At 38.9% G+C, this 144,179-nt stretch overlaps 6 protein-coding genes across 11 annotated transcripts; 2 read left to right on the top strand and 4 right to left on the bottom strand.

The window, feature by feature from the left end:
* Positions 1-48,556: 48,556 nt before the first annotated feature.
* On the bottom strand, positions 48,557-52,944 carry LOC128742819 (secernin-2). Of its 2 annotated transcripts, none has more exons than XM_053839295.1 (4): positions 52,819-52,944; positions 52,500-52,761; positions 52,261-52,430; positions 48,557-50,053 (listed from the first exon to the last, which is right to left on the bottom strand). In XM_053839295.1, exons 2-4 carry the CDS (start codon positions 52,665-52,667, stop codon positions 49,276-49,278), a joined length of 1,116 nt encoding a protein of 371 aa, XP_053695270.1. In that variant the 5' UTR covers positions 52,668-52,761; positions 52,819-52,944; the 3' UTR covers positions 48,557-49,275. The 2 variants fall into 2 exon arrangements, with proteins under 2 accessions (XP_053695270.1, XP_053695271.1); XM_053839296.1 differs by having other exon boundaries at positions 52,500-52,718.
* Positions 52,945-56,819: 3,875 nt separating this feature from the next.
* On the top strand, positions 56,820-82,073 carry LOC128742815 (protein AF-10). Of its 5 annotated transcripts, none has more exons than XM_053839289.1 (13): positions 56,820-56,941; positions 57,946-58,532; positions 58,593-58,789; positions 58,847-60,120; positions 60,185-60,290; positions 75,047-75,172; positions 77,504-77,788; positions 77,855-78,246; positions 78,600-79,890; positions 80,699-80,870; positions 80,929-81,168; positions 81,228-81,459; positions 81,569-82,073. In XM_053839289.1, the coding sequence occupies exons 2-13, from the start codon at positions 58,178-58,180 to the stop codon at positions 81,600-81,602; spliced, it is 4,704 nt and encodes a 1,567-aa protein (XP_053695264.1). In that variant the 5' UTR covers positions 56,820-56,941; positions 57,946-58,177; the 3' UTR covers positions 81,603-82,073. The 5 variants fall into 5 exon arrangements, with proteins under 5 accessions (XP_053695264.1, XP_053695263.1, XP_053695266.1 ...); XM_053839288.1 differs by having other exon boundaries at positions 56,820-57,078; XM_053839291.1 differs by having other exon boundaries at positions 56,820-57,247; positions 79,467-79,890.
* Positions 82,074-84,775: 2,702 nt separating this feature from the next.
* LOC128739934 (putative protein TPRXL) lies at positions 84,776-86,111 on the top strand. The gene is made up of 3 exons (XM_053835435.1): positions 84,776-84,813; positions 85,309-85,516; positions 85,818-86,111. The coding sequence occupies exons 1-3, from the start codon at positions 84,776-84,778 to the stop codon at positions 86,109-86,111; spliced, it is 540 nt and encodes a 179-aa protein (XP_053691410.1).
* Positions 86,112-99,189: 13,078 nt separating this feature from the next.
* On the bottom strand, positions 99,190-100,873 carry LOC128742821 (ELMO domain-containing protein 2). The gene is made up of 3 exons (XM_053839298.1): positions 100,761-100,873; positions 99,864-100,676; positions 99,190-99,798 (listed from the first exon to the last, which is right to left on the bottom strand). Exons 2-3 carry the CDS (start codon positions 100,401-100,403, stop codon positions 99,382-99,384), a joined length of 957 nt encoding a protein of 318 aa, XP_053695273.1. The 5' UTR covers positions 100,404-100,676; positions 100,761-100,873; the 3' UTR covers positions 99,190-99,381.
* Positions 100,874-109,232: 8,359 nt separating this feature from the next.
* On the bottom strand, positions 109,233-110,107 carry LOC128742824 (uncharacterized). Its single transcript, XM_053839300.1, has 3 exons — positions 110,016-110,107; positions 109,840-109,953; positions 109,233-109,765 (listed from the first exon to the last, which is right to left on the bottom strand). Exons 1-3 carry the CDS (start codon positions 110,022-110,024, stop codon positions 109,295-109,297), a joined length of 594 nt encoding a protein of 197 aa, XP_053695275.1. The 5' UTR covers positions 110,025-110,107; the 3' UTR covers positions 109,233-109,294.
* Positions 110,108-113,386: 3,279 nt separating this feature from the next.
* LOC128742822 (pancreas transcription factor 1 subunit alpha) lies at positions 113,387-143,091 on the bottom strand. Its single transcript, XM_053839299.1, has 3 exons — positions 142,865-143,091; positions 133,187-133,503; positions 113,387-113,544 (listed from the first exon to the last, which is right to left on the bottom strand). Exons 1-3 carry the CDS (start codon positions 143,089-143,091, stop codon positions 113,387-113,389), a joined length of 702 nt encoding a protein of 233 aa, XP_053695274.1.
* Positions 143,092-144,179: the final 1,088 nt, after the last annotated feature.

The following is a 144,179-nucleotide window of genomic DNA, read 5'->3' as shown; positions in this document are numbered from 1 at the left end:
CTCCGCTAGACATGAGGCCATATGAATAAAAGAGTTAGGGCAAATGCTCCCATACGATTTAAACAGAAAAAGCAAAGTCAACTGTTTTATTCATACGGCCTATTAAATATCTTTTCACGGCAATACCTGTTTTCCATTTTTCTATTTCCTATGACTTGACAACACATTGACTTATGCTAGTTTTTGATTTCATAAGCTTCCGGTGTGGGCGAAAAAAGTTATAGAACTTGCAAAAACCAGGAAAATAGCAAAATTTATTATTTTGTGTTTCTATTGACGATACAACTTCAATCAAATTCTGAACGTATCGTATTAACGGAAAAAATATCTGAAAAAATTATTAATAGACAGAGAATTTGTTAATCTTTCAAGTGTGCATAAGGTTTGCCTTTATTTATTAGTGAAATACCAAAATCTTCGTGGGCAGGTGGGTAAGAAAAAATACCACAAAATGCTTTACGCAACCAGACGCCGCGGCGCGCCGCTTATGCAAAGTCATGGTTTTCGAGCTTTATGTACATTTTTCTCATGAACTATTGAACGTATTGAATCAAACTTTTTTTAGTTTTCTTGGTAAATATTAGGAAATGTATTTTATAGATTTTGAGATTTGTGAACAAACCACAATCTGAGATACAAAGAAGAAGGAGAAAACACGTTTTTCTTTTTTCAAACAAAACACGGTTTACAAAGTTTAAAAATCGTAAAAATGTTATTTAAACATTTACCAAGAAAACGAAAAAAAGCTTGTTTCGATACGTTTACTAGTTCCTGAGAAAAATGTTTTGGCTCACCTGCCCAAGACCGCCTTTTGGCGGTCTTCCTTTATTAAAGCGCCGGCCGCTGCGGGGGGAGTCAACCCACCGCAGAAATCACCTCTATTTAGGTGCATGCATTTTTCTAGGTTTACTGACTTTACCCTTAGACTTTACCCTTATAGTTTGCTTTTATTATCCCTTAGTTGAATCCGAACGAGCGGTAGCGAGTAAGGACAGTATATGCCCAATATTTGAGCAGGTCTAAGGCCGCGTATATTTTCTATGACATTCGGCCACTTGCGTTTCGGCCATTTATGTTTGGCCATTTTGACTCGACCATTATATTTACTACACCTTTTGTTATTTCGTCCAGATGAGTTTCGCCAATTCGTAATACGGCCAATAGTGTATCGGCCATTCGTATGCAATCTGGCTCACCTTACTTGCAATGCATCATTAGAGTAAGGAGGGGTAAAAGTACGATGCGGGTAAAAGTGCGATTAAATGATTTATCAGTGCGGATTCCGAGTAAATTGACTACATTGGCATGGATGGTTGAGTACTTTGACAGCTTAAATCCATCATAAACATTTGTTGTTTACGAATCATAGTTGCTGAGTTATGGGTAAAAGTTATTTTAGAACGGTTTTGATGTAATATTTCGTTGTACGGCAAATACGATATCAACAGGAGGATATTACTTATTCACAAATTGTAGCAGCGTTTTACATCACTCAGATATCTCTCTTAAAATTGCGGTGAGAAGAATTTACAAAATATATGTTGCTTTTCCATAATTTAATCAAACCCCGTCAAGCGCCTAGCGGGGCAAAAGTTCGATTTATTGACGGGGTAAAAGTTCGATTCATGGATCGAGAATCTAACTCATTTTACTGACGGGACGACGACACTATGCAAGTCCTTGCGACTTGTAAGGTACTGCGGGCGACGCTGTTCGTCCGTCAGCGTTATAGCCGCGATTCTCAACGGGGTTGTTCGGGGAAAGGTTTCGTTTCTATCACGGAGCGAAAAAATTTGTTTCAAACGAAATTTTTATAACAACCTAAAAATATTTTTGTTTCGAAACGAAATTCTATTTGAATCAAGAAAATAACAGTTTTGAATTAAAAGTAAAGTATTGTCAAATTGAGTTTTCGATGTAAATATTTTCATTTCAATCATACATATCAGTTTGAAACGAAATGAAATTTCTGTTTGCGCGTAAAACAACCATAAATGTGGTTGAAACTACATTTTTACCTTTGTTATAGAGTAAGGATGCGATTTAATGATTTATCGGTGCAGATTCGAGTAAATTGACTAAATTGGCATTAATGGGTGACTACTTTGACTGCTTGAATCTAACGTAAACTTTGGTTGCTTACGAAGCATAGTTGCTGAGTTATGTGCAAATGTTATTTTAGGGCGGTTTTGATGTAATTTTTTGTTATACGGGTAATACGATATCAACAGGAGGATATTACTTGTTGAAAATTTGTAGCAGTGTTTTACATCACTCGCATATCTGTTTTGAAAATACGGTGAAAAGAGTTTACAAAATATATTTCGCTTTTCCATAATTTAATCAAGCCCCGTCAAGCGCCTAGCGGAGTAAAGGTGCGATTCACGGACGGGGCAAAAATGTATAGCTTATATACAGCTTTTGGCACTATATTACAGATACTATAAATGGAAGATTTGCAGAAAACTGTGCTCTACAGATGTTGGTCGAAGGAAAACAATGTTTTTCCGCTGATGAAACATAAAACAAACGTTTGGGAAAGTTTCGATCTGTCGGAGGCTGCAATACACCAGCGGAAAATAGGAAAGGTGTAAATTGAGAATATTCCTTACCGAAACATTCCGCAGATTGACGATAATATGGTTTTGTTAGCTACTGCTGTGCTAATTTCATGGATTCGAGCTTCGAACTTTTGCCCCGCGGTAATCGAACTTTTACCCCGCTAGTGGGGTAAAAGTGCGAATCGGCACTTGATCAGAAGAATAAAGAATTTATTTTCATCTATTATTCCAGATGATTTATAGTTGAATGTAAAGATATTGAGTAGCTGCATCACTATAAAATATATTTTGTTGTTGTTCTTCTTTATATCTCGCGAAAATTGATGACAACTTCAAACATCGCACTTATGCCCCGCCCTACTCTAAACTATTAAACCGAGTCGATAATACCGCTTGCAAGCTAACGGCAGATTGCCTAGCGTCCCTTATGCCTACCATACATTATGCCTTCCGCACCTCCATTCCCTATCGTTCATTATGCCTAATGTCCATTGTGCTAAACATCCTTTATGCCTATCGTCCTAGTGTCGTACCTCGCGGCCTTCTAGGAGACCTAAGTATTGTCCCACGCATTACAAAATGCGACAAATAAATAATATCGGAATTAGTTCACCGGGACCATAAATGTTCCTTCGGCTTCCGTCATACAACGTTGTCTACTATAGAGCTTGCTAAGCCCAGTGCAAAAGGCTACAAAAACTTATCGTTTATCACTCAAACGTATGTTTTTTTACCGGGGTATAACTGGGGGAAAACAAAAACAAACGTGTAAAATCAATGTAAAATCTAACAACAGCAACAACAAATCGCGCGTCGATGTGTGCGTACGACAAACATCAGCAAGCTCAATATAAGTACTTTAATCGGTTTGTAACCAAAACCAAGCCCCCGAACAGGACATCATGTTTTCCTGGCTAGATCTGCAGCTCTCTCGTTTCACGCTTTACACAAAATAGAAACTAAAACATGTGCACCTAAACCACAGCTGGTGCGAGCACCTCACCAACACTCCAAACATTCCGATTATCTATTTCGAATGTTTGGATCACCGTTCAATTATATGTTTGGGTTTGGTTGATTTTTTTCGGTGAGGATAATTAGTATGAAACACTCGTAGGATTAAGACGTGTTTTCTTGCGTCCGAAGATGGCCGAATGAAATATAGTAGGCTGAAACGCGTAACGCAGAAAATATAAAACTGTTTCATTCCTCACCGAAAAAAATCAACCAAAACCAAACATATTCCGATTATTTTTCTAATACTGACTCTAATTTATTACATTAAAAAAGATTGGTTGGTTTGGTGGTACCAAACCGATTCGCTCTCAGTTAGACAGTTGCGAGGCGACTGACGCGGGCTACAGCTAGTACATAATAATGTAATTTTTATATGTAATCCTTTTGCGAAATATTTTTTTTTGTTGATTTATAGCTAATTTCTTGGAATGACTCCTTGTTTTCGTTACTACTCCCAAACGTTTCTTGAAGCGGTCGCATCGTAAACGCTAAGTGCAGAATCTATTCCAATTTACTCTTCTAATTAGCGGATAACCAACTGGTTTGGCCTTGGAAGTTTTGTATTACGGTTTGAATCTGCCGATTTGTTTAAGCGACCGTCTTGCTGGAGCATACAGTATTTATCTCCAAGTCACTGATTTAGGACTGTGATTTATGCTTCGTTTATTTGCTACCCTGTCAATAAAAAAGTATTTCACAATCAAAAAATATTTTTTGTGGCTCTGGAATATTTTACTTTGTTGCCACTCGCAATTTATTTTCACGTGATGATACTGAAAACCTCTTAACTCTTGAAATTAACTAATACCAGAGACAGACATACAATTGTACTAGCGTTGTACCTGTACAATTGTATGTCTGTCACCGTGTACAACGATAGAATCACGCAAGCAAAGTGATACAACGGTGGTTTCTGTACCTACCTCTTTCACCGTTCTACGAAGCTACAACTGCTCGGTTTTTACTGCGCGCAGCGTCAATGACTAGTAGTTGTGATAACAAAAACTAAGCAGAATTTTAAATTAATTATTATTTTGCAAAGTTTTGGCAAAAATTTAATCTAAAAATAAAAAATAAGAAAACTTATCCAATTTAATTCTACTATGTGTATTTTATTCACGACAGATACGTATTTCGCCTACGATTTGCAGGCTTCCTCAGTGTCTGTTTACGAACTCGAAACTGAGGAAGCCTGCAAGTCGTAGGCGAAATACGTATCTGTCGTGAATAAAATACACATAGTAGAATTAAATTGGATAAGTTTTCTTATTTCTTATTTTTAGGTTTCGTATTCTACTAAGACGCTCCAAAAACTTCAGTCAAAAATTTAACGCTAAACGCTCGGCATCTTGAAATTTGTGTTTACATTTCGTAAATAGGAACAAAAACCAACGCTTAGACCATACAATTAGAGAATATCAGTGATGAGCACAACCACGTACAACGTACAGCAGTATGTCTGCCACCCTTCCGTTGTACATGTACAACGCTGTACACGTACAACGCTGGTACAATTGTATGTCTGTCTAGGGTATAAAGCAACATGAATCGTTTATCTTGAAGCTAATCAACTTTTAATAAGCGTCATATCCAAGAAAAAGTGCTCAAATATTATAAACAAACCAAACAGTATCTTATGAAAATGATAACTTCTTGTATCCTTTCATGGTCTTATACATAAAGTCACAGTTAACCTAAAAAATCAGATTTAAAAAATGATAACGAAATAAGGAACTACAAATATTCATAAGAAAGCGTATTAAATATTCACACTAAAAGTGTTATTGACTGAATTTGATTGGATTAACTAAACTCTATTGTAGTGCCGTCTCTTTTTTAGAATTTTCAATTTTCAAATCCATTTGAAATATAAAACCGCTTTCTCAAACTTCTGCAGGTGCTTAAATGATAGCGCAAAAAAATTTTAATTTTTCTAACACTTCGCGCGCCAAAACAAAACAGTAGGTGATACAAGAAACCCCCAACCGGTTCGCGCCAATCAATGAATGAAAATTTCGCTCCCACGAGATAAAATGAGCGGATAGCCAGAGCATGTATTGTTGCATCTCTCAAGCCATCTAGCTTGCGACACGATGTTACTGAATGAAAAATGTCGCGTTCGTTCCGCCAAATAACACACCTGTTGCAACTGGCACACGTGCTTTAATATTTATGAGGCTCACTTTACAAACAGCAGCTCCCAATTTCGTTTGAAGTGTTTTGCCTCCCAGTCTCCCCTCTTACCATCCCGTCTAGCGATAGATACTGCTACATTTATTAACGACCATTACACAGCAGTTTACTTACTTTAATACCTAGCATGTTTTTGTTCAATTGGCCTTTATCGCCAAGAAAATTGACGCTTATTAATAATGCAATTACAGATTTGGGATTCTCCCATGTTTCTAGAAATAAAATATAATAAAAGTGAAATGAAAAAATGAAAATAAAATTGTTGAAATAAAATAAAATGGAAAAATTCAATAACTTGAAATATGTATTGAATTAACTATGAAATAACTATGAAATAAGTCATATACAACACAAAACAAAATTAATTTTTTGAATCAAATGAAATGAAAATGAAAATTAAATCGTATAAAGTTAAACGATATAAAAGAACATTTTCTCAGAAAACTTCATAGGAAATCTTCCGGATTTCTCGGACATCGCTAATTTTAAAAGTTTTTACCTCTAAAACCAAGCATCGCAGAACAATTTTTTTGATCCAAATGCAAGAAAATTTTCTCAGCAATCTAAGCGTCATTCAGAAAAGACGTCTGTCGGAAAGGGCAGTAGGAAGGTTTGAAAAAACGGACGCTATTGAACTATCTGGAAGGGGGGGTTTGCGTAATTACGGATGTCCAACCACAAAAATCATAAACTATTCGAAATCCTGCAAATTCTGCCATTATTCAGCAGCAGCTTGATATGAAGATGTTAATAGTGTGGTAAGGACAGATAAATAAATGTTCAATGTACTTGTTGCGGTAGAAACCGCAGGCCAGGCAACGGTATCGCTGTCGCAAAGTGATGCCTGCGAGCAGTTCGATTTGATTTGCAACACCACTAGCGGTGATTGCCGAAAGACAACGGAAGTGAAAAAAGTAGGGGAGTGTCGTCGTGGTTGGGCCACGAATTTCAGCCCATAACTTTCGTTTCAAAAGGAATTCTGGAAATCTAAATACATCGTTGCAAAGGTCTAAGAATAAGATATATTTCCGGAAAGTTTTGAACTCATTACTTGAAAAATAAAAAAGTTATAGGCATTTACGTGAAGACAAAACATGTTGTCATAGTCGGGCCATGTTGTACAGGTTGGGCCACCGCAGAAAATCTAAGACATACGTATTGACATTCCATATAGAGACATGAAAAGAATGAATTCCGTGAACAACGGCTCATATAGGTACAAATACCCTATTTTTAATTGCATTTTTGCGAAATTTTGGCGATCTTGTAAAATCAATATGGCTACAATCGCCTGTTCCGAAGTGTACAACTACAATGAAAAAAAACAACAAAAATATGGGTTTTTATCGTATTAATTTTGTTTTATTTCATCACATTTTACGTGACTTACATTCTCTAGCGATTATTGCGCTTCTACGCTTAAAATTATGGTGGCCCAACCATGACTAGTCAAGTGGCCCGACCTTTACAAAGAGCGCTTTTCTAATATTTCACCTTAGCCTTCCCAAACACCTTACTGGAGAGGATATTTCTATAATCTTCGTGTGCAACACAACACATTTCACACATTTTTAAAATTTATCTCGATAATTGCATTTCATGAATCTTTTCATGAAGAAAAGTTCATTGCACCTGGAAAACTTTTTTTGTAAGATTTAGTCACTGAATTCAGTACGAGTATTTTGAATACACGATTAAAACTCACAATATTGTGAAAAGTTAGCTATCACAGTAAGAAGTTTTACAATGGTTGTATCATAGATATCGTGAGTTACTAAAACTGTAATATCGTGATGGCCCGACCATAACAGTGGCCCGACGATAACGACAATACCCTAAACAAAACGAAATGAACTACTAAATCACTTAGCGCGTGGAAAGTGAGTTTCTCTTGAAAAATGCCCTGCTAAAAGTTTATTTCTTAGTGATTATCTTGTTTATATTACTACATCTTTGTGGTTTATTGATCTACTTTCCAAGTTCTGTGAGTTAAAATTAAAATATTCTCTGTTGCTAACAAAAATAAATAAATAACACAAAATTACATGCAGGTAACAGACAGTGAGTAAAGATTTGCTCTTAAAAGTAATTTGTAAACCCGATTAGTTAAAAACAGAAACAGCAAGTAAGTCATTTAAAATATATTCCTAAATCTACCTACATAATAAATACAGTTAAAATTATGTACAGGCAGGCTATGTAATTGCAGGAGGTAGCCCGGATTGCGAAACTAAATTTGTAGGTTAAAAACCAACGTGTAATATTATGATAAAAACTATATATAAAATACACCCAATTCTTCTTTTACACGGATTTCTTTTACATTGGCTGATTCTTCAAAGACTTAGTGACAAAAATCCTAACAGTACTATAAAACGCCCAATTATTTTTAATATTTGGCACTGGATGTCCGCCCTAGTGGGGGTGGGGGGAACCCCACGCAACCGCACGCTGCTAATCCAGTCCACGACAGATATCGGCTGTTCTACATAAAGTCGATTGACGGCGATTCACGTTTCTGTCCGGTTATTGTTGAACCGCTGGAACCCTATTCGTCGGCCCACGGTGCCATTTTGTTGGTACGAGCAACGGCCATCGCGACTTTTCGGCCATCACATAAATTTTCCGCAACGTCGCCATTTTGGAACAAAATCCACACTATTGGAGCATTAGGACAACTGACGGTTAAGAATAGCTCGCAGCGATCTACTTTACCTGCGTGAGTAAAAATAGCTCATTGAGCCGGCCATAAATAACTCACTCACACAAACACACACACCACACACATTTTCACTTTGTTGCCACTCGAAGGCTTTTGCCGAGTGTGCCTTCAGCCGTTCGACCAATTGCGAACGTGCTTAATTTGACCGCATGATAGGAGCAAACCAATAGAGTAGAGGAACATAACCGCTAATAGCCTAATAACCGGTAATAGCTAAGTGGAGCAATGGCTCCATCGTACGTCGGACGGAGTAATCCTGTTCGACCTTTGAAAGTTCCCTCGTGCTCTACACTATTTCGAGACCTGATTCATAACCTGCCCTGAGATCAGGTTTCATGCTGGGCAAATCCAACCTGACGGGTGGCTCCCACTAGAGGTGGCGCCTAAGTCACCCGTTTAGCAGGTCCTAAAAAGCATTTAGCAAAACAACTAGCGGCCCTTCGACCAGCTATAGGTTTCATAAAAAATTTCACAAGGGTAGAAAGCTCTGAAGAAAAGTCAAAAATCCATGTTTTAATTCTTAGAAAATCTTTAAAGCATGTTTTCCTTATTTGCTAATTCATTATATTTTAGCGACAAAAATTTCACGATAGCATTATGTTTTTTCCTGAGCTATTTCGAAAAATCTAAGAGCGGCTCATTTGTCGTTGTTGATGGTTAAATTTTCAGTTCAAACATATGTATACGATAATTTTGTAAAATCCCCAAAACTAGAAAAGAGAAAATAGATTAGAGTAAGTGATATGAAGTAAAATATATGACAGGAAAAAATGTCAAACAGATTTACAACAATACTTTTAAACTCAAGGATTTGACAGCAGATAAATACGCATAAAATATACTAAAGAGACCACTCTCTCTTGCTGTAGACAGATTATAAGTTTATCTTCTATCTATCTATGCATATATATATAAAAGTGAGCGTGAGTATTTTTGTATATTCCACCATAACTCCAGAATGCCTTAACCGTTCTACACCAAACTTGGCACACTGGTTCCTTGATATAGGGGAATCAGCACTTGGGTGTTGACAAAAGGGGCGTTCATAACAGGGGTGTGGAGCCATAATTCCGAAATGCCTGAGAGGTTGCTTATCAAACTTGGCACACATGTTCCTTGACATAAGCGAATCAGAACTAAAGGAGTCGACAAAAGGGTGAGGTTCTTAATAAAGGAGGAGAAGCTAACTCCAAAACGCCTAGACGGTTGTTCATCAAACCTGGCACACATGTTCCTTGACATAAGGAAATCAGCACTAGGAGGTTGACAAAAGAGGATTCCTAACAAGGAGGGGAGTTCCACATAAGTAAAAGGGGGTGCGTTTCTCTTACATTTAAATCGATTGCAGTTGTGCAAGTGACTTTGAGAAAAAATGGGGGTTCCACCAAGGAGGAATATATGGTGAAAAAACCTTTGTTTCATTTCTATTATTGGGATTTTCACAGAGTAAAACGGATGCATAATTAGCTACGTGACAGAAGAGGGAGCTAAAAGAGAAGAAACCGGCAGGTAGGGGGACGAAAAACGTGAGTATGAATGAGTGTGCGTCATAGCCCCTGAAGCTCGGGACTGTTCTTCATCAAATGTCGTTTGTCAAACACATGTTCTTTGGCATAAAAGAATCAGCACTGGGAGATTGATAAAAGAGGAAGACAGTCTCTTACAAGGGGAGGGAAGGGTTCAGATTGGTAAAGGGGCGTGTTTCTCGACATATTTTACATATTTGGAACGATAGCAGTTGTACAAGTGGGTGGATTTCTGAAAAGGGAAATAGTGTGGCCATTAACAAGGGGGGATTCAAAAACGTAAAAAAAGGCTTTGTGTCAATTTTTACGAACTACCGAGAAGAAGATAGATTTACAAATGTCTGGGGGACAACATTAGGGGAATTGACAAAGAGAGTAGACACATTTAAATTTAAAAAAGGGTTTTGTTTCTTGCATTGTGAGAATTTTCGTTACAAGAACAGATGTACAAGTGACTAAGAGACAAAGGGGCGCCGAGTAAGATCGGGCAATGAGCTAGTTACCTATGAGTATATACGATGTATCCACTTCCAATTCCAGTAGAATACAATTTATAGTAAATTTCTAAACTTTGCTCTAGACATTTTTTTTGATAAACAATCGCGTTTGCAGTTTTTAAGTTTTCAAATATTCAAAACAACTTTGTTGAATCTGGGCTTCCGATAACCATGGTATCCAATGTAAATGTTTTTCTCTCATACAAAAGTAGGTCAAATGATGGTACCTGATTCATCATCATAAAATACTCCACAATTTTTTCACCAATAAAAATATAAATAGTTTTGGGCATTATCCAATTGTGTATATTGTTTACCTGTTTATTCGAGCGGGATTAACTCAAAATAGATAGCAATCGCAGTCGCAGCAAATATAAAACTACGCTTCTTCCGCACGAATAGGCTTGGTACACAAATTACGTGACACAAAACTTCCGGTTTTTTGACCCCTTCCCTCCCCTATAAAAATAAGTAACGCTCGGCATAGCCCCCATTTAAATTACTCAAATAGAATCGAATTGAAAAAATTAAATCATAGTTGAAAAAGTAACTAGGCATCACCCTATGTTGCATGTTGAGCTCAAATGGTCTTCAGCTGCTCTGATTCATTTAGCAAAAAATAATTCATATATTTTTAATTTGGTAAATTTGTTACGTAACTCTTCTCATGACTCCCCCTCCCCCCTGCGTAACATAAAGTAACGCAAGCACGACCTCCTCCCCTGCCCGCTGTGCGTTACGTGATTTGTGCACGAAGTCATTCGTATTCGCTATCGATTACTGTGGCGCTTCTGACAACAGTTGCTTCTATAGCCTTAGGGACTAAGCAGTACCAGTCCAAGTCGAATTAGTAAGATGACCGGAGTCACTTGTGAAAACACATGACGCTAGAAAATGGGTGTACATAAATTGTAACAGTAATCCGGATTATCTAATTTACGCCATCGCTACCGCCTTCCGTGACAATCATTCGTTTTGAGACGAATACCTTTACTCCTGGCCACGATCGAGACTGGACCTACGAGAAAATGTGAATACAGTGTCTGCGAACTGGACTGCAACATATAACTTGTGTGTCGTTTCGATCGCTCGGTACGACGCACAACGGGTCACCGGGTAAAATAAACTAAACTTGACCGGAAGAACACTGTAATTCCAGAAATATTACTAGTTTTTTTCTAAAGTTGTTTTTAGAAACAGGTTTCCAGAAGGATTTTCAATAACCTAATTTATAATATTACTTCAGCAACTATATTAAATTCCATAGACATATTGACGTTAACATCCTGATTTTTTTGTTCTGACCATCAGTACCCATAGTGAAATGAGGGAAGCACCAGTTTGCTTGCTCACTACTTATGAATGCCTGGATGTTCGTCGTCGGGTAATAAAAAAAATATTTAATTTGAAAAGTACGCACAAAACAGACAAGGCGCAGTCCGGACACGCTTAAGCTGATGATTTGTTTATTTAGATTTAATCGAGTTGCTCGCGGCTTGAGCAAAAAAAAATAACTGGGTAGACGTCAACTGAATACGTAGCATTGGCACCTACAGTATTGTGGCTACACGCACGACGTGTTGATTTTTTGTTTCAGTGTACTTTGGCGCCTATCTTTTTTATGATATTAATTGCTGGCTGAGAAAATTCCAATTTAAACGATGTCACACTGGATCGGGGATCTTATGAATCCATGAAAATTGTTACCAAACCGTATTCACCTCTGGATAACCAACATCAAAGTACCATGTAATTAACGGGCATAGTATTCAATACTTTTCATTTCTTTGGCTATTTTTGACAAATTTTTGGATAAGTGTACCTACATACGGTAGTAAACCTATTTTAAGCAGTCCAAGCGGATTACAGACTGTTTTACCTTATTATGGGCGATGGGTTGACTAACTGGACGATAAGAGCATACCAATCTTCTTGTTAACTTTAGTTCTACCACTGAAAGTCACTATCTATAAGGTAAACTTATTATTTTTACATTAAAACTTAAGGCACTGAAACTAATTTTAATCAGTCTGAACGTATTTTAATTACCTGCTTTCTTAAACAGTCTTGAATTTGACTAATGTATTGCAAACTTAACAAGGAAAAATTAGTTATGGACATAATTTTTCTAGAATCTATTGAACACTGTTTTCACCGTGGAGGATGCAATTAACTGATTTCAAACTAATAATTCTTTTTTCTAGCTTCTGTGCCAACGTAAAAGTACCACAATAGGAATACTGATAGACAAAACTTACAAAACAAAGAAGTTTGTAAGTTGTTGTGTCTTATCTACCAATATTTGTATCGTGATTCTTATTTATAGAAACGAAACACGATAGTGCACACATTTCGAAATGACGAAAAGGTTCCGATTACTCACGTTTTATTTTCAATTTTATTATAAAATAATGCGCGAGAATATAGAATATCAGCACGCTGTGATATTGCAACAAACCGATATTCACGTTTGAGCAGTAAAAAAAAAAAACATTATGTTGCGGTTTAGCATCTATTGTGTTCACTTGTTGGACAAAAGGTGTTTCTTTTCATTAACTGCATTTAAAATTGTTATTTACCTGAAATGAATATCACCTTCTGTATTTGCAAAATCACTTTCTCCTGTATTTTCACTAGATATTGGAACTTGTTTACTAAGGCTTGTTCGCGACAAAATCTGGACACCTCAATTTTGCAATAAAACAAATTTGCTATAAGTTTAATCCATGAAACAATTTTATATCATTAATGTGTGTATCATTAATAATTATGAAACAAATTAACATTACTTATTTGGTCTGCATGAAAAATTGGCGAACTTTGGAGTTTACCCTTGCCATGAGGGTCAGTGCAGATTTGTTGGCAACCAATTTAGCTGCGTTTGTACAAGATTTTCGAAATTTATCTATAGTTATTGCTTGTTGTTTGTGCTGGGACAGCTCTCTCTTCACCAAAGCCCAATACTGCTCGATGGGGCGTAACTCTGGACAGTTAGGTGGATTCGCCTCCTTCGGTACATTATGGACTCCATTAGCATCATACCATTCCAAAACATCTTTGGCGTAGTGACAGGATGCCAAATCAGGCCAAAACAGCGAGGGTACATCATGGCTGTGTACGAACGGTAACAATCGTTTCTGCAGGCATTCTTCACGGTATATTTGCTTCTTAACCGTTCTCTTAATGATGTAACTTTTGCATGCTCGACCACTCGACTGGATATGACCTGCCATATTAAATATTGTTTGGGGAACTTGGCTTTCTTCTTTGTCCTAAAATGCTCATCAACGCCATACGCCAACGACATATCAGGAAGCTGTTTAAAGTCTTCTTGGACATATGTTTCATCGTCCATTATAACGAACTTCATTATAAGTTCGTTCGGAAACTTCGTTAAATATTCGCGATAAAGCTTACGAGCGCGTGTTTTGGCCGTCGTATTTTGCTTATCATTACGGTTTGGCACAGTCCTCACCTTGAAAGACTTCATGCCGTTGTCGTTGCTTAGAAGTATGCACGAATGTTGGCGACATTTTTATTTTACGAGCAATGGTACGTACAGAAAGATCTGGTCTCCTCCGTAATATTTGTTTTACCTTCGCATCCTTGTGGTAGTTCCTCAGATCCGTTTTTGTTCAACTTCCTTTCTTCCTAGCTGTTGTCAAGCGAGTATCGAACGAGTTTAAAACACTGTGAACAGTGCTCCAAGCTTTTTGGCAAGTTTTCTTAACGAGAGATCCGGTTTTTCATTGCGACCGCACACAATTGCTTTTCGCACCTGCTCTTCTTTCGACGCCATTTTATGCTGAGCGCTTGTAGTATAAACAAGTGTTATATTTTCAAAAAGAACAGACATACGTTTACCACTCTGCAAAATATTTCACTCATTGTTAATATATTTCCGAAGCTGTGTGTGTTTAGGGGAGAAAAAATCAGAGGGGTTTTGCACAAGACACGACGTAGGACTACCCAAGTCTCTTTGCTGCATGATCGTCTATCGTTTGACGAAAAATGTGCTTCCACATAAATTTTCTAACATAGCAGCTTCACAAACTAAATACCTACATATGTGATATAGGGACAACTTGGCTTCCAATTGGATTGGATTCCGATTGGACTCCAATTGGATTGGACTGAACTGGATAGGATAGGATTGGATCGCTTTGGTTTGGATAGGATTGGATTGGATTCCAGTTGGTCTGGGTTCCAATTGGATTATATTTGATTGTATTGGACTCCAATTGGAGCGGATTCCAATTGGATTGAATTCCAGCTGGATCGGACCCTAATTGGGTTGGATTCCAATTGGATTGAATTGAATTGGATTGGATTGTACGCAAATATACGTCTAGACGAGTAAACCAATAAATGGATAAAACCATTCAGAGACACAGGCCTCCGTACACTGGTTCAATCGAAACCATGATAAAACGAGTTACGAAGCAAATTCGAATCCTACACAATCCGGGCGAAAAACGGCCAAAGATTTAACGTGTCTCAATCGTCAGATCGTCAATCGTCGTCATCGTCGATCAGAAAAATCGTCAGCCATGACTTGAAGCTCGAAACATTCAGAAAGCAGTGAGCTCATGTTTTAAAGCAGGGAAATGCTAGGGTGATGACTGGCAAACGGCTGAATAAGGCGTGCCGTCAATGCCTTGCGTACATCCAGATATAAAATAGACACTACAGTGGTTCACAGAATCTTACTCAGGAACTCCTATCTCTGCCTCCTAATGGTACCAGCTGGTATACGAGCAATCCCGGGTTGAAACTGAGATTGTGTGCTGACAGAGAAGGAAGACTCTTTTGAGTTTCGTTGATCCCCAAGCAAGACAGGATGGCCGCAGGCCTTGCAAGCCGCCACCATGAAAAGCTAATAACCAATAAACGATGTACAAAGAAATTCTGACTGGAACAATCGGAATTGACGGAATAGGCTCAATGGACGAAAACGGACTGTTGATTGAAAACTCGGGAAAACGAACTGCCGATCTCTCAACTCCCAAGCGAGCACTCGAGTGCTACCCCAAAGTATTGAAGATGCAAGTTCAACGTTGTAGCGCTGCAGTAGGTGGGGTGGAAGGGCTTAACGGTGCGTACGTTCAGAGTTGACCATACTATCAGAGTTGCGGCATCACACGCGAACTAGGTACAGCTTTTATAGTGTTGGGCGAGATGCGGAAACGGGTGATTGAGTAATGGTCAATCAATCCCCGAATGTGTAGGTTGAGAATCAAAGGTCGGGTCTTCAACATAAGTATCATCAACGTGTACAGCCCTCATCTCATAAGTACTGATGACGACAAAGAGGAATTCTACGCATAGTTGGAGCCTGAATACGACCGCTGCCCAAAGCATGATATTAAAATCGTTATCGGAGATGCTCAGGTCGGCCAGGACGTGGAATACAAACTGGTGATTGGAGGGTTCAGCATATACCCGCGGACCAACGAAATGGGCCTACGATTTATCGACCATGCCAGAACAGAACAGAAGCACAGATCGACCACGTTTTGATCGACTGTTGGTACTTCTCAGATATCATTGACGTCAGATCCTATCGAAGCGCTAACGTTGACTCAGACTACTACCTAGTACCGACGCCAGCCTTGGTTAAATCTCGCGCGGCTGAAGCTGCCAGACGTCACCGTAAATTATGCGCATTCACTCGAAGCTGCGCTACCAGAAGAGGACAACCTGGACGAAACTCCTCTCGAGGACTATTGAAACACCAACAAAACATCCATTAGTAGTGTAGTTCCCCAGTAAACCACAAATCGTATATCAATGTATTAAAATCATCTTAAATATTTGTAAACAAAATCAAAGTCGTACACAAAGCTTAACCCTAGATTATATTCAATTGTACAAAATGATGACAACTGATTTATATACGATTTTCATCACAGAATGGTATAGCATTTTGGAACTAATTATACTGAGTCGGATCTCATCGTATAAAAATACTTATGAATGAAGTTATTTACACGTAGTCTGCAATACGTATATCGCCTCCAAAACAGTACGCATATGCTGGTTTAGAGCAACTAGATATATATCAGAACATATTTCTCATTTGTTACTTGGGTTTATCGGGCACGGGGCACGAAATCAGCGAAACGACTAGTTTGACAATGAATTTAGGAGGGTGATGGATGAGAAGAACGTGTGAGGTAGTTACGAAGTTATTTATCTTGGCTCATTGGTAACGTCGCACGTGGGTATGAAATGGGGAAGGCAACTAGGAAAAAGCGGCCAACATAGCTCTAGCCATCCCAAGTCCCTACCTAGCGCCTCCACGTAGACATATCTGGAAATACTTCAATTTGTATGATTGAGGAGGTGCGGGGTTGTGCGGTTTTCAGTTCCTAACCTTACAAATGTAGTTTTAGGTAACCATTAAATAACATTGGGGTCAGTCCCGACGTAGTGGTTAGCATTCACGCCTCTCACGCCGAGGACCCGGGTTCAAATCCCAACCCCGCAGAAGTCACGAATGACCCAAGCTGTTAAAATGACTATAATTTAAACAGAAAAAAAATTAAACAACACGACTTTATTTTCAAGTATTATATGATTTAAACTAATATTTTTGGCAAACTAATCTATTTTCAGAGAGCGAGATAAGGCGCTATATCCTTGGCCAATTGCAGCCTGGCTTTTGGTCTAAATGCCATTAGTTCATCCCTGTGGGTCCGGAGTATCACTTATTCTTTATTATCAAAAATACTCCCAACGACTGTAAATAAATCATTATCTATGTATTTGGGAAGCGCTTGGTACGGGAAGTCCACGCTTTCTTCCTTCCCCTTGATTTCAAGGAGTTTAATGGAATTAGGTATTTTTTCTGCTTCCACTTGATTTCTTGGAATTCTCTCTGCGGTACAAACTGCGCAGTTGGCCTGGCCGTTGACAAGAAAAATGATTGATTCAAGTAATCGTCATTTTCCAGGATGCCTTCAATAATTGGCTGCGTTAGTGTGAGATTAGATTTGATTAGATTGGCCCACTGATAACGGCGCACAAAGATACTAGCCGTGATATTCGCAGACGTATTATCAGTGAAAGTCGTCGTGCTTACTATAGGCTTCACAAGCAATTGTGGTCGGAGAGACCAAGCCCCCGTGCAAAGTGTACCCTGTAAAAGACGCTCAATAAGCCAGTTATTGTCGATGGGCATGAAACGTGGACAATGCTCGAGAAGTACCTACGAAGTTTTCGAAAGACGCTAAAAACTATCTTCGGCGGCGTATGGAGGCGGGGGTGAACCATGAACTCACTTAGCTCTATGGCGAACCCACATTCACAATTCACAAGGTTGCTAAAGCTGGACGGATACGATGGGCAGGGCATATTGCTAGAAAGCCGGACAACTACTCTGCAAAATTGGCGTTTGCTTCAAATCCGCTAGGAATAAGACGACTTGGGTGCAGCGACAAAATATAGACCAGGTGGAGCGATACTAGGTATCTAGTACTAGATACTAGTACGAGACCGGTAACCCATAACCGAGGGAATTGGAGAAATTTTGTTCATCAACCTTTGTATTAAGTGAGTAAATAAGTAAGGCTAGAGTGATTCGAAGCAGGGAGCTGCTGCGATGGCAAGACGACTATGAAATATTTTTGACGTAGGACTACGTCTTACGGCAAGTTTTGAGATAGGGTGTCATTCCAAAAAATCGAAAAATGCGAGCGTCACGAAAAATGAAAGGTTTTGAGCGCTAATAGCTCAGCGGTTTTCCAATCGATTTTCAATATTCTTACACCAATCGATCGGAAAATCTTCTAAGAATTGACCCAAATGAAGAAAAGTATGGATTTTTGATGTTGAACTATTGAAAAATTGAAAATAATGAACCTATATTTTACCAGAATTCTCGCTTTGTGATTGGTCGGAAGATTCTTTACGATGATCTAAACCTATACCAATTTGATATCTGTGCTTGGGAAGTAAGGCAAAACAAGTGACAAAATTTCCTCATTTTAACAAGATTTCTTCACACCGCGGTTAAACCTAGACCATTTTGATGTCCTTGCTTGGGAAGTATGCCAGAAAGAGTGACAAAGCCCCCTCGTACCAACAAATTTCTTACGAACGCGATTAAACCTAGTCCAATTTGATGTCTGTGTTGGAAAAATGTACTACAGCTGTAGTATTCGATTATAATACGACTCTGTATGAATGCGCATGCTTGCCGTTCCATTAGAAGTGTAGTGAAAAGATGTGCTGTTGATAAAATAGGATTGAATTGGTTAAATCCCTTCAACGTGGGGAACCATGGGTAATAAAAACAATCTTTAATTTCAGTAAGGTAGCAGGAAAGCAATAGTTTGTGTTCTTGATTTTGTTAAATTGTTTTCAAATGTACAATCTTTTGAGAATTGAACGTATGCAATGTTACTACTTTGATAAATGTTACATACAACGCATGTAGCATGTGTATATGTTGCATATAGCATGTATACATGACAAATCAAATGATTACAAGCATGAATACATGCTACTATCACTACAAAGACACTTACGTAGTCCTGCGTCACCTATATATGCGGTCGTGTCTTGTACACAACCCCTCTAATTTTTTCCGATGAAAATAGTTTTGTTACCAGATGCTCGCAGCGAAGCTTATTGAATGGCATTTGCCGTTAAAATGGCTACTTTATTTCTTAATAACGGTCTTTTGAAAACTGTCACTATATAAAAAATATATTACAATTTGTCATGCTGTCTCGCAAAGATTTTCTTCCGAATAGGATCTTATGAGTTGCAAATTTGATCAATATGATAAATAAAATAACTAAAACTAGATTTTAACGCTTAATTAGACACCTCAACCGCACAACTGTCAATAAGCCGTAAACACACGCGCTCAAATGTGTGAGCATAGTTAACGCATTCAACTGGAACGGAAACAGCTTCATACTAGCCACCGTAATCGGGGAGTCGCAAATCGAAAGGTATGAATTACCGTGTGAAGGAACCAAGCAAGTTGACTCCAGCTTCGTCGTTGCGCCAACCACATCAATGCAGTTGTTTGAAAAAGTGGCACCAAACCACAAACAGAACAGCAATGCCCGTGCGATATCATAACTCCTTATTCGGAGAACAGTGATGCGACTTGGCGTTAAATTTATTTCCGAGCACTTCACGCCGCAAGTGTCGTGCGGTAGCGGAGGTTGACGCGTTGCATAATAAAACCGAAGAAAACCGCAAAACAAGGGCGCTACATTTTCTTATGAACACCGACTACCCATGCTGTCAACCTCTTTTGAAACTTGTCAATTTGAGCTGAAATGAAAAACTATAATTTACGCTTTGCAATCTGAAGTAGACGGCGAATGTTATTTTTCGGAGAATTTCTTTATAATCAAAGCCCATACAGACGAGCTTGTTGTGCCGTCCACATATGTTAGGCTATGGCGAACCTTGCAATTTTTCAATGCGATGAATCCTTTGCATGCCCAGAATAGTAAAAAACATATTATAATACAAGTGAATTATATGAAATTTTGAAACAAAACACATTTTACAAATATTGTAATCCTCGCTAGCGCTGAATTATAGAATCAATGAGTACCTAATAGGGTAACGGCAACAGTTTTCGCCAGGGCACCAGTTTTCGCCACCCTAGTGTGTTACCTGACTTACAACGGATATACGTGTTATTGCAACAAAAAGGTAACCTACCGTTTTATTCGTTTATAACGTAAATGCGGCTTATATCGATAACAAACGATTTTTGTAAGTTGTGCTTTTGTTATTGCATTTAGAGTTTATTTTTAATTCCTGTCGTAGTAAGTAAAGCCATTCTAATTTTTATCATTTGTTGGATGGATTTAATGAATACTCCAAAAGTTCTTGTGCTAATTTGACTAAAACACACTTACCTTCCGATTTGAAACCACTGAAAAGCGATTATCAAAGCATATTATATTGAAATTACGCAACTGACTTTATTTCTAAAATTCGTCGTACCGTCCATCAAAATTTTTCATCGTCCGAACTAAAAATCACAACAATGTTTACGAAGCTAACGCGCATGGATTTGTGTAGGACGGCATGACAAATGTTATTCTGCAAAATTTCTGCAGGTCCGGCAAGTTTTCCTTGCTGTAGAATAGGGTAGATGCTCCAGTAGTTGTGGTAGTACCAGTAGTGGTGGAAACTCGAAATATATCATAATTTTGGCGGATTTCGAGATAATTTCCGTTTTCTATTGTTAAATATATATTTGTTAACAGTTTTATCTAAGATTCACAGTTAAAATTCAAGATGTTGGTGCAAAAATTACAAATTCCTTTTCAGCAGTCCAATAGAATTCAATTGCTTAAGAAATTCGTAACAATCCATGGCATTTTAACAAGCCTACGTTGTTATCCACCTACTGCCATGCTCATTGCAAGCGTTGCTAAGGCGGTAAACAACATTCCACTATTATAGGCAAATTTTCCACTATTATAGGAACATTACCACTACTTTAGGAGCACATACTAATGTCAGGAAAAGCAATATTTTAGATATATTAACCAGCAGAATGGTATAATTTTGGTATGTATTTAAAGCCAACACTATGGTGCACCATATTATCATGTAGTTCAATTGGAAACTGATAAATTGAGCGTTCAAATTGTCTTTACACACTATCCCCCGACATAATCCCTCCATTACTGGAGCATCTACCCTAACGACAATGCCTTGCGTGTGTTATTTTCATTTATGAATGAGTAAAAAAAAGTCACGGCAACCCTCCACCCCTCCCTTCACAACAAAAAAGTTGAATATACATTCCAACCTTTTTATTTCAAGTTATCAATTCAATTTACTTCAATCAATTTATCAAATAACAAAAATGAACTTCAGCAAAAAAAAAGAAAACTTTCAAGCTTACACGTCATCAATCCCCGGATTTTGGATGATCTCCGATTGCTACGATCGGGTACACTTCAGTAGTTGCTGATGTGTTATCAATTAAAGTTTTGCGCATATCCACGTCATTTTCATTCATCAACTCAAATTATTCTGATTCGGTTGAAAGAACTACAGAGACTGTAGATTACAAAGGCGCCGAGACACTCAAAAGCCGCTAAATTTTGAACGAACGCGGAGAGTTACCTTTATTTATGATGGTACTCTCCGATTTGTTTCAAAATTTAGCGGATTTTGAGTGTCTCGGCGCCTCTGTAATCTACAGTCTCTGTACAGTCTCTCTTGACAGTAGAAACTTACCTATTCCATTAATTTATAAAATTAAGATATGCATTTCATTGTGTTTAAATTGTACAACTTCTACTGTTTAAGCAGCAGTAAGTAGCTACATCATTTTATCATCCGATTTAGCTGTCTATTAGAGACATCATACGCACTTAGGGTTGAGGTTTTGAATATTTGTATTTGAATAAAAAATTATTATGCTGTTACTAGTCAGCAGACCAACACATGGACTTCGGATTGTTATGATGTTTTTCCACTGCGCTGATTATCGCCTTGTTATAACTAAAAGAGAACAAGAACGAAAAGAAGCATTTTATGGAATTTCACAGCATAAAATAAACAATTCAATACTAAATCCATACTACATCAATTATATACTTACTGTCTGTCGTAAATTCAAACCTGTGAAAAATAATCTTTGTCCAGCACAAAGAGGAACGAAAGATAAATATGTATTTTAAATCAAGCAACAATTAAATGGCGATAAAAAATTTACGATCATCTCAAGGTCTGCATTTAAATTTGGAGCATAAATAAGGTACTCGCTTGCTTCTGTCAGAGGACGAGGAGTTTGAAAAATGCGGAATTGCCTTTCTTGTGACGAAGATGTATCAAAAAGAAATTATTTCGCGTGGTAACATCTGTTAACTCTTCACACTACATTCGTTACCGAAGTCGTACACACCTACCATTAATTTGTGCACATCAAGGCCAATGAAAACGCGGAGGTGGAATAAGGCCACACAAACTACATGCGTGCTTGTCCAGCTCCCTACCGCCGTAGGTGCCAGTACTTTCTTTGGTGGATGAATATGAGCTTGCAATTCCATTATCATAAAGTGTTTTATTTTATGCAAATTACTTGTACGAATTAGCATTTTAATGTCTCGTCGTTTAATCAATCTTCGTTTCTTCACGCCACTCGCGGGTTTTCGGCGATACGAGGTGGTTGCACTTGGGCATGTCTTTGCTAAAATTGATAAAGGCTTGCACCTATTGAATTTTTGTTTTCATTTCAAATTTAAAACAGTATCACCTTTAGCTTACCTCTAACTGGCACAACAATACAATTCAACCTGGATAAAATTCTTACCTCTTTAGTGTACTCTAGGCTAATGCGAATGTTTAGTAGTTTCGCCTGTAAGTAAGTAATATTTATGTTAATTTGATAAGCGTATTAACAGAATCTGCAAATTGACAAAGACAACACTCTCGCTTTTCTTATCTAAGTAACAAAAAGTGATCAAGCGGATAAAAAATTGATCTGAATTCTGAATTGAATTCTATTTGTGTCATCCAGGTTCAAATGACCACGTTAGTTGCACATCTTCGAATTAAACCAAAATTATGATATCACTTATCCTATATGAATTAAAATACCGTGCCTGCGGGTAATTCCGCGCAGCACATTATTCCGCGCACTCATCCTAAAAATCTATTTTTCAACAGTAAATTTCACTAAAACGTCATTAATAAGTATACTATCATGGAATACCATGTTCCTTTAATGTTTTTGTTAAAAACTGACAACTTTTGCTTTGTTCGTCTGGCCAAACCAAAGGCCATTTCATTGCACGCTGACCAAAACGTGATTTCCGAATGTTTTGTTAACAATTGTTCTAAGCGGAGGCCTAAATTATCGGAAGGTTTTTTTCGCTCCAAAAAGTATTTTTTATGATGAATTTGTGCTACATAGGTACATAGATGTACACTTAACTGTTTTATGGAAATAGTTATGAATAACTCATTTTTCTGTTTGTTTTGTTTAAAGATTTGTTGTGAGCGGAATTAAGAGCAGATAAATTAGTGTTGTTTATAATTCCGCGCGGATGTAGCAGGATCATATCGAGGAAAAAACGGATAGCAGAATATGCATTACTCTACAGAAAACTTTGTAGATACGTTGAAGAAAGTCCAATAAGGTTGTTCAGTACGGAAATCTGCGAAAATGACCAGGATTCCGGTCAATACCTTACGGAATGAAAAGCACCAAATGCACAGTGATCCGAAATTAGTGAACCAAAACGTGCGCACTAGAGTTTTGAGTAGGAAATCTTGGTTTTAGGTTTGTGGAACCTTTGCAACAGTTTCTTTAGATTAAAAAAACTTTCGTTGGGTGGAATTCAACTTTTGATTAATCCCCCTACAAGTGAAATGCAAAACTCAGTGTTCTTCAGTTTCAATATAACACACTGATGTGTTCTGCGAAGTTTTAGAGCATATTATTATGAGAAATTTTGCTGAAGTCAGTAATCTTCTATCTCTTCAGCGAAGATAGAAAAATTCTGCTTCTTATATATGAATTGTTAAAATCAATTTTTCTATTTTAGCTCTTTCTCTAGTTGTTGGATGATTTTTCCATGTTTTATAAAGTTGTACAAATAGGAAAAATACACAACTTTGCTAAATATATTATAACTCTGTGGTTGCTTGTTTAGGAACTGTAGTAAAAGTTCTACTATATAAAAAATTCCCCAATTTTGTCCGCCAATTACTCGACTATCGGCAGCAGGCAGCTAAGTAATTACATGAACTAGAAACTATATAGGCTTGGTAAACGGCCGGATAATGCGGAATATAGACCCCATAGTGGTCGTTAGCCTCTTATCTAGCAACTCCGATCCCGACCTCCTCGTGGTACCAGCCGGAATATGAGCAACCTTAGCGGAGATCGGGTAACCAACCCCGGTGGAAACTAAGGTCGTATACTAACCGGGAAGGAGGTAGTGAGTCTCGGCACTATAAGATGGCAGCCCCATCACGAGACTCGGTAGTGTTGCCCCAGTACGGCTACACACCTAAACAACACAAACTAACAACATTCAAGCATATTCGGAGCGGAATATTCGGCATCGACCTAGGCGACGGAATAAGGACGACGAATGGAGACTCGGGACTTGGAACTGCAGATCGCTAAATTTCGCAGGTTGCGAGCGGGTGCTGATTGAACAGCTGGAACCCCGCAAACTCGGTATCGTAGCTCTGCAGGAAATCTGTCGCAAAGGAGAGAAGGTATGGAAGATACGTGGCGGAAAGGCCCAGTTTTACCAGAGCGGTGGCGCTACCAACGAACTGGGAACGGGCTTTGTAGTGCTGGGCGGAATGCAGGATCGCGTGATAGATTGGAAGGCGATCAACGAGAGAATGTGTGTATTGAGGATAAAGGGTCGTTTCTTCAATTATAGCATCATTAACGTGCACTGCCCGCACGAAGGTAGACCCGACGATGAGAAAGAAGCGTTCTACGCGAGGCTGGAGGCAACGTACGACAGCTGCTCGTCACGGGACATCAAGATCGTCATCGGGGATATGAACGCCCAGGTCGGTAGGGAAGAAATGTATAGACCGGTGGTAGGACCCCATAGCCTGCACACCGACACAAACGATAACGGCCAACGATGTATAAACTTCGCAGCTTCCCGAGGCCTGGTGATCCGAAGTACCTTTTTCCCGCGTAAGGATATCCACAAAGCCACCTGGAGATCACCTGACCAACGTACAATGAACCAAATTGACCACGTTCTCATAGAGGGCCGGTTCTTCTCTAACATCACGAACGTACGCTCCCGTCGGGGTGCGGATATCGATTCTGACCATTACCTAGTAGCAGTACATGTGCGCTCAAAGCTGTCCACCGTATACCGGACACGTCAAAGCCGCCCTCCTCGGCTGAACATCAGGCAGCTAGATAACCCACAAGCTGCCGAGCACTACGCGCATGTACTGAATGAGGCACTGCCTTCTTCCGAGGAGTTAGGTGCTTCAAACCTCGAAGACGGTTGGGGCAGAATACGCTCGGCCATCGGAGAGGCCGCTACCGCGGCACTAGGTATTGAGCCTCGGAGTACACAAAATGATTGGTTTGATGGGGAATGCCAACAAGCGGTGGAGGAGAAAAAAAATGCTTGGAAAAATTATCTAAGTATTGCCACTAGAGAGAACCTGGCCAAGTACCGACGAGCTAGGAACAAGTTGACCACGATCCTGAGGAGAAAAAAGCGCCAAAAGGAGGACAGAGATCGTGAAGAATTGGAGCAACTATTCCGAGCTAATGACACGCGCAAGTTTTATGAGAAGGTGAACCAAACTCGGAAGGGCTACACACCGAAACCTGACGTGTGTAGGGACGAGGGAGGGAATCTAATTACAAACGAGCGTGAGGTGGTCGACAGGTGGAAGCAGTTCTTCGATGAACACCTCAATGGCGAAGTCGCAGAAGGAGGCGGAACGGAAATTAACCTAGGAGCGCCCATGGAAGATAGTGATGTCCTAGCACCTGATCTCCAAGAAGTCAAACGAGAAATCAGGTTGCTGAAGACCAATAAAGCCGCTGGGAAGGACCGCTTACCGGCAGAGCTTTATAAACATGGCGGAGAAACGCTAGCAAAGGCTCTACACTGGGTTATTTCGAGGATTTGGGAGGAGGAAAAGCTACCGGAGGAATGGATGGAAGGAGTGGTTTGTCCCATCTACAAAAAGGGTGATCGGCTAGACTGCTGCAACTATCGCGGTATTACGCTGGTAAATGCCGCCTACAAGGTACTCTCCCAGATCCTGTTACGCCGGCTGTCACCGATAGCACAAGGTTTCGTAGGGAATTATCAGGCGGGTTTCATGGGGGCTCGCGCAACTACGGACCAAATTTTTACTCTCCGACAGATCTTGCAGAAATGTCGGGAGTACAACGTGCCCACGCATCACATCTTTATTGATTTCAAAGCAGCATACGATACAGTCGATCGAGACAAGCTATGGCAGATAATGCACGAATACGGTTTTCCGGACAAACTGACGCGACTGATCAGAGCTACATTGGATCGAGTGATGTGTTTCGTACGCATCTCGGGGACACTCTCGAGTCCCTTCGAGACGCGACGAGGGTTGAGACAAGGTGATGGTCTATCCTGCATGCTGTTCAACATCGCTCTTGAGGGGGTGATCCGACGAGCGGGCATCGAAACGAGAGGCACGATTTTTACCAAGAGTAGCCAACTTCTAGGCTTTGCAGATGACTTCGATATCATTGCCAGGAACTTTGCGACGGCGGAGGCAATCTACGCCAGACTGAAAGCGGAGTCTAGGAGAATTGGGCTAAAAATAAATGCGTCGAAGACCAAATACATGAAAGGAAGAGGCTCAAAGGAAACAAATGTGCGCCTCCCACGGACGGTAACCGTTGACGGCGACGAACTAGAAGTGGTAGAAGAGTTCGTGTATTTGGGATCGCTGGTGACCGCGGACAACAACACTAGTAAGGAGATCCAGCGGCGCATCCAAGCGGGAAATCGGGCCTACTTTGCCCTTCGTAAAACGCTACGATCAGGAAGCATACGCCGCCGCACGAAGCTAACAATGTACAAAACCATTATTAGACCAGTAGTTCTTTATGGACTTGAAGCCGTGACGCTGCTTACGGAGGACATACGCGCCCTTGCCGTGTTTGAGCGGAAAGTGCTGCGGACGATATTTGGCGGAGTACAAACTGAAAGCGGAGAGTGGCGGAGGCGTATGAATCACGAGCTACAGGCACTGCTTGGGGAGACTCCCATCGTACATCTAGCGAAAGTTAGCAGGCTACGGTGGGCCGGACACGTCGTAAGGATGCCGGACGACTGTGCGGCGAAAATAGTCCTCTTCAACAACCCCACCGGCACCAGGAACAGGGGGGCCCAACGTGCACGATGGCTCGACCAGGTCGAGAGCGATTTGCGACTTCTGAGACGACTAGGAAATTGGCGACGAGTGGCCCAAGACCGAGTTGAATGGAGACGAGTGCTTGAAACAGCACGAGCCACCCCGGCTCTATGCTGCTGAAGAAGAAGAAGAAACTATATGAAAAATGTTACAAAATCCAGAAGGTTTCATTCGTAATCGTCTGCCGATACATACTAGTTGAGTAAATCGGGGTCGAAATTGGTTTTTTATATTGAAATTCTACAAAGGGGGGAGGAGGGGATGTTTTTGGACGAAATTTGCGTGACGTACTAAATGGATGTCGCCATAGAGGTATACTATATTTGGCATAGTAGTGTATTTTTACCATTTGTACAACTTTGTAAAACATGAAAAAGTCATACAACAATTACAAAAAGAGCTAAAACAGAGTTTAACGATTTGAAAGAGATAGAAGGTTACTGTCTTCAGCAAAATTTCTTATAATAATATGCTCTAAAACTTTGCAGAACACATCAATGTGTTGGTCATGGGATACTCATGACCAATTCTTCGAGCGTCTTAACACTCATAAGCCGAGTCATCTACGTTCAGTCTCTCTATTCCTGTTAACTTTTAGAAAAGAAATTCCACTGCATGATCATATGACCTCCACGCGATGTGACTGGTCCACCGTTAACCCCCTATTTCTGCCAGGTATGCGATGGGAATCAATTTCTGCAGCACGTGATTTAAGCATCTGCACCACTCTCCGCTTTCCGTTTGTACTCTGCCAAACTTGCAACTTGAATGCGTCGTTGGATCTCCTTGTTCATGTTATTGTCAGCGGTGACCAAGGATCCCACATACACTAACTCATCAACCGCCTCTTCATACCATATATTTGGTTTTCGACGCATTGAATTTTAGCCTATGTTTCCTAGCCGTAGAAACCCCACGCCGTCCCAAAATTGCTAGTAATAATATCAAGGACATCTTAGGCAAACTTAGGAGTTGGCTGCTCTTGTTTAACCCTAATGTGGGCGACGGGGTACCTGTGTATTCATTTTTATATTTAAAGTCATGTAGGTAATGTATATCACTATGAAACTTTCTGACATCTTCAAAGGGGTCAAGATAAACAACTTAGTACAAATTTTGAGAGATTTGGTTAAGAGATGAAATAACAATGGGTCAAATACAATTTATACCCCGTAGAAGTACCCACGCTTATTACATAGCTTAAACGACACAATAGAACCAAACAATGTTCAGCAAAGTTGTAGCTTTGGACAATATTTAAAAAATAGTGCACATGAACTTCCGGATAGAGTCTCCGTTGTACCGGAAACAAGTTCCGAATGTCCCAGGGAAGTGGCCAATCTTCGACTCCAGCGAAAAGTAATCATGTTACATATCAGAGTTTTCAGAATTTTATGAGCATGTTAATGGACTACAAATCAATTTGTTAAAGTGATAATGTCCATCCCATGGCCAAAGAACAGGTTCCGGAAGCACATAGAGGGAATAATTATTTTCTGATTATGACAGAATATTGCTATAACTCTACCGTAGAGCGTTAATGGCAACCTAGAGCCTGCAGAGAGAGAGAGAGAGAGAGAGAGAGAGAGAGAGAGAGAGAATTCAATCAATCATGCAAAGCTTCATGAAGGCTCGTATCGAAGAATTTCTGTAACGTTGGGAAATTCCATAGAAAATGGGACTGTTATGCGAGTAGCGGTAGTATCCAGCTTTTTACGCGCTATAATGGCGGACGCTATAAATTGTGTTCGTAATATACAAACAATCTTTTTGACAACTCTGCATACATCAAAATTGGGCACTCTTCTCCTGTACCGCAGTGTTGCTCTTTCTTTCGTTTACGCAAAAGAAGGAGAGCAATAGTTTTGTTTACATTTCGCACATTTTTGCTCTCCTTCTTTGGCGTAAACGAAAGAAAGAGCACGGTAGTGTGATAGTGTGTGAAGAGTGATAGATTTGATGTATGCAGAGTTATCAAAAAGATTGTTCGCATATTACGAACACAATTTATAGCGTCCGCCATTATAGCGCGTAAAAAGCTGGATAGATTAGAGTGACTATATACAGAGTGGCGACAAGTCATCCCAAATGTATGCAATGCGGATTTTCCAAGGTTTTTCTTTCTCTTTCCTGCATACGCGTTGGATAGGTCGTCTGCTCGATTGGAATGACACTGACAGATAATTATCATTCCAATTTTGACATTGTCGCCACTCTGTATATAGTCACTCTAGGATAGATGAAAGATGATAACGCTATAAAAATATATTTTAATATCACCCACAAAATGCGAAGATTTTAAGTATTTTACCAATAGCGAGCCCAAATTAGATTTTATGTCAAATTCCAATGAATCTATGTTGTTTTTCTAGTAGGTAAAAAATCCATATTTTTCACGATAAACAAATAAATTTTGAGATCTATCAGGGTGCTCAGCAACAAAAAATTTGATTGTTTTAAATAAATTCATTTTTTTATAAAAACTAGGATACTTTGCTTAAAATGTGATATGTACTTAAGATCCTAAAAAATATATTTTTAGTTAGAAAATAAATCCATTTATAAATCTAATAAGTCCAATATCATCACATAGTTATACAAGGAGAGCAACACATGCTAAATATAGTTGTTTCCAAGCCAAAACCAAAACAACATGCACTACTTAACCCATTAAGGGGGCATAGTACTTTTTCAACTTAAAAAAATCGAATTTTTTTTTATTGATTATTTCGAAAGATTAACATTTTGACCATATGTGTTTAAAGTCATTTCAATGAATTCCAAAAATTGACAAAGTTACAGCTATTTGTACCGCGCATGTCTGGAGCGATTACACAGCGAATAAAAAGTTCAACGTCGTTTTTCTCGAAACCAGGTTTTGAAAGTCGGTACCATAAATATCTCAAGAACGGCTCAAGCAATTCTCATGATTCTTTTTTTGTTTTAAAGCCAACAAAATTATCTAGTGTTTGACCCATTTTTTTTTTGACATTACTATTTTTGTATTTTTTAGAAATGTTTAAAGTCAATTTTTTCGACTAAAAACCTTACTTTTATGTTTGAATGTCCGCCATTTTGTTATGCGTTCGAATTTTAAAAAAAGGATGGGTCAAACACGAGATAATTTAATATACTTTCATGTCGTTTTGGAATTTTTCAATTCGGATAAGACCCCCAGCGCCAATCCATGGTACCGCAAATCATGTTTTTTTCGAACGATCATGTTCAAGGAGCCGTAGGGGAGAGGGGAAGAGGTTCACATATGCAAACAAAATTGTAAATATTAGTATAAAATGCAATGTTTCGAATGCAAAAAACCCGAATCGATTTACTTTTCGCGTTATCGAGAATAAAATATTTGAAATTAGGCAAAAAATTTGGTGTTAAAAGTACTATGCCCCCTTAAATCCCACACTTTTTCCAGTAGAGATGAACACCTGAAATTTTCAGAAAAGTTTTTTTGTAGATCAATTAAGAAAAATCGCAGAGATACCTATATTTGTAATTTTGCTTGTATGTCCCGCTACGGTACGCTGCGAAGATGCTAACGCGTGGGCTTACGGCGGGGTGGGGTGATTGGTACATATATGATTTTTGATTTTTCCACAGATTCATTGTTCCGGAGACGTGAGAACATCAGCTTTACAGGAACACTGTCATTGACATTCTCGCTTTCACATGTCTCGTCTCTGCATTCCGGTGACCAAGTTACTAGTTTAAGCTGGCTGACAATTAGCAAGACCTGTTATGTTTACATGGCTTTAATTTTCTTATATGGAGCATCTGAACTTTGAACAAAAATAGGTCGATTAGGTTTTTTCAATGGCTTTCTTTTATTCTTAGGGTTCAAGTTAATATCTCAAACATAACCTTCCCTAGAATCGAGAGAAGAGTGCGATACGTTTTCGCAACGCTGGGAGAAAATGGAATGAGTGATGCAAAGAATGCATAACGAAATTTATTGCTACAGTTCAACAGATTAGTTGTTAACTGGCGTGTTAACACGAGGAAATATGAAGATGTGAGAACGAGAACAAATACCTTATATAACACTAATTTATGATAGGACTAAGACCAGATCAACATTTGTTCTTAAAGCAATGTTCAAATCATGCAATTCGTCATATATAATAACAACAGCAGAGGACGGAAAAAGTAAAATCTAGATTTTATTATGTACATGCAGTGGAAATTTCCATAATCTCAACTGAGGTTCAGAATAGAGCTAATCCAAATAACTGTGTTCAAAATAAAAAAAAACCTTGCCTTCGTTTCCCACAACCATTGCCATTGAACCCATTTATTGTGAACCTGTTTTTTGCAATTGCATTCATAAAATGCACTAATGACCCAAATTCGATTTGATTAAGCAATCAGTGTCGCTTTTGTAAAATTTTATGTCTTTTAAATTGTAAGCCAGCATCGATTCGTTTTAATCCTTGAAACTTTGGCCTTTCAGTTGCAGACGACGGTAGGTATTCCGCTGCAGCCAAGCAAACCGGTCAAACTGTTTCAACTCATTTGCTGTTCTGCAAAGAAATGCCGGAGAAAGGAAAACAAAGTAATTGACGTGAAGGTGTTTAATTTTACAACAAACAAACTAATTTACGTTTACGATCAGAGCAACTCCCGAAAATCAGTTTTGTTCAACTTAAAAGCCCCCACCAAACGGCTGCGAAACTTCAAGAATTGTTGCTAACAGATAAAACGAATTCACTTGTCTATATCGTGGACCTCCGGGAATGTTAATAACATGGCATTCAGATCAATCGTACTGATTGTTAACGTTCTGAAAACGCATCAAATGTGCGCGAAAACGCTCACATCAGACTACCCATCGGAAGGATGGTAGCGTTAGAAAACGCGACACTGAGGATTCAAAGTAGGCCAGGAAGGTAATTAGCCAATTCACGCGTTCTAGAATGCGGGATGTAACAAAAAAGCGAAAGCTTATGTTTGTTTTCTGCAAAACATAATGACATGTTTTAGACTATCTACACGTGTACAACGTTCGAAAGGCACCGACCCGAAGCGGCAAATAGAACACGGTGACCAAAACTCTCACAAGGAAGTTGTACAGAAAGTGCTCACAAAACCGTACTGCATTGCAGGGGATGATAAAACCAGCATCAAAGCTGACACCAGACAAATGTCGAGGTCGGATAATCCTCCAAATACTCCGCAAGCCGGAACTTCCCCCTGACGAAGGCAAGCTTTTGTAAAAGTTCAAAAGTGATCGAACATTAATTAAAAATAGAAGAATGTATGGTTCAGTGTTGGGCACCGCTAATTCGCCAGGGTCGTAGCCAGGATTTTCGTTTTGAGGGGCAAGCCATTTTTTTATTAGAGAAGTTTTAAACTTAAGAGGTTCACTAGCCTCTGGAGGAAGGCCAAGTTATTATTCAGAAAACCATTTGTTTAAGAAATGTATTCAATGCTTATGTTACAGAATGTTCTTTCGAATTAATTAATTAATTCATGTAAAACAAGTAACTTTCTAATGGTTATCATAAGTTTGCGTACAATATGATTTCTGCTTAGTAATTAGTTTGCTGTTGAGAAGAATGTTTTACAGGATTTTTTAAAACTGCATAGCTTCAGGCACTCTCGCATCGAGCCTACTTTTCCCTCCGCAAGACGCCGCACAAAGCTGACGGTGTACAAAGCGCTAATCAGACCGATAATCCTATTCTTCAGCTGACGAATTTCTCGCCGGATCTCTTCGAGATCGAAAGCCAGCACGCTGTTGTCGTTTGCAGGGATGGCACAATCACTTTGCCTCAATTTACATTCATTTGACAGTACCGTCTCAGTCATGCAGAATTTGAAAAAGTTATATATGGGACGATTAAAGAGCTAGTAATTATCTACAACTTTTCCGAACAACGTATGCTGTATCTTTTGTGTTCACGGTTCTACAATGCTAGTACCTCTTTAGTGACTAAGTGAACGTTCATCAATGTTGGCATATGCTGAACCCAAGTTGAATCGAAGTCATTTTTCTTTGATTCACGTTCAACTCAAACTTGCCTCATCGCAGCGTTTAAAGTTTTTTGCGGACCGCATACTCTGATCAAATGGTTCACACTTTGGTACGAAACATTGGTAACATCATGCGATGTACTTCGACGATGCACGCGATGTACCTGCGATGAATTGAGGCGACGTGTTCAGCATGGATTGCTGATTTTGTGGGTGCACAGAGCACAGCAAAGGTGAAAGAAACTGTGTCGATAATGTTCTTCTGACCGTTATGCTATTAGCAAATCTGATGTCAATGCGCTTTAATGAATATTTAAATTACGATTGGTGATTAAAATGTAATTTTAATTATTTAACACAATACCATACAAAAATATTTATTTTCGCGTTAAATTTTGTTTATTCACTTGTTTCTTTTTACTGCTTTGAAGCTTTTAAAAATTTTCCCGCTTGACTTTTGTTTAAAATTATGGTATTCGGTTTATTTAGTCAAAACTAAAACGTTTTTTATACATAATAAACAGAATTTAATGTTTAAATGCTCGTTGAACTTATATATGATTTAATATATCAGAATATATTCTATAATATATTCTGGACTTGGCATAACCTTGAGGAACGCTTAACTGCAGGGTTGATCTGTATCTTTAATTCTTTACAGAAATGAAAGATGCATGCCAAAAGTATGAAGTATTTTCAAATCAATTCAATGTAGCATAACTTTCAAAGATTTGACTTATGAATCATGATTCAAATTTTTCTATTGATTCAGGACTTTTGATTAGCGTTATTACAAGGATTTGGATTCCCCATCAAATGATTCTATTACAGAATTATAGCTCCAGTTGATATTTCTATCAAAGTTTGTTATAAATATGTTAGGAAAACTTGCGGTACATAAAATGTTTTACAAATATTCTATCTCTTTCTGTTATTTATAACACGTTTTGTTACATTTTAGTTATAAAGCAGGGCATAATGCTGGTTTTTGATCTTGACATCTTGATGTAAACTAGATAAAATAAAACCATAATTTGATATATTTGTGATATTCCTAGAGCGGATTTTGTTACAATTTTTCTTATTTTTAACGAGCCTAAGCTTATAGCAAAATGCAAAGCAGATTTTGTTATAAAAAAAAATGTTATTTAGAACTCATCCTGTTATAAATTTTTTATTTTCATTTGATTGGGTTGGCGTGTCCGAGTTGCAAGTTTTAACCACTTAGCAGCTGCCCAAGGGGTTGGTGTTTTCTCCCCTTGTTCTTTCAGCTAGTTTTATTTGCCGACGTCTGATAGAGCAATTGTCGACAATCTGAGACAACCTAAACCAGAAAAGAATCTCAATTACAATAATAGAGTATTTTGCCTGTCATAGAACGATTCCACCCGAGCAGGAGCGAAGAGCAAAATAATATCAAAATGTGTTAGGCTTATACAAATTTGAAAAAAAGTTTATGTCACCCCCCCCCCCCCCTTTGGAAATTTTCGAAATGTGAAGGGACAAAAAAATAAAGTGTCATATTAGGCTGTTGCATTTTTTAGTGACAAGCGGATTTTTTCACAGTTCAATGAGTTTACATCTCTAAATTATCCAATATGTTATCTCGTTAGTCTCGATCAACTTTCTTTCACCAACTAAGCTTTCTGATTCTGCTGCAAGTCACAGGCAACTATTGTGCTTAATCTTTAAGTTCCCGACGTCGAAAATTGGGGTGCTTGCAATCAGACTTTCGGTTTGATTCCATTTTAATTTACCTTGTTTTAAAAGAGTTAGATGGAGGCAATAATCAATTAAACAATATATTAGTGAAATTTGGTACCGCTTTTGACGGAGATATTCCGATTTTTGAATTGCAGTGGGATTATTTTTTTCCCTCAAAGGTACTAGATAAGATAAAAATAGAAACACAATTTTTCGGGTTTTCGGGGCTCAAAATTGGTCGTTTTACTCCGTAATGTCCAAGTAACTACCCTAATTTTGAAGGTAGGGGACGTAAAACTCAACAACACAGTTTTTACCATTCATTGGATGCATGCAGCATGCAGGATGTCACTGAACTGTTCGAAACTTGAAATTTTCGAAACGGTGTGCATCCTTAATATACAAAGGAGAGGCCTGATATTCATGACTAAAAGGTTGACCAAGAAACGTGAATAGCTTCAGAGATTTGTTTTCTTAAAACATGTGCACAGCATGAGTGTTCCAAGTAATAAAGTGGCAGGGACCTAAGCTGCCATTTTCACACTATGGTTAGATTACTATACTATGTCGTGGTTACCGAGTTCTGAACTAGTAAGTGACACGGATTTCGATTATTAAAAAAGCAAGGTAACTAAGGAGGCTCAAAACAAAATGAAGATCAAGTTAAACGTTTGTGGCTCTCAAAGGTGATCCTGTGACACTCCACTATTATCAAACTGCTTCATCTCTACCAGGATGCTAACTTTATGTGCTTGGGTCGAAAAATTTTGAAGTTTGAAAGGGTTGAACTAAAATTAAGTACTGTACAAAATATTTGTATTAAAATTTTAATAATATAGAAAAATAAACGCTGGTTTCTTTTCTTTTGTTTGGTCATTGGAGGTTTAATGTTATTAATTTTTTCTTGCCCCCCCTTCAACAAAATTTGGAGACCAGGACATAAACTTTTTTTCAAATTTGTATAAGCCTTATTGGAAATCAAATAACTCATATCAAAATTTGGTCTTGTTTTGGCTGACATAGTTGGTAAAATACAAAAAAATAATATCAAAATTTTGCTCCTTTAAGGCCAAAAGAATAACTACTTGTGTTATTTGAATAACAAATCAATAATATGACTGTATCCAGAGTTTAGACTAACATATTTTAGTATTATTAAGGTATTGAATAACAAATGTAGTAGCACATGACTTATTAAAAAATTGTTTTATAAAATATTTATAATTTAAAATCCCTTTAATCAATAAAAAGTTTTTTATGAAATATATCGAATGTTATTTTAAGATCACAATAAGATATGATAACAAAATCAGTTATTAAACTCATCTTACAATGTTTCAAATATCTACTCAATAACAAAATGTGTTATCAATGTATCTCAATGTCTATTCAATAACAAAATATAGTATTATACCTTAGTTTGATATAGTTTTGATATTATTTTGCTCTTCGCTCCTGCTCGGGCAATGATTGAATAGCGTCCAATAAAACGCTAATTCTAGAATACATATACGCTCAAACCCTATCAAAGTGCACGAATTACTCACTTTGATCAGTTGTGGATAATTTCTTGTAACAATGGCGTTACATAAGGCAAGATTTAATAACAAAAATTCAAGTTGAACATTGCCATATACAATATGGGCTATAACCCTGAATTTTGTTAGCATTTCAGATAAGAAACATGTCTCACTAAGGCTTATACAAATTTGGAAAAAAGTTTATGTCCTGGTCTCGAAATATTGCTCAAAGGGGGGGCAAGAAAAAAATAATAACATCAAACCTTCGAAACCGAAACAAAGGAGTAGAAACCAGTGTTTATTTTTCCATATTAATGCATAATTAGTACAAAAATGTTGTACAGTACTTAAATTTTAGTTCAAACCGAACTAATCATTGAAATGTTTGGAGAGATAAGCCGATACGGCTGCCTAGCAATGAAAATGTTATTCCAATTTAATTCCAGTTTCGCACATTACCATAATCCATACTAAAACTCCAATTTTAAAGCAGATGAAGATGCACAGTACAAAAGCAATATAACTTAACATGACTTGATTTGATGTTAATGTCGGGGCCACCATTGATCCCAGTGATAATCACAACATGACAATAGTCCGAAAAGTTTCAAACAATTCAGTAACATCCTTTCTGCATGCATTCAATGCATGATAAAATATTGTATTTGTAAGGTAAAATTGTAAGCTTTATGTCCCCAACATCCAAAATTAGGGTAAGTTCTTGGACACTACGGAATAAAACGACCAATTGGAGCCCCGAAAGTACTGAAAGCTGATATTCCGGAGTGCCTAATTTGTTGTATTTCTATTTTAATCTATCTACTACCGATGACAGCATAAAATAACCCTCCTGCAATTCGGAATACATCCGTCAAAAGCGGTACCAAATTTCACTAATATATTGTTTAGTTTATTGATGCCTCATTCTAATTTGGTTCTTTTAAAAAAAGTTAAAATAAAATGGAACAAGATTTAAAGTAAATGGAGCCAAAAGTCTGATTTCAAGCACATCCAATTTACGGCTTTGGGAATCAAAAAGTTTAGTTGGTGAAGGAAAGTTGATCGAGGCTAAGCGGATAATTACTTTAACTTTGCACATATTGGGTAATTTAGAGATGTAAACTCGGTGAACTGTAAAAAATCCTCTTATCACTAAAGAATGCAACGTAAATTTTTTTGCCCCTTCAATTTTCGACATAAACTTTTTTTCAAATTTGTATAAGCCTAATTAACGTTTAAAATAATTATATTGCTATATCATGCTGTTCATAGCTAATGATATTCATCTATGCACTGTTTGTCAACATTTTCAAGCAAAATAAAAAATTATTTATAGTATTAAAATTTAACTGTTCAATCATTGGACAATAAAGCAATGATGGTCCTAAGCTTGTACAAGAACTGAAATAGCATGAAAAAACCGCCTTACTTCTCATTATGCATGTGTATTTGACAGTTTTTATGTTTATGGCACTGTTTACAAATGGTTTTCATTTGTACGCAAAAATCTTCCGTTGAAAATTTATGTAGGGTAGATGATCCATTAGTTGCGCCACTAAGCACAATATAACTTCATTTTGCTTGTTTATGGCGGTATATACTTCAATTAATGCTTGTGGGATATAAATTTATCAAATACAAGGTATTTGTCACAAGGCAAGACAATTGCTTTCGTTGTACGAGAAGCTTTATAAAGAAAAATTGAATTTTCCGATTCAATTATATTGTACCAACAGTTGCGCTAATGTTTCCTTAACTAAGTTTGATGTTCCTTTAATTGTGTTATTCCATATACATTGCTAGGTTGCTAAGTGAAAAAACATCGTAGCAAAACTATAGATGAGCGCCTATAATTGTGCGCTCCAACTGCGCGTTAGATTTTGGAAAATTGGCATTTTAGCAAATAATGCTTTAATTTTAAATGGTGTAGTCTAACTACCAATACTTCTAGGCTTTTAGAATAGAGTTTTATATAATGAATGTAATTGTTTTATCTAAAATGCTACGGTGGCGAAAATATGCTTTAATAATGAATAGTAGCGCAGCTATTGGTACTACCACAACTATTGGATCAACTACCCTAATAGCACTAATTTTTTATTTTATATACATGTTTTTGTTTTTTTTTGTTTTAATACAACAATTCCATGAAAAATACTGCTATTGCGAATTAAAGCTACTCCAGATTTGTTTAAACTATGTGTACTTGAACCTTATCTGAAAAATTTTATTATCGTGTTTTTGATTTGGCCTTGGAGTTAGGGACCCTAATTTAGGGTAATCACAAAAATCATCATTTTAGTCTAAAGACTAAAGAAAAAATTAAGAAGTTTGAATCACCGAATCGTTCCGGTGTTAATGGTACGGACAGCAAACGTTAGATACTTCTATGAATATTGTAGAATAATATTGGGTTGAAACAATTTTTTTATAAAACGTTGAAAATATTTTGTTTTCTAAATTCTCGCCAACGAGTTAGTTTTTCATATTTTTTGAGAGCTAAATGATTTTTTATCATTACTTTTGAAAAATTCTAAATATTATAATTTGATTTCTTTTATAAATAAAGTTTCGATGATGAGACGAAGATGAATGGAGCATTTTTTTCAACTGCAAGGAAACGGATTTTCGCAGTTTTTCAGATTGTTATCTTGCTAACAAATTTGTTTCGAGTAACCAGGAGAGAAACAAACATAGTTTCCCTTGTAAAAAACAGATCTTACCATCCGCAGGCCGCAGGAAATATAAGTATGCTTCGAGGGAACCGAAATAAAACAGAATCTGCTGCTGCCATCTCATTTTGGGTCAGTACAAATGAATAAATCGTACTGTAGAGCACTCGTTCATACTCCACACTACGGAACTTCCGTATAAAGTACTACCGGAACCTAAAACTGGTCATTTATAAATGGAAAAATAATAAAGAAGTGTGGCTAATGACGTATTCAAGTACGGGATTTTCTAAGACAAATTCTTGAATCAACATTTGGATGTTTTTTGAGCCAATCTGGACATTCCGGTATATCTGTTGTATTAAGGTTAATAAAAACTTAACTTGCAAAATCTGCGTGTATTTTCATAGCTATGTAACGATCGTTTCGCTGCTTCAGAAGCTGAAGTTTATGAGCCTTGAAGCGATGATCCTGCTCTAAACTAAACGGGGTCAACCCCATTCAATTCTATGGACTTCTTTACACAAAATAATTTGGTTTTTATGTTTTGTTTTCTCAAAGCCTGGCTTGATTTAGTCCAAAAAGGTTAAAAGATGTTAAAAATAGGGGAAATGAGCGAAATGGGCACTCGCCGATGACAAACGGGAAAGCGGTGGACAATACTCGATTCTCCGGAAAATTTTACATTAGATTACCTACATTTTATCAGCCTGTAGGCCATATCGCGTTTTTTCGGCTCGTTTTTGCCCATAGTGCAATGGTATAAGATTAAGCCGTGTGTATAGGTTGCTAAATTTGGCAAATATTTATTGTAATGTGTAGAATACATTGGTTTTGTTATCTCGAGAGATAAAAAAATTTATGTTGATCCTAAAGCCAAAAAGATTGTAACTAAAACCCTTCTAAGGATCAACCAGCATATGCTAATGCTAGCAACAAATGAACAAGCCGGCACTGGTTATTCCAAATTCACCTGAAATTCGTTTCAGTTTCAATTTGTATTACCCAGGAATTTTGAATTATGTAGGACTATAGATTACCAAATTATAGATATACCGAAACAATACTACTATGAAATATTACATTAAAATTTATTTATTAATGATTTTGAGCACAATAAGTAGTATACACCCAAATTAGGGTAATATATGTATGTGAATGTACGTTTTACCAACAATCAGTTACATTTGAGTGTTGAAAAGTAGTTTTCAACGTAACTCATAATTAGCGAACTTTCAATTTCAACTCGTTGAAGTTTTATGTTTGAAGTTTATTCCAAAAAAACTACGAGAGTTAAAAAAAAGTTATCTTCTGTCGACCAACATACTTGAATAATATGCAATCATTAGATCATTAGAAAAGAAGATACGTACATGGTTGTTTCCCATTATTGAACAAAACTGAATCGTTTCCATCCGTTAAAAATTGAGCGAACTTTAGCTACAGTAGTCATACCTAATCTGTAGAAACAAATATTCCTAGTAAATCATTTCTCATGTGTACAGTAGGCAGGCAGGTTTTGCATTGCCTGCTATTTCGATTTTCTCAGTGCGCATACAATCCGACCGTCAAACATCGCCTAATTCATCGCAAACATATACTCAAGTACGAACCGAAGCACAGGATCCGCGCACAAAACTTACAAATGAGTTCGGGCACAGCCTGTTAGGTTTTGGCACAACCTCAGAATGATAGTTCAAGCAATGTTGTAAACTTGCTTGGATGCGTGTGCAGAGTCACACTTCCAACATTGACGTTCATTTAGTCACTAATGAGTTACTAGCACAAATGTCCCATATAAAACTTTGTCAAATTTTGCTTGGCTGAGACGGTACTGTCAAATGAATGTGAATTGAGTCAAAGTGATCGTGCCATCCCTGGTCGTTTGTAGGCACTGCGAGGTTATCTTCCGTTGCGTCTCCTATTGCTATGTCGCCGTTGAGGTGCTCATCGAAATACTGCTTCCACCTATTGACCACCTCGCGCTCGTTGGTAATTAGATCCCCTCTCTCGTCCCTACACATGTCAGGTTTAGGTGTGTAGCCCTTACGAGTTTGGTTCATCTTTTCGTAAAACATGCGCGCGTCATTAGCCCAGAATAGTTGTTCAAGCTCCTCACGTTCTCTGTCCTCCTTTTGGTGTTTTTCCTCCTCAGGATCATGGTCAACTCATTCCGCGCTCGTCGATTCTTGGCCAAATTCTCTCTCGTAGATATGATTAGATAGTTTTCCCAAGCTCTTTTTTGAAGTAGGACTACTTCTTTGATTTCTATATTGGGGTTCACTTTAGGAAAACGAAAAGGGAACATGTAACGAAAAGTGGTTATAGTTTGCACGCTTATAACTCAGTCATCCGTCAACAGATTCTAGAGATATTGGTATCAATCGATTGGAAATTTTTCAAAAAATCCATTACAATACAGTAGATTACATGTTTCCCTAACAGACGTTTAATAATTGAGAAAATATGAGTCGAATATTTAATATTTCATTATTTGCATTTTTTTGCCTTCCCACGTCAGTGCTTCCCTAGCACGGATGACAGAAATATATATGAGATGAGCTATGGGTTAAACTTCCTTTCCTTACCTTCTTCGGTCACCGGCTTTCGTTGGAAACACATCGGCAAGCAGCTAGCTTGCGACACATCGGACAGCAAGTTTTTAGGTCAAATCCGTGGCAATTTTAAAGGTTGTATTTGAAACATTGTTTGCCTTTGCCTCGGTGTGCGTCATCAGTCGGTCGCCGGCTTTCGTTGGCGAAACATCAATCAGCAGCTAGCTTGCGACGCATCGGACAGCCAGTTTTTGAGTCACATCCGTGGCAATTTTAAGGCTGTGAACCATTTCGCGAAATTTTTAACTTTTGACGTAGGATTACGTCTTTGTTTACTATACTGGGTAGGGCAGCACTTTGTGAAAATGAAAATAGAAGTGTAACGTTTGAATGAAAGATTTCAAATGCTTATAACTTCTATACTACTGAACGAAACATAACTGTTAATATGTCGTTGGAAAGATAAAATGTCAGGCAATTTTATAGTAATATACGTATAATAATCTTTCATATGCTTAATAGTGAAAAGGTACGTAAAAACAAGGTCAAATTTCGTTAACATGGAAGGCTAGCGGTAAGTTCGAAGGACAAGCGGGAGCTGGCTGCTAGTAAAAGCTTTTCGGTGTAGGATACAATGAATCGATGCCGATAACCTACGTGCCTGTGTGTGAATTTGTGAATTTGTCAAAAGGGGTGTGAATTTGTCAAAATAGAGGTTTTCCGTCAGATCACACCCCTCCTTTTCTTATTTTTTCTCCGGTATTTGCGCTGAGCTTGCTTTGGCTTTGATGTTGTTTGTAACCAATGGCCCTTTTAAGGGCCACCAACAAATTAAATGAAGGTTGAATCAAATTTTTCGTAATCTGCAGTTCGTATTTATAATTGCAAATTAATTTTCTTGTAAAAATGTTTAGTTTATCGTACCTAACGTACCGTAACGCTAAATACTTTTGTGGCGTTCCCTTCAAACTACTAAACTATAGCACTGTAAAATTCTCTAAAACAATTTTTGCTGTTGCTAATACATCGAAGAGATATTTTCAGCTGAAAGAAAATACAATTTTTATCTTCAATTATTACTTGATGTTGAAGGCCACCAAGGCTGATTGATGGATGATATTCACATTTATCTAGACATTTAGATACTTATGAACATACACATGCCAGAAATACAGTCTGTATTAGTCCTTACTTTAATAATCTGACATAAAGGAATACTTCATCGAGTAAAACATGTTATCAAATGTTATCGTGATTGATCGGTTAGCAAATTAGCGAATTAGCGGTGCCCAACACTGATATGGTTAAAAGTGTCTAAACAAGTTGACCCTACCACTGCCCAAAATTTGGTAAAGCATGTAAAGGCAAAAGTGTAGGCGCTTGGGTTCGAAGGGTCTAAAGGGTGTCCCACATCAAATTGCACCACGGAAGAAACGCTGTAGAAAATTACCTAATTGACCGATCCTTTTCAAACTTTCAGACAACAAAATATAACTCATTAGTAAGCTTTTGGCATATTTGTTTCATTCAACTTTAAAACCATAGCCGTATGCTCGCACCTTGCGCTTAACTCCACTCAAAAAGTTTTGTACAACCTAGCTGCAGCTTCATCTGTACGGAAATCCACTTTTTCTTCATGTCTTCCTCCTTGGGATGCTTCCGTAGTGCCTGCTTCATAAACGGCCTAAGGCCTTAGTTCCGGTGCGTCGAAGGCGTTCACGTCCTTGGGTACGACAGTGACTCCGTTGGCTTCGTACCACTCCAATACATCCTTTGAATATTGGCACGAACATAGACCCGGCCAGAAGATCGTAGGGCCCTCGTGTTGCTTCGACAGAGGAAGCAGATGCTTCTGTAGACACACTTTGAGGTAGATCAGCCCGTTTACAGTCCCGGTAGTCACGAACGGCGCACTCCGTTTGTCACATGATGTATTTCTAGGCCAAATCATTTATTTCTTGGCAAACTATGAAAGTTTCTGCATCCTTACTTCCTCCGGAACATCAAACTTGTGCTGGGCGGTGAAGTACAGTAGCCCCGGAAGCTGTCGGAAGTCCGCCTTGACGTAAGTCTCATCATTCATGATGAGACAGTTAAAAAATGTCCATGCTTGCGCAAAATAAATTCGCGACGTTGCTTTTCGGGTGACGCCATTTTTTCCAGTTTTCGAAAAACTGACCGCAATAAAAATAGAGTGTAAACAATACACTCTAAACTACTTCTACTCAAATTTTCAAGAGAAAATACCCAATGGGTAATTTTCTACAGCGTTTCTTCCGTGGTGCAATTTGATGTGGCACACCCATGGGCTTGCGATGGGTGCCATGTTTTTGTCGCCAACATCTCAGCACATGCGAGAAAGAAACAGCAAATCACTGCATACGTTTCACTCGACAAGGTTGGCAGCAAATTTACCTGTCAGGCGGGCGCTCTTTCTGCAATAGCGCCCTTCGTTAAGTCGACTGTCAAACACCGTTCGTTAAGATTGGGATAGCACCCTGCTGGGGACACCCTTTATAAGGCAATGATGTCAAAACGTAGCCATATAATAGTACTACATTTCCAGAAAGTTTGAAAAGAATCTGTCTGAACCGAAAAAATACAATCCATTTCGTTAACCTAATTTTTTATCTGAATACAGTTGTTTTAGTTGGTTTTCGAACAACAACGATATACTAATAATACAAATTATAACCCAATTTATTATATGAAACTTTAAAAATAATACAGCTGCGATGAGACACCAGATTCACACAAATTGATAAAATTAATTATTTACTGTAGCTACGCCAAATGATGCATCATGCATCAAAATTAATTATGCACATCAACCAAAGTGAAGCAATGCAACTTCCTATAATCAAACCAATTTACATTTATGATTATCCATCAGTGCACCCATTATAGAGCTAACTAACAAATGCAGTTTACTATAAATTGAAGGTTGACTTTGTAGCATAGTGCTACATCCTTGGTTTATGATGTTGAAACCCAGTGGAAAACAACTGTAAATGCATATTATATTAGCATAGATCATTTGATAGTGGCAGATACAAAACGAAGTAGAAACTAATAAAATGCTACACTTTAATAACGCTGACCGCTAGTTCGGCGAATATACTCAAAGTTCCGTGTTAATAGTACTAACACAAAGCATAAGCATAAGCATAAGGATACCGCCCGTGCGCTGCTACTCCTTTATTGACCAGGACCGATGAAAATTGCAAAATAATGGCTGGAAAAAGCATACTCGGGACAGCACGCTATTCCTCATTGTGCAACCTTATCAGGTCCCTGCATGCTGATCAATACCGACGCCGGCCACGTCCGAATGCGGGTCCTGGTGGGATGGACAGGAATGTTAGTTCAATACTTGTTGCTACTAAAGACCAGGGAATCCTCTGCATCTTCACAAGTATTTCGGGAAAGGATGGGGTTAGTAGATGGGGGGAGCTAGATGGATAATGTAAGTATGTAAGCACCAGTTATATGAGACTAACCTGGATATTCGAAAATGTTCCTGTAAAGCCAGTAATTACGAAAATTAAGATATAAAAAATATCTCTTTAACAAATTTCATATGATGGCCAATGATAATCATATACAACCATAATTTAATTTATATCGAAAAATACTATACACATGCGAGATTTACAGTTCGAAAATTAAGTGACAACTTGAACTTATTATACCTGAAAATAAAAATCAGGGATAATGAAACGAGCCAATATAGTCCCTAAGTTTATAAGCATTTCCTCTTACCAACGCTAATATGCAGAGATATAGCGCCCTACACGCTTCGTGTTAATAGTACTAACACAAATACTATTAACACACATGAACGTTATTTTTCACAAAATACTATTAACAATTAACACAAATGAAAATGTTTATAGATTTGGCAAGAACAACAATAGCACTTTTCGCTCGAGAATACTGGTTATTGCTCGCTGGATGTGAAGGTCATCGTGGTCACATTGCGGGATGTGGAATGAATACATTCGCGGATGCCGCAAGCTTCCATGCTGTTCAGCTCTCTCTCTACTACGCTGAATCCAAAAACCGGGGATTCAGGAGCTGAACATATCTTGCTAAGCGGATGTGATTCACCCAGCCAGCAAAGATTCGCTCGGGGATTTGTTGCTAAGCGACTGTGAGCTGCACCCACTTCGACATAGCTGAAGTGTCATGAATTAGCTTCCATGTAGACTATCGAAATGCCGTTCTTTCCATAGAACGGCCATTACAACTGGATTTATCAGGAACTATCCTTTATCTGGATAATGAATGCACCATCTCCTGACAGCTGGACAGCAACACAGTCGATGGACTTGATGTCCCGTGAGACGTGATTGAACCGATGTTGATTCAGTTACCACCGCTGAAACATCGAATCACGTTTTGTAGTAGTAGGTATGTTAGCACGATTGATGGACCTGATGTGCCCTATCTTAATAAACGTTCCACACATCGCACACTAATCGCGGTATAGCAACTATATCGACGATTCTGATGTCCCATTACCAACGTTAGTAAGGTGTCGTTGAAGACCAGCTCCAAATCCTGGTCCTCGCACCAATGTTCGTGATCGTCTTTCACTTATCATCGGAACCAACGTTGGCAAGGAATAATAACACAGATGCTGTAATTAGCGGTACACCGCCAACAACGTTGGCTGCAACCTGACTGAACCCACTATTATTATATTTATACATGCGTGTGATAATCAAGTCCGACCTCGATCTGCATATGAAATGGGAAGAGTTACCTGGAAGGTGCGTCAAATATAGCTCTGGCTCTCACGTCATTACCTAGCACCTATTCGCAGATCTAAGTTAAACGAGGTTAACTAAAACCATACTTCATCTACATACCGACGCAGTTCAGCTAGGAGATGCGAACTTGAGCGACTGGTCCCCAAGTAAGGAGTAGCTCAAACACGCAAGCTATATCTAAAATAGCAGACCCAATAGCGGGATGTAGATATCGCCAACCGTAAAGTACCGAAACTCTCATACCACGAGCAACAAAAATGGAAACATGGAGCGGATCAATTGGTCGGCAAAAAACAAGAACGATTAAATGATAACAATTGGAAACTCGTACCTGGAATGTCCGAGCTCTCCGTGAACCACCACGAACTGGCGAGCTTGCTTGCTCAAGAGCACAACGACTCGGAATAGAGATCGCTGCCATTCAGGAATTTCGCTGGCCAAATTCCGGAGAAAGGTAGTTCCGTGCAATAGACCTTATTGCAGATACTTTTTTTTCAAGCACTGATAAAGCCCATGAAGCTCAGAATTCTACGACAGGCTCGACCTGTGAGACAGGACCTAGAGAGAGTGCCCAAAATATAACGTAAAAATCATCATCGGAGATGCAAATGCGCAGATCGGATGGAGGAATCCTTCCGTCCTGTCATTGGAAGCTTGATGAACAAATCGCAGAACAGCAGGAAGAGAAGGAAGAAGATATATGTGGGCTGTGAAGGAACCTCGATGATGCCATTAAAAGAACCGCGAGAACGGTGGCAGATACAACGCATGAAAGACAGCGTAACAACTGGTTTGATGCCGAATGCCAGAGAGTGACAGATGAGAAGAACTAGGCCAGGAGTCACATGCTCGCTGTGGCTACCCGTTAGAATAGAGAAAGATTTAGAGAGACTAGAGCTGCGACAACTAAAATGCGAGTATACTCGCGGAGCAAGAAGCACGCGCTCGCCGGCGCAGAGGAGCGATTCGCCAGCAACGACACACGGAGTTTTTATAAAACGATGAGGTTTAGGAATTTTGCCATGCCTGTGAAGTACAAGGATAGTGCTGACAATCTTGTTATTGACAAAACGGTGTTAGCAGCCAGGTGGAAGGATCACTTCCAGATGCTGTTGAAAGGAGTGATAAACACGGAGATCAGCTGTAACAGGATAAGAATTCTGAGCGATAGCCGAGCTGTGGATCCACCAACACAGCATGAGGTTAGGAAGGCAACCAGTGGGGAATGCCGGCTGAACTTCTAAAAGCAGGGAGCAAGCGGCTGTACGAGGCAATCCACCGTATCATTGCAGTGATCTATAAAAAGGGCCAAATGCCAAAGAGGCGAACCAGCCGCAGGCTGAAAACCTCCCAAATATAGAATAATAAAAAAAAACAAATGCCAGGCCAGAGGAGTTGTTGGATAGCCTTATTGTTAAAAAAACATCGAGTCGAATGTAAAAACTATCGAGTCATTACAATGCTCAATTCTGCCTGTAAGGTGCTATCCCGTACCCTCTGTTCTGTAAACTGAGAGAGACCGTTAACAGAGTCTTTCGTCGACGAGTACCAAGCTGGTTTTCGTGAGGGTAAATGAATTAAAAAATAATAGTAAAATTTAAAAAAACAGTAAAAGAGTTTACTACTAAAACCACTAAAGTTCTAGCTCGTAGTACACTATTTTCACTAACTGGTTCAACTCCATTGATGGGTATGGGTTTGGAGAATGAATAAACTATGTTCAACAACAGGGGCCAGAGTCAGAATACGATTATTAGGACTATCGCAGTACAGTACATTTATCGAGATGATTTCTAACAATTTTGCTAAATCTAAAAATCAAAGGTGAAAATTTTACCACGAAAGTGATATTATCAGGCTAGTACGACTTGAAATGCAATACATCGAATTTGCATGCTATTTATTATATTGTTGGCTCCGGATGCATCGGTTGAATAATTTTGGTTCTATTATTGTAACTGTTGTACCAGTAAAGAGAGTGAATATAATAGAATGCATGTTACTATCATTTAGATGCTACATTTGTTGAAGCTCTTCGAATGTATTCAAATGTAAAAATGCAATCACACAAACAATGCGATAATTATGCACAATAGTGTATAAAAATAGTTGAACTATAAAAGTAGATGACTTTATTCTAAGTGAACTATAATGAACAAAATGAGATCTCACGCCAAAGAAATCATGTTGATATTTATATAGATGTAAAGTTTGTAAACTTTTAACATTATTCATCACAAAATTGTAACACAAAGGTTTAAACACAGTATATAATATAAGCACAGCTTCATGTGCACACGAAATAAAATGCAATACATTTAAGAAACCACGGAATATCTCAGCATAATCATAAGCCATTTTTGCAAGCTGATGATGATATTTGATACCTAATCTCAATGAGTACGGTTTTGGCTACTAAGACGATACGACGTCGTATTTACTTTTACTTTTTTAAGATAACCTAATTAGCCGCCAATATTCAATTGGTATTTTTGGAAACTAGGCAAGTCTTATAAATATTATAGGAAATATCGCAATAAAATACCGTTGATTAATGTGTGCTATTATATAGCAGCTTTTCTCAGTTACGAGAAGTGTCACGTTCTGCAAATACTATTAATCATTCTAAATATGCGTTATTTAGCGATAGAACTTAACTTCCGCTTCAACACAATCCTTCAAAAGCTCATCCAATTCATGGTTTGGTTCTCCAGAATGTTCGCTAATGAAGCGATTAACTTCATCAACGCATGCGCTCTCAAGTGACTGCAACAAATCACCGACCGCCTCCCACTTACGATTACTGTGTAATTTGTGCAATAAAGTTAGTTTTTCTCCAGTGTTGGCTAGAAGTTTGGTAAGTGGCGAGATTTTAGCTCCAGCAGTAAAAATAAACGGTTTAAAAACGGATTCAACTGGATTGGGAGTAGCCGTGAACCAGTGGCTAGATAAGCCCTCTCTAGACAAAACCGACACGTGGCTAGAGAGCGATTCTCTTTGTGATCCTGCAGCGCGCAATGTCTCAAACATACGACATATTCCAAATGATTTTGTATCAATTGGTTCTCCAATTGGCCAAGATCTCGTCGAATCATGCCCGAATACAGAACTAAAGTGTAACTCTCCACTTCCATCCCAAATTCCAGCTTCCTGAAGTTTTGAAGCCAGACCATCAGAGCAGCGATCGATTCGGTTGTCAATCGTTAATCCCGGTTTGAGCGCTGTTGCATTTGTTAACAGCTTTTGAGCGGCCCACAGGCTTCCTACAATGTTTAGCAGCCATATTTCATTACAGTCGCATATTACAAAAGAAGCTTTAGCAGATTCTTTGCTCTCCCCTGGTGGTCCCGCAGCAGTACTCAGCTCTACAATTCTATCAACAGCTTCGGGTGCACTGGCGCCTCGTTCCAAACCCAATCTGTAAATAATGATATCATTAGTATTTGAAACCATCAATCTGGTTATCAGGCGCAATTTTCGTTATATTATTTTATCTTTTATTGTTGTCTCAACACGCTCGCATACAAGCATGACAGAAAATCAACCATGGATTAATTTCACGTTTTTTGATTTGATACCTACCTATTACAACATGCAAAAAATGATGATAGGGTATGTTGCTACATCGTCGCAATTGCCTATTTCCGTCCTATCCAACACAAATTATTAAAAATATCAGCATTTTTATGACACACAATGCAAAACTAGTTATTCCCTAATATTTTAATTTGTTGTCAATCACATGCGATCAATCAAAGTGAGCTGAGATCTATTTAAATGCTTTTTATCATTAAAGAAGTCCTACCAGCCAAATTTCCTAGTTTTTTTCGTACGACGAAGAAAACAATATCGACTAATCGTTTTAATTTCCGTCATTCATAAATGAAAATAACTCACGCAAGGCATTGTCGTTATTCTACAGCCAGGAAAACTTTCCTGACCTGCAGAAGTTTTGTGGAATAACATTTGTCATGGCGTTCTACATAAATACATGCGCGTTTGCTTCGTAAACATTGTTGTGATTTTTAGTTCGGACGATGAAAAATTTTGATGGACGGATTTTAAAACGGTACGACAAATTTTAGAAATAAAGTCAGTTGCGTAATTTCAATAATATGCTCTAATAGTCGCTTTTCAGTGATTTCAAAGTTCACGGATCGGAAGGTAAGTGTGTTTTAGTCAAATCAGCACAAGAACTTTTGAAGTATTCATTAAATCCATCCAACAAATGCTGAAAAATGGAATGGCTTTGATTATTACGACGGGAATTAGAAAAAACCCTAGTTAGATACAACAATTACCTGTTGTTGAGTTCAACTTGTAAAATTTTTTTTGTGCGAGTTGATGGGCTGCAGCGTATTGCTGATTGGGTCTCGGCCCGACTCGCGAGTTAACCAAGCAAAATAAGCCGGCCAAGCTAACCTATGTTGGTCGATTAAACGCCCTTCCTCGGACCAAGAGGACTTAAGTTGCCCGAATTAAGCTCGAGATTAATGTCGGTAAATTGTCTTGTCGGGGTCATCGTATTCAGTCGTCTCTTCACTTATAATATTTTAAAAAAAACACCAAATTTCGAAATATGTGATAAAAAAAACCGCGGTAATTTAAAAATCGTCATAGAATAGACCGTGCCAATTCAAAAATCGACGCAAGAAAAGCGCATTAATTCAAAGTCGTCGAAGGAACCGCTCAAATTTAAAAATCGCTGAAAAATCACGTTAGTTCAAAAAATGATGGGAATTAAATGTCAAAAAGCATCATGAAAAAACCGCGCTAATTCAAAAATTGTCATAAAAAACCGCGTCAATTCAAAAATCGTAAAAAAACGTGTAAAACGAGACTTGAGTGTATGTAAGCACCGGTTGTAAGAGATTAACCTGGATATTCGAAAATTTTCTTGTAAAACGAGTGATTACAAATATTAAGATCAAAAATACACCTTTTTATAAATTTAATGTAATGGTAATGGTACTAACCAACCATAATTGGCTAATTTATATCAAAAAATATTATGCACATGCGAGATTTATGGTGGCTCAAAACCTCGTGACAAACCTGAATTTTATACCTGAAATTAACAATCGGGCATAATGGAACGAATCAATATAGCCCCTAAGTTGATAAGCATTTCCTCCTATCAACGCTATATACGCTATAATATGCAGAGATATAGCGCCCTACACGCTTAAGTTCAACTTGTATCATATTTTTGAATCAAAAAAATATTGTTTAAACTAAACACATACTCCTTTTGCTTCTACTAGATTGTTTGTAAACCCAAAAATACTTATTTTTGTTTCTACAATTTATTCTTTGAAAGAAACTAGCCATTATTCGAAATAACAAACCTTACTGTTGAACTAAAAGGTCAAACAGTTAGAATCAAATATCTGAGTTAGCCCTCAGTCTACAATATTTTTTGTTGAATGTATATAGAATTCTTTTGCATTTACAATTTATTTTTCTGCGTGAAGTGTATTTCGTATTTCATTGTAGGAATGAAGAGTAGACTGTGCTTTTTGATTAAGGTTCGTACCAGGCTTAAGTTGGCACAAATCAGTAATTGAAGTAAAGTTACCAGTTTAGGCGTAATTACTTAATGTTTTTATAGTTTAGAAACCTTACCTGACCATATCAGTGGCGTTTAGTTTACCATCAACTGGATGTCCCTCACTGAACGTTAGTCCTATGCAAACACCCTTTTCGTTAGATCCGCTTTCAGCACCCCACACACCAGCGGGTTGATTTAAAATCACAGAAAAAGTCGATGCCCCTTCAATTTCTACCGAATCACACTGCACGGAATAAAAAAAAAGAAAAACACTAGAATCATGACGGTTTACTCATGGTTTAAACATTCTTACAGTCACTTTTTCACTAGGTTCGGCAGATCCCGGACAGTAACAGACTTCGGTCACGTCATCCAATCCGTCCGAAACCTGCCGGATTCCATTCCGGCCAAAAATAACCATCTGGTTCGATTTTGTGTCTGGGACTAAGACTACGAATACTTCGCCACAGATTCCAGACATTTTTGAGGATTCAATCCTTCTTCAGCTTAGTATCTACTTTCCGCTTACTCACTATTGAGAAATCGATAATGAAGAGAAAGTTGACCGACTTTTCCTGCAAAAATACGAGCAATATCAAGCATATCTAAAAGCGGTAAAGAAAAAAACCTACCGGTCTCCAAAAATCAACGGATAAGTTTTAATAATTCTCAAGAATACTGAGCTGAGCACTGGATCCAAAAGTTAGTTAACTTTTACTATAAACTTGTAAAACTATCTGCCTGTCTGCCTGACAATGTACTTTGTGATCTAGTCGAGACGAGAGAAGTGATGATTTTTGGACACCATGATGAAATAGAAAAGGTATGGAAAAACGGATGAAACCGGAGAAACAATACTATTTGGGTTATAATTAGAGCAAATAAACAAAACGAAATTCAAATGTCAAATTAGAGCAAATAAACAAAACGAACACCGGGTTAACCAGACATAAACGACTAAAATAAAAAAAAAACATGTTTGTATTTCAGATTTGGATTTTACCATTCAACAGATTATTATATGTACAGCCTGAATTCGTTAATTGGGCCACGACTGCACTCTAGCTGATTCGCTAATTGGGTCGACTGACAGTTGTTAGAAATTTCTAAACTCGAAAATTCCATACAATTTTGACATTCAAGTTGTCACATAGCCCAATTAGCGAACACCCAATTAACGAACCGCCCAATTAACGAACCACCAATTAACGAAACTTTGCTGTATCATATAATGGTCGTTTTTCATTCACATCCCTTAAACGCTTCATTACAAAATTGGCATTAAAATAAACCGAATAGTATGCAGAATCCAAATCTGAAGCAATAACATGAAACGTGACATTTTCAAAAATTTTAGTCGTTTATGTCCCCTATTCTCAACTTAACTGTCAATTGTGTATGACGTTAAACCTGAAACTATAACCTGATAATTTTTTAATGTGAAGTTATTACCGGGATTCAGATTAAAAAATATTCAGAATAAAAAAGGTTATACCACAGAGAACAGATTAACAGGCTCGAAGGAAGTTATCGATTTTTTGTGTGTAAAATCTGTCGGTAGCGCCCTCCAGAAATAGTTTGCCAACCCATCAAAAAACATCCATGTACCTTTATCAATATTTCTTTGTGCTGGAGTTACATAGCAGCAGAGATGCCAGAAGTGAAGACATGTCTTCATTTTGAAGACATTTTTGTTACAAAAAAGTGAAATGTCTTCACTTGAAGACATGTGAAGACATGTCTTCACCATGCAATTTAAATGGGCGGAAAGCCGAAAGCAGACAAATGAAGACATTTTTCCTTGATTCGTGAAGACTTTTCAAAAAATCACCTGGCATCTCTGCATAGCAGCGATGGCAACCTATGTGAAGTAGTAGAGGTGTGGAACAACGTACCGTTTGATTGTGTTAGCAGCGCAAATAATGTAAACAGCAAGGGTGACGTCAATCTCGCCCTATTCTTCTACGGGCATAAAAAAGCATAAACATTGTGCCGTACAACGATGACACTAATACACCTATACTTTTCTTGATGGCAACGACATCAAGATTTAGTTTGCCACTTACTGCTCGAGGGGTGCTCTATTGCAGGATTACTCGCAGATTACATAAAAACCTATTACACACTTTTTGTCGATTAATTGACAAAAAGTGTGTAAAAGGTTTTTGACCGGGGGTTGCGATGGGTGCCATGTTTTTGTTGCCAACATCCTCAGCACATCTCGACAAGATTGGCAGCAAATTTACCTGTCAGACGGGCGCTTTTCCTGCAATAGCGCCCTTCGTTAAATCGACTGTCAAACACCGTTCGTTAAGATAAGGATAGCACCCCGCTGGTTTTTATGTAATCTACGAGTAATCCTTCAATGGAGCACCCCTCGAGCAGTTAGTGGCAAACTACCCAAGTAACAATGGTAGCTGAATTGCAAGAGCAATGGCTGTTTACAGGTTGGTTTAAGGCGATCAAAGCTGCATAAAATAAGCACTTCCCAAGTAACCACGAAGCTTTATATCAATTCAATCGTAATGCTTTATAGTGCGCTACAAAGCATATCATATAATGTGTTATTTTCTTACATGTACAATAAATGCAGTAATAAAGTGGAAAAGGGCCCCACTATTGTCAAATTAAAGCTGCAATTAAGTCGTACTTAAATCGTCGTTCGTAGTTGATTTTAGAATTCAATTGGTTGAAAAAAGACAGCAGTTAGGTGAAACAGAGTATGAGTAGTGGCCGTAAATAAGCAAAAACGAAGTCAGGTATGAGCATTTTATTAACATTTACGGTACGTTTTAAAGACTTGTCCTAAAGCTTGTCAGCAACATATTGTAACATTATATACGCAAATATTGTTTTTAATAATGCTAGTTTACGATAATGCTTAAACGCATTAGCAATGTTTATACAAAAGTTTTAACCATGCGAATTGCTGATATACCGCTGTCTGGTATTAGCGATGCCGAGCTACAGCCAATATGGGGTTATGCGTTAATGCTTGTGGTTACTTGGGTACTCATCTATAACAGCTGTGGTTAAGATATCAAAGGCGCCAGCAAATGAACCATGCAGGGATACACGCACCCATCAGGTTCAAGTCTCATTAAAGGTAACATTTGAAATGCAAAAAAAAAATCCATTCGTCGTAAATAATGAAGTAACGCATAGCTTGAGAAGCTATGTGGAGTGGAGTTCCCAAAAGCAAATAAACATTGTCGAAAACTGTACCCACTAGCCGCCATTAAGCGCGCGAAAAGGTGGATATACCCGAGTATTTCGTCTTCGCTAGTGTGGTGTGAGTACTTGAGCTGTCAGAAAGCTCTATTGTTACACTGGCCCAATGTGGTATATACAGGTGTGGCAATGTTAGTTAAGTAGTATTAGTGAAATGAAGAAATTTCATCATGGTGTGGGTGAAATCCTAAATCGACCAATCACGATGAAGCGTGACGTCAAACTCTAAAAACAAACCCCATTGTCCAACGCGGTTTGTTTTTGTAGTTTGACGTTGTTTTCTGAGTTTTCGCTGCTAATATTGCGATTATTATCTAAAATTTTTCTTTCGTAGGTTAAGTTGTGCGCCTAACAGTTGCGCGCAGCTCTGTTCTGGTTGCTCGCAGTCAAAGTATCTCTTTTACACTCGCAAGAGTGATGAGAAAAGCAACAATATTTCTCTCTCGCTCATCAGCTGAATGCTAGGGTAGCTTGCTTCGTGTTTGTCCGTTCAAACATGGACCAATTTTTTACAAACGCGATCAGCATTTAAATTTTATCATTTTCGGTTAACGTATAAGACATTGTAACTGTGTTGTTTGTAAGTCTGTACGTAATAGAACAAAACAAATGTTATCTAAGCAATAAATAAGAGCATAAACATAGAAAACTTACACGTACTTACACTGTCAATAATACATGATTTACCTTTGCGCACAACTATATAAAGCTGAAAAACGAAATATTTTCTCGGGAAGCACAATACCATCAAATGTCTTCATCTGCCACACCTTTTTAAACCTCATTGACACTGGACCTTTACACTCAAAATAATCTACACGTCCTTTTCACGTGAAAAATCACATAAATTTCTCTACAGAGAGTTACGTGACTTTCAGCTGATTGTTATTGGAAAAAATAATAACATCTATCTGATTTTCACGTTAACGCATTAGTATGCGTGCGAACTACCTGAAAATCACGTGAATATTACAGGAACATCTGGATGGAAAATATTCACATAACTTTTCCTTGATTTCGACGTGAAATTTATTTTGAGTGTATTTGAAATGCTGCGCCAAGGGGTTTGCAATAAGGCGTATAAGTGCATAGTAATCAGAGATTACTTTTGTAGTCATTTACGAATTAATTAGGTAATCAATGGCAATCACTATAGTAATCAATGATAATCTTAAGTAATCATTGGTAATCATGATTAATTTATAGTAATCACAAGAGATTGGTTACTGGTAATCAGAGGTAATAAGTGAAGTAACCACAAGTAATTTTTTTCAAAGGTGCGAGGTAATCATTGCTGTTGGAAACCCCTTGTGCTGCGCGAAAATTCTTGAAAGTTAAAACTCGCATGGCAACCCGGCTTGCGTGTCAATCGAAGAAATAAAATGGAGAACTTCATGTGATTGTTGTTTTCACGACGTTAATCTTGTGTATAAATTGACAGAAGTTTGTGTATTTTCGTTTGCTAAAACCGGACAAAAAGTGTAACAAAGTGTAGCTAAATTCATCCTGAATATTCTAAACCCGGTAGAAATACTAACGAAACAATTTACAATGCAACAACAGTGAAAGAAAAATGTTCAAAATCTAAGAGCTGATCCGATTGGATACGAAACAAATTATAGTGCCAAGCCCGCTGCTGCCTCTTGTGCATACTTGAGAAAGTGATTAAACCAGAAATATGTTAAATATGCGCTAATTTTGTATATTGCATTAAGTTGTTTCTAACGCTGCGTCGCATAAAAGCTTTATTTTGACATAGTTGGTGAATATTATGGAAACTTCAATCGATTATTTTTTCACCGAGAATCTGAAATTTCCGTCAAATTGAAAGTGAGTGAGCGAGAGGGTAACGCGATTAGAAAAATACATGCTGTCCTGTCCGGAGGGTATGCGACGCAGAAACGCCTAACAACACGCGGGTTCTTATGGCGTGGTAGATTTTGGGTTCTGAAAAATAGGTGTAACAGTTATGTGATTACCTCTATGTTGGATTAAATGAGGTTTACCTAGTTGGAAAAACACGATAACAATTGTCCCGTCCAGTGCAGTTTTTTTTATTGGATAAATGCAGCGTTTATTGCCCATTATTTGGTGTATCTTATGATTTAAAATGCATGTGAGCTTTCTATCCTTTATTTTTGATTGGCCGCTAATGATAAGTAGTGTACACTTCGAAATGTATTATCCAAACAATTTTCTGCGATAATATACACACTGATTCTACCAATCAGTACAATACTGCAGTTGCAACCTGCTTGTTTTTATGATGTACTTAAAACTGTTTGTTGTTTATATTTTCTCAAATCATTTGATGTTAATCAACGTATTACGTTAACGCAGATGCAATTAGCTATTCGCTTTTTGTATGCCAGAGGGGCAAGGGGTTTAAAAAGCCTTAGAAGTTGTCTATTGTGGCAGGCCCCGATTGCTGTTCACAGTTCACTCATAAAGAACGTTAACGTTCTTTTAAAATAAACTGCATTTATCCAAATAGGTAGTTAAAGAAAAACTTCGTTATTTAATTTAAGCTTAAATAAATAAGGAAAATGGTTCAAACTTTAAATAACTCTCGGTTATTGAACAATGAATGAATTGGCCAAAATTTACAGACAAACGTGTGTATAGTTAAAAGCCAGTGCGTACTCATTCAAAGTGCAGTGAAAATAATCCGGTTTACAATTGAATGAAGAATTACTCAACAATAAGCAAGCGCTATAAATCTGTGGATGGGCAGTGAATTTCAATAGACCACGGGCCAGAATGAAGGAGATGGTCGGTGGTTGCTGTGTTTGCTCCGATGATCGGGGTTGGTCTGAGAACCCTCTGGTCTACTGTGATGGCCAAAGCTGTGCGGTGGCCGTGCACCAGGCGTGCTACGGAATAGTGACCGTACCAAGCGGGCCCTGGTATTGTCGAAAGTGTGAAAGTCAGGAACGTTCAGCGCGAGTACGGTGCGAGCTATGTCCTTCAAGGGATGGCGCTCTCAAACGCACCGACAATCAAGGCTGGGCGCACGTAGTATGTGCTTTGTACATACCGGAAGTGCGCTTCGGCAATGTTACAACCATGGAACCAATCATCCTTCAATTAATTCCTCAGGAGCGTTACAACAAAAGTATGCTTTTTTACCAATCATTCTGGAAAATTTTACGTAATTACCTCCATACTTTCGCAGCATGTTACATCTGTCAAGAAATGGGAAAAGGTTCTCGTTCAACTGCAGGCGCATGCATGCAATGCAACAAATCTGGATGCAAACAGCAGTTTCATGTTACGTGCGCGCAGCAGCTTGGATTGTTATGCGAGGAAGCAGGAAACTATCTGGATAATGTCAAGTACTGTGGCTATTGCCAACACCACTACAGCAAATTAGTAAGAAAACATTCATTATAGGAATTTTCAAAAATATTAATTTTATTACGTTTACAGAAAAAAGGAGGAAATGTCAAAACGATACCCCCTTACAAACCAATCAGTCATGAAACTAATTCCAGTGACGGACCTTCATCGCCGGAGAAGGAGTTAGAACCGCTCACGACGCAGCAACATTCCGGCAGCAACAATATGGGTGTAACCGGAAATACCAGCGGTAGTATGAAGTCAAACAATCGACAGTATGATCAAAGTGGATCGTTGTCGGCCTCATCGTCGTCGAAACAAAGAAAATCCTCGGGCATGACAAAAGGTACTATTAGTGCTGCTTCAACATTATCAACTCCAACATTTGTTGCTGCCGGAAACAGTGGCCCTAATATTACGAGCTCGTCCCCAACGGCTGGTCCAATCGGAATAGCTTCGAGCGGCAATAACAGCAGTGGGACTACTGGGGGAAGCGCTAGTAAGGGTATTTCATCCTCGTCCTCATCGTCCTCCTCCAACAGTGGTAGCAGTAAAGACAAAGATAAATACAATAAAGGTGTAAATAAAGTATCCAGTACAAATAAAAGTCATGACAAGGAAACCTCATCAGGATCTTCGGCAACATCTTCCTCCTCGCAACGCGACAAAGGTTCCAAGTCATCGAAATCTGGCAGCAACAATAACAGCGGAAGCAGCGGTAGTATGAGCGGCATGGGATCTTTAGCTAGTAACCCATCTAACGCAAGTACAAACATCAGTGGTTCGCTTGCAAAAGATAATGAAATCGCGCCATTGGCAACCTCAATACCAACTGGCCCCATTATGCCATCATCAGCTATCAAAAACCAAGACGGTGCTGCGAATAAGCCAGAAAAGACCCTGGCTCAAATATCCTCCGCGGCAGCATCCTCAGCTCGAGCAGCATCTCTCTCTCCGGCAGCTATTCCTACTACGCTGATTATCAAACCTCCACACGACCACTCAGGTGCCACGAAAGAAATTCTTTCGAAAGATGCTATCGCAAAATTCACCACGTCAAACTTCACAGAAACAATCGTTGTAAATTCCGATTCAGTGTTTGGATCCACCGGCACAACTGGCAATAGTATTACTACCATGGGTACCCAACCTAACAACATGGGTAACAGTATGAGTACTAACGTAGGATCGGTATCGGTTATAGAAAGTTCTAGCTCAGCCGGTACTGCTGGAATTGCTAACAAAACGAACATTTCCAGCGGAAATGCATTCTCTTCCACGGGGCCAGGTGCTACTAAGAAGCGAAAAGCTGACGCCCGTTCTACACCAACATCGACTGCTAATAGTGATATAGACATTAATCGGTAATAACAATACGTCAGGGTACAAAAATCGAATAATTTCAACCTAATATTCTACGTTTTCCAGTGATCTTATCAAGGATGTTGCCGTTTCTCTTGTGCCATTGCCCTTGAATAAAAATGACAACATTGATCCAGCAGCTCTGCTTAGCATCGAGAAGACCATTAAGAAGGTTCGTATAGCGCTTTAATATTATTTATATACCTACCTACAAACATAAATCAATAGATCAATTTCAAAATGTACGCCATAACCGGTGAACTTACGCTGAAATAGTAGACCTGTTTTTTAACAAGTTGGTCGTAACGTTATTGATTACCAGCGAGGTCATTATAATAGGACTGTGGTGTCTACTCACCTAGGTTATTTAATCTTCTCAGTTTGATGTTTTGGTTCAAGCTTGTTGTAGCGCAGTTGCAACAATCGTGGTGTTTAATTTAATACCTTTCTTTAGTTGGCGTTACATCTTCTAACAAGGCCTGCCATAACGTAATTCATCCATTTAGTTTGAACCACGACAGCTGGTGTCCGGTTCCGCGGGCAGCCGGTGCTCACCAGATCTCGCTACACCTGGTTGTTGTGCGGCTCTTCGTCTTGTGTTGTTCCTTCCGGATTCAATGTGATGCGACCATTTTTGCAGTATAGTTGTCTGGCATTCTAGGAATAGGTTTCACTGATAATACGCCTTTTGATATCACGGCTAATGTTATCCTTTGGCCTTCGGTAGACGGTTTGGTATACGAACTTGTCGACTACCTTGAACTCATTACCGTCGTAAATAAGACTTAGGGGTATTCGAGTAGCGCTTGCTTTGTACGTTTACGCTGTATTCCGTGATACTGCTGCTATTCACATGACAGTCCCAGTTTCTATGGAGATGGAACTGTTATGCGAAAAGCGGCATTATAAATACGCAATACATTGTATACGCAGCATAGCAAGCGCTACGTGATTACCCCTATTGTTTTGATATGTGAATACAGTAATACCTCGAGATAGCCTCGATTCAAAGCAACTGCAATGTAACGTAAAGCGATATAAGAAAACTTTTACCGCGATATAACGTAATTATTTAAAATCAATAAAAACAACCGAATTAACTTTCATTGTGGTGTGACCTTGCATTGCCATTGTGCGAAAACCATTTTTATTTTTGAAATTTTGCAAGTTATGATAGGAAGAATTCCGTTATTTAGAATTTCAAATTTCAATTAACAAAATCTTTACGCACTCTTTGCTTTTTTGCATTTCTTAATGTATCTTTCAAACTATCAAGACCAATCATCATAAAATTTGAAAGTTAACGGTTTAAAAGACTCCTCTTTCATTTGCAATCAATTTCAGTCGAATAGAAAAAATTTCATTTGTGCTTCGATATAACGTAACGAAAATGAAAATAAAGTTGCTTTATATCGAGGTATAGGTACTGTATTGATAATGGAATTTTAGAAACTGAATTTAAAGTCGGGTTTTTGTTCACTACGACCAAATATGTCGCATCGGATTGTGTACAATGTACAAATTAAACCTTTTCAACTGTAAAAATGGTAGGTACCTGTGCTGGCAGATTGAAAAATCAAATTTTAAAAGTCTAGAATTTTTTACAATGGTGAAGTAATATGTTAGCCTCCCAGTTGGCCTCGAGGTATGATGCTAGCCTAATAAACCAGTCGTTGTATGTTCGAATCTCGGCTGGGAGAGGCTGTTAGAGCCAATAGGATCGTAGCAACTGGATTGTCCTGCAATTGTCCTGTACTGTAACAGCGGACTACGAAGTTTGTCGTATAAAAACAGAACGTCAAATTTCGATAACGGAATGTAGCGCGTAGGATTTGCTTTGCTAAGTAATATTTTATGCATTTTTATGATTGCAATCTACTGTATAAGCAAGTCACGGTTGTTTGCTACAGGTTTTGTGTATTTTTATGTTTTACACATTAGCGGAACTAGGAGAGAGAGCAAGGAACTTAGAGATTTAGCCCTCCCTAGAAAAATTGATTTGGCCGACCAATAAAATGGTCGACAAAAATGCCGGGGCTATAGCCCCCCCCCACAAACGAGCGCTAGTTCCGCCAATGGTTTTACACGGAAGTGACGGTTAGATGAATATTGGCGTCATTGCCGGTTGCTTCCGTCTCGCTTTACTTATCATTCTCGAAAGAAATTCATTGAAATTTAAGGCTTTGTGTCCAAAAATTACTTTATGTTCAGATAAAATTATTGTAAAGACAAAAGAATTCTCAACCAGCAGCTATACTATGCTGTTTCTCAGAAATTTTAAAAGCAATCCTAAAACCACAAAACTTTAAAACTTATAGACTAATCTCAAGATTTTAGTCTTGACCTTGGAATGAGGTCATACATATATTTAATATTTTTTTGAAACGATGGTTCTACAATTGATGAAGGGACGGTAGGGGAAAGAAATGAAAATTTTTGATGAAGGAGGGGGCAGAGCGGAAAGGAAGGGGGGGGGGGGGGTATTGGTAGCTATGCTTGACAAGTAGTCATTTTGACTCCTACCTTTTGTCCAATACTGGAAGGTGCATGAGTCGAACCAAGCTGTAATCTGAGATTATAACCGGATTTAAAACTTACTTACTTACTTATGTGTCCATGTCCGCCGGTCCGGCAGAACAAAGGGATGAAATCAGAGATCTCCACTGCTAACGGTTACCCGCCATGGCTTTTACCTGTCGCCAGGACAGGTTCTCGTCTACAGCCCGGATGTCGTTGGCTAAGCTCCGTCGCCATGAGCCTCTGGGTCTGCCTCTTCTACGCTGTCCTTGTGGATTCCAGTCGAGTGCTGCTCTGCAAACCTCGTTCGCTCCTTTCCTCAAGGTGTGTCCGATCCACTTCCACCTACGCTCACGAATTTCTGTGACTATCGGCCGTTGATGACACCGACGATGGAGTTCCTCATTGGATATCCAATTATCAGGCCACCAGGCACGAATAATATATCGTAGGCACCGGTTAATGAATACCTGCAGTTTTTGCGTTGTCTCCGCTGAGACGCACCACGTTTCGCAGGCATACAGCAGTACGGATTTAACGTTTGAATTAAAGATTCGGGTTTTCGTACGTAGAGTGATCTGGTTTGAGCGCCAAATGTTTCGCAGACCTGCAAAGGCACCCCTGGCCTTCCTGATCCGTGTGGCTATATCAGTCTTGGTACCACCATCGGGCGTTGTTTGGCTACCAAGATATTGAAAGACGGCTACCTGCTCAACTTGTTGTCCCGCTACTGTAAAGTTGGTGGAATTGTCAGTGTTCACTACCATAGACTTAGTTTTCGCTACATTGACTGTGAGACCTGCTGCCTGGGAGCTCTCGGAGAGGTCGTCTAACTTGCTCTGCATATCGTTTCGGCGTTGTGCGAGCAAGACAATGTCGTCGGCTAGGTCGAGGTCATTTAGCTGCTCCATCGTTAGAGGATTCCAAGGCAATCCTCGATTTGGTCTACTGTCAATTGCTCCAACTAATATCTCATCCATAACGATGAGAAACAGAAGCGGTGATAAAATGCAGCCCTGTCTCACGCCAGCAGTAACCCTTATGGGGTCGGACAAGACGCCGTCGTGCAAAACCTTGCACGAGAACGCCTCGTACTGAGCCTCGATGAGATGGACTAGCTTATCTGGAACTCCTCTACGCCTAAGTGCGCCCCAGATGTTTTCGTGATTGAGTCGGTCGAACGCCTTTTCGAAGTCAACGAACACCAGCAGAAGAGAGTCCTGGAATTCGTTGATCTGCTCCAATATAATGCGGAGCGTTGTGATATGGTCTACACATGATCGGCCAGCACGGAATCCAGCTTGCTGCCGCCGGAGAGTAGCGTCGATCTTCTCCTGGATCCGGTTGAGGATTACCTTACAGAGTACTTTGAGAGTAATACAGAGCAACGTGATGCCACGCCAGTTACCGCATTCCGTTAGGTCTCCTTTCTTAGGGACTTTGACCAATATGCCCTGCATCCAGTCCACCGGAAAAGTTGCGGTTTCCCAAATATTGCTGAAAAGCTGATGCATCATCTGGGCTGACAAAGATGGGTCAGCTTTGAGCATTTCGGCTGAAATACGATCTATCCCTGGCGCTCTATTGGATTTCATACTCTTGATAGCTGCTACAATTTCATCCAGCGATGGCGCCTCCGAGTTCACGCGATTTATTCGACGGACTGTAGGCGTCGTACGCTGCTGGTTTTGTTGGTCTCTGACATTTGAAACTCGGAAGAGTTGTTCAAAATGTTCAGTCCATCGCTTAAGCTGTTCTGTACGGTCAGTCAATAGCTGACCAGCTCTGTCCTTTAGCGGCATCTTTGTATTCATCCTGGCACCACTAAGGCGGCGAGAAATATCGTACAACAAACGGATATCACCATTGGCAGCGGCGGTTTCTCCTTGTTCGGCTAGGGAGTTAGTCCAGGCTCTCTTGTCCCGCCTACAAGCACGTTTAACAGCCCTCTCCAGTTCGGCGTATCGTTGACGGGTAGCTGTCTTAGCCGATCTGGTCCGCGCTCGCTCAATGCCGGCTTTCGCCTCTCTCCGCTCGTCGATCTTCCTCCAAGTTTCATCCGAAATCCACTCCCTCCGCCCACTGCGCGCTTTGCCGAGGGTTTCATCACTGGTCGTGATGAAGGCGTTCTTGATGCCGGTCCATTGCTCTTCGACGGTTCCACCAGATGGCAACTCCGAGGCTCGAGATTCAAGTTGTTCAACAAAGGCCCTTTTCACCTCAGGATTCTCCAATCGGCGGACGTCGTAGCGGCACCCAACTTTCTCCTCCCGTCGTTGGACACGTGCGACGCGCAGACGTATCTCAGCGATAACAAGATGATGGTCGGATGCAATGTCAGCGCTGCGTTTGTTGCGTACATCAAGAAGGCTCCTTCTCCATTTCCGGCTGATGCAGATGTGGTCGATTTGGTTTTCTGTTCGGCCGTCGCGGGAAACCCACGTGACTTTATGTACTGGTCTATGGGGGAAGAGCGATCCACCAATGACCATGTCGTTATTACCACAGAATTCTGTAAACAGCTCCCCGTTTTCGCTCATCTCTCCTAGGCCATGGCGTCCCATGACGCGTTCAAGGTCCGCGTTGTTTGAGCCAATCTTCGCGTTGAAGTCGCCCATGTGAATTTGGATGTCCCCCTTCGGGATTTTCTCAACCACGCTGTTCAGCTGGCTGTAAAAGCTCTCTTTCTCCTGCAGGTCGGCAGCATCTGTTGGCGCATAGCACTGGATTGCCGTAAGGTTCCTAACCCGTGTTGTAAATCTGGCAACGATTATTCGCTCATTTATTGGTTCCCACTTCATCAGGGCCGCACGTGCCCCTGGGCTCAGTAGGAATCCAACTCCTCTTTCTCGAGTAGCATTTTCACCTCGTATGCCAGAGTAGAGCAAGACTTGCCCGGATGATGTCCTGTGTTCGCCAGTACCCGGCCAGCGGACCTCGCTCAGCCCCAGGATTTCAAGCTTCAGGCGGCTAGCTTCCCTTGCAAGTTGAGCCAGCTTGCCCTGCTGGGCAAGGGTCAGTATATTCCATGTTCCGATTCGTGTCCGTGTTTTCATGCTAAAGGTCGTTGCCAATAATCCGGAGAGATTTCTTCTTTCATTTTCATTAACTTTTTGTGTGTTCTGGTACAGTAGGCTGTTAACCTAAGGTCCTTATCCCGCTGATGGGGCTGCCAACTTAATGTGGGCGGGAGCCACTGTGCCCCCTTTCCTGTTAGCATACGACAACCGAAGTTGCGTACCCCAGCCGGCACCTCGTGGAGGTAGGAATAGGAGTTAATGAACAGAGGTTATGGAATGCACATGTTCACCCTTTGCCAGCCAAACTTTAAAAGCAAGGATATAATGTTGAGAATGCTATATTTTTTATATTGTTACTATATTGTAGCCATCGAACTCAATCTTGGAAAGTTGAAAAATAATCTATTCCCTTAGAAAAAGACCTGATTAGGTAGGTCTGTTTCGATCGTTCCGATTAATTAGTTGTAATTCGTAAATTATATGTAAAATACTCTCGATTAAATACATCAGCACAGTGCTGCTTCGTGCGCAAAAAGGTTGCGCTTATAAATATAGCAACAAAAGTCGCGTCGCGTCGCAGGTCGTTTGCATTGTGGCGGTTCTCCTAGTAGGTATTTATACAGTGGACTCTCGGAAAAGTTAACTCTCTGAAAAGTTAATTGTTCAGAAAGTTAAGCGAATATTGGCTCTCAAGCAACACTCTAAAAAGTTAATTTTCGTCTTAACTTTTCTGAGAGTTTGAATTTATTGGTTATCCAAACGTTCGTACACACACGTGTGTTTACTTTCCATCTTTATTTCTCATTTTTCGGTTGATTGTCGCCTTTCCACAGTTTCATAAAGAGTGGCATCATAACTTGGATTAAATTAAACCGACAGTTGTACCTGACAGTTGCAACAATAGTTCAATACGGACACATAGTTACCTCTCGATTTTTGATAAAATACTGGAAAAGTGCAAACTCAGATTGATTTTTATATGCAAAAGAAGGGACAATAGAGAACAGAAAGTAAGCACGAATATTATCAAAACGTAGTCGTAGACTACGAAAAACCAAAGGTAAGCTAGTATAACTTTTCCGAGAGTCTACTGTATTGCTGTCTGATCAGTTGATGTGTTCATCAACCGGACGCATTTGGTCTTTTTTGATAATCTTCCGAGAAATCCGAGCACTAATAAATCAGGAAAGATCTGTAACAAAAATGGCTGTTTCCAAAACAGGAAACGCATCGAAAATCCAAATCACCGTATGAATCTAAAAATTCTTTATGTAATAAAAATTTCGATTTGTTTCCACAAATTACAGAATAAGACATGGCTTTAGAAATAGCATAAATGTAGAGAACACTAGCTAACTAGCCATTCGCTTTACCGAATCTGGCTTACTACGAATATATTTTGTTATTCTTCATGAATGTATCGCGAAGAGGAGCATACTTGATCTTCATAACGTAATCATTGCTGGCTATCTGTCAACCAACTCATCCAGTAATACTTGCTTCGAAAAGTGATCGAATGATGTAGCTAAAAGTAAAGCAAGATTCATCCATGCAAGTAACCAATCGAAAGACATCCGTTCGTTCGGGTGGACTTATGCTGGAAGAAGGTACAAGATACTACGTATGGTGGTGTTTTTGGAGGCGGCAAAGTCGACAAGGGTTAGACCATTTTCGTTTACTTGCCGGTATGCGCTGAACCGTCCAATCTCCGGATTAAACTCCTCCCCTTTGTTGTCTCGTTGATTTTTATTCGTACCCCTTTAGTTGTCCAACATCGGAGGGACAAAAACGTTATAAAATATTTGTAATGGCCTAACAGGTTTAACGATCTTGCTCAAAACATAAAATATTTGTCATTAGACGCACAACTTACGATTGAACGGAAGAAATAAATAATCTGGGTTATCATTTACCACTAGGCACTAGTTCACATGCGTCAATTTTCTTGAAAACAATTGATATATAGCACCATTTATTGTGACAGGTTGATTTGAAATATAATTACCTATCAACTGAGTTAAAATTATGATAGTTAAATTATCATCAATTAGCTAACGTCCTCTGTACGTTAATAATTCTTTTTGACACTATGTTTATCAGTTATTTCATACTTGACAGCAATGCAATGTGTTGTGGGCGGGTGTATTTCCTATGTTGCCAAAATCAAACCGTGCCAAAATCGAGACTCTTTTTTTATATGAAAAAATTGAATGTAAATGCATTTTGAGTAAATATTATTAATCAACGATTGCAACCATTTTATATTTGAAAAGTCCGCCAAGAGTTATCCGTCCGGTGCAAGTAAGTTTTTGGCATCCTGCGATAAGACGTAGTCCTACGGCAATAGAAACATTATTGTTCGAAACATTCTAGAACAGCAAACTTTTTTTCATGAACTCACTGATGGCCTCTTTTTTTGCGTCATTTAAAGCGTGTATGTGGAAACTGACTGATATGTAAGCATATTTTTGTAAGGGAAATATTTTGTGTTGCCAAAAACAGATACCGTCTTCCGGGGTGAAATTGTGCCAAAAAAGCATACATAGGTATTTGTTCTTCAGCCTGTTATACACACAATTTAGAGATTTTTTTTAATCAGCCCTCCGCTCACCCCCACACCAAAAAGCTCACACAGAGAGCCCCCTGGTAATTGTCACATTCAAATTAAAATAATAAAGTATAAAATAATAATAAGTGAGAGTAAGGATCAGTTTTTAATTATAACTAATTCTAACAATCAATGAGCGCCCAGTGGAATTTAATTTCCTTTTAAGAGGCTCTAAATTACAGAAAATAACTAAGCTACTGGTTCAACAAAAACAAAAATTGATATCCGGTTATCTTGATATTAATTCTAATCTATGTGGGTTAGGTTGATGCGCTTAAATTATATAATTACTTATTACTGTTTAACTTGAATAATTGCTTTAATTTGTATTTGAAAAGATCGATGTTGGTGATCTGTTTGATTTCATCAGGTAGTGTGTTATGAATTGAAGGGCCAAAAAACGAAATGCACGTCTGGCCAAGATTCGTGGTTGCTCTATTACGCTGTATAAAGTTTGCTCGTCGGGTATTTTGCAGTCTGTTGCCAACATTTAGAGACATATTATGATGGTAATTTGGTTGGTGTAGGACCTTATGGATATGAATAACCGTCTGCATATCGCGTAAGGCTAGGACAGGTAATATGGTATGGTTATCATTCGAGTACAGTTGAATAGTTGAGTAAAGCATCGGCAGTTGAAATATGGTTTTCAAGCATCTATTTTGCACGACTTGTATTTTTTTAAGTTGTGATTTGCTGGCGTGTCCCCATGCTAACGCTAGGTATTGGATTTGGGAATGAATGCAACCGTAGTAAAACAATAACAGTGTTTTGTTTGGAACGAAGTAACTCACTTTCCTCATGGCTCCGGTAAAGTTGAGATTTTCTGCTGTAGATGTTTGATTTGCCGATCCCAAGATAACGTTGAATCAAGATAAATACCCAGATATTTAAAGTCATCAACTTTTTCTATCACAGTTTCATTGACACAGAGGGTTAAGTGATTATTTATTTTTTCCTAGGTGAGCGGAATACCATATATTTTGTTTTTGTAAGGTTAAGTGAAAGTAAATTCGCATCAAAGTAGTATGACAGAACTTGCAGATCATCTTTCATTGACGATAATACACTGCCAATGTCAGCACAGGGGTAAAACAGTGCCGTATCATCCGTGAGAAACCTTGGTATCCCATTTAATTTTAAATTCCCAATGACATTGATATAAATTAAAAATAACAATGAACCAATGTTGCTACCTTGAGGTACACCAAACTTCTATTGTTTGCAATGAGCTACGCGCATCGCCGATCGTCACGAATTGCATTCTATTTGTTAAGTAACTGCGAATGATATTATTTGCAACCCCTCTGATTATGTATAACTCTAGTTTTTGCATTAGAATACTATGATTTTGCGTATCAAAAGCTTTTTTTATGATCGAGGAATAATCCTCCGACAAATTTTTTTGATTCGATTTCTTCGATTATGCAGTCTCGTAGCTCTGTGATAGCTATCATAGTCCCGCACTGTTGTCTACAACGCAATCAGCCTCACTCTTAAAACCAGCAGTATATATAAGGTAAAGCATATTTGTCTCATATTAAAGTGTTTATTCAAAGGATCTGAAATTTGTAGAGGAAAAGTAAAGATGAATTTTGATTATTTAGCAGACTTAAGATACTGTTTGCTCTTTAAAAGATAACGCAATCTAAATTGTCTAAATATAGTGTTTCCTAGTAAGTAAGTAATGCAAGTGTATTGATGTACAGTGACGCATTTTTGTAGTGTAAGTGAATTTCATATGCCGAACCGATTGTTTTAGTTTGCCAAAATCTCACCTCGTGGAGCTCGGAAAATGCAAAATTTAGAAAAAAAATTATTTTCGTAATCATAACCTTTCAATATATTGTAAATGAATACTTTATCTATCCTTAGAATAGCAAGTTGATGCGATTTCTTGTTTGGGTCTGTTTATATGGGACATTTATTGTCAACTTTTTTCCCGGTTTTTTTAACCCTAAAGTTTGAAACCCTTTTTAAGCCAAATTGTACGCTAATATTATTTGTGTTCCATTCCACGCTATGAATAAATATGTTATGTTTCAAATCACCTTGAATTTGAGCCATCAGTTTTCATAGGTCTGATATATTTTTATTAACAAACATTGTTGGTTTTTGGCCCAATGTCACCCCGGATGGCGGTACCATGGATTGGCGCTCGGGGGCTTATCCGAAATGAAAAAAATCCAAAACGACATGAAAGTATATTAAAGTATCCTGTCTTTGACCCATCCTTTTTTAAAATGCGAACGCATAACAAAATGGCGGACATTCAAACCAAAAAGTCAGTTTTTTAGTCGAAAAATTGATTTTAAACGTTTCTAAAAAATACATAAATTGCAATATCGAAAAAAGGATGGGTCAAAGACTAGATAATTTTATAAGCACAAAAAAAAAGAATCATGAGAATTACTTGAGATATTTATAATACCGACTTTGAAAACCTGGTTTCGAGAGAAACGGCATTAAAGTTTTTATGCGCTGTGTAATCACTCAGACATCTGCGGTACAAATAGCTGTAACTTTGTCATTTTTTGGAATTCATCGAAACGGCTTCAAACACATATGCTCAAAATGTTAGTCTTTCGATATAAACAATAAAAAAATCGATTTTTTAGAACTGAAACTCCCTTGAAAACCTATTTTCGTATCAGGCAGTCGCTACTTCCTCACTTTGAAAATTGCTGCATCACGTCACAAGCATGAATATTCTGTCAACCCCTTTTCATATAAGACATCAGTTTTGAATAAATTTTTATCAGTATGTGGATACAATCGGGCGAAAGATACACGCAGAAAAATGATGATAGTTTTAAACAACAATTACCTGTTGTTGAGTTCAACTGGAATCCTATTTTTGAATCAAAAAAATATTGTTTAAACTTAATTCATACTGTTTTTGCTTCTACTAGATCGTTTATAAACCCAAAAATACTTATTTTTGATTCTACAATTTTTTCTTTGTTAGAAACTAGCTATTATTCGCAATAACAAACCTTATTGTTGAACTAAAAGGTCAAACAATTAGAATCAAAAAAATATCTGGGTTAGCCTTCAGTCAACAATATTTTTTGTTAAATTTATACAGAATTTTTTTGCATTTACAATTTATTTTTCTACGTGTAGAGTTGGCCGCTCACTTTTTTACAGCTGTTCACTTTCTGGACATCAAATTGGACTATCTTTATCGCGGTCTTGAGAAATCTTGTTGGGATGAGGAGATTTATCACTTTTTCTGGTACAATTCCCTAACACAGACATTAAATTGATCTAGGTTTATAGCCATCCTAAGAAATTTTGTTGGGACGAGAGGACTTTATCACTTTTTCTGGCGTATTTCCCATGCACAGATACCAAATTAGTATAAGTCGGATGTCTTAAAGAATCTTCGACCTGTTGGGACGAGCAGGCTTTACAACTTTTCTTTTCTAAACATAAAGTAATCGAAATTACAGTACACAAATGGTGTATTTAACTGTCGTTCCTGCCTGTGAAACAAGCCGATCGCGAAATAAATATATGGAGATATTTGACCTTGAAACTTTTCGTTAATTTTCACTCATTCGTGATTGAAAAAGAAAATTATAACAGAAACCACATAATTGCTATATTTGTTATGATTTTTGTTAAGAGTCGTTCAGTATTCAAACCATGAAAATCCATTCATAATTGGCAGAGCTATCAACGTTCAAAATTTTTCATATTTTCCTGTTGGGAGTAATTCTCGTTGAAACGGGCCACTACTGACACGAGGTCTTCAAATATTGGAGCTTTTGCAGTTTATTGGTTGAAAATGGTTTAAAAATAAGAATTACACTTTTAATACCTCGAAACAGTGGACCCCTCGTTTGCCAAAGGGCAAAAAAAAGTTGACTTTTTAGCAAACCTTGAGATCTTTATCATGTTATATTTCCTACAATTGCAATTAAAAAACACGCATTTTTCGGTTCTGTAAAGAAGAACAGAGCTTTCAAATGTGGTGAAAAGTTTTTTAGTGGCCATCTTGGATTTGGTCGCCATATTGTATTTTATCAATAAATCGCTAATTTCGCCTTGAGTCTCTCCAACCGATTTTCATTTTAGGATCACCATTGGAAAGCTGAAAAAAATGCTACAAGAAACATTCATAAAATTAAGTGTGCATTGTCATTAACTGAATGAAACAACCACTTATCTGTAGCAACTTTCTATTAGCAAGGTTTACAATTTTCATATAACTATTGTGATACATATTTCTGAAATTCGCTATGAAATAAACTACATACGACATGGTTTTGTAAAGAGGAAGGATAGGCATTTAAACTGGAGTGAAACAAAATTGGCAGTCATCTTGGATTTGGCCGCCATGTTGAATTTTATAAAAAAAAATCGCCGTTTTTGCCTTGATCCCTCCAACCGATTTTAATTTAACGCTCTAACGGGTAAGATCGTCTGTAGACGGCCTTTGCTTTTGAAGCGCCAGAGCCGCATACGAAATTTGTTTTTAATTGGCAATATGCAAAATTTGTTTAGAACAGATTTCTTGACATTTTGATACTAATATCATAACATTCTGACCATACATTCAAAAGTTATCACCTTTCAAAAACAAAAATTCCAAAAATAATTAATGCGCGAATATTCCCTTTTTTACTTTTGAAGGAAAAGGATATCTAGAACAAAATGATTGACCTAAAAAAATGTTCTATGAGTAAATTTCAGGCATTATTTTAATTTTGTAATATATCTGAATTGAAAAAAAATCTGGGTTAGACATGAAAAAAGAAAAAGAGAAATTGGACTTTTTCTTACCTGGCGCTCCTCCAGATAATTATTTTTGCATTAAAATAAGAACTTAAGGTTTTTTGTGTGTACTTTCATGATAAAATAGTCATTAGCTTGATCGCATCGTTTTCACGGTGTTATCCGTTAGAGGGTTAAATACAGAGACTGTATATTGCAGAGGCGCCGAGATACTCAAAAACCGTTAAATTTTTAACGAAAGCGGAGAGTTACCTTTATTTATGATGGTACTCTCCGTTTTGTTTCAATATTTAGCAGATTTTAAGTGTTTCGGCGCCTCTGTAATCTACAGTCTCTGTAGTGTTAAAAACCACCATCGGAAAACTGAGATAAAATGCTACATGACACATTCATCAAATTAGATATGCAGTGGCATTAACTAAATGAAACAATTAATTTTTTGTAGCAAGATATACCATTACATTACATAAACGTTGCTCCACTGAAACACATGACTTGCGATTCTAGGCCGTTTACCAATCCATCGATAAGATTCAATTAGAATTTCGAAGTGAGTGCCCAAACTTTTTTTGTTCCAAAGATATTAGTGAATCGCTCAGTCGATTTTGATGAAACTCTGCCGAGGTTAACAATACACTCTCAACAGAAGGTTGACTCAATAAGGGGTATGAATGCAATTGAGACGCAAAAAACTAACCTAGAAAAACAAGCATTTTTGATGTTGTTTTTATCCTGAATAAAATTTAAATTTAAAGCTAATATTTTTCCTCAAAATTTTATTAAAATACCTTCCAGTACCATGTGGTATCAAGTAAAATCCTTATTAGTGATTCAAAAGTGATGGTTTTTTATGGTTCAAACACGCGTAATTAATTTCTGGGATTTCAAAAGTAGTTTTTATGCTTAAAACAAAAGACATGTTCACGAAAATTCAGTATTGTGTTCTGACAGACGCAAAGAACACAGTGATAAATTTTCGCGAACATATCTTTTATTTTGAGCATAAAAACATCTGTTGAAATACCAGAAATCAATGACGCATGTTTGAACCTTAAATAGGAAATTCCAAAATGATTTTTTTTCGGAACTACACTAACTCAGAAACGGACTCCATTACCGCATGAAAATGCTTGCGTCATAATAGATCAATTTTGTGTTCATCAGTAAAAAAACAAGTTGTAATATTAGCATCCCTACAAAAGAGCAATACTAACAGGACGGTATGTTTCTTCCTAGAATCCTTCGGTCTGTTCGTCTTGTTTTTCATGCGAGGGTATTTGTTCGGTGGCTATCCGATTATTAGGTATATATAGAAGAGCAGTATGGAAAACTATTTCATTTTTCATTCAGTTCGATGAGCTCAGCTAGAAAGGAAGCCCATAGATTACGCCACAAACAAAATAATGAAGCCTGTTGTACGCAGGCTATTTATTTTTCTTTTCCACTCTTCGGTCGCTACCTAAACCTAAAGCAATGGAACTAGGGAGGCAATCGTGTCAAAGAGAAGAACATAGAAACGCGCCAGGATTTTTTACTCTCACTTTCTCCGCGTTCACCGATTCACCCTATGGCTGTATATTTGTGGATGTAATATGTACAGACAGGCAGGATGCAGCGACTATGGGCAATAAAAGCAGAAAGTTGCCAAATAGGCATGTGCTCGTCTGCACGCGTCTAGCAAAATTCAGTTCCAACACAGTGTTTAATTATTAAAAGAATTGTGACCATTTATGTAGATAAAGAGCCATTGTTTTTACAATAACTTGTCCTTGATGGTTGTTTGTTTTGTTCTCTGTTTGATGACCTGCGATCCGCTATAATTGCATCGATGTGCTAATGAACTCAAGTTCAATTGAAAAAAAAATGAAACACAAGAGCCACAAAAAGGATCGACGCGAGAAGAAGCGCAGAAGGAATAACACGGACAATGAAGTGCGTTACACTATTTCAATAGTACACAAAAAAGCGAATGTCTGCGCACAGGCTGGCTGATTTATGTATATATTAAAGGGAAGTTTATTTTGATTGCTTTCTTTTCAGGCCAAAACTGAACCCAACTCTCCTCATCATCCCAGTGCAGAAATTAACCTCCAAAACGTCAGTCCCAATCTGGTACAATCACACGCATCCAATGTCATCTCTTCGTCGATCAAACACCAGCAACAGGTATGTTTCCTGAGCATAGAAAAACATTGTGTTGTGTAAAATAGATTGCCTATTTGGTAAATAATGTTTATTTATATTCTTATTCCATAAAATGTGTACAAATTATGTTTGATCTGTTTTTTCTTGTTTATCCGCAAATTCGGGAAGACGCTTGAAAACAATACCCATGCATAAATTGTTTTTATTTTTAATTTAATATCTGAACTGCGATATGTTGAAAACAGTTTAAACATATTATCGCCTCGATTCTGCATTCCACGTGTGTTCCGATTGAAGTGCAATTTCTGATCGGATCCGGCTCCGATCGGTATGTAGAATAGAGGCGTATAATTGTCCGTATATTGATTGAAAAATTTAGCATATAAAAGAATTATCAGCTTTGTAAGAACTTTTAGTTTTACTTATGCAAACACGTTTCTGTCGAGATTTCGTCCAGGTTTGCAATGGCTGATTCAATTGCTGCTATACAATAAGGGGTAGGATGGGGCAAAGATTGTCACCTAAACTCAAACTGTGCTATAGATTAAAAAAATATCGATGTTTTAACCTCAATCCCCAGGTGCAAAACATTTTTGAATATTCTCTAAGCATTGACCATCAGAAAATGATTTTTTTTGCCAAAAACTTTGAAACCGAGCGAAAACATTTGTACAGTGGACTCTCGGAAAAGTTAAGCGATTGGGGAATGGGTCGATTAACTTTTCCGAAATATTAACTTTTCTGAGCAGTCCTAAAAATCATTGAAAATGATAAATACAAAGGCGTAAGATGCATTCCAGGATATAGGATACACATTTTTATGTATTTAGAAGTTCTAATTTAAAAAAAATGTAGTAAGATCTTTTTGAAATAATAATTAGTTCCTTTCAGTAAGTTTAAAATAGTCGGTTCACTAGTTTACTTTTGTTTTTTCGTAGTCTGACTACGTTTTGATAATGTATGAAACTGTGGAAAGGCAACCGAAAAATGAGAAATAAAGATAGAAGGTAAACACACGTGTGTGCGGACGAACGCTTGGACAACCAATAAATTCAAACTCTCAGAAAAGTTAAGGCAAAAATTAAATTTTTAGAGCGTTGCATGAGAGGTGATATTCGCTTAACTTTTCTGAACAATTAACTTTTCAGAGAGTTAACTTTTCCGAGAGTTCACTGTAGTTGCAAGTTTGAGTAAATCAGTTCAGGTTTTGCAATTTTTCGCAACAGGTATTCAATATTTTCGACACATTGTTTTGACATAATCTCACCACTTGATCAAATTGGCTGCCAATGCGTTCTTTACTATATCGTTGTTAATTTTGCTTTAAATTTACAGGCTGCTGTGACACATTTTACCCCGAAGCATGTTTTTTTGTATAAGCATAAAAAATTATGCACGCATGCAAATAAAGAGCCTGCAAATCACTTTTCTATGCAGTCGTTAAACATAAATACAGTGAGATTTCGAATTTGACATGGTTCGATTTTGGCATGCCTCAATTTTGGCAACAAAAGTTTTGGTTTTGGCAACACAAAATATTTCACTTCCAAAAATATGCTTTAAATAACGAAAAAGTGATGCCCTCAGTATGTTTATGAAAAAAACTTTGCGGTTATAGAATGTTTCGAACAATATTTTACGGTCGTAAAACTACATCTGACCGCAGGCTGCCAAAAACTTATTTGCACCGTACGGATAGCTCTTGGCGGATCTTTTGAACATAAAATGGTTGCAATCGTTGATTAATAATGTATTTGTTTGTTTATTAGAGACACTTTACACCTTTTGGTGCATTCGTGTCTGATTGATTGATAATATTTAATCAATTTCTGACGCATTTACATTAAATCGAAAAAGGGTCTCGATTTTGGCAGCATAGGCGACACGTATTTGTTGCTAAATTCGAAATCCTACTATATATAATTATTCTATAATATTGGTTAAAAACATAAAATTTTTAAATAATAACCAGCGACAGTGCCAAAAATTTCAACAGTTTTTAAATAGTAGTTCGTAGCATACTGGTTATAATTTTCACTGGTAAAAAAGGTATTGGTAAAAAAGGTACTGATAAAACGTTTGAAAGCAAAATATTTCAAATTTGGAATAATGTTATAGAACATAGATAAGTTTACTGACACACTTCGCCTCGTTCTACCCTGCGAATTTTTTCCAAGCGTTAACAATAAACAAAATCTTAGTTTGTGGCTACAGCTTAAAAAGACACTTCTCTCCAAACACGATGTTATTTTTTCATTTATAGTACATATACTTAATTCGTATTGCATTAGAATGACGAAACGAAAATATTCTATGGAAAGGAGATGCTATAGGTTTTACGTTCATTTTTAGTCCAATTCACCACAATTACAACAGCAACAACAGCAGCTGCCAGGGCAACAGCACACTCCCAGTCTTGTAGTGTCGGTTCCTTTATCGACAGCAACTGTACCTGGAATAAATCTACCTACGAGTAACAGTAACAGCAGTGGCAGTAGCAGCACCTCTACAGCAGCGAATAATGCTTCCAGCAATAGCGGCAGCAGTAATACACCGAACATCATATCACCGAGCCAGATGTCTTCGGGAAGCAGCTTGTATCAACAGTTGACGCATCGGACGGGCGAACAAATTATGGTAAATTGAATAGACAATTTTTTGACACGGTTTAGCTTCAGATTGTGTCTGCATTTCTACTTGCAGAGTGCGACTAGTAATCGCTCCAGCCCAATAATACAGCAGTCCAATATGCCAAGCCATGTGATACAAAATCCTGCCCATACAATGCTCGAACGGCATTCGCCATCCATGAGATCTTCACCTGCCATTATTACAAGCGCTGGTTCGCAGCAACAGCAAAACATCTTCTCTTCGGGCAGCGGAATGGATCTGAATTTGGCCGGTTTAACAGCCGGTGTATCCGTACTACAGAGCATTTCGCCCGTGCCGATGAGTGCCATACAGAGCACATCCTCCTCACCGATCATCCCAGGTAGTGGAGGAGATGGTGGTTTGAAGATTTCTTACGAAAAGCAAACTACTAACGTACGGATCACTGCACTCCAAGAAGAGAAATTGTCGGGACGAAGATCCAGGTATGCGATACAGTGTTTAGCTTTTGACGTTTCTTTTGCCTTTATGTTGAATTCTGTTATGATAATTGATATTTAGTTTTTGTAAATAGTAGATCTAGATTTTTTTTTGCATAGATCGGAAATCAGCGTTTGATGCTTTTTTGATTTCATTTTGTATGCACTCAATTTTTCTCTTTGTCTACCAAACTAGATCATACGAACTAATCTTTAATAATGACATTAAAAACCTGATTTCTGATCGATGGTAATTATGTTGCTGGTATAGTGTTGATTTCCTATGTTGCATCATTTGCTTAGTATTGCTCCCAAGTACATAAAACATCAATTACTTATCCGCCCACTATTGTACACAGATCAAAGTCAAGAGAACGCGGTGGTGGCGGTGGTGGTAGCGGAAACGGAAGCAGCACCGGTGGCGGTAAAACACGAACATCCAAGAAACGCTCACTACAACATCAACAGCTGCTGCGTTCCTCGCCATTGGTCAACACCGGCTCGTCATCCTCTTCCTCCTCTTCCTCTGCCAACAACGCATTGTATGCTAACGAGCCCACCACCACCAGTCGTAGTTCGACTCCTAGCAATAGCCACTTAAACGCTAACAACAATAATCAGCCTAACCTGACCCTTAATAGTAGTAGCAGTAATACTAGCCACACTAACTCTGCCAGCGGCAATACCAACAACAGTTTGCTGATTAATTCAACCGCAACAAGTATCATCGGGCCGTCTGCCCAAACTCAATTAGATAAACTTTCCCAATCCGCATCCTCTGCTTCATTTTCTGCAACCGCTACTGTAAACGTTTCCAACTGTTCATCTGTCGCAATTTCCACTGTAACATCCACTGCTGCTTCCGGCACGCACGTTATCGAGACGATTGGTTCCGTCTCTAGTTCGTCCAACAGCTTCCAAGGTAACCATGCAGGAGGCCCGGGTGGTCAATCGCAACATATGATTATCGGCAGCAGCAGTATTGCAAGTGGTAACAGCATCAACAGCAGCCACTCTGGCAGTAACAACAACAAAAACAATAGTAGTAATTTAATAGCTGGCACTGGTACAGACCACGGTCATGGCACTCCTAGTAGCAATAACACCAGTAGTAACAGTAACAGTAATAACGCTATGGTGGTCACACACACCAGCAAAAAGCTAAGGTCCTCACAACCAATGGTTGAAATACCCTCGCCATCTAATTCCAGAACACCGGACAATAGTTTCGGTTCCAATTCATTTACCAACAGCAGCGGAGGGGGACTAAAATTTTCCTACGAAGCTCAACCGTCCAATCCTGCAGCAATCGGAGCGACTGCTACCATTATTACACCGCAAACAATGGTAAAGGAATCACCACCGAGTTCACCCGGATCGGACTCCGGCATGGTTCGAAGTAACAAGCGAAATCGGAAACTATCGACAAACTCGAATGCCGGTTCGAGTGCGCCACATGAAGCAAAAGAAATCAAGCTGTTCCAAAATGGTGTCGTCCATGCGACCCATATGCTGGGCAACCAGCTTAACCCTAACAGTAGTGTGGCGCAAAAAATGTCTGACCAACTGACGATGGAGATGGAGTCCCACACGTTTGTTGAGGCAGCGCCGCAGCTGGTGGGCCCACCCTTTCCCGGAAAGATACAAGCGGTAAGTGGCACAGTTCAATTTTATTTCATAACTCGATTTATCTGTACAAAATTCAATAATACATACAATAATTCAATAATTTGTTGAAAAGCGCTGAGCTGGTTAAAAGAAAAATTTGCACACTTGTTACAGCAATATTCGATTGTATCTCATTACATTTTATTAGTAAAAATAGATATTTAAAAATAGAACACTTCAAACGAGGCGAAAACATTTATCTGTGCGAACAAACGTTCGATTAACTAGGAAATATACTTAGAAAGCTTGTGTTAAAATTTGAAGTGGATCGGTTCAGCTGTTTTCGAGAAATCTTGCTCACCGACTTTGAAAAAACAGTTTTAAAAGAAAGGCGTCAAAAGTTTCACGTTTCTTCCTCAATCGCTCTGACATATTGTTACAAATGTACGTGTAACTTCGTGAAAAAGCGTGGAGGGTGCTATATCTCTGCATATTAGCGTTGATATTTATATATTAACAAATTATGGTTGATTATGTAGTACCATCACAAATCAAATTTATAACAAAGCTGTACTTTCCGACGACTTAGACTTAACGCGGTTTTTTACGTCGATTTTTGATTTAACATGGTCTATTTTCTAACGGTTCTCAAATTAACGCGGTTTTACAACATATTTCGAATTACGGCGGTTTTTTAATGTAGGACAAGCGTCAGATATTAAATGAAAATATAATGAACTTTTTGAAAATTCTATCTGTATATAACCCCCTATGGCATATAATCCAAAATCGATTCATCCAATCCATTCCGTGAATGGTCAAACTCTTATAGTCATACGTTATGTTTCAGTCACGAACGCACAATGCATCTGCGACAGGGGGACCTTCGCTGACCTCAATGCTCACGGGTAGCGGAACAGCTACTGCCAATGGAAATACACCACAAAGTTTAGAACAACTACTAGAGCGACAATGGGAACAAGGATCTCAATTTTTAATGGAACAAGCGCAACATTTTGACAGTAAGAATTATTTGTAATTCATGATAGTACTTTATTCAAAATATCGTAATATTTCCAGTTGCGTCTTTGTTGTCCTGCTTACATCAGTTACGAAGTGAGAATATTAGGCTAGAGGAACATGTCAACAATCTAGTGGCTCGAAGAGATCATCTACTGGCCGTAAATGCAAGACTGGCAATTCCCTTAAATCCCACTGCACTAGGCGGCGTCGGTCTCACGGGAAGTGGCTCGGCTGGACCAGGAAGTACTGGCACTCCAAACGCAGGAAGCGGTAACACAAACTCTACAGGATCTCAAGGTTTCTATTACGATGCTTTGCGCATATAAAACACAAAATTAATTACAATTTGTGCCTAGGGCAATTCAACAACATGCACGGTAATGGTCCCCATGAAGCGAGCGGAGGTACTACCAATACCACAACTATTTCCAGTCGAAGTAGTCGGATACAGCAACATCAAACTCAGCAACAGCAACAATCGCAATCTCATTTCGGTGGCAGTACGGCTAACCAGATACCACTTGAAAATGGTATCGATTTCCGACACTCAGGGTCTGCCCATCAGAGCTCCAATAGCTCTTCGATCAGGTAAGTGTTTATCACCATACCGAACATTAAATATGTTTTATTGTTTGTTTGTCTTTTTGTTCTTCATTATAATCTATCTTTTTTTTTCTTTCGTTTTAAACTTATGCAGTGAGAAGCCCAACACAATCTACGTCAATTTCTGAGGGTTATCTTTCTAAATTTACGAAGCCGATGTGAAGGATTTGTGTTGCTAGCCGTTTATAAATATTTGGTCAAGTCATACACACATCTTACACTCCTAAAGATACAAAACTAAACACGGGCAATATTTAGTTCTATACAAGTTTAATGTGTTCTTTTACGAAGAAGGTGTGAATCTTTGATAGACAATATGACACGTTTGTTCGTGGCCATAACAGCGTTTCCGCGAACTTGACTATTGTTAAAAGCAAACTAGAGTTTGACAAAGTGATCTGTTGTTTCAACAAGAAACAACCGTTAAAACAATGTTCTAGTAATGCTTTTATATTATACTATATTTTGTACATCTGGTTGTCCTGCCTTTTAGGTTTAGTTTATCTTTCGATTCTAACTTATACTTGGTTTACAAGGCAAATGTCAGACTAGTTAGTGGTAGCCACAAGAAATATTTAATTTAATTATTTTGTAGAAAATAAAAATAGATGGATTCGACGTAAACGAATGTTTTTTTATTTTATTTTCACAAACCGTACGAATTTCTTCCCTTACTGACGCTACTACAACCGCTAAACAAGCGTTCTTCTTTTTGGTGTTTTTTGACTGACAATACTGGTCCTACAAAATAGGAACTTGCAAATTTCAATTAGTTATTAACTACTGAGTGTTTATTTTATGTTTCGTGCTCTGCGATCTTTCACCTTCTGATTTTCGGATGGTACGTACGTCTTGAACATCTTGAACTTATCAACGTACCTAATTTAAAATAAGTTTTTTTTTGTTGTACTATAATTACTGGTGTCAGTCGACTAGCTCCCAGATAATCACTTAATAACAGTTTTTGCCAATAACTTCATACAATTACAGGTATATCTCGATTGTATGTACTCTCATTAGTACGTACCTTCGAGAGATATGCGAAAAAAGCTAATCGAGTTTTCAATCCCCAGGTCTAAGGCGCCTTTATTATCGATAAAGTGCTGTTTTTTCATATTTGAGCGATTTTTTAATTGCTTCGCTAAGCAATGAAATGCAATTTCTGTAGAATTACCGTGTTATGAATGTTGACTAGGACACGAGAGGGTGGGTATTTTCAGCCCATTAAACGATTGCATCTATTTTTTCGGCCTAGGCCTAGTTCTAGTGGAAGAACAGGCGGTTTTGATGTTCTTTTAATAAAAAAAACAGTAGATTACTAACATTTTCGATGAAGTAGTTACAGAATGTTGAAATTGTCTACCGGTAAAGTATAAATAATAGCGAAAGAAATGGAAAATAGGCTGAATTTAGAACCAGGCCCAAAATATCCTCCCGCAAGATCATGCAAAATAGAGTTCTTCAAAAAATTTTACTCTGCAATGGGTTGCTACTTGAGAAGCGTTGATGCCAAACTTTTGGTTGTCGTCGCCGTCTCCATTCAACTTGGTCTTGGGTTTCCCAGGTGTGTCAGAAGTCGCAAGTTGCTTGAAGCAGTGCCTGTAGATCGTGATTCATATACTTTCGCCACTCTCCGCTTTCAGTTTGTACTCCATCAAATATCGTCCGCAGCACTTTTCAGTCGGATAAGGCACGTATGTCCCCCGTGTGCAGCGTCACAACTTCGGATCCATAAAGAACTACTGGTGGTCTAGTACGTAGACGTTTGTAGCGTTTTGCGAAGCGAAAAGTAGACCTGCTTTCCGGCTTCTTTTAACTAGTGTTGTCCGCGATTACCAGCAATCCCAGATACACGAACTCAGCTACCACTTCTAGTTCGTCGTCGCTGTCAATGGTTTGCATTCTGTGGACGGCGGGCGTTTGTCTGCTTTGAGCATCTTCCTTATATGTATTTCGTCTTCAACCACGAAACACATCACTCAATACAATGTTGCTCTGATCAGTCGCGTCAGTTTGTCCGGAAACCTTGTCCGTGATCTTCCCTAGCTGGACTTATTGGCCTGAAAGCACTAGACATGGCCTTTTTTTTGCTAGTAGTTATATTGAAAACCACCCAGATGTGGTTCAAAAGAGAAATGCATATCCATAACTAGCGTAAGCGCGCCTAATTCTATGCATGATTCTTAACGCTGCGCACCGAATATTTTCATTAAAAATTGTAACATTTTCAAATTATCAAGTACATGTACAATTATTTTCCTAGATCTTTTTACCAGCCGATAGACGGGGTGGCTCTTGCCATGTCAAGAATTCCTCTCCATTGTACTCGGTTCTAGGCTACTCGTCGCCAATACGTTGCGCGTCTCGACACAGGCAAGCCATCTTCAACCTCGTTGAGCCATTTAGCACATTGAACCCCTATATTCCTGGTGCCGGTGGGGTTCTTGAAGAGAAGGGATTTCACTGCACAGTCATCCGGCATCCTTGCGACGTGGCCGGTACACCGTTGTCTCCCAACTTTCGACAGGTGTACGATGGAAATCTCTCCAAGCAATGCTTGTAACTCATGGTTCATATGCCTACGCCAATCTCCGGTATCCGTTTGTACTCCGTCAAAAATAGTCCGCAACACCTTTCGTTCAAATACGGCAAGTGCACGTGTAGGTATGTCTTCCGTAAGCAAAGTTACTATCCGTAGAGGACTACCGGTCTGATTAGCGTTTTTTTTTACTTTATTGGCGACGGTCCGTTATCGGTCCTGCACCGAACGAACTACGGTCCTCCAGTTCTGTCGCTCTTGGGCTGCTGTTCTCCAATCCCCTCGAACACCAGCTGAACGTGCGTCGTTCTCATCAGCGCACATCGATCGGGTGCAAGGTCTGCCCCGAAGTTCCAGCCTCTTCCTGGTTCTCAGGAACCTGCTTTCACCGGGCATTCTGGCCACGTGTCCAGTCCACTACAGCTAGTCACATTGTACTACTGTTTATTGTAACCATAAAGGGTTTTTCTTATTCTTATTCATTTATTATTAATATGTTACGAAATGTACAATCAATTTTTGAAAACAGTTTTCTTTTACCTATTGTAAAAACATAGTTGTTATTAGTATTTAGTATTTATTTATTACCCAGTAGCGTAAAGGTAAACCTTTTTCAAATTTGCTACCTGCGGATGTCTTAGTATTGTACATCATAAAGCTTAACTTTAACAAAATACTTAGCTGCTAACATTAATTGCGATTCCAATATTCAAGGCAGCCCCTTTTAAAAACTGTTTCAGTAGTTGAGCGTTTAATATTCGGATGTATTGCGTTATAGTTTATCACACCTCTAACGAACAGTAAGCTTGAGTAGCTAGTCGAGTTGTTGGGAGGAACTACCATAGCTGACGCCCTTGGGATGGCCACAATTTCTCAAAGAGTACTGGTGGAGAACACACATGAGCGGTGCGCGTAGAAATTCTCCAGTGGCGATCCGGTCAGGTTTTCCTGCAGTTGAGTTACATGCGCGTAGCGGTTCAACGCGTAAACAAAACGTACACATGAATTCAGCGCGACTTTTAGCCTGTCCATGGAGCCCGCACTTGGTCTAACGTGAATTAGTTCGCCAAATGTGAAGTGGAGTAAAATCAACGCTTTGAATAATTTCAGGCGTATGCTGGTTGGAGCAGCAGAAGCAGGACCGTAGAGCGATCGAAGGCTTGCATAGATTTTCCCACATTGCTGATTTACTAGGCTGTCCCATTTCAGATATTTTTTTATACACCTAAACTTTTGAAAATTTAATCGTCAAATGTATGTACAATGTAGATATATCATTATTAAAAAAATTTCAGACATCATTCTCCATCGAATCAATCCAATGCTTCTACAACTGGTTCTTCTAATCGGCAAACACTTTCTTTGTCAAGTGGAGGCTCCGAGCAAGCTACAGGACATTCTCGTACTGGTAGGGGAAACAGTAGCAGCAGCAGCAGCAGCAGCAATGCCAATTCATCATCTTCGTCGGCCTATCAGCAAACAATCTACAATACTGCTCACCAGGTAGAGTAACTAACTTCTAAATTCACGTAAAAACTATCATAAAAAAACATGTTAGGATAAATGCGCTATTGAATTTGTAAAATTGTTTTTTTATCCGTGTGCTGTCATGTAAAGCATTTTCAATCACCAAAGCTCCAATGAAAATTTATTTGGTTTGGTATGATACACCGGTTTATTTGATGACTACTGCAAATTGTACCTAACTTTAATTTCATAATTCTACAGTGTCTTCAACGTTGAACTCCCTAAAAAAGCGAAGCGTTTGTAACCCGCTCAAATTATTTGTCTTTCAACCAACCAGATTCCTCTCTTGTTGGAGCATCACCAACAGGAGCACCATTCCCAGCAGCAAACGCAACCGCCGCAAGTGCATCACCATCGGCAAGCATCGCCGACGGTCTCATCACGCTCCCATCACTCGTCGTTGCACTCAGCACGATCAACTGGCGCCGCCCCTCCTGCATCCCATTCCCATCACCCGTCGCTTTCCCATCAGCACTCCTCTTCTCTTGCGGTCACGGCATCTTCCGCACATGCACTGCCGTCACAGCAGCAGCAACATCAGCAACCGCTTCCGCAAAGACAGCGACATTAGGTTCTGTAACTAGGGTGTAATATATAGAATAAATTACTTTATTTTGCTGATTATTCTACAAGACGGGTTTGATATAGCGAGACATAGAGTACAATATGTAAATTTATACCAAATTCATCATTGCGCCATTCACACTATCCAAGTTGTTGAATTCACGAAATGATCAATCAAAACAAAATAAAACAGTTCATTCGAAAGGATATTCGTTTAGGTAAACAAATTAAGCAAGAGCTCTTTTGTTACTAATCGTTTTATTTACTTGTCGTAAAAACATCACATCTTTAGGCTGCACACTTGTATTAATAGTTTCATTCCAGTTTTAATCATGGTTTCGTTTTCACACATCCTATCATGATTTTTGTAGGTTATTTGACAATAAAAATCGGTATTTTTACATGGGTGACTTAAAAGCATAATTTAGCCTCTCAGTTGGTTTCGAAGTACGACACTGATCTTCTTCTTCTTCTTCTTCTTCAGCAGCATAGAGCCGGGGTGGCTCGTGCTGTTTCAAGCACTCGTCTCCATTCAACTCGGTCTTGGGCCACTCGTCGCCAATTTCCTAATCGTCTTAGAAGTCGCAAATCGCTTTCGACCTGGTCGAGCCATCGTGCACGTTGGGCCCCCCTGTTCCTGGTGCCGGTAGGGTTGTTGAAGAGGACGACACTGATCTAACAAGCCTGATGTCGTATGTTCGAATCGCGACTGGAAGAGACTGTTAGCAACGCCAAATCTAGCATATGCCCACAGAACAGAAGAGGAAGTAGAAATCCAATCGCGTACATGCTACTTTCTACAGATACTAGCGAACCTGGCGGTAGCGAATCACTTTTTTCCAAGAAAACACACGAACGCATACGAATGCACACGAAAGCAAGTGAAAGCTGCTATGCGATTGGCAGCGAGCGTTCTGCTTATATTGCTGTTATTTGCTTCTATGCGTAAACCTTCTCAAAGAAAAATAAAAACAAAAAAGACTCTGTTACCAGTTTTGATCGCCGAATCGTTCGGACTTCCACTTCTGTTCTGTGATATACCTTTAGGTCAGTTAATCTTGGGCATCTATCCTTCTTCTTTTTCTCTTTAGTAGCTTAGAGTCAGGGTGCCTCGTACCGTATGAAATCGTCTCCACTCCAATTCACTTGGTCCTGAGCCCGTAACACTTACCGTGTCCGAATACGGCAAGTGTCTAACAAGCACACTCGTGTAGCATCTATCATTCAGTCACCCCTAACACCCATTGTACTAGGATAGTCGTTAACAGCACGCGCCCAACGAGTGCGGAGTCTATCACGAAGTCTTTCGCGAAGTCATCGAACTCTGTCATGGTTTTTGCTAAACATTATCTTCACTGGACGCATTTGATATTTCCGCTACGTGTCCAGCCTATCGTGTTCTACTCGTCTGACCGATTCGCAGATTTGAACGCCCGATACAATTCGTAGTTTATGCACCTGTGTCATATTCGAAGCCCATCAGCTTATAACCATAGGATCGTACGCTTAACACTGAACATACCGTGAAGGGGTCATTTGATCCCTTACTGTGTTGGCTTATTTTCACAGCGTTATAACACTATTCCGCTTAACTATTTTTATTGAAAAATATGTTTAAAACATATTGCAAAGCTTGCTGCTCTACTATCTGTCTTTTTATAGTGAAAAATATTAATTGCGACATTTTCGACCTGTTAGCGAAAAATATTCGTGCAGTCCAGTCGATAAGTTCAGTATTAACGTGATGATTGTACGCTAGAGCTCCGTCTCCTCTAACATGCATACTTCATAGCCGTAGGGTGTCACCGGAACTGCTTCTTTATCTTGCGACTCAATTTCACATCATTTCTTCATATCAATAGCGTAAAAAGTGTATCCTGTATAAAAGGTGCGTCCAAAATGCGACATTTATTGTTCAAGAATTGGGTTGATTGAATATGAAACGACTAGTTTTGAACACAGTAGTTTCGTCAATACCTATATATTATTTGCAATACCGATTCCATACAGAACAAATTAGTTCAAGATATAAAACACGTTACACGTACACGTTACAGGATCCGGTACACGATCACGATGTGCAACCTATTCAAAAGGCCATGAATTCGGTTTCGGTGAGACGGTACTGAGTCTTGTTGAAACTTGCTTGTCTGTCCACTCTAAAGCAGTCTCCGGAATGCTTTTCCTATGATATGTTCGATTTACTTGACGCCATGCTCAATGTAAACAAATGGAGAGGGCCCATCCACGCGTTACAGCGTCCCAAACCATTTTTCGTAAACGTGAGTTCAAGTAAACCCAATCGTTTTGAGAGTTTAGGAATTGCTCAATTGAGAAATTTTCTTGTCAGAAAACGCGACGGACTGAAATTCCGAATGCAAATGCAAATTCAAATTTTGCAACTTGTAAGGTTTGAAATTTAGCTTATTTTTCAATATGCGTCGGATACCGCAATCAGTTTCAGTTCTTCCATTTCAGCCATTTCATTTTCAGTTCTTTAGTCATTTGGTTGGGTCTATGTTGTGGATTTCGCTCAAGTCGCTTCTTCGCTTTTCAAACCATCGTAGGTGACATACAGTTTTGCACAGCGGAACACAGCCTCGCTTCTCTGACGTCAATCGGTGGTTTGTTTACATAAACTTACAGTGTGGGTTAAGGCAATCACACTTACTTACTTCTAGCAGCATGGAGGTGGCCCTTGCGGAATTCCACTCCACTGCAGTGCACTGTACTCGGTCCTGGACTACTCGTCGCAAATTCGTTGAGCGTCTCGACACACGCAAATCGGTTTCAACCTGGTGTGGCCGAGTCAACTCTCTTTTCTTGGTATCGGTGGGTTTCTTGAAGAAAACGGATTTCATTACTCAATCGTCCAGCAACCTTGCAACATGGCCAGCCTACCGTAGTCTCCCAACTTTCGACAGTTATACAATGGCAATCTCGCCAAGTGGTGCTTGCAACTCGTGGTTCATACGCCTACGCCACTCTCCGTTATCCGTTTGTATTGCGCCAAAAATAGTCCGCAACTCCTTTCGTTCAAATACGGCAAATGCACGTGTATGTCTTCCGTAGGAAAAGTTACAAACTTAAGTCCGTAGAGGACTACCGATCTGATTAGCGTTCTGTACATCATCAGCTTTGTGCGGCGGCAAATGCTGCTGGATTGAAGCGTTTTGCACAGGGAAATGTAGACTCGACCTCCAGCTTGAATGCATCGTTGTATCTCCTTACATATATTATTATCAGCGGTGACCAGAGATCGCAAATATATAAACTCGTCAACCACTACCAGTTCATCGCCGTCAATAGTCACTGTCCGCGGGAGGCGCACGTTGCTTTCTCTGACACTGTTACGTTTGATTTCCATAGGACACAACTTTTTTTGCGTTCACATTTTGGGCAAAATGCTTTTGCACGCTTGTTATCAACACTCAGAACTGTCATTTAGAAAATTTATAGACAGCTGGTGCTAGTGTACCTAACTGCTGCGACAACAGTCTGAAATTGTTTACACTTCGAGTGCCGGACCCTGTATGATCATTAAATCGTTTCATTTGGCACGTTTATTGTAAACATTTATCATAAAATGGTTTTGCTAATTAATCATTGCATGAATCACAAAGAATCACAAGCTACATCACATATGACCTGCAAATATGTATGCAAAATTTTGTAAATAGTTTTAGCACATTAATCGACAATGCACAATAGCCGGTAGCTGGTTAGTTTTTGTAGTTACATTCAGTAAAACAAGTGATAGTTTAATTGTAACTTTATCAGAAATAAAGAAAATAAGCGGATAAACGTCTCTCCAACTGTGTCAACTTTTAAAGGCTGTCATATACGTACGAACATGAGTTCAAAATGAACAAAATATGGGACAGGTTAGTCGAAGAAGCACCAAACCCAACATCTTTTACTCGTTTTGTATTTGTTTTGGCCAAACCTGAAATCATAAACATTATCAACCAACATGTTCGTACGTGTGCGTGCCTTAAAGATTTAACATTCGTTCTAAGGATTTTTAACACTTTCAATTGGTGTCTTGAACCAACTAAACATTATTGCATAATTTTCCGTATGTTAATTTTTCATTTTAGTGTTTTAACATACATATTTCGTTGCTTTTAATTGAATTATTTTCCCAATCATAAGGTACTCAGGTCAAAGCTATAAATAATAAACACTAGATAATTATAAGATTACATTTATAAACCAGGTAATTAACTGACTAGTTCAGGAAGATGCATTATAATGGTTTTAGAATTACACATACTTACATAGCAGCTGATACTCATCGCATAGGACAACAGTTTATTTAGTGATAGTCCTATGGAGACATAGAAGTGTGCAATACATTAAAATGTGTATGACTTTCAGTTTCAATTATTCATTGTCAAAAACACGAAGAAAAATCGATGTAAATACACATTTCTGATTACATAAATGATTTATGTATCAGAACCCGATATAAAAATGTATGATATTATGATTACAATAAAATAATGCCTCTAACCGTGTCTTTGTTTTTTATATGTATGTATGTATGTATGTATGTATGGGAAAACTTTGTTTTATAAGTATACTAGCTGACCCGACAAACTTCGTATTGCCACAAATTAACCTGTGTTGTACATAAATCATGAATCTCGGATGATCTTTGTCACTATCTCGAGTTTTGCAAGCCCCCCAGTGGGCGGCGCTTCCGACGGCGGGTCACCGGCAACACTCGCGACCGGCTCGTCCTGAATGATCTAGTGTTACTATAGATAGTTTTTGTGGTCTTGTTATTGATTAATGTTTTATGGAAGAGTCTCGAATTTCTCGAGTTGGATTAGTTTTTGAGTTTCGCAAAAATTTCTGTTTTATTTGTATGAGAGTCCATATCCCCCTACCACAGGGGTGAGAGGTCTCTAACTATCATAAAATAAATTCAAGACTCAAAAATCTCCTACATGCTAAATTTGGTTCCATTTGCTTGATTAATACTCAAATTATAAGGAAATTTGTATTTCATTTGTATGGGAGCCCACCCTCTTAAAAGGGAAAGGGGTCGTAATACACTACAGAAAAAAAAATCTGCCATCTAAAACTCTCACATGCCAAATTTGGTTCCATTTGCTTGATTAGTTCGAAAGTTATGAGCAAATTTGTATTTCGTTTGAATGGGAGCCCCCGCCCCTCCTAAAAAGGTAAGAAGTCCTAATTCATTATGGGAAAAATGGTTGCCTCCAAAAACACCCACATGCCAAATATGGTTCCATTTGCTTGATTAGTTCTCGAATTATGAGGAAATTTATATTTCATTTGTGTAGAAGCCCCCCCTCTTGAAGTGTGGAAGGATCCTAATTCACCGTAGAAAATATTTTTGCCTCCAAAAACCTCCACATGCCGAATTTGGTTCTATTTGCTTGATTAGTTCTCGAGTTATGGGGAAATTTGTATTTCATTTGTATTGGAGCCCCCCCTCCTAATGTGGGAAGAGGTCCTAATTCATCACAGAAAAAATTCTTGCCTCCAAAACCACCTACACGCCAAATTTGGTTCCATTTGCTGGATTAGTTCTCGAGTTATGAGGAAATTTGTATTTCGTTTGTATAGGACCCCCCCTCCTAAAGTGGGGGGGGGCCCAATTCATCATTGAAAAAAAAAATTGTCTCCAAAAACACACATATGCCAAATTTGGTTCAATTCGCTTGATTAGTTCTCGAGTTATGAGGAAATTTGTATTTCATTTGTACAGGAGCCCCTCTTCTTAAAGTGGGGAGGGGTCCTAATTCACCATAGAAAATTTTCTTGCTCTCGAAAACCTTCACATGCCAAATTTGGTTGCATTTGCTTGATTAGTTCTCGAGTTATGAGGAAATTTGTATGGAAGCCCCCCCTCTTAAAGGGGAGAGGAGTTATAATTCCTCTTATAAAGAGGGGAGGGGTCTCAATTCACCATAGAATAAATTCTTGTCACCAAAAAAAACACCCACATGCCAAATGTTGTTCTATTTGCTTGATTAGTTCTCGAGTTAGGAGGAAATTTGTATTTCATTTGTACAGGAGCCCCCCCTCTTAGAGTGGGGAGGGGTCCTAATTCACCGTAGAAAATTTTCCTGCCCTCGAAAACCTTCACATGCCAAATTTGGTTCCATTTGCTTGATTAGTTCTCGAGTTATGAGGAAATTTGTATGGAAACCCCCCCTCTTAAAGGGGAGAGGAGTTACAATTCCCCTTATAAAGAGGGGAGGGGTCTCAAATTACCCTAGAATAAATTCTTGTCACCGAAAACACCCACATGCCAAATTTGGTTCTATTTGCTTGATTAGTTCTCGAGTTATGAGGAAATTTGTATTTCATTTGTATAGGAGTCCCCCCTCCTAAAGTGGGGAGAGGTTCTTATTCATCATAGAAAAAATTCTTGCCTCCAAAAACACCTACATGCCAAATTTGGTTCCATTTGCTGGATTAGCTCTCGAGTTATAAGGAAATTTGTATTTCGTTTGTATAGGAGCCCCCCCCCACTTAAAGTGGGGAGGGGTCCCAATTCATCATAGAAAAAAATTTTGTCTCCAAAAACACACACATGCCAAATTTGGTTCCATTTGCTTGATTAGTTCTCGAGTTATGAGGAAATTGGTATTTCATTTGTACAGGAGCCCCCCCTCTTAAAGTGAGGAGGGGTCCTAATTCAACATAGAAAATTTTCTTGCCCTCGAAAACTTTCACATGCCAAATTTGGTTCCATTTGCTTGATTAGTTCTCGAGTTATGAGGAAATTTGTATGGAAACCCCCCCTCTTAAAGGGGAGAGGAGTTACAATTCCCCTTATAAAGAGGGGAGGGGTCTCAAATTACCCTAGAATAAATTCTTGTCACCGAAAACACCCACATGCCAAATTTGGTTCTATTTGCTTGATTAGTTCTCGAGTTATGCAGAAATTTGTGTTTCATTTGTATGGGAGCCCCCCCTCTTAGTGGGGGGAGGGGTCTCTAACCATCACTAAAACCTTTCCTGGCCCCAAAAACCTCTACATGCAAATTTTCACGCCGATTGGTTCAGTAGTTTTTGATTCTATAAGGAACACAGGACAGACAGACAGACAGACAGACAGACAGACAGACAGAAATCCTTCTTTATAGGTATAGATATGTATGGATCCAAATTTGAAAGTGTTCAGCGACCACAAACAATAACACTTTTGTATCATTCCGGAGTTATGAAAATCTAGTTTTAGCAGAAGAATCTCTCCATGTGATAATCAATATCGTTGCATCAACTTTAACCCACGTGATGGTTTGTTTGTTATTTTATTTTATTTTTTTATTTTATTAATTATATATTCATCTAATATAGTCTTAATAAAGGTCACTTACGGAGACACCGAAAGCGGCTAACGTTATTGTGTTAGAGCGAAACACACTGTACTTTACATCTCATGTGTTCGTTGAAAACCTAAACGTTTATTTGAATGTTGCATTAGTATTGATAATATATGTCAAATGGCAGAGCGTACAAACATAAACACAGCTGATCCGCAGCCAACCGCACCGACTACGAACATCCCGAAATATGTTTTATTTACTTTATCAAGACATTCCGATTCATCTAAGATTTGCAGCAACAATCCTATTGATCCTATGCATTCAATAGGATGGCTAATCAATCCGTTTGCATTGAAGGCGAGTTTTTGATTGCTGGTCAGCTGTTAGTTTGTTTACATTCTCTAAGCTTATCGATGCGGCAAAATCAGAAAGCTTTTTAAAAGCTCATTGATGTGGCGAAACTTTGAGACCGTGATGCTGTTTTTTCGGAAAGCGCTAGTGCAACGAAATATGTGCGCAACCAAATATCTAATAATCAATTCCAGATTATACATTTATGAACATGCAATGATCTATATAATCCGTTGAATTTATTTTCCATCAGCAATTATGTTTGTTTGATTCCATCTGGCCGGCCGCCAGCACAGCTAGGGCTATATGGGATGTTTGTTTGAGCGTTTGTTGATATATACCGGGTCGATAAATGGAATGACAAGATTTAGGAAATTCTAACAGTAATGGGAGCACTGATTACGTGCTCTGCCAATACATATGCATTTTTAAGGCACAAAACAATACATGCATCGAACGGTAGCGATTTATCCAGCCATCTTTGAGCCATTTTTGGATTCCCCTTAACAAACTTTTATAAGTCATCAGTTCTCGACAATCTTGACATCAACCCGAGTGAACGTCCGGATGCATTCTGTCACTGGTTCGTGCTTCGTGGTACCCAAACGTAGTCCGGTAGTGTTCTGTGTGCAATAGAGCCGCAGTTTGCAGATATCTCAGCGACGCACGAAAATTTGCTTTCAAAAGCAGCGTTAGCGGATCACGGCGTAATTCAAAATTTTTACCATAGGCGTTACTTGCTGATCTTTTTGTCACCGTTCCAGTGTGTCCAGCAAAAGACAACGTACTTGATAAAGAGAATGATTCCCTGGGTCTTTTCATGGTAAAACCCTAAGGAGTATACGGATAAATTACCTTGGGATGCGTTTAATCCTTGGTATTCAAGTGAGCTGATGCGGTTACCGAATCAAACATACATTTTCAAACCAATGGCGAATTAATCCATAACGTAGATTTCAAACAGCAAAGGCCTCGCAAAATCTCGTGAAACTTGCTGCTTAGTCGCTAACATGGCACCCCACTAATGTGACCTTCCTTAGTCTGAATATTTTGAATGTAAACCCCGGTATTTTGGATAGATTCACATTAAAAAATGATCAAACGTCACAAACAATTGACAATTTCCTCCTTCCTCTCTCCATCAGCTTTGGCAACATAGCTCAAACGTATATACCTTAATTCTATCCAAGTGCCCATGTTCTACAATCTGCACGTTTTAAGTGTGTACACACTTAAAAAACGTACCGAATTCAGCCAAATTTTGCCGAAATTTCTACAGCCGAACGTTCGGCAAAAATGTCGATGTTGCACACAAATCGACGTTTACGGATCCTTAGTAACGTTTGAAAACATAAATAATTTTGCCGAACGGTCGGCTGTTAAGATTTCGGCAAAATTTGGCCGAACTCGATACTTTTTTTAAGTGTGTAGGTCAGGGTGCGCGAGTTTTACGAGAATGTGAACCAAACTCGTACCTATAGGCTACACACCTATTCCTAACATGTATAGGGACGAAGAAGAGAATCTAATCACAAACGAGTGCGAGGTGGTAGACAGGTGGAAGCAGTTCTTCGATGAACCTCTAGGAGTGCCTGTAGAAGACATGTCCCAGCTCCTGATCTCCAAACGAGAAATCGGGTTGTTGAAGACCAACAAAGTCGCTGGTAATAACGCATAACGCGGGTAAATGCTCCCTAGAAATTACTTTTACTTACTTACTTATTCAGCCGAGAGCCGGAGTGGCCCTTACCGTATCAAGAACTCCTCTCTATTGTACTCGGTTCTGGGCTACTCGTCGCCAATTCGTTGCGCGTCTCGACACATGCAAGTCGGCTTCAACCTGATCGAGCCATCTAGCACGTTGAGCCGGTCTATTCCTGGTGCCGGTAAGGTTCTTGAAGAGAACGGAGTTCACTACACAGGCGTCCGGCATCCTTGCGACGTGGTCGGTACACCGTAGTCTCCCAACTTTTGCCAGGTGTACGATGGGAATCTCTCCATGCAGTGCCTGTAGCTCGTGATTCATACGTCTCTGCCACTCTCCGCTTTCCGTTTGTACTCTGCCAAAAATAGTCCGCAACACCTTTCGTTCAAATACGGCAAGCGCACGTATGTCTTCCGTAAGTAAAGTTACTGTCTCAAGTCCGTAGAGGACTACTGGTCTGATTAGCGTTTTGTACATCATCAGCTTTGTGCGGTGGCGTATGCTCCTTGATCGAAACGTCTTGCGAAAGGAAAAATAGGCTCGATTTCCAGTTTGAATGTCGTCGTTGGATCTTCTTACTCCTATTACTGTCGGTGGTGACCAGAGATCCCAAGTATACGAACTCATCAACCACTTCCAGTTCATCGCCGTCAATAATCACTGTCCGTGGGAGGTAAACGTTACTTTCTCGGGAGCCTCTTCCTACCATATATTTGGTTTTCAACGCATTGATTTGTAACCCTATCCTCCTAGCCTCCGTTTTTAGTCTGGCGTAGATTGCCTCCGCCGTCCCACGGTTTCTAGTAATGATGTCGAGGTCGTCTGCAAAGGCTAGGAGTTGGCTACTCTTGCTGAAGATCGTTCCTCTCGTTTCGATGCCCGCTCACCGGATCACACCTTCAATAGCGATATTAAATAACATTCAGGACAGTCCATCCCCTTGCCGTAACCCTCTGCGCGATTCGAAAGGACTTGAGAGTGTTCCCGAAACGCGCACGTAGCTCATCACTCGTTCCACAGTAGCTTTGATCAGCTGCGTCAGTTAGTCCGGAAAACCGTACTCGTGCATTATCTGCCATAGCTGTTCGAGTTCAACGGTGTCGTATGCTGCTCTGAAATCCACGAGATTATGATGCGTGGGCACGTTGTACGCTCGACATTTCTGAAGGATTTGTCGGAGAGTAAAAATTTGATCCGCACGGGACCCCATAAAGCCCGCCTGATACTGCCGAATTCTCTTGCTATTGGGAATAAACGACGCAACAAAATGTGGAAGAGCACCTTGTAGGCGGCGTTGACCAGTGTAATGCCGCGGTAGTTACAGCAGTCTAGCCGGTCGCCCTTTTTGTAGATGGGACAGACTACGCCTTCCATCCTCTCCTCCGGTAGTTTCTCTTCTTCCAAAATCATTGAAATCAGCCAGTGAAGTGCCGTTGCTAGCGGTTCTTGGCCATTTTTGTAGAGTTCTGCCGGGAGTCGGTCCTTTCCGGCGGATCTATTACTCATCAGCAGACCGATTTCTCGTCGGATCTCTTCGAGATCGGGAGCCGGTATGCTGTTGTCGTTTGTAGGTACTCCGAGGTTAACTTCCATTGCGTCTCCTGCTGCTATATCGCCGTTGAGGTGCTCATCGAAGAACTGCTTCCACCTGTCGGCCACCTCGCGCTCGTTTGTGATTAGATCCCCTCCCTCGTCCCTACACATGTCAGGTTTTGGTGTGTGGGCCTTGCGAATTTGGTTCACCTTCTCGGCTTCTCGTAAAACTTACGGGTGTCATTAGCCCGGTATAGTTGTTCAAGCTCCTCACGATCTCTGTCCTCCTTCTGACAATTTTTCCTCTTCAGGATCGTGGTCAGCTCATTCCTCGCTCGTCGATACTTGGCCAAATTCTCTCTCGTGGATATGCTCAGATAGTTTTCCCAAGCTCTTTTTTTCCTCTCTATCGTTTCTTGACATTCCCCGTCAAACCAATCATTTCGTGCACTCGAGATTTCCACACCTAGCACCGCGGTTGCGGCCTCGTTGACGGCCGAGTGTATCCCACTACATCCGTTTTCGAGGGTCGAAGCATCTAGCTCCACAGAGGAAGGCAGAGCTTCATCCAGTACGCGCGTAGTTTTCGGTAGTTTGCGGGTTGTCTAGTTGCCGAATGTTTAGCCGAGGAGGACGACTTTGTCGCGAGGTATAAACCGTCGATAGTTTTGAGCGCACATGTACTGCTACTAGGTAGTGGTCCGAATCAATATCCGCACTCCATAGGGAGCGTACGTTGGTGATGTTCGAGACAAACCGGCCCTCGGTGAGAATATGGTCGATTTAGTTCGAGGTTCGTTGGTCAGGTGATCTCCAGGTGGCCTTGTGGATATTTTGTGGGAAAAGAAGGTGCTTTTGATCACCAAGCCTCGTGACGACCACACCACCACCACAAATTACTCTTCCAGATCCCGTTACCCGTTAGCACAACGATTCATGGAGATTTACCAGGCGGGCTCACAGAAATTTCGGGAGTACAACGTGCTCACAGATCACATTTTTTTTTTTTTTTCAAAGCAGCATACGATACAGTCGATCGAGACCATCTAATGACCAGATAAACTGACGCAACTGATCACGGTATTGCATCGAGTGATGTGTTTCGTGCGCATCTCGAGAACACTTTTGAGTCCATTCGAGACGCGGTGAGGGTTGAGACAAGGAGACGGCTTATCCTGCAGACTATTCTACATCGCTCTTGATGGGGTGATAGGAGCGGGCATTGAAACGAGAGGCACGATGTTCACCAAGGGTAGTCAAATCCAGGGTTTTGCTGATGACTTTGATATTATAACCAGATTTGCGACGATGGAGGCAATCTAAGCTAAAAAGAAGAAAACAAACGCGTGCCTCCCATTGACGGCAACGAACTAGAAATGGTTGATAAGTTCGTGTATCTGTGATCGCTGGTGACCGCGGACAACAACAAGAAGATTTAGCGGCGCATCCAAGCGGGAAACCTTTGCAAAATGTTACGGTTAAGAAGCATATGCCGTCGTACAAAGCAGACAATGTACAAAACCCTCATAAAAGTGATAGTTCTTTGGAGACTTGAAACCGTCACGGAGGACATACGTGCCCTTGCCGTGTTCGAGCGGAAGGTGCTGCAGACGATATTTGGTGGAGTATAAACTGGAAGCGGAGACTAGCGGAAGCGTATGAATCAGGAGCTACAGGCACTGTTTGGCGAGATCCCCATCGTACACCTGGCGAAAGTTGGTAGGCTACGGTGGTCACGTCATAAGGATGTCGAACGATAGGGCGACGAAAACAGTTTACTATTTAGCAGAAACTTTTTAACAACCTTACCGGCACCAGCAAAGGGGGGCTCTACGTGCAAGGTGGCTCGACCAGGGCGAAAGTGATTTGCAACTTCTGGGACAACTGGAAAATCGCCGATAAATAGCCCAAGTTCGAGTTGAATGGAGACGACTGCTTGAAACAGCACGAGCCACCCCGGTGCTATGCCGCTAACGACAACGACAACGACAAATAGATTCGAAGAAAATTAGTTTTTCCATAGTAAAGATTTTGCGAAAAACGAGCCGTTATTATAGAGTTATAGCAGACAGGATTATTTAACCATATTTTAATTGTAAGCAATTCAGGATTTTTTAGTATAGTATATATTTGCAGTTTAATATTCGGAACTCTAATAAAATATTCTATAAAGTTCGCCTTGCAAATTATTTATTTAAACTATTGTGATTTGTGTAATAACAGGCACTCATGAACTTCAATCATAAAAGTTATATCAAAGGCATAAAATTTTGAATAATCGACAAATTTTACTGATTTTAATGTACACACTCAAATAATCGGTAAACAAATACAGTTACATACGTTATTAAATGTTTTTCCAAAGTTAGTTCCACTCATATACTCTCTACTGCCAAGTTCATTTTAAAGCAACAACTGTCACTTGACAGCAGCTTACCGATGTTTTCATCAAATTTCTTTTGTACCCAACTAAAATCCATGATGCTCTTAGGCCTACACTCCACCCAGTAACGATCAAATTCAAAGTACAGATAGCAGTAGAACTGATGAAAAGTGTCCATGGTTAGTCTAGGTTGATTGTAGAAATGATTTCTTGCGGCCCCCGATTGTAGAAGATGGTACGCCATAGACGTAAGATTGATACCAACAATGGCAAAAAAGTACCCTCGCGTTGGATGATGGGAGTGCGAAAGTAAATGTCGTGCGGTTCCATTGTATTCACTGGCAAAATATAGGAGATTTTCTAATCCAAGCATGCCCATACCACGAAAGTCCGTCTTCGGGTCATCTCCCTGTAAAAGTAGAAATAAATTGATCAACATTTCTTAACTTGAGATTGTATTTTCTTGGTGGTTACTTGAAATCCGATGTCTTGCCACTGATCCGACACACGACCCTTCAGTTTATTTTCCTCTCCCATTAGCATTTTCCAAAGACTGATAAGTTTAGTCTCATGTTCCGCATCATTACAATCATACGGGGTGCTTCGATGTTGTTCCACCAGCCAACACAATCTTTTGTAACTCCAAATCTTTTCCGCACATACTCCAAAAGTTCGAGGAAAGTCTACATGTACTTTCGGATTAATTTTTTTCACCTGTAAAACCGTTCCAATGGCACGGGTTTGAATTTCCTCTCGCAGAAAAAACTCCTCTACTTCTTGACACACAAGTTCATTTAAAATCATCACCATTTGTTTTATTCTGGGTCTTCTAGAAAGTTCTAATGAATTTTGAACTTTTCTGATTCGCAATGCCCCTGGCGAGCAACCATAACATATTCGCTGTAATTCACACAAATTGGTGAAACGATGTAAAAACCATTTTACTAATGGTCTTGCGAGGAAGTAAAATAAGTTGAACACTTTGTAAAGCATTCTATAATCTGCTGATAACATGATGCGCGATTTATCACTGCAAACGGCGCTACTAACGTTCAAATTGATCTTATTGTGAGTAGATATGTTAAATTAACAAAATAATTGTGTACTTAGTAACATTTCCATGACGATTCGTGCTAAGGATTATGGTGACATTTGGTATCATTCATGCATTCGTTCTTTAGTCATCGAAGCTACAAACATGCTACATGTGTTACATACGTTAACTGACGAGGCGCGTAATGCGCATGGCGCCGAAGAAGCCAAGGGTTCTATCGGTTGTGTGGCATTCTGCAGAACAGATAAAATTGGAACATTTCATCATCTTTTATGTAAAATTCGACAAATTGGTGAATAAATATCACGATGATTTACCTTCACTAACTTAAGCGAAAAATAAAAGATTGTACAGTCGATATTACAGCAAAAACTACAAGTAATCCGAGTTGATCCTATATTATCCTATTAACACAAAACCTTCTAACTGGAAGCAGGGCTACAGTATAGAGCAGACACCAAAACCCTAAACCCAACAAACAGCTGTAAAAGTAAACATCAGCATAGACGCAAACCTAGTGGTGTACAGCCTTTTCATAGCTGCTTGCATGAAAGTTGAGTGCATATCTTGCATACACGCATATCTTCTATCTATATATATAAAAATGAAATGCTGTTCGTGTGTCCGGTATAGACTCGCAAACCGCTCGACGGATTTTGATGAAACTTGGCATACACATTGCGTTTGATGTGAGGAATGTTGTTAGCATGGTTTGAGACCCCTCCCCCTCTAGAAGGGGGGGCTCCCATACAAATGAAACACAAATTTCTTCATAACTCGGGAACTAATCAAGCAAATGGAACCAAATTTGGCATGGGAAGGTTTTTGGAGGCAAAAATTTTTTCTATGGTAGATTGAGAACCCTCCTTATTCTAAGAGGGGGGGCTCCCATACAAATAATACCAAAATTTCCTCATAACTTGACTATTAATCAAGCAAATGGAACCAAATTTGGCATGTGAAGGTTTTTGGAGGCAGAAATTTTTTCTATAGTAAATTAAAACCTCTCCTTCCTTTAAGAGGGGGGGGGCTTCCATACAAATAGAACAAAAATTTCCTCATAACTTGACTATTAATCAAGCAAATGGAACCAAATTTGACATGTGAAGTTTTTTGAAGGTAGATTTTTTTTTATTGTAGATTGAGAACCCTCCTTCCTCTAAGAGGGGGGGGGCTCCCATACAAATAAAACAAAAATTTCCTCACAGCTTGATTATTAATCAAGCAAATGGAACCAAATTTGGCATGTGGGGGTTTCTGGAGATAGAATTTTTTTTTCTATAGTAGATTGAGAAACCTCCTTCCTCTAAGAGGGGGGGCTCTCATACAAATAAAACACAAATTTACCATAACTCGACTATTAATCAAGCAAATGAATTGGGAAGTTACTGGAGGCAGAATTTTTTTCTATGGTGTATTGAGATTCCTCTCCCGTCTTGAAGAGGGGAGGGCTCTCATACAAATTAAACAGAATTTTTTGCAATATTCAAAAAGTAATCGAACTCGCAAGTGTTGCCGTCCATACTAAAATATAAGATAAATTTGGAAGACAATTGTTAAGAATAAATCGGTGAAGCCTAGATAATGGGTCAAATTAAATAAAAGTAAGATAATATAATACTTATTTTAAAAAGAAAATTGAAGAGAAAATACATTGTTGAAATGAAAATATTAAGAAAATAATGATTACACTAAGTTTATCGTTTCTGACCAGTTTTCAACTGATTTCAATCGAATTGCACTGATGTTTTATTACAATTTTGCCAACATTACCATTTTAAGGGTTTGTAATAAAACCCAAATTGTTACGTTGGGCTGCTCGAGTCACAAATGCTGATGCGTTAGATTAGAAATTTGCGGCATGATTTAGGAATATCTTGGGTTGTCAAAAAGAAAGCTCTTGGTTGCAAGAAAACAATTAATCAAATCTTCAGGATTACGCATGTACCCCCTTTTTAGAATGGCGTAGCAACGCGCGCCGGGTCCTCTAGTTAATATATATAATAAGAATGATTGCATGCAATATGTATAGCAGTATTTGAATTTATAGCACCGAATCAACATGTGCGCTGAAACAACCCAGGTAACCAATAAGCATTTCCAATGCAATTTAAAAGCAGGCCAATAAGCATTTAAGTTGCCTTAAATGCTACTTAAATGCTATTTTGGCAAAATATGCGGCTACTTTACTGCTAGCCCTCTTATAGTGCTGACAATGCTTATTTGCAGTTAGTTACCAACAAGAAGAATTTAACAAGAGTTGTGGATGCCAATTTACAACAGTTATGCAGTCAAAAAGCTGATAAACAACAACCTGCAGTATAAAATGCCAGGGATGCTAATAAACGTCTGATTTACTGCTTATTTTAATGCTTATTGGTTACCTGGGAAGGATCATGGTAATTGTTACCATATAAGAGGGTAAAATTAAGAGGATACACCAGTGAATCTTTGCAGGAAAGATTTCTGTTTAGCTTAACCAGTGTTCTGATCAAAATTACTATGCGTTACTTTCGACGTTACCCCGATACATAACAAAAATAACAGAATTGTAGTCAAAATTACTACACATTAGGGTAACCAACGCATTTTAGACCCCATCAGCAGCTGTACATAATTTGGACACTTACAACAAAATCAAATGGAAGTGTCCAAATTATGTACAGCTGCTGATGGGGTCCAAAATAGGTTGGTTACCCTACCATGAAAGGTGGTAAAATTATCTGAGAACATGTTACTTGTACAAGAATCATTGTAAATTTGAATAGCTTTTTCATGGTACTCACAAAGCAAGCGTTTTCTGCAAAATGGTGCGAGATACCATGGTTCTTGTTTCAGTGCAGGTTTAATCACAGACAAACAGACGAAACACTCGCGGTCATTCCATCGTCCAATCAAAAAACTACTCATTTTTTCAAAAAAGCATGTTTCGCAACATGGCCACACCGCGGCGCGCGAGTGTTGCTTAGAGTTTTCAGTATAAAACCATACAAATGTAAAAACCCTACAGCTTAAAACCCTGCAAATGCAAGCTACTCCGCAACATGCATAACAGAGGGTGCTAGTGTGTAAGCAAAATGTGTAGGACGATGGTTTTTAATGGATTTTCTTCTATGTGTCTTGTCAGTTCATTCTTGAAATCCCTTCTTTCTGTGAAAGGGGGGAGGGGCTCTCATACAAATAAAACATAAATTTAAAACAGAAATAGCCTCTTCCATAAAACAATAGTCAATAACAATTTCACCAAAAACTAGCTAAGAGGAAGTCCCCCAGCGCCGAACAGCTCCCAATACCGGACACTTCTGACTGTCATAGTTCAAACGGTGTACCCAACCCCCGGGCATCTACTATGTTTCCTGATACCGCCACAAAATGAGGTGGCGCTACAGGCGTTTTCCTTTTAATACGCAGCATTCACACGGCAGTGAAGTGATGCGATCAAGCCAGCAAAACATAATCACGTAGAAGTGAAGAATTTTACATGAATCTCAATAACAATTCATCGATAAAAATAATTTACTTTCAACTAACAGAAAGCGTCGCCTTTAGAACAAGAAATAAATGATAATGCAACGAAAATCACGTGCGGCGCTGCAGAAATATCGGGTAAATCGTTCTTTTACACGCACACTAGTGATCCGATACGTATAAGTGATCCAGTGATCCAGCTATGTTGGCTTCACCTATTTTGTCCGCAAACGTCAAAGTTGCCACCGGGTTGGGTGTTATTTTTATTTTATAGAATGGATGGATGCTTCTATTGCTTGTCGCCAAGAAATCTTTCTTTTGATAGTATTAATTAATTAAGTATTATGCTAATTCTCTATGTGAAGCGCAAACCATACTTACAAATTAACTTAGATGTATGTCATTTTATAATTTAAGAAGCACTTTTCTCCAACCGTACTACCTAGCTTGTAAGTTTTATATTTTATTTAGCTGATCACAAATTTAAGTTTAATGTAGCAATTAGGTTTTATGAAAATTTCGACGACCAAAGGAACACGTTTTAAACGACTTGTGTAACTCACTCGTAGTGACAGTTCAGGGTAACGCAAAGCAAATTAATTACAAGGAACGGATGTGTTAGCGGCCAATGCGATTGTGAGTAGGTGCGGCGTTAGCGAATAGCATACGCAACAACTAGATCTACAATTTTGCTGAACAAAGTGTTGCAGTATCTTTTGTAGTTACGGTGCTACAATGCTAGTATCTCATTAGTAACTAAATGAACGTTCATTTAGTTACTAGAGGTACTAGCATTGTAGCGCCGTAACTACAAAAATTATAGCAACACTTTATTCTGCAAAATTGTAAATAATAACGAGTTCTACAAATGTCTCATACATAACTTTGTCAAATTTTGCTCGGCTGTCAAATGTTAAGTGTCAAATGAATCAAAATTGAGTCAAAGTGATCGAACCATCCCTGATGTCAGGGAAGCATTGCGCGAAGACAGTTCTTCAGCAATTACATCACACACTCGAAACGGGCGTATGGACGAGGAAGTAAAACGGTGTACAGTGTTTAAACAAGAGCTGCATGCCGTGGAATATGTAATAATTAGCAGTGATCGATTCATAATTCTAAATAAACTGCAAGAGAGTGTGATGCTTTGTGCTCACGAAGGTCATCCGGTATAAGCACGATGAAAAGAAGACTACGGCAAAATGTACGGATTAGTTAGTACCATCCACGGTAGCATCAGCAGGTCCACCAGAGCCAATGAGACGATCAAGGATGCCGACTATGGTTATGAAGCAAATTACAGCAGAGCTCACCGTCCAAGCTCTATTTGAAACATTTAGCCGTTTTGGTATCTCGGAAGTGTTACGTTCAGACCATGGTCCTCAATTCACAAGTGAACTGCTGAAGACATTTTGTATGGAGTATGGTATCGAACAACAGAGAACTACCCCGTATTGGTCACAGGCTAACGGCGAGGTAGACCGAATGAATAACACAATCCTCAAGAGACTTGGCATGGCCTCAAGAGACTTGGTTTGGACGAGTAATGAGAGATAAATTACCCAGCGCATATGAAACACCGGAACAGCTCACAGAAAGCATCAGAGATCGTGATTGGAAAGGAATGAGGTTTAAAAAGGTGAGGCAGATGAAGACATTTGATGGTATTAGTAGCGAAAAATCAGAAAACGACGTCAAACTACAAAAACAAATCGCGTCGAACAATGGGGTTTGTTTTTGGAGTTTGACGTCACGCTTCATCGTGATTGGTCGATTTACGATTCTACCCACACTATGATGAAATTTCTTCATTGCGCTAACACCACTTAACCAACATTGCCACACCTGTATATATCACATTGATTGGAAAGGAGGTTTAGAAAAAAAACGACAACAAGCAAAACCAAATGAACTAAAACAAGGAGAAATCGTGGTGGCTAAGAGGACGTTCAGAGAAAATAAGTTAGCCAGTAACTTTGGATCAGAACTGTTTCAGATTATCAAGCGATCGGGTACGGATATGGAACTTCAGTCATTATAGAGATGGGAAAGAACTATTTATTTACAAAACAAGATATTGTCCATTTCTTTGGACAACAAAACGCGCTGCTCACTTTTTTGACTGCTTGAAATCGTCGCAAAAAGAATCTGCTTGGCTATATGTGAATTATAAGTATATATTATGCTTGTCTAGCACCTAAGCTATTGATTTACTTGAGTAAATAAACGATATTTGCCCTCGCGACGATTCTGGCGACGGTTTCGACCGCGACGGCTATAATTCATCGCGTACGAAAGGGTGGGAAATTGATAATACCAGGCTACCTACCGAACTATGTAAATTATGCGGTGTTTTGCAATAAGTAAAAGGGGAGTGTGGGAACCACCGTCAGTTCAAATATAATATTTGTATCAGTGTACAGTACACAACGAAAAACAGAGAATGAGTGACACAAAAGAACAGTTGCCACAAATACAGATGTTTGTGCATGCATAAATTTGGGACCCATCAATTATTTCAGTTACTGTGATTTCTGGCTGTAGTAATGTTCCTGAATTTTAAAGTACTCCAAAAACTATTTATGTTATTTAAAAGACTAGAACGAGGAAATAAAATACATCGGAGAAAACCACCCCATTGACATCTCTATAACGCGCTGCAGTGAACGTCAGCGACAGCATGTCCTGGGCTCAAAATTTGACAGCGGGCCCAAATCAGACTGCTGGCAGTTGAGTGAAACGCAGTGCTGACATGCTATCTCATTTTCGCACACACGAGATGTTGGCAGCGAAAACATGGTTGCCTGCCCATGAAGTAATTTGCGGTTTCGTCACTAACCAGAATGACATTAGCTGAGGATCGGTTATGTAGGAGTGAGAGGGGAGCGAAGAGTGGAGGAGAGGATCCGGGAGTTTGATATTTGATGTTTTTGATATTATTCCTACTGCAAACAGCCTCAGCGAGGGCCTCAGCTAATGTCAAAAAATCCTTATATGTGTGCGTGGTGGAATACTTCATGGGGTGGAAAAAACAATAGGGTCCCAAATTTATGCATGCATAAATATCTGTATATATGGCAGCTCTGCAAAAGAGTAGAGTCTAGCGAACGGTTGAATGCAACGAAACGAAGGCTTTTCCACGCGAATAAAGGTTTAGCAGTGTTCAAGCAATTAAACGATAGTTGTGATTTAGTAAATCCGAAACGATTACTCCAGAGGAAGTGCCGACCACTGCGGGGGAGGCAGTCTCCCCGCAGAAATCCCCTCTGTCTAGGTTTATTTGTTTTCCTCTACTGACCTCTATTACTTTCTTTCAGTTGGATCCGAACGAGTGACAGCGAGTAAAAGCTTCTCCGTGAAATGGTATTTTCAGTGAAAAGGTTTTTTTGCAAAATGGTATTCCGTGAAACACTATATTCTACGTTGAATTGGTTTTCCGCGAAATGGTATTCGGCGATATGTTATACAATCACATTTTCGCCGCTATCAGTTTTATTTTATTGGGCATTTTCATTTGGCATTGCAATGTGCTAAAAGCAGTTTCACTGCTGATTTCCCATATGACATTATGATTTGAAAGTAAAGCCTAGGTGCAACAATACGTTTTTGAAACTTAACCTTACGTTTATAAAGGGTGACAGGAATAATTTTGGAATTTTTTTTGAGGCCCCTATACTCAACAACAAACGAGCTCAGAGAGAAATAGGAGTATGTATGTGTAAGCTCCCTCTCTCCTTTTTTGTTAATATTTTTTGTTTTGTTTATGCTTGCCCAGTTTTGCTAAAAAGGGTGTCGAAACAAGAAGCATTTCGGGAGCGCGTTGTACACTTCTACGAACTGCAACAGAAATCTCGGCAAAAAGTAAACGGTACAATATTTAAAAAGTGAATATGTTGCGGCTTCGACTGTTTACCATATCCTAAGATGCCCAACAACTATCCGCAAGCAAGGTAGTGGAAGACCAGCCAAAATTATGGACCCAGAAAGGCATCGTTCTTTTTCTCGTTTCTTCAACAACAAGCCCTCTGGTTTGGCTATCAATTAATGGACAATACGTGTTTTGGGTGGATAGAGCATCATCGCATTACGCCTAAAAACCACTATCGTTCCTGAATACCCACTCGATTCCATTTGTTCCCAAAAACCACGACCCGAAAAATCTGTCTTAGTGCGCCCAATCGAAGATTTCTTCGGGATTTTGAGTTCCTTGGTGTACAAAAATAACTGGAGAGCCACGAATGGCAAACAGTTGATTGGTAGAACCAAAGGATGCATTCGCAAAGTTGACATGATGGCCGTGCAACGCTCCTGTTCGGACATCAAACGGAAGCTTCGCCGAACAGCCGTTTACGGACCGTTTTCAAATGTACACTAATTTTTTTTCAACAATGGAAAATGTATCTTTAATTTCGGTAAATCAGATCTTCTTCATGTATCTTTGTCTTTTTTTGACAGCTTGCGAAAAAAATTCCAAAATTTTAGATGTCACCCGTTATTCGACAGACTTCGCAGCCAGCCATTAGAGTATGTAAGAGACAGTCGCGGAGCTAGTGCTATGACCCTATTGACTCTAACAGCCCCTCCCAGCTGAGATTCAAACTTACAACGACTGGTTTGTTAGACCAGCTTCGTACCTCGTCGAGGCTATCTGAGAAGCTATCTCACATGTTAGTGCAATTGAATGTTGTAACTGGTTATAGGAGGACAGCATTACAGAAGAAGAAAATGTATAGGAATTGATTTTTTTTTGTTTTTCATAAATAAAATCATTACTTTGAGCATAAAACTACTTTGGAAAAGCCAATGACAGCTAATAAAGCTTAAAATAGTAAGAAGCGGAAGCAAACGAATGAAAGGGTTTGCATATTTTTTAATTGAAAGTGAAAATTCAGCAAAATTGATGATCCGGTAATGATTCGGTGCTTCCGCCCGACGATTTTCACAAGTTATTCTTTATAATTGTCAATAAACGTTGTCCGTATGTATTTGAATTTGAATAAGTATCATCACTTCCTTGAAGCAGGATAAGGTCATTATTCAAAATGCCTTACCTAGCGATTATGCATGATTTTTTGTGTAATTGCAATATAGATTGTATTGTAGAATTTGTAGTTAGAAAAATAAATAACAATAAAACGAACAGACTACGAAATATGTACCCAAACTGTAGTTCGGGTCTCAACGTGTCTACAGCTCTTATCACGATTATTTTTGAAACATTCGTACACTAATCTATTATACATGATGGTAATATTAACACTCAACAAGAATTGATTAGGTAATTAACTGTGATTGGTAATTATTGAAATGGCTTAGGGTGATAATCGCAAAAAGTATAAAACATTTAATAACATTTCAAAAGCTTGATTTAGTAAAATAAACTTCAAATATGTTTTACCACTAATATTGAGTTTGGGTGATCAGGTCCAATTCGGTCGCTATAGGTTTTACCTCGGAATACAAACTCTGAGTGAGGCACTTCGTTGATTTCAATAAACTTATTTTTAATGCCCACTTTTTGTGAGCCTTTACCCGTGAACAGAGCTGACACCAATTTCGGCCGTTTGTGCTTTGCGTCTTCCGGAAGGTTCTCCATTCTTTGTCCATCTTTCAGTTGTGTTGCAAGTTCGACGGAACTTTCGACAAGTTTGGTCCCAATACCTTTTCCTTCAAACTCCGGCAATGTCGCTAAAAACATAATTTCTAACAGGCAATCAATTCCAAACTTTTGGAACAGGTTTATTTTGGAATCCATGGTTATCATATACTGCATGAGACTTTTAGAGCTTTCGGACACACAATTGTGATCACGGAAGGTTTCAAAGTAATTCAAATCTCCAGGAGAACTCGGCGTCTAACAAACAAGGTTTAAAATTATTGTTCATCATGAATACTCGCTTTATTGCATAATTTAATTGCCAACTTTACCTGCAGTACATTGAATGACACTCCAACTATTTCCCCACTAGATTTATAGCGCGCGAGCAATGAAACCCCGCTTCGACCTACATCCAGGCAAAGTTGCTCTAAGTCTTTTTGAGCCTGAGGATCGATATTTACTTCTGATCCAATGCAAACGGCTTCGTGAAGAAAAAATGACTTACGAAGTACATTCATTGACCTTTCGCGATACTGTTCCTCGTAATAGATAATTTCTATATCACCGTTACTGCACGTTCCAAATACGTTAGCTCGAGTCATGATTTTCACTTCATCCGACACGCTTCGAGAACAAAATCAAACTGACTGAATAACTGTAGAAGCATCATTGAGTATCGGTTCCAGCAGCCTAGTAGTAAAAGACGATTGAGTTTCTCCTGTTAGTGTATTTGTCGCCGACTAATTACATCATTTGTATATGAATAGTATTCGTGTTGCACGGAGGTAATCATACGCGGTTAGTTACTGATAAACGTGTAATATTTGAAACTGTTTGCCGTTTTGTAATGCTTAATGCTTGGTTACGTAAAAATTTTCAATAATCTGCCAAACGTAGCATGAATATTTTCTAAACAAAATCGGTAAAAAGTGCTCGAACCAAGACGCTCATAAAACTGTACATGCTTGAACTTTTCAGATGTTTCAGGTTCAATACCTTTGTAAGATTTTCACCCCTATTCTGTATTTCGAACAAATTGGTTTTACTAATGAAAGTATGTATATGGTATTCTTCATTCCACCAAAATCAAATGACAAAATAACTCCTTCGAAACCATTCTAACGAAATAAAAATCCGGTCGAAATATAGAATATGGGTGTTTATTAAAAATTTCATTTTTATTATTGTATATAATTAAAAGAAAAAAATCCATTTAATTCTACTATTGTGAAGTTCACAAAATATTAGCTTAGCGAAATATATACTATAGATAGTTCGTAGAAACAAATTATTCATTTGCACAAATATTCAGTAGATACCTACGTATTTCGTGATTTCTCACCAAAATACTGAAGAAGGTTGTAAAAAACAACCAATTAATCGATAAATTCAGTATAGGTACTCTTTTTAAACATAATATATTTTTTGGGGTGGAGTAAAAGCTTGATGTGAAAATGAAAATTAAGCTTTAAATTTAAGCGATTTCTTGATCACAGCGTACTTGCGTCCAAATTACATTCATAACTTCTGCGATTATTGGAGTTTATTAAGTTTTTATGCGAAGTTAGTTACTTAACCATTTTCCATTAGCTTATGCAATTCTAAGAGTAAAGCACATAAATCGCATAAATCGCAAAAACTCGCATTTTTTCAATATTGAACATAGCTAGAGTCAGTAATCATTTTAGTAAGGTACCCCGGGGCAAGTGGGAATACGGGGTAAGTGGGAACGACGCTCATAACTCTCTTCAACCTCATTTTCTCCACTGAACCTTTCTAGAAATGGAAGATACAACTCCAACGCATACATTGAAATTATAATTTGATTATAATTGGCTTTCAAAACGCCAAAATTGATCTTTTAATTTGGGCGTCATTTTCAATTTGTGTTGTAAGTTGGACGCACCTTTTTATAAATGATAGTTTGGCCGCAGGCTTTCGTAAAAGTACATGTTTTTCTGATAGTAGGTAAACATAATGAATATATTAACAAGCTACACCTAAAAAATAGTTGTATAATTTGACAAACGGCGTTAAATATATGGGTCCAAACAAGGGTGGCACTTCAAAGGACCCGGGGCAAGTGGGACCTAATATAAATAAAGTGTTTCAGGACACAACTTTCTATCTTAATACATTTTTTAGATGTACTACCGAACATTTTCAGTTAAATAACATAATATTTATATCGGTAAAGCTTTAAAATAAAACCAAAAAGGACTAAACCAAGAGGACCCAAAAAGAAAGTCCATTACCGTGCCTTATGAGGGAGCAAACTGTTTGGTCACATTCTGAAGATTCATAAACGATGTTAATTGGCTCTGGGAAGGCAGAGAAGATATGCTTAAGCAAATCTGCAACTATATGTCAATCAATAAAACGTTACGGTTGTTATAACGTAACTATTTCTTATGATAGTTTCACTAGTAGCTCTATCGTATTGGGCATGGTAGTACAAACAGATCATAATCGTATTTTTAAGCTATTAAAGAATGATTTAACATAAATTACGTCTGGGGTCTCGCAAAAATTGGATTCAACTACATGTTCAACTACATAGCGTTACAATACTGCATCACTGCGTAATTGCTCGCGAATTGTGTTTCATATTAATTATAAAGTCGTCCGTTGTTATCAAAGCACAACGGGCGTCTAAGTGATCTGATTTTGTTACGGCATTTTTGGATGAACCTTTAGTGGAAACATTGTCTTTGGTTGCTTTTTTCAATGCCTACACGTTGCTATTTAATAACATGCACAATTTTTTGTTATTTAAGCTTTTCCTATCGCCATGATTTTGAAAAATTCTCTTCAGATTCATTTTATGTAAATTGATAGTCCTTCTTTGTAGTTAAACCATCGAAGTGATACCACTGAAGAGTTTCTGTGCCGCTAGAATTTTAAAATCATCATAGGTGTTGATTACACAGTCAGATAAACTCTAACTATGCAATTTTCCCACTTGCCCCGGCGTACTTTATACATTTTAAAAAACTTGGCATGATTGCATTTTCCGAAGCTAACGGTATGATCTGAATTTCCTGATCTCCTGTGCGTAAATCTCCTATTGTATTAATTATTGTTAATTCAACCTCAAAAGAGCGTCTCATTTCGTCCGTTGTGATGAAAAAAAAACTGTAAAGCTGCTCAACTCAGGGGTAAAACTATCACCCTTCGAAGCGCGCAACATAATCCGACATTTTTAAATTAATTCTTGATGAGAGGAATTAAAAATGCGCCAGTAATTGAGTGCGAAGATTAAAAAGGATACATGACTCTAGGTATACGGTGTTGCACGTTTTTTAGCGATTGGGGTTGTATATTGTTTTGCAGTTTTTAAAGAGAAAATTATTTTTGGATGATATGCGCCAAGACTATTTTACCTTCCCATTTCAAGCAACGCGACATCAGGAGCAATTGGTATTTTGACACAGTTTACCCTCCAGCATAGTTTTCATGGTTAATGTTTATTCAGGTGATGTGCTTTTTTCGTGCTCCTGAAGGCATGCCGATAACAAAACATTGGGGGAAACCAAATCATCGTTCTTGCACGCTTAATATTATATGAAATACAACAAATCGCATAGACACCTGCTCAAGCAAATGGAGTTCGTTAAATTAAACAATATTCCCGCATTGGAAATCTATTGAGAAGTTCATATTTGTTTTTTTTTTTTTTCAAAACAATCAAAGAGTGCAGATTTAAGATTATTGCATGAAATATTTTTATTTACAATATTTGGACATAGACTTGGTACCTAATAAAACGACTAGAATTGCTTTCACTAGCCCTCATCGGAGAACAATATATCGTTCGTAAAGTTAAAACTAAATAAATGAGCTTCCAAATTGCCAATCGACAGTCGACACCCTAGACTAAATTAGGCTGTTCGAGTATGACGACGGGCCAGCTGCGATGTTCCGTTGATTGCTTCTAGGATCTTCCGGCCGCCAGATCCGTGCGAAATAGCGCCCATCAGCACTGCGATCACCTTTGCGGTGCCAGGAAAGGGAGTGAACCTGGCCGCTGCCACCTGCAAAAAGGGAGAAAAATTTCGATGAGCTATCTGTTTTAGTTACTTCTGCCTACATGCCGAGCGCATGTATGTATATATCTACAATATGGCATTTGTCTCTGTTCAGCAACCCCTCGCGGTTTGATGAAGTATTATAGACATAGGGTACAAATTATGCTCGAACACTCGTGTTTGCATGAAGTGTTTACAAATCCAATTTAAGTGATGTTCTAATACGGCGGGCATTAGCGAAAATTATTTACTCAGCCAGCAGCGGGAGAGCAACCGTCGTTTTTCCCAGCGTTTGCTATTGATGCATCTATGTTTGATCCGTTTCTTCACTCTAGCAGATGAAAATATACGTGTGGGATATCAGTATTTACTTTAAAATGTATTCGGTATCTACTATCCACGAATGTAATGCGTATTGAAATCAAAAGTGCTGAACCAACTACAAATCATGTTCACTATTAGCGCGAATCAGGGATGGTTCGATCACTTTGACTCAATTTTGATTCAATTGACAATTCAATTGCTCTCAGTCGAGCAAAATTCGACAAAGTTATATATGAGACATTTGTAGAACTAAATATTGTTCACAGTTTTACTGAACAAAGTTTTGCAGTATCTTTTGTAGTTACAGTGCTACAATGCCAGTAACTCATAAGTGACTAAGTGAACGTTCATTTAGTCACTGATGAGTTACTAGCATCGTAGCACCGTAACTACAAACGATACAGCAAAACTTTGTTCAGCAAAATTGTATATAATAACTAATTCTACAAAAGTCTCATATGTAACTTTGTCAAATTTTGCTTAGCCGAGACGGTACTGTTAAATGAATCAAAATTGAGTCAAAATGATCGAACCACCCCTTGCGCGAATTAGACCCACTTCGGTTTATTCAATGCTCAAGAAATGAACATGTCTTAGAAAACTATGAAAACAGTTCAAGTGCTCAACTAAACTATTACACCGTTCAAACGCGATTTTCATCGTGTTACTCAACTCCTAGAAAACAAAAATACAGGGATGCCTCGATATACACCAACCCTGATATGTATAAGACAATGTTCACCTCGATATAAGAAAATTTCCATTTTTTCGTAAGAGTTGCCTCGGCTAAGACCAGAAACGATCCATCTCGCCGAGACAATTTCTTTTTCATTATGAATACATCAATTTTAGAACGCATTTTGTGATTTGCGCAAGGTACATATTTGCTAAAACGAGGTTGGAATGCAATATTTTTTAATTTATTTTTAAGATATCAGTTTAATTCAAGTGTTTGGAATCTGAATCACATTCTACAGGAATGATTCAAGCTTCGAACAGTAGTAAAAAATATAAAGTTTTCTAAGATTTTCGTGCATCGAAACTAAATTAAGGAAAGGTATAATGTGGCCTCTTTGGAAATAATTAGAATCGTGGATCTATCGTGCTTCCTAAAATAATGTTACAATTACGATGTGTATGTTAATACTAGTACATTCCATTGGCCAGTGTTTGCGAAGATGTTTAATCTTTGTATTAGTTCTTTGAGTTCTTATATTGCATAATATAGCTCTAAGATGTTATACAGAAAAGAGTCTTAGCCGGAAACTGAAACAAGTGTTCGTATGTTCGAATCTCGGCTAAGCGGTGCTGCAAGATAAAGTCAGTAGGATTGTTGCATTAGCCCCGTAACTGTCCTGTACTCTAACAGCCGGCCGCGAAGCAAAGCAAAGCCATGTGTATAAACGTCCTGTTGAGAACTTGACCCTTCTTTTTCGACAGACTTCGCAGCAGACTATTAGAATACAGGAAAATTACGGGGCTAGTGCAATGATCCTACTGACTCTATAGCAGCACCTCCCAGTCAAGATTCGAACATACGACGACTGGCTTGTTAGGCCAGCATCGTACCCCGAAGCAACTTGGGTGGTAGAAGTCCACCGCGCCTGCCACGAAGTCTGTCGATAAAGAAGGGTCAAGTCCTATAAAGACGTTTAAGCCCAAGACTTTGCTTTGCTTTTGCCGCTGTCATTTGTGTGATAATGGACGCATGTCATATTGAACACATAGGTATTCATAATCAGAACAAGACACACGCACTACATTTAGCTGCTATACCTATTTATGTTTATTGCATAGATTCTGCTCCACATTCGTTTACAGAAAATTAAATCTAATTCGCAGATTCACCCCTCCAAAATTCACGTCCCTAAAACCGACCGATAGAACAAAATAAACATTGAAGAGTTTCCAGGCCAGGCGTTTTAATTCCCATTTGTTCGGGATGGTGTGGTAAACTCGCAACCACATTTTCTCACCCCCGTGGATCAGCCCTCTGCGACAGAGAGTGATGCTTTTTTACGAACGGTTCTCTCGATTCGCACCGGTAGCTGTGTGTAACATTCAACGAGTCATGCGCACACGAAATCCACAAAACTGGTCCAACCTCTTTCTAGGAGTAAAGATGGTCGTATTGACGAATGGCAGGGCGAGGGTTCAAGTATTTGCCACCCACCAATGGTGGATAATGAAGGGGATATGTTTGCTGTCTATTATCAGGTCTTCATTCACTTGCACTCTGTATCGATCGAGTCGTGGGAAAATAGAATTGATCTACAGATGGTATGAATTCGCTGGCAGCCTTTTTGCCCAGGGATACTACATGAAATGTTTCTATCGTTGCCTGTTTTTGTATTTCGTACAAAATTTGATCGAATGTGTACTTTAAATAATCATTTAGATTCAAAATAAATGGAACAACTTTTTTACCACAGGAAATAACAATAATTTAGGAGTTAATAAATCCCATCACAAGACCAGAAGATTTTCTTTGTTTCTTATACAAAATTGGTATATCGACAATATTATTAAAACCTTTGCGCAATGGAGATTTTTTCGAAAAAGATCGTTTATTTCAGTACTTATCTTAAAATACCGCTGAGTTAGATTCAATCTTTTGACATCAGAAGATAGATATGGAGAGTTAGAAGCATTTTCAATTTGTTTTCTTGGCGTACAAGACGCACAGGCGATAGACAGAAATCGACAAAATAAAAGAGTCATAAGTTTTATAGAATGAATATATTTAGATGCAAACGATTGCATTCGATGGGGATTTTTTTCTAGTTTTCCAAAACAAACTTGAATCGTTGAGGAATATGTTAAGAACTGATCGCTTTTACGCAAATTTTGTCATTTACGCGGTTTTACTACGCAAATTTCGGAATCTACGCGTTTCTCACGCAAATTTTGGAATTAACGTGGCTTTTTACGTGATGTTTGGAATTTACGCGTTTATATTTACGATGGGCTCTTTATTTAGCAGCGGTTGGCACCAAAAAATTTAAGCTATCCTAACAGGTATTGCGATAAACGACATCCCCACTATGCAGTGATACACTGTCAAATAACTTCAGTTTTTGTTAGTTACTGAAGAAATCTTATATTGAAAAATATATCATCATCTTTTTGATTCTCGAAAGTGAAATTCTTTGTTTAGAGTGTTCTGGTCGGATATAAAAACGCAAAAGGGATAAATTTTTCTTTAGCAAAAGAATCTGTATCGTTGAAAAAACCTGCTTTTGAAATTCAAAATTTTAATGATGACCAATTTGTCGTTGAAGAGACAGCGGCTATAATTTCTTGTGTAGTATGTTTGCTTTTGCAGAAACTGCTCAAAAAATACTTAATCCTCTAACGGGTAAGGCCGTCTGTAGACGGCCTTCGCTTTTGGAGCTCCAGAGCCGCATACGAACTTTGTTTTGAATTGACAATATGCAAAATATGTTCAGAACAGATTTCTTGACATTTTGATATTAATATCACAACATTCTGACTATGCATTCGAAAGTTATCATTTTTCAAAATCAAAATTTCCGAAAAATTTCGAAATTAATTAATGCGCGAATATTTCCTTTTTTACTTTTGATGAAAAAGCACATCTAGAACAAAATGATTGACCTTAAAACTTTTCTATGAGTAAATTTCATGCATTATATCAATTTTGTAATGTATTTGAATTGAAAAAATATCTGGGTAGAGCGTTGGACATGAAAAACGAAAAAGAGAAATTGGACTTTTTCTAACCTGGCGCTCCTCCAGATAATTATTTTTGCATGAAATTCAGAACTTAAGATTCTTTTGAGTGTACTTTCATGATAAAACAGTCATTAACTTGATCACATCGTTTTTACGATGTTGCCCGTTAGAGGGTTAAATAACGAGCCGTTTTGAATAAGCGTATTCAAACCTACTTTTCATATTCAAATCAATTCATATCAATTAGGATTTTGTATTATGACACTGATATAAAATATTGCGATCAATAATATTTTTACTTAATGTTGAGAATAGGGTTGACAATTCTGAAAATTACAAAAAACCGGCCGGTTGGTCCTGTCTTCAAAAAAAGTGCGGGGGTGTCAGGATGCTGTGCCATTTTGGTATTTATAGCATACTAGCTGACTCGATAAACTTCGTATTGCAACAAATTAAACTGTGTTGTACATAAATCGTGAATCTCGGATGACCTTTGTCACAATCTAGAGTTTTGCAAGTTTCTGAGGAATTCATGGGTAGTTTAATATACAAATTTTCCTAACAGTAAAGTAGAAAACAACTGGCCCCATTGCTTAGTCTGATAAAATATAGCGGATAGCATTAATATATTCGCCATGATTATACACTCAAGTCGCTTTTTACGCGTCGCATAAATCAAAACCACGTAAAAAAAACCGCGTAAATTCCGAAAATCGCGTAAATTCCGAAAACCGCGTAAATTTTGAAAACCGCGTAAAAAACCGCGTAAATTCCGAAAACCGCGTAAAAAAACCAAAATTTCGCGTAAAAAAAACTTTGTGGATTTCAACACTACACGAAAAAATAGACGTTTTGAGCACATCCGCGTAAATTCCGAAAATCGCGTAAAAAAACCGCGTAAATTCCGAAAACCGCGTAAAAAAAGTCGCGTCAAAAACCGCGTAAAAAGCGACTTCAGTGTATAACATTTCGCCGAATACCATTTTGCGGAACACCACTTCTCGGTTGACTATAACGCGGAATATAGAGTTTCGCGGAATACCATTTCGCGAAAACCCTTACGCGAGATGTACCATTTCACGGAAAATGTTTTCGTGGAAAGTACCATTTCGCAGGGGTTATCCTTTCCTTACTCACTGTCGCTCGTTCGAACCCAACTGAAAGTAAGTAATAGAGGTCAGTAGACCTAGGAAAATAAATAAACCTAGATAGAAATGATTCGTGGCCGGCGCTGCCGACGGCGAGTTGTCACCAACACTCTCGGCCTGCGGCCGTCTCGCCCTGCATCATCTAGTGTTACTATTGATAGTTTTTGGTGGTCTTGTGTCTTGTTATTGACTAATGTTTTGTGGAAGAGTTTAAAATTACTCGAGTTCGATTAGTTTTTGGGTTACGCAAAAAATTCTGTTTTATTTGTATGAGAGTTCTTATCCCCCTACCACAGGGGTGAGGGTACAAAAACCATCATAAAAAAATTTCTGCCTCCTAAACCCCCCACATGCTCAATTTGGTTTCATTTGGTTGATTAGTTCTCTAGTTATGAGTAAATTTGTACATATTTCATTTGTATGGGAGCGTACACTTTTAATGGAAGGGGGGTCATTAAGGGGTCTCCTTAAGAGGGGAGGGGTCTCAATGCACCATAGAAAAAAATATATGCCTACCAAAACGCCCACATGTCAAATTTGGTTCCATTTGCTTGATTAGTTCTAGAGTTATGTGGAAATTTGTATTTCGTTTGTATGGGAGCCCCCCTCCTAAAAAGGGGAGGGGTCCTAATTCATCATAGATAAAATTCTTGCCTCCAAAAACCTTCAAATGCCAAATTTGGTTCCATTTGATTGATTAGTTCTCGAGTTATGAGGAAATTTGTATTTCATTTATATGGGAGCCCCCCCTCTTAGTGGGGGGATAGGTCTCTAACCATCATAAGAACCTTCCTTGGCCCCAAAGCCCCCTACATACAAATTTTCACACCGATCGGTTCAGTAGCTTTCGATTCTATAAAGAACATACGGTGTACGGTAAGTGTATGGTGGGCCGGCCGGCTGATGCTGGATCTGGCGGCGTCGAATCGGGCGGTGGTGGCGTCTGGTGGGTTTGCAATCTGCTTCTAGCAGCGTTGCTGCTGTCGTCACTGCTCAGGATTGCTAATAAATTTATCAGAAAATTCAACAAATCAGACAAATGTACAAATCCGGCTTCATATGTTAGAACACCGGCCTTTTTGTCGGATTGACCGGCCACCGGCTTTGTAAGTCAAAAACCGGTCACTTGGCAACCCTAGTTGAGAAAGATATGTATAATATTATTACAGTAATACCTCGATATAAAGCAACTTTATTTTTATTTACGTTACTGAAGTTTTTGGCGTCTTAGTAGAATACGAGACCTAAAATTAAAAAAGAAGAAAACTTATCCAATTTAATTCTACTAACAGACACTGAGCTTCCTCAGTGTGCATGTGTGGACTCATTACTGCTACCAGTATAGTTGACCTATTGTAATATTCCCCAGATGTTTGCTATATAACCTGCACTGCATTTCTTTTTGCTATAATCGCTATTGAGTGAGCGATATGCTTATTAAATTTTATGCGTGCTTGTATGTATTGGGGTTTACCCTTCCTTCAAAGCTTGATCTGCTTTACCCACTTATTCCTTGCTGCCAGCACTATCCTATAATATAGCCGTCCCTGGCGAGTACTCCTTCTTCGTTCCTCTGGCCAGTACTGTCTTCAGTAGCTAAATATATAGAATAGAGGTTTTCCGTTAATTTTTTTTTTCGTTAAATATTCGGGTTTGACTCTTAGAAATGATACCCATTTAAAACTTTCTTTAATAAAGCCTCTAAATACTGTAAAAATGAAAAAATAAAATATTTAACCCAACTTCCCAGTAAGGCATTATTTTTACAGATGAATTCAAATTTAACATCTTTGGTTCAGATAGTCGTCGTTTTTAAAACACTGGTTAAAAGATGATTGGGACTTTCGGCTTCTAACGAGAACCACATGCGTAAAGCTCAAGTGTACTTTTTATTCTACCAATCTCATCGATTATCATCTTCATCCATCTCATCGATTGGCTACATCGATCGATACAAGGATACCAATACTACCTTATTAGTTTAAGGTTACAACAATTCTTCCCCCTTATTTAGTTTTCAGCTTAATCAATATATAATTTAAATCCTGATTAATAACAATTTGATTGATTAACAATAATTCACTGTTTACTTATCTAATATTTGAGAATGATTTAATGACTTTTACATGCACTTTAATATTTGCAACAAATAATTCTGCCTATGTTAAACGCTTCGATCGCGTTTACTTTTGTGTACTTATCATTTGATTCATTCAATTTTTGCTTGTGCTAAACGCTTTGAACGCCTGAGTACAGGCATTGTTATTTTACTAGGGGTTTCTATTTTTCTCTTTTTAGGGTATACAGATAATTCACTGAATATTTCTTCCTTTTCACTCGAAGACCTCCGAGGTCGCTTGTTGCTTGTCTGAGAACTCTCAATTCGAAAGGCTATATTGCTCCTAATACTGTTTCGATTGTTAGCGAGTCGTAGTTGGTTTCTGTGCGCCGTCACTTTTACGTTTCCATGATCTGAAACAAATTTAATGACAGACGTTTTAGGAATCTGGCCATTATCCAACGTGAAAAATCCTGAGAATTATGATTTTTGTACCATATGTTCTCTCCAGTCGTTAAGTGATCAAAATTATCCCTACGCCTTACGCTATCATTTGCTTCTTCTCTTGAATAGTCGACCTTATTATCCTGTTTTTTATTAGGCCCTGCATTGTCAAGTTGAGCTTTTTGACTAGTTGGTGTTACCAGGTAATTTTTATAATTCTTCTTAGGATTGAGCAAGTCAATCAGTAACTTTGGTGTGTAGCTAAATATTTTTTCAGAAGGGAATTTTAAATCTTCTTTAAGACACGTATTCCTATAATTTATTAAAAAGAAATTTAGCTGATCTTCCGTATCCCATCGTTTCATATCGGGATCCAGTAAAAATTTTTTTAAAGCATCTTTCACCAGTCTAACGCTTCTTTCGGCTTGCCCGTTGCGGCTTGGGTTATAAGGTGGGCTTTTCAACACCTTAATACCCTGCTTTTCCAAAAAGGAACAGAAAACATGCGAATTGAACGGAGGGCCCCCATCCGTCACAACAACGTCAGGTAGCCCAAAGCAAGCGAAAATTTGTTTAAATTTGTGAAGAACCTTGAGGGCATCCGTGCCGCTTTTCATATGGAAGACTTCTAACCATTTCGAGAAACTATCCACAACAAGGAGAAACGATTTGCGTTCTAAATGAAAAAAAATCAGCGTGAATACGGCTAAAAGGTCTGGTGGTGGGTATCCAAGAACTAATAATGTTTGGTTTGTGCACTACCGCCATACGATTACATGCATCGCAAGTTTTTACGTGTTTTTCTATATCTTTATTGATTCCCACCCAGTAAACCGATCGCCTAGCCAGCTGTTTCATTTTTACTTCCCCCAAGTGATTTGAATGTAAAAGCTTAAGTATCCCGTTCTGCATTGTAGTCGGTATCACTACCCTGTCACGATATATTACGCAACCCATAACGTAATCAATGTCCTGGCGATTGGAGAAAACGTTTACAAAATCCTTGTCGACTTTCTCCGGCCATCCTTCACATATAAATTTTACGATGGTTCGTAAAAACTTATCCCCTTTTGTTTCATTAGCCACTTGCGAAAAATCTACCGGGAACTCGTGATTAAAATTTAAACTGTTTACAATTTCCCTATCATATTCCTGCGGAACTGAAATTTGAAGCGGGAATCTTGAACAAAAGTCCGCATTTCCCATGCCTCCTCCAGGTCTGTATTTGATGTCATAGTCATAAATTGAAAGTTCTAATACATAGCGCTGTAACCTAGTTACGAAAATTGAGTTTCTTCCTTCTTTACCAAATATACCAATAAGTGGTTTGTGGTCAGTGAATATTGTAAACCTTTGTCCGAACAAATATTTATGAAACCTTTTAACCGTACAAACAAGTGCCAAAGCTTCAAGGTGAAGTATGGGATATTTCTTCTGCGCTGCATTGAGCGAAAAGGAGGTAAAACTGACAGGCCTTTCCTCTCCATTAACGACATGAGCGATTACACCCCCTAACCCATAACTTGAAGCATCTGATACAACCACCAACGGTTTTCCTGGATCATAAAATTCCAGTATATTTGCTCTAATTAAATCACTTTTACTTCGTTGAAAGGCTGTTTCACATTTTGAGTCCCATTCAAAACGATTATCTTTCTTTAATAACCTATAGAGAGCATGCAATTTGGAAGCTAAATTAGGGACAAATTTATTATAGTAGTTAATTAATCCTAAATAAGATTTTAACTCTGTAATGTTTTGTGGGGTTCTGGCTTCTCGGATAGTGGCAATTTTTTTCTGGGCATGGCAGCAACCCACTATCAGTAATTATATGACCCAAGTGCGGCAACCTATTGACAAAAAAATTGCATTTTTTCACATTAACTTTGACATTAGCTATTTTCAAACGATCGAGAACCTCTAATAACTTTTCTTTGCATTCTTCCACGGTTTCGCCGGCCACTAAAACATCATCCAGATATACTGAAACTCTTTCGAGCCCGTGAAGCACCTGTTCCATAACTTGCTGGAAGATTGCTGCACTTGAGGAGGCACCTTGTGGCAATCGATTATACACATAGAGTCCTTTAATTGTATTTATGACCATTACCTTACGAGAATCTTCCGATAACGACAGCTGGGTGTAAGCTCCTTCCAAATCGAGCGAACAAAAAAATTTACAATTAGCTAATTTAGCAAATATATCCTGAATTTTCGGCAATGGATATGAATTAGGGATGATCAGTTTGTTGATTGAGACTTTACAATCAATGACCATTCGGATTCCTCGATCCTTCTTAACCACAGCAATAACCGGAGAAGCCCACTCGCTGGTCTTTATAGGCTCAATAACATTATGTTTTTCTAAATCTTCTAAATGATGTAGCACCTTATCTTTTAGTCTATACGGCACCTCATATGCCCTTTTAAAAATTGGCTTTCCTTCTTTGAGAACCAAATTTGCTTCATAGCCGGCTATAGGCTGAGAAAGGTCTCTTGTAAAAACAGTTGGATATAGCTTTTTTATGTTCTGCACTATTTCATCTATATTCGATACCAAGTTTACATTGTTTATTGTAGTCAAGGAGGTAAAATAATCTCTCCATCCCTTAAAAAACTCATCTAGCCAATCGCGGCCCAAAAGCGGTAAAAATTCCCTTTCACTCTGCAAAACAATCAATTCCATCAATTTACGCATGCCCTTACAAACCACCTCTACACTTACTTTCCCTACTACATTTAATTTTGAACCATTGACCACTACCAAACTTTTTTCACATCTTTCAAGAGGCTTGTCAATTAATTTTTTATACATCACCCAGCTTATAACCGAGACCGTAGATCCACAATCTATTTCCATTACTAGCATTCTCTCATTAACCGATAACTTAATCAAACAAGGTTCACTAATCTTATTTAATAAAAATATTGACATGCAATAATCACCTTGATCGTCGTCACTGGAAGAGGTATTATCCATATCTATTTTCAGCTTATCAAACATTGCATTCGTTTTTCCTTCATCGAAACTTACTTTTGGAAATTCTTCTACAAAATTTATTGAGTTGCGCTTAATATTCCGAAGCTGAAAGCAAGATCTTTTAATGTGTCCTTTTAGCCCAGAGTAATTGCATATTAAATCCGCATATTTGTTTTTCCTTGCATTATTGGATCTCCACACTGGCCCCGAACTGCGACTTCTGCTTCTTGATCTGTTCCTACGGTATTCTGTTTCACGATTGTTGCCCTTATGATAATAAGTTTGTCTCCTACTGCCCAAACGATCTTTGATTGACGCCACATGCTCTGCGTCATCGTTTATCGTTCTTGCTCGTGTCTCGGCTAGCTCCCAATTTAACACCATTTTTTCAGCCTGCGGTAACGTTAACGAATCTTTGTTTAAAAGCTTTTGTTTCAAATCGGTATCCCTAATTCCAACGATGATTCTGTCTATGATTGCACTATCCTTAAAACCACCGAATTCGCACACCTCGGCTTGAAGTTTCAAAGCCAGGAGAAAATTCTCCACTGATTCTGATATGCCCTGTATTCTATTATTAAATTTATATCGTTGGATTAACCCGGACTCGACTCTATCAAAGCGCGCCTTAAGTTTGGTAACAATATCCGAATATGTCGCAGTAGTCAAATTGTTTGTGGGATACAATAATTTCAGCTCATCATACACAGCCGATCCACTTAACGTTATAAACATTGCTTTTTGAGATGTCTCGGGGATATTGTTTACTTCAAACAAATAGCCCAATCTCTCTATGTAGTTGGTGAAAGATGAACCAATACAATACGGTTCCATCGTTCCAACCAGCAAATTTGCGCTGCCCTGAGAATTGGCCATCTCTCGCGTTTCTCAGTGAACTATAAATGTATAGTGAGGAGTGAACAGTGAAAATGAAAGATTAACTCACTTACCACCGTTTGCCTTCCAAACTTGAGATTAGTTGTTATGCTCCCAACTAAATCTCTCTAGATTGAAACTATCACGTTATGAGTTATGTGCGCGTATTACTCCTTAGCTTCTCTGACACTCACCGTTACTTCCACAAAGGTTACTAATATCACTCAGCGTTAATTTATTAGCAGATCACTATCACTCTTGATCGATCTCTTCACTCAAGGCTGAGAAAAAAAACGCAATGGCGGAATCAGAAAAGCACGTTAAGCACCTTTTGTATCACAATTGTTATCACTTAATTATTGATTACTAGTTGGAATTTCTGCATAAATGTTGTATTTGTACTGAATTTCTTACCAGATAATTTAAACGTGGGCAACAAGCTGCGTTTCACCCGTTTCTACTAATTATCACAAACAGTCTCCCCAACATGCGGTTCCGACCTATCGTTAATCACTATTAATCGTTTTAATACTTAATTTTAATGTTTTAATATCACTTTAACTGGTCGTATAATCCTTCATATACTCGTATTTTTTTCCGTCGTCGCCACTAAAACACTAGTTAAAAGATGATTGGGACTTTCGGCTTCTAACGAGAACCACATGCGTAAAGCTCAAGTGTACTTTTTATTCTACCAATCTCATCGATTATCATCTTCATCCATCTCATCGATTGGCTACATCGATCGATACAAGGATACCAATACTACCTTATTAGTTTAAGGTTACAACAGTTTTGTATTGGGAAAAGCCAAACGATGAACTAAATGTAAAAAATCTGAAAACGATGGTTAAACACGGCGGGGGTGGAGTGGTGATAAGCGGGTGGATTACGGCTAAAGGTGTTAGCAATTTAGTCTTCATCGATGGCATAATGGATCAAAATGTCTATTTAGACATTTTAAAGCAAAATTTGAAGCCAAGTGCCAACAAAATAGCATTTAATCCGAGGTTCAAGTTTGTCCGAGACAATGACCCATAGCACAAAGCACTTAAGAAACCCACATGGTTACTTTACAACTGCTCAAAACTGATTGATACTCTATCACAATAACTCCAGACATCAATACCATTGAAAACCTTTTGGAATATTTCGACAAAAAAGTTAGAATCAAATTTCTAACGAAACCTAACACTTAATGGACGAATGGGACCAAATTCCCACTGAATACACAAAAAAACTGGTAGACAGCATTCCAAAACGACTAAAGGCAGTTGCAATGACCAAGGGATACCATACTAAATGCTATTTTGAAATTAAGCTACATATGCGAAATCAAAACTGTTAATTCGAAGCCCGTACGAATATGAATTTGAGTGGATTTTTTCATACGCTAATTTATAATTTTTTTTTTTCAGACAAATAAAAACCATTTTCCAAAACCAGATATCATACCTTAAAATTAACATCTGAAACTATGATTTTACTTGAATAACATGTCCCTAAAATTTCTGTTAAGCTTTCGAATGTAGAAAAACGAAATCTGCAAGATGCCGTACGAATACGGATTTGTATCACTGTATATAGAATTTGCGTAGAATCGAGGTTGCTTTATATAAAGGTATTACTGTACTCAAATATATACAAGATTTTGCATTTAGAATGCATCGTATTGGAAAACACAATTTTGAATGAAAATCAAGATTATTACAACAAGCGCGCAACTAGTTACCAATTATCTAGCATTTGTATAATAGCACAGGTCTGCATCAAAAAAACTGCATAGGATTTTTCAACTGATTCTTATAGATTTTGTCCACTGAATTCAGAAAAAAGAATAAAAATTGTCCATCACGTCACGTTTTCATGTAATACTTGTTGAAAAATCTTGAAAGTTGGTTTTAGACATAAAGCAGCAGAAATATCCCAGATGTAAATTACATTAAAAAATTGATTTTTACATCAGAATTGTATTTATTAATGTAAACCCTTCCATGTTTTGGAAGAAAATCATACACGATGGAGAAACTTTGGAGAGTATTATTTTAAAGCAAATTTGGTGCTCTCAAATACATCACCCTGCGCTCAGTTGACTGTACTGCCTTATAGAAGCAAATTTGATAAAAGTCATGTATGAAACATTTGTAGAACTGAATGCAATCTACAATCTTTCTGAATTGAGTACTCAATTACTTTTGTATTTACGTGGTAATATTATTGCAACTTTATCCTTAGCTCATACAAACGTTCTATTTATAAAACAAGGCTTAAAGGCCGTCTTTATTATAAATGAAAAAAATAATGCACTACTCTTTTCAACAAAATTGTTGATTAAATTCAGCTCTATAAATGCTTCTTACATATCTTTTACAGATTTTGCTTCTGTGAGGCACAGCAGTTGAATTTGCGTAAGTGAGCGTACCTGAGTAGTACTCAGTGAGTACATTAACCCAAAAAAAGAGTAAATATAAAAATTACAGTCCAGTAGTATTTTTGCTGTATTTATTAAGTAAAAATTTGCTGAAATAACAGAAAAAGATTTTATTTAGGTTTTTTAATACGAATCTGTGATAATAAGTTTTCCATCTAATTTGTGACTTTTCCATATAAGAAGCATAATTTGCAAAAAATCTGTTCTAGTTATAGAATCAGACCATTCGATGTTGTAACTCTAGCATTTCCAGGCTCCTCCTCATCTTTCCTTTATGCTGAAAAGAATGGTACTGGTTTGAGATGCGAAATGAAGTGTCTTGTTTATGGAAAAAATATACAGGGATACCTTGATATAAGATAATTTTTTATTTCAAAAAGTTGTCTTATATCGAAATTGTCTTGTCTTTTATCGAAATAAGATTTTTTTCATAAAAATTTTGCATTAGCGGTTGCCAATTAGGTCTGTGTCATCTGTTTAGTTTCTTTGAACTATTTATTATTGTTTAATTTTTTGACGTAGGATTACGTCTTTCAAGAAGGTAGCTTGTATAGGGGGTAACTCCAAAAAATCTTTCTCAAAAAGTGGTCTAGTTTTGAACGCTAATAGCTTTGTGGTTTCCCGATCGATTTCCAATATTCTTATACCAATCGATTGGAAAATCTTCTAAGAATTGACCCAATTGAAGAAAAGTATGGATTATTGATGTTGAACTATTGAAAAATTGAAAATAATGAAACTATGTTTTATCAGAATTCTCGCATCGTGATTGGTTGTTGGAAATGACGTCATCAAGATCAAAGTGGAAATGCGTTTTCCACGCTTCGGCTTATAATTCAGTCAATTTTCAATAGATTTCCAAGATATTTACACCAATTGATCGGAAAATCGATTTGGAAAATACTGAAAATATAGAAAACTATTGATTTTCAATGCGCGTCATTGAAAAATTGAATTATTTTCATTTTTGTGCCTTCCCACGTCAGTGCTTCCCTAGCACGGATGACAGAAATATATACGATATGAGCTACGGGTTAAGCTTCCTTATGATTGTATTTAATTTACGCCCCATAGATTCCGATCGAAAATTGTTGAGCTTCAGCTGTTGCTGCTTCAACGTTGCCGGATAAGGCAACGAAGACATCCAAATTCACCAAGCGAGACGCCAACAAACTGAAGAATCCAGCGACTCATCTGTCAGTGAACGATATGGTTTTGGCTGCTATGCCTTTTACTGCGCATCGTCAGTCGGTCAGCGGCTTTCGTTGGCGACACATGGGCAAGCAGCTAGCTTGCGACACATCGGACAGGCAGCTTTCGAGTCACATCCGTGGCATAATTATAAAGGTTGTATTTGAAACATTCTTTGCCTTACGTACGGTGCACATCGTCGTCAATTGGTCGTGTTCAACGACTGCTGAGGAAAGGAAAGTATTCTGTGCGTGTTGGAGCTGGAGCACTCGTCTCGCTGCCATGATGGAATATCTGGATGCTGAAGTTCTGGAATTGGCAGGAAATATGCTACTCGCAACAACAAAACGACCATTCGATGTCAAAGTGACTTTAGCTTCCTTCTTGCTGAATTCTACATTATCCCGAAGACGCTTCTTATGGTTAGTATACTGGTATGAGGACCTATTGATGTAATGGTTTTGAACCTCAGGAGGACTCACCAGTGCTAACTATAACGAGGCGAAACAGGTTTGGTATAGTAGGACATGCATCGAAGCATGGGTAAAACCCTCAACACATAAGCACGCATAAAAAAATATATAAGCTTATCGTTTACTCAATAACGATAAAGCACAGAAATGCAGTGCAGAATACAGCATACACCCGGGCAACATTACAATAGATCAATAATGTTGTGGTCAAAGTGAAAGCCCATACAAAAAAAAATAAATAAATAAATAAATAAATGCCACGTCACTGCTTTCACTTGCAGTTGGCCACCTGGACTGGTATTTCATCGTGACTCATGACCATACACGAACGGCTTCGTCGATCGCATAGCTGCTGAGGCTGTCCAGCTGGTCCATTGCAACAAGCCGTGCCTGGTTAGCGGTTATCGGTACTTCAATTTACCGAAAAGAAAATTACGTTAGGTGCATTAGGGCCAGTTAATTGCAAGTTTTGATAATCAAACAATCGGTCCTTTTAAGGATCACACAACGATTGAAGAGTTTATTATATTTTCTTGCCCAGTTAATACCATAATAACACCGGTAACGAGGGAAAAGTTGAACTTTTCGCCGTTGTGAACGACCAACAAATGGCGGGAATAAGTTTTCTGGTCACGGGCGACATTTTCTGCCACTTCCAAAACGTCTGCAACTTGTAAATGCTTTATTATCAGTGTTCTTCTTTTGTATTATGCCAAAAATTGATTTTTTATGTTTAACAATGTTTATGTTTCGTCAAAAATGATTATATTGCTAAATCCTTCGATCAATCTATAGATATATATTTTATCACCGATTCCTTTTTGGTTTTCGATTTTCAATTAGGCCATTGCAAATCATTTTCAAAGTTTTTGTCACCGCTCCCCTTGGAAATTGGCTTGAAAAATCGGGAGGCAAAAAAATAATTTGTAGGATATGAGTTAAATTTTTTTATAAAATCAATTGTCTGTGGGGTCTACAGCCTGAAAACGTCAAAAATTAGTGTACGAGTTGAGTTAACGCTTCTAGCACGAAATAGAAATGGAATTTCCGAAACTCGGCCAAAAAAATCTTCTGTCGTTTTTGTCTTTTAGTTCGTAGATTTTTGCATGAAAAATAACGACGTATTTATTAAAAGCAAGAATAGATTTGGTTTTCACGTTTAAACTTTTAGTAAAAATGCCTAAAATCCATATTTTTTTTGCTCGATTAAAAATTCTCTTTGTTTTTTTCGGATGAACCACCCCCCCACCCCCTCTTCAGAGGCCCAACACTGGAGGGACAAAAACTTTTTTAAATATTTGTAATGGCCTTATTCAGTCCAAAGATATCGTGCTCACCGCAAGACGCCTTATTTTAGAAGAGCTCCAGGAGATTAACTATAGCTGCTAGTTAAATAATTTTCATAATCAAAATATGTTAATATACAGCCAAAAGTTGCTGTAAGATGTATACAAAGTTTCACTCTAATCAGTTAAATGGTTTTCTCTGGAAAAATTCTAGAAAAATCCACTTTTTTAAGCCTCCTCACTGTATATAACCTCTTAAATGATGTAATTAGCTGTATGATACATTGTAAAAGATGGTGGGGGTTTTATACCTCCAAGAGGATGGCCTCTACTATGCTTTTCCCCATCCAATCCATTAATACTAGATATACCAAACCAGTCACTTTGACTGGTCGTGCAATTTTACCTCAAAATTCCTGCAACATATTACATTTGCTTTCAGAAATAATGTTATGACTTTGGTAGTTATTAGTAGAGAGAACATCTTATATACCTAATGTTACTTTATATAGATTAAGAACAAATATATTTTTATGTTATTGACATTTATACCGGTACCAGTCAGAATGACGAAACAGGTCGGATGGATATAATCAAATAAAATAATAAACAAATTAATCTTTAACTTTTTCCTTCGTCTATTGGAAAAACTACCGTGATAACTATTATTCCAATTCCTGGCTTTATTATAAGTTTAGCCAAAAATATGAGGCTGAAATTGTATTAAAATTGATAAAATGATGCGAACAGAAAAACAACAATTTTTACGCCAAACGCTATAACCAAGCAAATTAAGTAAAAATACTAATTTTTAATGTTTTTGCAAAGCCTGCTGATTCTCTACAGTTAAAATAGCCGCCGCAAGCTTATCATTTATCAAGCCCACGACTAAAATATATATTTAAGTATATTTAAGTCGTGTATCAAGCCTATACTTGAAGTTGAAAAGTGTGTTACCAAAATGCACTCCGCTTGTTTCATTTTTCGATTCATTAAATGTTGGCACCCGAATTGGTATAAAAAACTTGTAAGGAATAAATACAGTTTCAACATAATTTATGAATGTTGTTTTTTTTTATTCTTTGTTTCAGAGGTTTTCAGCCTGCGTCTGGTTCGCCTTCTTTGAATATTGTTCAGGCTGCCATTTAATAGGTTGAAAATAGGTCTTGTGCTCTAATAAGCACATGACTTTATCATATTAGCAATTATAATAAGCATTTCATGCTGAAGTGTACGACATTTGATGTTGTCCGGTTTTTGAATCAAAACGATAGGTATAGCATTGAAAGCTACGTGAAGACTTTCAAAATTCAAATAAATAAAATTATCACAATGACCATATAGGGCACGGGAGGATATTTTCTGCCCATTAAGCGATTGCATCTATTTTTTCGGCCTATGGCCTAGTTCTAGTGGAAGAACAGGTGGTTTTGACGTTCTTTGAATAAAAGATAGTAGATTACTTACAGTCTTGAGAAAATAGTTAATAACATATTAAAATTGCATGTCGGCAAAGTATTTTTATTGACGAAAGAAGAGACAAATAGGCTGAATTTAGAAACCTGCTGAAAATACCCTCCCTTACCCTATCATCAGAGCATTGTGTGAAAACAACCGATTGATTTAAGTTTTATGGGACAATATGTCGATAAAATCTTTATCAATTACGCACCTATTTGAATTAAGCAATAATCGAAAGAATTTCTAAAACCTGAAAAGAATGATATACAGTTCTATGACGCCATTTTGTGGGTTTATACCTTGAAGATTGAAGTTATCATATAATATACGAAATGTCAATAGTATTTTTTGATAGACACTTTGTAAAAGACCATACCTTTTTTACCAATGCTCAAAATATCTGTTGGTACTGTTTTAAATTGCCGTCGCAAATCAAAAATTACAAAAACCTATTTTTTCTTACCGAAATAATTCATATATGTACCACGACGGAAAATTTTCTTCTTCCATTGTCTTTATATGACAATTACACAATGCACGCAAAAAGAAATGAAAACATAAAAACCAGTACTTCTTTAAGAAAATTATACCCCAACTGAGGTAGGTACAATGCAATATTTGAATTGGGCAATAACCTTTAGGATAATGTAGCATTTGATTCGAACCATATTGTGGCAACCGAAAAACACCCTGTCATTTGAAAGTGAAATGCATTGAAACCTTCAGATCCTACGTAGAAAATAGATTCACTACATTAGCTACGGTTTACGCTTAATTTTGCCATTCTATTCATCTGTAATTATTCGTTGGTCCAGATGGCTGCAGAGCGCTTCCCTAGATTAATACGAAAGCGATCAAACTGACTACCTCAAAGTGTGCATTAGACCACGTTGTATATATAGGGTACAGGAACTTATTTGGGTCAATACATAAAATGATTGTATATTTACTGTTAGTGTACAGTACGCACTCGCTGAGCTGTAGTGATTTCTAAAACACTCAAGGTGTATTAAAACTGCATAGTAGATATGAGTTTGCCATTATGCATTACTCTAGTTATGCATCGAAATTTATAAGTAGACCTGATATTGGTCCCTTACCCACCAAGCTGCAACATAAAGGTATCGTGATAACTCGTTCGTTATGGTTCTCAATTTGACGCGCTTCATACCCAGTCCGTAAACAACAAAATCGTAAAATTGATATATATCCCCTTGTCATACCATTTTCCTACTACAAAATGCTTGCACATGTAAAAATTAGTCCTGAAAGTACCTACCGCGTACAATAAACTTTTTTGGTGGCTCCTTCACAGTCGCTCGCTTCATTCCATTAACGCCCGGTTCGTTGCCGTTTTTGTCTTTGCGGAGCATTTCCCCTAGAAAGGATATGTAGCTGATGGCGAGTTTTAGTGTGTCCACCTTGCTAAGCCGCTTCTCGTATGGTAGGGTTGGAATGTGTGTTCTAAGACCCTCGAAGGCTTCGTTTATGCTTTGCATCCGGCGTCGCTCGCGAAGATTGGCTGCCTGTCGTTGCTGTGCTTGCTGGGAGGCACATTTGGGACGTCGATACTTGGATGATCGATTCGAATAAATTCTGTCCAAATAGATAAAATATTGTAAAATATAATTGCATCGAAAGGTCACAAGGGTGCAGTGCAACGAATTGTTAGTAAAAAATATTTTACTGCTAGAAATTGAGTTTATTATTATTTTAATTGAACATCCAAATTTATCCTAAAAATCTAAAACACTAAATCGCTTAGCAGATCACTCGTTTACAGATTTAATTACTTGTTTCGGCGATTAGTAAACCATCACGATTGGTTTTTCAAATGACAAATGGTACGAAATGGTTAAAATATATTAGATTTTCTCCGCTCAATCGAAATTAGGCTTCATCATCTTTAGATTTATGGATAACTTTCAAAATTAGCATGCAAAATGAACCGGAACGGAAGGCCTTAGAATTTCTAAAAATTTTGTATGTGAGCATAGTTAGTAGACTTATTAACGAAAAGAATATTTTTTTTTTGGGATTTGACTACTTTATCCATTAATTGAACTTTTGTAGTACAAAAGAAAGGAAAAGTAGTAGTAAAATTTAAATATTTAAAACATTCACAAAATTTTCCACGGTTGTAGAAAATTCAATAAATACTTCAAATCTTATTAGTTTGAAAACAGATATTGATTAAGTCTGCAAGTCGTAGGCGAAATACGTATCTGTCGTGAATAAAATGAATAGTGTTTAAAAGTTTTCTTTTATTTAGCAATTAATAATGATGCTTTGAAGTTCTTGAATGTTTAGGAAAATAGTTTTCTGATAATAGACAACAAAGAAAATTTAAAAAGCGATTTTATTTGCTTACTGGCTGACCCGACAAACTTCGTATTGCCACAAATTAAACTATGTTGTACATAAATCCTGAATCTCGGATGACCTTTATCACAATCTCGAGTTTTGCAAGTTTCTGAGGAGTTCATGGGTGTTTTACTATACAAATTTTCCTAACAGTAAAGTAGAAAACAACTCGCCCCATTGCTTAGCCTGATAAAATAAAGCGGATAGCATTTCAATATTCACCATCATTACACACCAGTTCGCCGAATAGCATTTTGCGGAATATCAAATCTCGGTTGACCATAACGCGGAATATAGAGTTTCGCAGAATACCATTTCGCGAAAAACCTTACACGGGATGTACCATTTCACGGAAAATCTTTTCGTAGAAAGTACCATTTCGCAGGGGTGACCCAACTGAAGGAAAGTAATAGAGGTCAGTAGATCTAGGAAAATAAATAAACCTAGATAGAGGTGATCTCTATGGAGGGCTCTACCCCCGTCCCTTCCCCGCAGTGACCGTCGCTTTCGACGGCAGGTCGTCGGCAACACTCGCGGCCTGTGTCCGTCTTGCCCTGAATCATCTAACACAGACAGACAGACAGACAGACAGACAGACAGACAGACAGACAGACAGACAGACAGACAGACAGACAGACAGACAGACAGACAGACAGACAGACAGACAGACAGACAGACAGACAGACAGACAGACAGACAGACAGACAGACAGACAGACAGACAGACAGACAGACAGACAGACAGACAGACAGACAGACAGACAGACAGACAGACAGACAGACAGACAGACAGACAGACAGACAGACAGACAGACAGACAGACAGACAGACAGACAGACAGACAGACAGACAGACAGACAGACAGACAGACAGACAGACAGACAGACAGACAGACAGACAGACAGACAGACAGACAGACAGACAGACAGACAGACAGACAGACAGACAGACAGACAGACAGACAGACAGACAGACAGACAGACAGACAGACAGACAGACAGACAGACAGACAGACAGACAGACAGACAGACAGACAGACAGACAGACAGACAGACAGACAGACAGACAGACAGACAGACAGACAGACAGACAGACAGACAGACAGACAGACAGACAGACAGACAGACAGACAGACAGACAGACAGACAGACAGACAGACAGACAGACAGACAGACAGACAGACAGACAGACAGACAGACAGACAGACAGACAGACAGACAGACAGACAGACAGACAGACAGACAGACAGACAGACAGACAGACAGACAGACAGACAGACAGACAGACAGACAGACAGACAGACAGACAGACAGACAGACAGACAGACAGACAGACAGACAGACAGACAGACAGACAGACAGACAGACAGACAGACAGACAGACAGACAGACAGACAGACAGACAGACAGACAGACAGACAGACAGACAGACAGACAGACAGACAGACAGACAGACAGACAGACAGACAGACAGACAGACAGACAGACAGACAGACAGACAGACAGACAGACAGACAGACAGACAGACAGACAGACAGACAGACAGACAGACAGACAGACAGACAGACAGACAGACAGACAGACAGACAGACAGACAGACAGACAGACAGACAGACAGACAGACAGACAGACAGACAGACAGACAGACAGACAGACAGACAGACAGACAGACAGACAGACAGACAGACAGACAGACAGACAGACAGACAGACAGACAGACAGACAGACAGACAGACAGACAGACAGACAGACAGACAGACAGACAGACAGACAGACAGACAGACAGACAGACAGACAGACAGACAGACAGACAGACAGACAGACAGACAGACAGACAGACAGACAGACAGACAGACAGACAGACAGACAGACAGACAGACAGACAGACAGACAGACAGACAGACAGACAGACAGACAGACAGACAGACAGACAGACAGACAGACAGACAGACAGACAGACAGACAGACAGACAGACAGACAGACAGACAGACAGACAGACAGACAGACAGACAGACAGACAGACAGACAGACAGACAGACAGACAGACAGACAGACAGACAGACAGACAGACAGACAGACAGACAGACAGACAGACAGACAGACAGACAGACAGACAGACAGACAGACAGACAGACAGACAGACAGACAGACAGACAGACAGACAGACAGACAGACAGACAGACAGACAGACAGACAGACAGACAGACAGACAGACAGACAGACAGACAGACAGACAGACAGACAGACAGACAGACAGACAGACAGACAGACAGACAGACAGACAGACAGACAGACAGACAGACAGACAGACAGACAGACAGACAGACAGACAGACAGACAGACAGACAGACAGACAGACAGACAGACAGACAGACAGACAGACAGACAGACAGACAGACAGACAGACAGACAGACAGACAGACAGACAGACAGACAGACAGACAGACAGACAGACAGACAGACAGACAGACAGACAGACAGACAGACAGACAGACAGACAGACAGACAGACAGACAGACAGACAGACAGACAGACAGACAGACAGACAGACAGACAGACAGACAGACAGACAGACAGACAGACAGACAGACAGACAGACAGACAGACAGACAGACAGACAGACAGACAGACAGACAGACAGACAGACAGACAGACAGACAGACAGACAGACAGACAGACAGACAGACAGACAGACAGACAGACAGACAGACAGACAGACAGACAGACAGACAGACAGACAGACAGACAGACAGACAGACAGACAGACAGACAGACAGACAGACAGACAGACAGACAGACAGACAGACAGACAGACAGACAGACAGACAGACAGACAGACAGACAGACAGACAGACAGACAGACAGACAGACAGACAGACAGACAGACAGACAGACAGACAGACAGACAGACAGACAGACAGACAGACAGACAGACAGACAGACAGACAGACAGACAGACAGACAGACAGACAGACAGACAGACAGACAGACAGACAGACAGACAGACAGACAGACAGACAGACAGACAGACAGACAGACAGACAGACAGACAGACAGACAGACAGACAGACAGACAGACAGACAGACAGACAGACAGACAGACAGACAGACAGACAGACAGACAGACAGACAGACAGACAGACAGACAGACAGACAGACAGACAGACAGACAGACAGACAGACAGACAGACAGACAGACAGACAGACAGACAGACAGACAGACAGACAGACAGACAGACAGACAGACAGACAGACAGACAGACAGACAGACAGACAGACAGACAGACAGACAGACAGACAGACAGACAGACAGACAGACAGACAGACAGACAGACAGACAGACAGACAGACAGACAGACAGACAGACAGACAGACAGACAGACAGACAGACAGACAGACAGACAGACAGACAGACAGACAGACAGACAGACAGACAGACAGACAGACAGACAGACAGACAGACAGACAGACAGACAGACAGACAGACAGACAGACAGACAGACAGACAGACAGACAGACAGACAGACAGACAGACAGACAGACAGACAGACAGACAGACAGACAGACAGACAGACAGACAGACAGACAGACAGACAGACAGACAGACAGACAGACAGACAGACAGACAGACAGACAGACAGACAGACAGACAGACAGACAGACAGACAGACAGACAGACAGACAGACAGACAGACAGACAGACAGACAGACAGACAGACAGACAGACAGACAGACAGACAGACAGACAGACAGACAGACAGACAGACAGACAGACAGACAGACAGACAGACAGACAGACAGACAGACAGACAGACAGACAGACAGACAGACAGACAGACAGACAGACAGACAGACAGACAGACAGACAGACAGACAGACAGACAGACAGACAGACAGACAGACAGACAGACAGACAGACAGACAGACAGACAGACAGACAGACAGACAGACAGACAGACAGACAGACAGACAGACAGACAGACAGACAGACAGACAGACAGACAGACAGACAGACAGACAGACAGACAGACAGACAGACAGACAGACAGACAGACAGACAGACAGACAGACAGACAGACAGACAGACAGACAGACAGACAGACAGACAGACAGACAGACAGACAGACAGACAGACAGACAGACAGACAGACAGACAGACAGACAGACAGACAGACAGACAGACAGACAGACAGACAGACAGACAGACAGACAGACAGACAGACAGACAGACAGACAGACAGACAGACAGACAGACAGACAGACAGACAGACAGACAGACAGACAGACAGACAGACAGACAGACAGACAGACAGACAGACAGACAGACAGACAGACAGACAGACAGACAGACAGACAGACAGACAGACAGACAGACAGACAGACAGACAGACAGACAGACAGACAGACAGACAGACAGACAGACAGACAGACAGACAGACAGACAGACAGACAGACAGACAGACAGACAGACAGACAGACAGACAGACAGACAGACAGACAGACAGACAGACAGACAGACAGACAGACAGACAGACAGACAGACAGACAGACAGACAGACAGACAGACAGACAGACAGACAGACAGACAGACAGACAGACAGACAGACAGACAGACAGACAGACAGACAGACAGACAGACAGACAGACAGACAGACAGACAGACAGACCACCGTGGAAAATTTCGAATGGGTGTGGTATGGTTTAAGCGAGTTTAGTTTAGTTTCAATTTTCTGGACTTTATGCAGATATGAGGAACGTGGTTGATTATTACTTCAATGAGAAAAACTGCAAAACTATAGGGAGAAGTCCGGACACCTAAGGACCCAAGTAACACACAAAACAAGTTAGAAAATAATATTCATGGAAAGTAGTTGTTCAAGAGTATTATAAACGTACTTTGAAAACATATGGCGTTATTATTAAGGTTTTGAGATGTTTTGTGATGACATGAATTTATTTGACAGCTCATATCAAAAGAATAATGTTTGTTTTTGTCAACATGTCAACACGAAGTGTTTATTATGTCACTATTACTAAATTTAAACTACTGGAAGAACAAGTTGTAGCCTACGCTATAATAACGTTTTAAATTGGTATGAAATAACCTGATACAAACTTCTTTCCGATTGTTGTTTCAGTAGACTTCAATTTCTTGCGCTTTTCTGGTAAGAGAGAAGTTACGATATATGTAATGTTATATTGTTCTATAACAAGCTGTGTTGCTTGGGGATGTTAACTATTGTTCTATAACAAGCTGTGTTGCTTGGGGATGTTAACATATATAAAATCAACACTTAACATAACTCAATTTTTATTCAATGTAAGCAATTATTGTATAACACTAAAATCATTGTATAACACTAAGTAACATTGCTTGACGAAATAAATAAATATTCATAACGAATCAAATATTTACACTGCAGCAGATTCTCCAAAAGGGCCGTGAATTTGTTCGTTGACTTTAAAGCCGCATATGATACCATCGACCAAAAAGAGTTATGGAAAACCATGGACAAGAAAAGTTGCACTAGGAAGCTCATTAAACTGATTTAATCTACGAAGGATGGTACACAGTGCTGTGTTCGGATTTCAGGTGGATAGAATCATATGCGGGACAAAAAAACGAGCGGAGGTGGAAAACGGCGTGCTTTAACAAGGATGTATTTGTTGACGAGCTCAGGTTTCAAAGCATTTCTTGGAACCTAAGTACAGAAGGGTTGTGGAACTTTGTCCTAGCGCCAACGCGAAACCTTGGGGAAATGCTTACAGAGTTGCCATGCCAAAACTTAAAGGTCCATCCGTACCACCCGAAAGGTGTCCGGAGAAGATGAAAGTCATTATCGACGGGTTGTTTCCGCAACATGCAGCAACATCCTGGCCAAGCCCACCGTATGGCGGAGCACGTAGAAGAAGCTCGAGTCACCAACGAGGAGTGAATAAAGCTGACGAAGGCCATGAAGGGAAAGCAGGCCCCAGGATCAGACAGAATTCCGAACCTGGTTTTGAAAGTAGCGATCATGGAGAATCCAGACATGTTTAGGACCACACTGCAGAAATTCATTGACGATGGTAACTTCCCCGATACCTGGAAGCGTCAGAAACTGGTGTTGCTGCCGAAGCCGGAAAACCCCCCGGAGATCCCTCAGCGTCTAGGTCTATATGCCTATTGGATACGGTTGGCAAGCTACTAAAGAGAGTAACCCTGAATAGACTCGCCAAGTACACGGAGAGTGCGAACGGCCTGTCAAACGAGCAGTTCGGCTTCCGGAAAGGCAATAGATGTCATACGAATGGTAGTGGATGATGCGGAAAACGCCCAAAAACAACGAAGAAGAGCAAATCGCTACTGTGCAGTGGTCACCTTAGACGTGAGGAATGCTTTCAATAGCGCCAGCTGGGAAGCAATCGACCGTTCGCTGCTTAGCATGACGGTTCCTGTGTATCTCTGCAGGATTTTGAAAAGTTACTTTCATAATCGTACACTGATATATGAGACAAAAAGAGGGTGAGGAGGATTACAACGACGGTGGGCGTTCCTGAGGGCTCCATCCTTGGCCCGACGCTATGGAACGCGATGTACGACGGAGCACGTAGTGTTTGGTGCCCGCGATTCGTGGGAATGCGAGGCGCAATGTTTGCCACCAGCGGTGAGGACTCCACCCCAGATAATGTAGTCCAAAAAATGTGTCGTGACGTGACATACACACGCGGAATGTAATCAGTCGAACCATCACATAAATCATGTCGGTGCTACAGCAAAAATGGCGCGAGGATCAACAATTAAGTCCTTAAATAGAGTCTCGTGTAATAGGTCTCGGGGAATGTTTCTCCGCCGGGGAACTTCTCGCCGGAGTAGGGTAGCTCCACCGCCGGGGCCTACTCGAGTCGACGATAGCAGAGTGAAAGTTGACAAAATAACAACACTCACAGAAAGAAATCCTGCGAGGGTGGCCGTGAAGGGATGGACGTTAAGTTGGTCGCCATCCCAGCATCAATTCACGTCTCGACAGGTGTACGGAGCAGTGTACAGACACAGTGTACAGATTATGTTGCAACTGCAACGACAGTGCGAACTACCCATCCCGATTAGCATTGTCTCGACAGACGCATCGGTGGAGTGACGAGTGCGACGGTGCAAACCAAGCCTGGACAGAAACACAACGAGGGCGGCCGTGAGTGGATACTTGTCATGTTGGTCGCTATCCTTGGAACGGTTCGCGTCTCGACAGGTGAAGTGGAAGTGCAGCGGTCAACTCAACGGAGCAGTGCTCAGCCCAACAAGAAACCCTGCGAGAGTGGCCGTGAGGAGATGGAATTCATGACGGTCGCCATCTCTGGATCAGTACACGTCTCGACAGGTGCAAGGAAAGTGGACGGTGAAGGAGCATGTAGTAGCATCAAGGATGGCAGAGCCCTGAGAGGGTGGCTGTAAAGGACTGGACGTTATGACGGTCGCCATCTCCGGATCGGGGCATGTACGGTGCAGTGTACAAACACAGCCTCCCCCCAAAGTAATACTTAACGGTAGTTCCGGGGGGGTTGAGGTCAGACGCCCTTGAGGTTTTTAGTGGGTTAGAGTTACACACACACACACACACACACACACACACACACACACACACACACACACACACACACACACACACACACACACACACACACACACACACACACACACACACACACACACACACACACACACACACACACACACACACACACACACACACACACACACACACACACACACACACACACACACACACACACACACACACACACACACACACACACACACACACACACACACACACACACACACACACACACACACACACACACACACACACACACACACACACACACACACACACACACACACACACACACACACACACACACACACACACACACACACACACACACACACACACACACACACACACACACACACACACACACACACACACACACACACACACACACACACACACACACACACACACACACACACACACACACACACACACACACACACATACACACACACGCAGAGACATTGCTCAATTCATCGAACCTTATCTGCGGGCCTGCCTCGGATCAACTTCGTGTTTTTCGACCAATTTCTAAATTTCTAAACCTCTGTTATAGTATAACAAAAGTAGAAAGCAAAGTCTTGGCTATAACCGTCTTTGGACATTACCCTTCTTTATCGACAGACTTCGCAGTCGATTATTAGAGAACAGGACATGTACTGATATTTAAAAGCATTATTAGAATAATGGTTTCTTATTCCTGTTTATTTTCCATCATTTACCCTTTTACCACTCACTCATAGAAATGAAAGTATAAAAGTAAACGTGATTCGGAAAACTCTTGATCACGAAAACGCCGTCGGCTAAAGTTGACACTTGTGTCAGTTATAATGTGAAGTAATAACGATTTTGCCATAGTCGCCAAACAGTTTGGTAGAATAATTATTGTATTATATTTATGATACACATTATTCATTATACAATAACTATCTCTATAGAGATAACAGTAGAGAATTGTCAGATGTGCTGCTTTGTACTTTAACTAATTTAGAAACTTACTCTTTCATGCCATCATTATTTTCCTGATCACTGTTGAAACCACAAAACGAATCGCTGTCGGTCGTGTTTTCATCGTCACCGAGAAAATAATCCGAGCTGTTTGAGGTCGTAGAATCCACATTTGCCGTCTGTAAGTGATGTTGATGCTGGTGATGATGTAAGGATGGGCCATCGAACAGGTGTCGACTCATGACAGCCTCGAAATCGAATGTATCCATCGAAAACATTTTGACGCGATTCACTATATTTCTTAAAACTAACTTACGATAAACAATGACTAGATTATGGTAATTTTCACTGACGTTATTCTAACACAGATTTTCACATGATTGCACGTGCCACCTGCCACTTAGGGTTCATCAGTAAATATCCCTTTGAATCCGTAACACACACGTGGCTCAAACAAATAAAGAAATTATCAACTGATTTTCCATCTTGAAATCTCTCCGATCCTCCGATTGCCGCCAGGCCAGCGAGGAACAATCGTCACGTGCGCTCTATTAGTTGGTAGCTTTTACAGCTTGTTTGTATCTAATAGCTTCCGGTACCGCGCCAACAGACGAACTGGCAGTCTAACAGTCTAACAATCTGGAAGGGACCAATCCGTTTTCCCCTGCTGGCATAAGTTCATTCCTACCGCGGGTGAGCGCAGGAGAGAGCTTTAGTGCCGAGAGAACACGTCGCGACCCCGAATCACGAGAGAAATACTTTCAGAACATACTTATGCTGCTGTTGTGTTGTTATCCTTATGGCGCCTGCATATGCGGGGCGTTAGATTTTTCATTTCACGGTTACCCAAAGGCGCTAATAGCTAAGTTTTGAGCTATTTATTGTATCATTATCTTTAAAATTGAAAATATGGCCCTGTTTTCGAATATCTACTATTTGTAATAAAACCAAAAATGCTGAAATGCAACTTCTATTAAGGAGAGGATTTAAGATTGAAAAAAGCTTATAAAGTTGATAAACTTATACTTGCAAACATTTTGTTGGAATATGATTGTGACTTATTATTCTTATCGTCGGAATAAAAAAAAATCTAATTTAATTTTTGAATTAATATTGTTTTGAACATAGCCATTAAAAAAAAGTCTTGAGAAAAACAGCTTTTAATTTTGATGGCAGAAATGCAACGTTTTTAGTTAAAAGTTTCGTGGCTAAATACTGGAAATAAAAGACAAAAAAACATTGGGACATGTGTTGTTTAGTATTTGGATTATGAATTATTAGGTTCAATTGGACAGAACCTGACGGCAAAATATCGTAAAACGGAGTAACATTAATTAGTTCTCACATAACAAAATAAAAGTGAAAT

This window comes from Sabethes cyaneus, chromosome 3 (genome assembly GCF_943734655.1).
Source record: "Sabethes cyaneus chromosome 3, idSabCyanKW18_F2, whole genome shotgun sequence".
Lineage (NCBI taxonomy): Eukaryota > Metazoa > Arthropoda > Insecta > Diptera > Culicidae > Sabethes > Sabethes cyaneus.
This window is presented reverse-complemented; position numbering and strand designations above follow the sequence as displayed.

Coding starts and splice junctions, on each gene's coding strand:
- LOC128742822 (XM_053839299.1), bottom strand. CDS start 143,091: ATGTTTTCGATGGATACATTCGATTTCGAGGCTGTCATGAGTCGACAC. Junction 133,504..142,864: donor AATAATGATGGCATGAAAGA/GTAAGTTTCTAA, acceptor CTATTTGGACAG/AATTTATTCGAATCGATCAT. Junction 113,545..133,186: donor AAAAAAGTTTATTGTACGCG/GTAGGTACTTTC, acceptor CCCTTTTTGCAG/GTGGCAGCGGCCAGGTTCAC.
- LOC128739934 (XM_053835435.1), top strand. CDS start 84,776: ATGTATTGCGTTATAGTTTATCACACCTCTAACGAACA. Junction 84,814..85,308: donor TATCACACCTCTAACGAACA/GTAAGCTTGAGT, acceptor AAAAAATTTCAG/ACATCATTCTCCATCGAATC. Junction 85,517..85,817: donor TCTACAATACTGCTCACCAG/GTAGAGTAACTA, acceptor TCAACCAACCAG/ATTCCTCTCTTGTTGGAGCA.
- LOC128742824 (XM_053839300.1), bottom strand. Junction 109,766..109,839: donor TGTCATTCAATGTACTGCAG/GTAAAGTTGGCA, acceptor CTTGTTTGTTAG/ACGCCGAGTTCTCCTGGAGA.
- LOC128742819 (XM_053839295.1), bottom strand. CDS start 52,667: ATGTCTGGAATCTGTGGCGAAGTATTCGTAGTCTTAGTCCCAGACACA. Junction 52,431..52,499: donor AACCTAGTGAAAAAGTGACT/GTAAGAATGTTT, acceptor TATTCCGTGCAG/TGTGATTCGGTAGAAATTGA. Junction 50,054..52,260: donor AACGCCACTGATATGGTCAG/GTAAGGTTTCTA, acceptor CATTATTTACAG/ATTGGGTTTGGAACGAGGCG.
- LOC128742821 (XM_053839298.1), bottom strand. CDS start 100,403: ATGTTATCAGCAGATTATAGAATGCTTTACAAAGTGTTCAACTTATTT. Junction 99,799..99,863: donor GGCAAGACATCGGATTTCAA/GTAACCACCAAG, acceptor CTACTTTTACAG/GGAGATGACCCGAAGACGGA.
- LOC128742815 (XM_053839289.1), top strand. CDS start 58,178: ATGAAGGAGATGGTCGGTGGTTGCTGTGTTTGCTCCGATGATCGGGGT. Junction 75,173..77,503: donor CGATCAAACACCAGCAACAG/GTATGTTTCCTG, acceptor GTTCATTTTTAG/TCCAATTCACCACAATTACA. Junction 81,460..81,568: donor TCCAATAGCTCTTCGATCAG/GTAAGTGTTTAT, acceptor AAACTTATGCAG/TGAGAAGCCCAACACAATCT.